The following is a 144,179-nucleotide window of genomic DNA, read 5'->3' on the forward strand; positions in this document are numbered from 1 at the left end:
TCCACCTGGCTGGAGACAAGAAACATCAACAAGAACAAGACAGCAAAAACTTTACGGTTTCAAGCCTACCTTGAAATTGCATGCCGTCCCCACCCAAGAGAGATATTTCAATTAAAGCAGTGACAGGTTTTTGATAGTTTTGTGTGAGATGTTTTTTTTCTTTTTTCCAATTTCCTCGTGTTTGCAGAGTGTGATTGACAGCAAACAGAGCGCAGAATGAATACCGTAGTGCTGATACAAAAACGCTCAACTGAGGGATGCTGAAATGAGGTTAAAAATAGAAATGCTGACTAAATAAAATAAAAAGCACTTTCTTAACAGCTGAAATCTCGCTCTGCTGAAACTGCCGTCGGACTGCAGGTGGGAAAAAAAGTGGACATCGTTCATGGAGAAAAAGTCGTGATGTGTGATGGGGCGAATCAGAAGGGTTGAATGCAGTGATTTAGTTTGGTATCTTATTTAATGCATCGATTCTTCTGCGCGAGGAGCAGCTTTAACCTCCTAAGACCCGAACTCTTCCACGGCATGCATTTTTAATTTCTCTTTGATATTTGGCCACATTGGGGCTCGATGAATGTAAAAAAGAATTACCAGGGTTTTTTTACCTTATTTTTGTTTTTAAGGAAAATGAGAGCTACATATGAGGATATTCGTTTAAAATTTTAATAGAACAGTAGCAGAATAATGTCCTCGTAAGTGGATATCAGGCCCTTGTAGAGCAAAATTGAGTATTTTGGTTTAAATATCCCCAAAATGTGGTGTTCACATATGTGGACCTCCAGGTCCTAGGAGATTAAAGAGTAAATAAGTAAATGCGTGAAAACATATTTACTACATGTCCTACAAGGAAAATGCTGAAGGAAGACTCTGAAACAGCCCGACATCTCCACACATCTATTTCATAGCAGCAGTTTCTCCATAAGAGAGTAGGTCAACACTGACGTCAAAGTCATGAAGGTTTCTTAATGCAATCAGGAACACCTGTCTTTACTTACCATTTCATACTAAAATAGCTGCTGTGAAATGGGTCTATTGCAAAGGAGAATGTCGACACTACATTATAGAGTTGTGTGCGTTTTTGTGTGTGCGTTTTTGTGTGCGAGTTGGAGAGAGGCAGGCAGGGAGAAAACGCTGTGTGAGTGATTGTGAGCCTAATGGGCAGGAGCTGAGATTCACTGCTCATTTTGGGAGGCATGTGGTAGGAGGACAGAGAGAGTGGGTGGAGAAAGTGGAGGATGAGAGCGAGGAATTCTAATTTTCTCAGGGGTGCATGAGGAATATTTTTCTGCTGATATGTTTACAGAAATACAGGCCGGTGGAATATTTGCTGCTGTTTAAGCAGCATTGATCTTGCTCTCCAAATGTAGAATGTGTCACAATACAGTATGTTGAAAAAGCAGCTTAGACTCCTTTTTTTGACCCTCACACATATATCCAATAAATGTTTGGGGTTTTTTCTCTTCCGAGCTGGAAGTTGACATTGAAGAAGGGCACAAAGTTCTCCCTCTTTGTCCTTCTAAACTAACTTTGGCTTGAGAATTAGTGCATCAGTGTTGTCTTGATGTTTGGGTCACACATCATGTCTCACCATATTATAAATGACTCAACGAAGTGGAGAACGTTGGCAACACTCATTCTGACAGTCTGCTATAGCAGCTGCCACGAAAACGGAGAGAGGACAGGAGAAGAGGGCATGTTACTCAAGCCTGGTTCAGAACATGTAAGGCATCTTCTCCTAAAACTACAGCGCTATGCAAAATCTTGAGCCACCCCTTACTTCTTTATATTTTGCTTTCAATGAGCCAGAAGACCTTGTCATTTTTAATTTGATACTGACCAATCGTTTTTCTTTGGAGAATGGCTACTTTTTCACTTTCCTTCAGCAGCCTGTTGCAAAAACACACTATTTATTCCAATTTGTTTTCTTGAATCGATGAAGTAGATGACAATAACACGGTTTAACAGGCATAAAATAACGTTTTTGCACTGACAAGGTGATTCGCAACAAGCTTGTCACGGTTTGCCGGGGCAAGCCGTGTGGAGTTGGAGAAAGGACCCAAAAGGCGGCAGCTCTGGTGCAGGTGAGTATTTATTTACAGGAGTGGGTACAAACAGCAATGGTGGGTGAACATGAAACCGGAAACCTAAACTGCGTAAAACTAGCAAAACAAACCAGAAACGAAGATGCAGGGAGGTCCGGGAAATACATACGGGGAGAGGAGGGGAAACAACACAGATGAACCAGCAACTACCATGACAGAAGACACAACTTAAATACACTCAGAGAACACAGGGAGATTACACACAGGTGGGGAACACAGCTGGGAGTGATTAACGTGACGAGACTAGGGAGGCAAACTGAAAACACTCACATAAGACGCAGACCTTCACAATAAAACAGGAAACACATACACGCAATGACATAACACACCAACTTAACACAGACTGGGGGACACAGAACATAGGAACATGAACCATGAAACAGAAGAGTACAAACACCCAAGGTAACCAAATCCACAGAATACTAATAAACTAAACATAAACACGGAGTCGCAGACTCCAGACCATGACAAAGCTATTAGCCCAAAATTTGGCATAAATCAGCATGATGTGCAGTGTGTCCTTAAAAATGAGGAAACTGGAGAAGTTGAGGACAAAATAAGAAGTGGCAGGCCTAAAAAAAAGTGTCTGTAACATATGAACAGCATCTGAAACTCATGTCTTTCAGAAAAAGGAAAAAATCCAGCAAAGACCTGACACAGGACCTGAGAGATGCATCTGGCCCTTCAGTTGATCCATCTACTGTTGACCGATGCCTCATTAAAAATGGTCCCAGTGGAAGGGTGGCTCAAGAAGCATTTATTAAGGAAGGTAAAAAGCCAGATTACACAACAATTGGGTTGAAAATCAGTAGCAACAGGTCTAAAGGAGTGATGACTCCACATTATTTTTTTGGTTCAAATTGTTGTCAGTATGTATGGAGGATGTTAGGAGAGACAAAACAATGAATGTCTGTAACCCCCGACATGGCTTGGCGCTGCACTTCTCAAAATTTGTGGAATGCAGAAAAGTATCAGCAGATTTTGATCCATCTTGAAAGCATCTGCTTCATTTTTCAACATGACAATGAACTCAAACAAACAATAAAAGTATACCTGCATAGAAAAACAACCATACATAATGAAACACTATCAGTCATGGATTGGCCTCCCCAGAGCCCAGACCTCAACATTAATGAATGTGGGCATCTTGACAGAAAATGGAATAAAAGTATCCAAAGAATCCAAAGAGCTCAGGTTGTGTTAAAGATTAAAGCTGGTCCTTCATACTCTGTTTTTGCCTCATATACTAGATTTCCATTTCTCATTCAACATGTTCCTCTGCCCCTATTTCTAATTTTCCAAGCGAGACATAGAGTTTGTACAAAATTTTAAAAAACAAAATAGACTCACTTTAATTGTCTGTAGCATGTTGCAGCATTTAAAGAAGACAATTTCACAAATTGAAATGGGCTTTTTCATTAAGCTCCAGCACTTGGAGCTACATATTTTTGCCATATTTTGGCAAAAAATGTGACAGTTTGGAGCACACTATGCAAACAGACGGACAGCAGAACACTAATTAAGCTACACATTCAAATTGTTGGCACTGTTGTGTTGGGACTGAGAGAATTCATCTTCTGAAACACTGAAAAGCTGTTCAAACATAAAAGGAGAAATTTGGCCTGTGTGTTTTAAACTTCCTGTTAATAAATGACATCTCGACAGCTGTTAAAAACTACTTCATGGAACAACTGGACTGATGTCAGGTGATTAGCAGGATTCTCTGTGTTCACCTGAAGGCCCATTTGGACAGCTGCTAGAGATAAAAACTAGAAATACGTACAATGAATGAGTCCTGAAAACTACTCTTGCAAAGAAAGGCGCTCATTTGAAGTCTGGCAGCTGAGAGATGATTAAGTCAAAGAGGTTATGGTAAAATCTGACTGTGTGAAAAGTGTGAGAGCCCTAACAAGAAGGTCCAGGAAAGATTTAATAGGGAGCATGCTTTTTGGACGTAATAGCTTTTTATGTTTCTCTCTCATGAAGACATGAGTTTCTGCACCTCATTAAAAAGGCACTTCCAATAACCGTATGTGCCAGATCTCATCGTTCCAGTTCCCGGCTCAGTTGTCAGTCAAAGCAGCTGCAAGTGGAGCTTTCAGTTAGCTGATGCATATGGATCCCTTCATGCTTCTTCCCAATTGAACTTGCGCTGAACTAAGCGTCATTTGTGATGTCAGACCTCACTGTATGCAAGCCCTCCTCACAATTTTCCACAGAAGCGCTACCATCTGTGCAGAGACACTGCAGAGGGCAACAATGTGCACACTATTATTTCAGCTATTAGGTGTTCGCCAAAGCTTCAAAGCTTTTGCATTTATCGGTGTAAACAGTAGACGGCAGTTGGCCTTGTTGAAGTGCTGCATTATTTCAGGTACCACATCTTATCAAGGACAAATTTCCCAGTGCTAGACATACTGTTTAACCGAAGGTCTCAAAGTTGCAAGGACACGCATATAGTGTACCATTTAAAAACTTTAAAACTGCATATCCCTGTAATCTTGTTTCACAGCAGCATTTGTGCAGAAAAGCACTTTTTTCCCAGTTGCTGACTTGGAGAACATCTGTGATGGCACCTAGTAAAACATAAAAACAAAAGCACACAATGTAAGTTTAATTGACTGTACAGCCAGGAGTATTCCCAGTTTGATGTCTCTGCATCTGCTGTAAGCAGCAGAGAGGCTGTCTGTTCACAGGGGGTGTCTGCATTATCTTTCTACAACATCATACACATCAAGCTGGGATCCAAGCTGAGGGATCTGTGATTTCTGGGTGCATGTTTCACACTCTGAAATTGATAGAAACCTAATCTCAAAGGGAAGAAAATGCTGAATCAGTCTGAAATAGCTCTCAGATAAAAAGATATATGCTTTGCATGCTTTTCAACGGCGTTTTCAGTTCAGGACAATTTTCATATGAATATGAGCTGCAGATATAATATCCCTTACTGTACGTCTCCTCTGTATCAGCTCCTAATTTTGCTGTCAAGCCTGTGTGTGCTCTGACTAATGTCAAAAAGGGAGTGCCTGGGTCATGACTGCACTTTTTGTGGCAGCACGACAGTACCATGACAGCCTGGCAAGAGCAGCCTCATCCAAGCAAGCGCTGAATGAAGAAGCAACAGGGTGACAGGTTGACCTTCACATGTGGAATAGACAGCACTTGTCTAGTGAGGTCGTTATGTTGTACTTTAAGAACATAAGGATTTTTTCATAGGGCACAGGAACACTCATGCCCTACAGGCCTGTCAAATGAGGGACCGAATTATGGAAGAAGCAAATGTGGAAGTGAGAGAGACAACAAGAGACAACAGGGGAGAGAGGAGAGGAGACTGTCTGCATAAGTTTGAACTTGATGTGTTGGCTCACAGGGCTCACACACATCGTTAGCATCACAGCCCATCTGTACCCTTACATAAGGTGTTTCCCTCTAGTGGGACTGTGAATTCAGAGGGAAATGCTCCAATCTGCACCATTCGGTTAAGCTAAGTTAACCATAAAAAAATGGCTGGGACCATCTGAGAGTTATCACGCCTCCTTCCTTCCCACTCTTCTGCTTGTCTACCTGCTGTGTGCATGATAGACATGCACACAGCAGGTCTACCGAGTTTTGGATATCTTATGTTGAAGGATTTTTTGATGATGATGATGGATTTTTTTTCTCCTCCAAAACTAAGAATTTGCACACAGTTCTTCCAAGACAACCACACAATTATATCCATGTTTCCAGGATGTGGTTAGCTGGGGGTTACCCTCATCTGGTCAGCATGGCCCTGCCCAGGTTTGGGATGAAAATTTCAAAATATCATGATTCTGATATTAGCGCTGCATCTTCAGTCTACAGGACAAACAACAGTCAAATCACAAAACTGACTTTCACTTACAGGGCTTTTGATCCTGTGACAACAGAGATGACAGAGGTAGGAAACATTCCAAGACTTTGCAGTCTTTTCATTAAGACATTACTGTTTCAGTGTAAAAATTAAAAACCAAATAACAAAGAAATCACTCAGTGTAGGAAGATTCAGAAAAGAAAAGGAAAATCATTAATACATCAATTCTAACCATCAACTTCTTGCCCCAGTGTTGGCATCCAAATTCTCAGTTGGTAAACATGACAGCGGTGCCTCCTTCCCTGTACGGAGATTTGAAGACGTGACTAAAGGATGTTTTGCCTTATTTCGCCAATAGCTCAAGATCCTTTATATCCTGTATCATGTAAAATACATAATCAGATGTTAGGGGTAAAGAACAGCTGGAATAACAGATGAACCAATTTCAAATCCAGTGACTGAGTTGAGTGAGTTCAGAGATTACACTGGTACTTTTGATCCCATAGCAGAAATGCTGAACTCTTATGAGCATTTCAAAGTCCTAGATCATTGTGTCCAGAAGAGTCGAGATTTAGGTCAGAAGGTGGCTTTTCTTCTTTAATGAGACACTCCGCTTTGAAACACGGTGTTATCTTGAAGAATCACTTCAAGATGACTTCTTTCAAATCCCTTCTTAAAACACAGGAAGACTTTTGCTCACAACTTGCTTTGTGGGTAATGGTTGGTCATATTTATGATCCTGTCATAATTATGACCTGCTTCAAAAAAAAGTATAACTATAACTATAAATAACTTTTAACACACCCACTTTGTGTCACCAGCAATTATTTGGCCCGTGTTTGTGTGAAGCTGAATGTCATTGACTTGGTTCCTGGTCGCAGTGTTGCTGTTTGCTCTTATGGAATGAAATTGAATAGCCTGGCATTTATACAGCATTAGTCTTACTGACCCCGCAAAGCACTTTGCACTACAAGCCACATTTATATGGAACGCCAGGACTGCCATAATGAATTAATTAAATACACCATTAAATAATTAATTAAATGTGGCAATAATTAATTAAAATTGGAATTAATTAATTAAATAAATAGTTATGACACATGTAATTAATTAATTATTGACACATTTAATTAATTATTTATGTATTTCACATTTTAATTAATTATTGACACATTTCATTAATTATTGACACATTTAATTAATTATTTAATGATATATTTATTTATTTCATTTTGGCAGTCCTGACGCCTGGCTCTCATCATGAAATAATTTTATCTGTCAGCCTCACCCATCAAACTCAGGGGGCGGGGTTAACGCTGATCGAGTCAAAACCATTGCTTTGGCCTGGTGGCCATTGTTTCTAGCACACAACAACCGGCATGTGGAAGCTAACAGAACTGAGCTTTGAAAAACCCTGTTTGTGTGTTACCAAATACCGTTTTAATATTTTTTTTAGCCGAGAATGTAGTGGTTTAATCTTCATGTGTCTGGTCGGTTTGTCAATATACAGCCTCTTTGCAAAAGTGTTTCGATGATTTCGGAGATGTCTGCCCAGTCTCACGGCAAAGCGTGGGATAGACCCGCTCGCCTCGCAAGCAATCCCACCGACAAAGCGCAGGCCCCGGTACACAGCTGTAGTAACCCCCGCTGACTTCTTTTACTGAGGTTATATTTATCGATGTTTTATTTCCTGATTTTCTTATGTGTCCTACGTGTTTCAGTCGCCAATTCTGAATTATAACTAACATTAAAAACATGTTTAAGGAGGAGAGAGAGCAAATAAATCTGTTTAACATCTGATCTTTGGGTTTTTGTTCAGTAATCAGCGTGACCTGTGTATAAACACATAAAAGAGATAACGTTGGTGTTTCCGTCATGTAGTAACTGCTGGCTTTAACTGTACAAAGGTTGTTCGACACTATGAAACACATACAGACTTCATGATGTTCGGCTAATATTTTTATTGTGAATATTAATCATGCTGACCTCGCTCTGTACACCACGCAGCGAGGTCAGCATATCCACGATATCCTCAGCTCCATGAGTTAACACAAAGTTTCCCAGCTGACTATCTAACTGCCAACTATTCCAGAGACGTGAAAATATACAGCATAAAGAAAAGTGTAAGAGACTCAGCAGCAGATTAGAATAACAGTTATACATTTAATAAATCACCAAATGAATCCAAGAAACGAGCAAACCTGTTCCGACAATTTGAATTTGTATTCCCTCAGCTGCAGACTCGCTGCTGTTTAAATGTTTGAAAAGGAAGATTAGATATAAACAAACGTCAAACATAGACTCAGTCTGCCTTCACATTTGATATGAGGCCAGCACGTATAGTGGCCTCAGCAGGCTATTACTGAAATACACGTGCTATATCATAAACTATGATATAAATAGGGAGGTCCTATTAACATGTTTAGTTTTAAAGGACACCTTCCTGCCTTTAGTCTCATTCATGAGCAGTATTCGTTTTCTTCTAACATCCAGAAGTCTGCACAATGTGTTTCATAGTTTGTAACAAGCCTTTGACAGGTAAACATAACATGACCGAAAAAGCAAAAAAAAAAGAAAAAAAAAAAGAGAGAGAGTGTTGACATAAGAAGAGAAAATGCTCTCAATTATGGAGACAGACAAATGGTTCATTTATGTTTGATGTGTGTTTATTCCTCCCTAAATATCGTCGGTGAAGTTCGCCATGCACGTCAGATTTTCCTGCGCATTTTTATACCTCTGCCAACAGAGAGAGAAAAAAAATCACATTCTAACAGACAGCTGGTGCTTAGAATACAGTTGAATAACTATTAAAAAACAGATGATATTTAGATGATAGTTCAGTCTAACACATGTGCCAGTGAACCATTAAACGTCTGTGAAACTATGCAGTTATGAAACGTAACTTTAACCTCAGCCAAACCGATTTGCTCAGTTGTAAATAAAACAGCGAAGTAAACGTGACCCGACAGACAGAACCTGAGTGAATGAAGTCCAGCGTTTAACCACTGAGAGCTAAAACTCAGCTGAGGTTTGAAAGCTGTGTGCCGGTGATTGGACATCAGCCGCTGATAAAGCTGTTCGCCTATAAAGTGCTCTGTAAGGAAACAAGCTCCAGCAGCTCTGCGCTCGGGGAAAACACTATATTTACTTATCTTGTGCAGAAAAATGCGCTGACATTGCGTTATATCGAGCACCGGCTGCCCAGTTAAACTGTGACTATCACCAGGTAACTAGGCGTGTTTCTTGAATTAGCAGCAGGTGTTAAACAGCTGACAGATGAGGAGGAGGATGCATGCAGGTAAACTGAGGGTCTGCTGAGCTGATCGCTGGTTTCGTGAGAAAAATGTCAGCTCGTTCTTTATGTTACAGAAGCACAGAGACACAAGACCAGGCGGAAAGAGACGATCGTTCGGTGAAAATGAGAATCTGCGAATGCAACATGTGGAACACGGAGAGTGGAATATGTAAACAAACCGGTTAACGTAACCCCCTCGGTGCACTCTGCATGCTAACTGTTAGCAGAGCTAGTGAAATCTCTGAAAACATCTGAGCACTTTTGCAAACATGTTCTATGTTGACAACCTGACCAGACATACGTCGCGACATTCGCGGCTAAAACACTGTTAAAAGTGTAGCTGGTGACAGAAAAACGGGGTATTTTAAAACTACACCACCACCATTGCTGCTTGTGATTTGATCTGCATTCTGGGATAACTGGCTGCCCCAAGTCTACACAAGCAATCGATTTTCTAGGATCGACCTGTTTTGACTTACTTTGCACGGCAACCAATCAAATGTTAGAGAAGCTGCATGGGCAGCGTTAACCCCGCCCCCTGAGTTTGATGGGTGAGGCTGACAGATAAAATTATTTCATGATGAGAGCCAGGCGTCAGGACTGCCAAAATGAAATAAATAAATATATCATTAAATAATTAATTAAATGTGTCAATAATTAATGAAATGTGTCAATAATTAATTAAAATGTGAAATACATAAATAATTAATTAAATGTGTCAATAATTAATTAATTACATGTGTCATAACTATTTATTTAATTAATTAATTCCAATTTTAATTAATTATTGCCACATTTAATTAATTATTTAATGGTGTATTTAATTAATTCATTATGGCAGTCCTGGCGTTCCATACATTTACATATCTTACACATTTTCAGGCAGCACTTTATTCTGCAGCGCCTCGATTAACTCACATCCACACCTACGACCAATCTACAGTCACCAATTAACTGTACATGTGGAAGCTGGAGGAAACCCACGCAGGCACAGCGAGAGCATGTAAACCACTGTGTCATCTGCTTATGGCTTGTGTATTGTTTCCACGGTTACAGTAGCTTTATTCTATTAATATTATATATTAACTTTGCATTGTTGCGTTGCTCTGTTATGTTTAAACATTAATTTTAGCATGCTTTAGTTTTGGTCCTAGTGTAAGATGCAATAAAAATAAAGTTATTATTGGCATTATTTATGCATTTCAATGATTAAAAAAATACTAGACACCAGCTCAAAATAGACATGTATTTGACTGACCTATGCAGCGTAATGTCATCTGGCAACATACTGGAGCAAAAGTTCAGCCCAATTACTCTTTTAGCAGAGCCTGGAAACAGCTTCTAAAATCATTATAGAGAACTCATGAAGTCAGTGTTTGCTAAATTAGCACCACAGAAAGACTCTGTGCACTCTTCAGTTAAGGAATAAAAAGGGAATTTTAAAGAAAAAGCTCTGAATAGTGGCGAGGCTTACGTTTATTAGGACTTACATCAGTTTTCTTGTTATTAAATTGTGAGTTGCTCTATTTTGAATAATCCATGAAATGAGGACCAGTGGGATGCTTTATTTTGGTGTGTGCCCTGAGGCTGGGAGCAATCTGATGGGCAAGTGGCCAAGGAGCAACTGAGAAGAGACAGAACAGCGGGTTATATTAAGAATTACATATTTAGAAAAATAAAATGCATAAAAAATGTCCCCACAGTCTCGTGCAAAGCGTGGATCTATAATTTGTGTGTGACCCAAATTAGGCTCATCGTTTGTTTTTTTTTGTGACACATTTGAGTTCTTTTTCTATCTTATTGTGACAGCATGGAAGTGTGTGTGTGTGTGTGACTTTTTTTTCCAAGCACATGTTACTTTAGCTTATCATCAAAGAAAAAGGAGGGAGGAAGAGTGACGAGCAAGAAGGGGAGGGAGCAGGAGCTTCCGCAGAAATTGCTTTCATAGCGCGACCGCGATGTGAACTTTGTCATCAGTCTAACATGTCAACAGTTCTGTGGTAAATGCGTACACTGTAAATTCAGTGTGATGTGCATGATATACCTGCTACTTATGCTTATGCATCTTTACAGAGAACCCCAATTTTTAATGGATGGGAACAGAGGAAAGGGAGATAACATGGAGTTAGGTTCTGGCTGGTTACCATGGTACCTGAGCTTGGCAATGTTGCAGAAGTATTAAATATCACTGAGGGTCCTTTTGCTTTTGATCCAGCTCTTCCAGACGCAGGCTGTTCCTCCTCCACATGCTGGCAGGACTGACACCTGGCTGGAGAGACACACGAGCCACCTGAGAGCAGAGCAGACTCACTAACATATAACGGATACAGCACTTAACATAGAATAGATGACGAAATACAGATTCTCATTAGGCAGATGTGCTATTCTGCGATTGACAAGTTCCTCCTGAAATATTCATGAACTGTATTATTTTCATCTCTTCTTGAAGGGGTGGTGTCAGATTTTATCCCAGTTGATGGCAGACATCTGTGGAATTTGGAGATGTCACACTGTGCATAAAGCCACATGCGTTTGTTGCTTACAATATATAAAACATTACCTGCCATACTTTAAAAAAAGACCAAGGAATGTGTTTGACATTTCCAACTGTGAGGAATTTGTAAGCAAGAAGGATCTGTCGCTCTTGGAATACCAGCAGAAGTGACACCACTAAATATGTAAAGGTGACATGAAAGCATGCCGTGTTCATCCAGTTTAAATAAAGGCACTTTGAATCATATAAAAACAGAAGAGGCTGGTCAATAGAACCAGAGAAGGCTGCTCTACTGTTATAGATTTTATTTAGAAGAAAGAGATTAGCACTTTTCCACTCTACCTGAGCACTGAAAGCCCTTCATATGACATGTCTCATTCAGCCATTCATACAAGCACTTTTTTAAGTGTCTAAGTGTTTTCGACCTAACATTAGCACTCTGATAAATGCTCCAGGAGCAGCTCGGAGTTCAGTATCTTGCCCAAGGATTAGACTCAAGCAGGAAAATATCAGACCACCAGCCTTCCAATTAGAAGATGATCTGCTCTACCTCCTGAGGCACAGCCACCCTCTTAATAAAAAGAATAATTGTTTGAAATAAATCATTACCAAATCTCTTTATCGCTCATAAAATAGTTTTCCTTTCTTGTTTTTGGAAAGAATTTAATATTGAAGTTTTGATTTTAATGCCTCAACAGCGACACCTAAAGCCAAGAGGAACGGAAGGGTGCGAGGTCCGAGAAGACAAAACCTCTTTTATCAACTGGATGTCGATCGAGTAGTTTATTATTAACACATCATTACAAAAAATTCTATTTTTCCTTACCTGCTATTGGATCCTGGTGTGCTACACTGTAGCATCAAGGGTTTCCTTTAACCTTACAAGATGAAATACAACCTTTAAGTCTATCTTGCACTTTAAAAAGCTTGATGCCACAGGACCTGCAGATAAGAGAACATTTTTGTTTTGTTTTGAATAATTCAGCGTGCTCAGGGTTGGAAACTTGCATTGTAGAGCTGCGCGTATTTACGCTGGTGGCAAAACAACAATAATGTCATTTATTATTCATAATTATCAATTTGCTGTGACAGAGTCAGGAGCACCTCAGACAGCTGAGTGGTCATTCACTCACAGTTTTACACTTAAGTTATTTGATAGGCAAAGGCTGTCTTCAGAGTGTAAGCTCCTTCAGAGCTGTCAGATATGAATTTTTTGTTAGGTTTATAATATTTTTATAAGACTTTTTTTTATTATATTTATAATAGCATTTTTATTTCCCCCCCTAAAGTAACAGCCAGTCTGTGGTGGTTATTATGGTTTTATTTTTATGTGCTTAGATGCACTTCATAAAAATTGACTTTTCTAAACACGTGGCAATGGCCAATAGACAGCCTAGAAGTCATCATCGTCATACATTGAAGGTTTCGTTGAGTACTGGGTTTTTCCCCCTCAAATACACGATAGTACCGCTCCCTCTGGACAAATTACCACAACTGACTATATACTGGATGCGCTTCCCCCCTCCAAGATTACCTATTTTTTAACTTCACCAGACAGTAGTGTAACAGATGTACTATCAAATGACACTGCTTTCATCGTCATTAATATTTAAAAGCATTCAATGGGACAACATTAAATTCTAACATGAAACAGTATCTGGAATAATCTGATGTGTCATTCAGGTGACACTGCTAACAGTAGCTCTTTGTCTTTACAGCTATCAATTCAATACAGTTGAATTTTAATTACATTACACAAAATCCTTAAGGTGCTGTATATTTTAAGGTAAAGAGCCTACAGTTATACAGAGAAAACCCCAACAATCAGAAAATCCCCTATGAGCATGCACTAGGCAACAGTGGGAAAGAAAAACTCCCTTTTAACAGGAAGAAACCTCCAGCAAAACTAAGCAGCTGTTAGAGGTGGCAGGAAGACAGGACAAAAGACATTTTGTAGAAGAGAGCTAATGATAATAACTAGTGATTAAATGCAGAGTGGTGTATAACCATACAGAGAGTGAAAAAAGTGGGGGAAGACGAACAGGAGCAGCCTAGGCTTATTGCAGTGTAACTACTGGAGGATTCAGGGTCACCTGATCCAGCCCTAACTATATGCTTTATCAAAAAGAGCATTTTATTAAGTATAAGTAGAGAGGGCGTCTGTAACAAAACCCAAGCTGCAAGCTGGAGCCTGAAAGCTGAAGGCTTTGCTTCCCATTCTACCTTTCAGTACCCTATGAACTGCCTGTGAGCCTGTGAGAGCAAAGTGATATTGGGGGGAAATGGCACTACGAGGTCTTTCAGACAAGATTGGGCCTGATTATTCAAGACGATTCAAGAATGTAAAAGGGACTTTTAATCTGATTATTGATTTTAAATAACAGGAGCTAATATAGGAAAAATGATAGGAAAGCTGAATCTACCTGCAAACATCACATTTCTGAAAGACATGGGGGGGGGGGGTGATTTGGTCAGTTTTACACCATAGCAGGCAGTTTAGAAATAGCCCTTTTTGATTGGCTATTAGTTGTCCTTCTGTATAGTCAAGATGGGGATGATTCTCTCTCCAATTAGCTCAGTGCTCCCTTTGCATGGATTTATGGAAAAATCTATTATGAGCAACTTGCTCCACACTCTCACACTGGAGGTGTGAGCTTCTAAATAGAACAAGGGGAGCTTTAAACATCAGTATTCAGTTCAATGGTTTGGATGCCCTTAGGGGAAGTCCCTAAATCGTATTAACCTTTACCATTTTAACACCGCTATGTCATTTAACCATGAAATCTAAGGATAATCACTGCAGGTCCTTTCACCAGACCACTCATCTTACCCAGCAATTAAAATGTCAAGCGCAACTGTTGTGAAATGCTAAATCGTGACAAGGAGAGGGTTTTTTTTCCCCTCTAGGCTGTAAATGAACACAAAATATATGCATTCTGCCTGTTATTGTAGAGATATGGTTTATATTTCAGTCAAGATCCTGAAGCTGGGAGACAGAAGCTCAACCAGTGTGTGTCTTTAAGTGTTTTATTGTTGGCTGTCAGTCAACAAGAAGGTGGCTTTCACGTACCGGTATAGGAACTTAAGAGATCGAGCCTTCTTTAGACTTTAGGGCTCAGTTTTCCAGACATGGATTGAGCCTTGATCTTGACTAAAGCCAATTTTATACTAGAGACCTAGATTTGATCAATGATTTATTTATTTGTTTTTTTAATATAGGAGTAGTCTTAATCTATGTCTTGTAAACTGACTGAAGGGGTACATGCTGTATCTTTGTAAGGCTGTGGAGAACACTACATTAGAAAATTTGGTTTGCAGCATGTATTTGGAGCAGATGCTGCTTGTATTGCACAGTGACATTTATAGTATTCTCAGCTCATCTTTGGATCTTCTCCAAAATATCAACTGTTTACCTATTTGTAACTGTACAATCATCAAAACATTAAATGGTACCATTTCTTGCCATCGCACAGTGAAATTTATACTATTCTCAAATCAACAAACTGTATTGCATCGCCTCTTTATTTGACAACACTCTGAGTGTACCTGGAAACAGAAGAGGCAAATTGCTGTGGTTTAAAGCAAAGTGTTTTCCATTCATGTCCGATATAGACCTCAGCTGTTCAACAGCCATGGGTGTTGTGTATTTTGGGTTATAACAGGATCCGTAGTGGGCTTGCCCCGATGCATTATGGGAAATGATGCTTTTCGGCTGTTGCTCGGGCTAGCTCCATGTTAAGTTGCTCCGTTATAATAAATACCGCAAGTTACGTCGTGGTCCGAGTATCATTGTTATACTAGTAACCCGGAGTGAAGATATAACAAAAGTGGCGACGAGGACGTCTGGACCGACGCTGCAGTCCGCTTTGGAGTTTTACATTTTTTTTCCTGCTGATGCCTCGCGCTAACCTGGTGTTAGACGGCGCCGGAGGTAGGACGACGCTACCGGTGTGCGAAGGTGGATGCTGTTTTTTTTTTTTCTCTCAGCGAAACGGGGAGGAATGTACAGCGGACAGGACGACGAAGGCAGACTCCGTAAGTGACGTTAACCAAAACATAAACGGATAAAAGAGACGTTACGAAAAGGAACAGTTGTGAGGGGAAGAGTGCCATTCAACCAGGAGCCGAGTAATGGCTGGAGTTACTGGCCCTATCGGTCCCTTCGACGAAAGCACGGAGCAATGGAGCTCATATACGGAGCGTTTTGGATATTTCGTTGCGGCTAACGACATACAGGATGCTAAACTGGTGCCCATTTTTTTGAGTGTGATAGGCCCAAAGACTTTTACCCTGCTAAGGAGCCTGCTACAGCCAGCAAAGCCAGGCAGTAAAAGTTTCACAGAGATCGTGGACACACTGACCAAACACTTCTCGCCCAAGCCCCTCGTGATCGCTGAACGGTTCAAGTTTCACAAGCGAAACCAAGAAGAGGGTGAGTCTGTCACAATGTTCGTTGCATCGTTACGCAAATTAGCTGAACACTGTGAGCTTAAAGATGTTTTAAATGACACATTAAGAAATGAAGCTGCACAGAAGAAATTGCTCACGGAAAGTGATTTGACTCTTGAGAAGGCAATTAATATCAGTGTGACCATGGAAATGGCATCAAAAGAAGCCCATGCGCTACATGCTACAGACAGAGTACACAAACTAGACAATGGTAAAGCAAATGCACAGGGACCATGCTTCCGCTGTGGCAAGTTAGGACACCTTGCTAGTGATTGCTGGTGCAAAGAAATGGATTGCAACAACTGTGGGGAAAAAAGGTCATGTAGCACGGGCATGCAGGAACAAAAGGTGCAAGGATAAGGGCTCAAAGCCTGGGAATAAAAGAGGCACTGCAAGATTCAAAAAAGAAAGACATGTTCACACAGTTAAGCTTCATGAGGATAGAGCAAATGACTCCTCAGATGAAGAAGTGTTGTCTGCAATAAATACTGTGCGAATACTGAAGGTGGACGAAACCTCAGACGGCTTTTGGGTCACGCCCAAACTGGAGGGACATGTTGTAAAAATGCAGATTGACACTGGGTCAAAAGCATCACTAGTGTCATATAATGTCTATAGGACATGTCTGAAGCACCTTCCACTCAAACCCTCCGACACAGTATTTAAAGGATATACTGGACATCGAGTGCCTATGAAAGGAATGGCAGAGGTGACTGTTCAATACAATGGCCAAACTGCTAAGCTGCCTGTGTATGTTACGCAGAAGAACTGCCCTGCTATAATGGGACGTGTGTGGCTCAAAACAATCAGACTCAACTGGCAAGAGGTGAGAAAGCTGTCGCATGGTTCCTCTCAGCTACAGGCCATACTGGGAAAACACCAGGAGGTTTTTCGTGAGGAGCTGGGCAGCATGAAAAAAATTACAGTGAAGCTGCATCTCAAGCCTGACTCCAAGCCAGTCTTTATGAAGGCTAGACCTGTGCCGTACGCCATTCGGCCCAAGGTGGAGTCTAATTTAGACGCATTGGTCAAGATTGGTGTTCTGGAGCCGGTTACGACCAGCGAGTGGGCCACGCCCATCGTTCCAGTTCCCAAAAAGGACGGCGGAATCCGGATCTGCGGAGACTTCAAGGTATCCGTGAATCCTGTATTAACAGCAGAGCAGTATCCCCTTCCACTGATTGATGACTTATTTGCTGGTCTGAGTGGAGGACAAAAGTACAGCAAAATAGATCTCAACCAAGCTTACCTGCAAATGCACGTTGAAGAGCAGTCACGTGACATGTTGACTATTAACACACATAAGGGACTTTTCAGATTTTGCAGGTTGCCTTTTGGCATCACATCAGCTCCAGCATTGTTTCAACGAGCGATTGATCAAATCCTGAGCGGATTACCTGGTGTGCAATGCTATCTGGATGATATCCTGTGTACAGGAGCAGATGATGAAGAGCATCTGCGCAACTTGGATGCGACCCTTCAGAGGCTGAAGGAATACGGATTGAGAGTCCATAAGGAGAAATGTGACTTTTTCCAGTCATCTGTGGAATATCTAGGGCACGTGATTGATGCAAATGGACTTCACACTGCACCTTCGAAGATCACAGCAATCGTGGATGCACCCCCACCACGAAATGTCAGTCAGTTAAAGTCTTTCTTAGGGCTGTTGAACTACTACGGACGGTTCATACCCAACTTGGCATCACTCCTGAAACCACTGCACAACCTGCTACGCAAGGAAGAAGCATGGGAGTGGACAGCAAGCTGCCAAGACGCCTTTCAAAAGGCAAAGGATTCACTGACTGCATCTGAGGTGCTAACCCACTTCAATCCCAAGTTCCCAATTCAGCTTGCTTGTGATGCTTCTCCCTATGGGGTGGGGGCAGTGATTTCCCACATTCTCCCAAATGGCGAAGAAAGGCCAATTGCATTCGCATCAAGGACATTAAACACAGCAGAGTCCAACTATGCTCAGCTGGAACGAGAGGCGCTGAGCATTGTATTCGGTGTTCGGAAATTCCACCAGTACCTGTACGGTAGGAAGTTTACACTGTTTACTGACCATAGGCCTCTCACAACCATCCTGGGACCCTATACAGGGATTCCATCTCTTGCTGCTTCACGTCTCCAGAGGTGGGCGTTGATATTGTCAGGACATTCTTATGACATCAAGTATCGCAAATCGGAGTCTCATTGCAATGCAGATGGGTTGTCCAGGTTACCCCTTCCTGTTAAAAAACCTGTCTCTGACACAGTTGAGATCCTCTACTTCAGGGAGGTAGAGACAGCACCTGTTTCGGCTGTGCAGGTGAAAAAGGCGTCCAGAAATGACCCTGTGTTGGCAGCAGTGCTGGACTGGATCATTAAGGGTCTGCCTGCAAGTAAGGGTGTAGACCTGAAGGCTTTCCTGGGAAAGCGGGCGGAGCTTTCTGTTCAGGCGGGATGTTTGCTGTGGGGGAGGAGAGTCATCATTCCCATGTCACTGCGACCAAAACTGTTGAAGCAACTGCATGCAGGACATAGTGGAATAGTGAGAATGAAGGAAATAGCGAGAAGCTATTTTTGGTGGCCAAATATGGACAAACAGATCGAGGAGATTGCTAAGAACTGCTCTTCGTGTCAGATGGTCCGGAACAACCCACCACTTGCTCCTCTTCATCCCTGGGAGTTCCCACAGGAGCCATGGCATCGGGTACACATTGACTTTGCAGGTCCATACGAGGACAAAATGTTTCTTGTAGCTGTTGATGCACACAGTAAATGGCCTGAAGTGACCATCATGAAATCAGCCACCACTGAAAAGACCATAGAAGCTCTAGGAGAAATGTGCAGTAGGTTTGGATCTCCTACTCAGATAGTCTCTGACAATGGACCTCAACTGGTTTCACAGGAAATGGAGGCTTTCCTACAGGCTAATGGAGTGCAGCACATTACGTCAGCTCCATACCATCCTGCAACGAATGGTCTTGCAGAAAGGTTTGTTCAGACAATGAAACATGCACTGAAAACATCACAAGGCCAAGGAACACTGCATCAGAGACTGCACAAGTTTCTGCTTAACTACCGGAATAGTCCACATGCGACCACAAGGACATCTCCTGCCAACGCAGTGTTCAAAAGAGATCTGCGCACTACCTTTGATCTTTTGAAACCCTCAACTGTGAAGGACACTGTACAAAAACAACAAGAGAAACAAATCATGTACAGGGGTCAAAAGGTCAAGGGCAGAGTCTTCAGCACCGGCGAGTCAGTGCAGGCCAGGAACTACCGAGGAGTACACAAGTGGGTTCCTGCAACTGTCATTGCTCAAACTGGTCCAGTTTCATATACAGTTCAGGTGGCCGATGGAGTCTGGAGAAGACACGTGGATCAACTACTCCGGTCCGCACCAGTGTCTGCAGAAGGGTCTTGCGGAGATCTTGAAAATGCACTCATCGACTCGTCAGCCCCTTCACACACACAAGTAGAGAACTCCACCACATCAGGAACAGTGGTTCCACCTGTAAAGGAGACTGTAAGAGAGACTGAGACCTCTTCGGTGTCAGGAACAAAGGCTCCACAAGAGAGCACACAGACTGACGTTACCACAGACCGCCGATACCCCAATAGAGAGCGGCGGCCTCCTGTTCGTCTGAGTTATTAGATGGCACCTGACCCAAATGAACGGGGCAGAATAATCCCCATGGGTCATGGGGGAGGTTGAGGTAGTCCACCCTCACTCCCCAAGATAGCAATTAAAAGAGTTGGTGTTGTAACCTTACAGTTAATAAGAGGTGAAATGTTTGTGAGGCTATTACTATCATGTGCCAGTGAAGACTGAAGTTTGTGAGTAGATCACCTGTTTATTTCATAGTACATCCTTTGTAAGAGGGGAGGAGATGTTGTGTATTTTGGGTTATAACAGGATCCGTAGTGGGCTTGCCCCGATGCATTATGGGAAATGATGCTTTTTCGGCTGTTGCTCGGGCTAGCTCCATGTTAAGTTGCTCCGTTATAATAAATACCGCAAGTCACGTCGTGGTCCGAGTATCATTGTTATACTAGTAACCCGGAGTGAAGATATAACAATGGGCCTCTGCTGTATTTTTGTCATTTCAAAAAGCGCTGCCTCTTTATTTAACAACACTGTAAGTGTTTGGGATCTAAAGAGACTCAAAAAATCAAAATGTTTTTCTCATTCATGCTCGATGTAGGACTCTAGCTGCTTAACAGTTAGGGGCCTCTTCTGTTGTACTTCTTGTTTCACAATCCACCACAATTACCTCTTCAGTTAACAACACTCAATAAGTGTTTAGAAACTGAAGAGATCAATTGCTGTAATTTTAAAAGCAAAATGTTTTCCCCTTTGACAGTTAGGCGTCTCCTTTATTGTTATTTTCACACCATAATGCACCATGTACTGGATAACAGGTCAGGAATGCAGGCGGGCACGTTTAGCACCAACGCCATACTTCAGTAATATGTTTAGATTGTGCTTTGGCTTGTTGAAATAAGAACTATCTTCTTTTAAAAAATGTAAATTTTAACCATTCAGTTGAAGTGGGAGCAAATGGATCCTGCAAATACTGGTAAGCTACTGTAAAATTTACAGCAATCCATTTACAGTGTACTTACTTTTGTATGTCTTCTAAAGCACCTCATATTGCATTTCGAAGTACTGTATGCAACAAAAACAAGCTATATGGTCCATCCACTCTTTGTCATTACTGAGTTGTAACATAAATTTGTGGACTCAGACAGGAACTCTGAGTCTGAGAATGGTTTTTTTTTTTTCATGATTTGCTACACTATTGTGAAAGTGTTACCATTTCTTTAACATAACTTCTTTGAATCTTTCAACTAAGTTACTTCCTGAATCCCCAATTTTCTGTGATTTCTGTAAATTCTCAGAATCTTTTGATGAAATTATGTACTACAGACAATAAGATCTTAAAAAGCTTCACAATTTCTATGTTGAGGTACATAATTTCAAATTTGTTCCATAGTTTGCAGATGCAGTTTTTTGCATATTGGTGAATTCTGCCCATCTTTACATCTGAGAATCCATCATCCTACCGACCTACTGCCAGTTAAGTTAGATAAGCAATGTTCCTCCTGCTATTTTCTTTAGTAGCACTTACTTTTCTAACCTTTTTTTGCTCCGTCCGACCTTGTTTGAGACGTGTTGTTCCTGTCATGTTCATAACAACTTTCATGAAATAGCAAAATGTAAATTGTTCTCTATGTTCCATTGTTAAAAAAATATGGGTTTATGAGATTTGCAAATGATTGCATTCTGTTTTTATTTACATTTTGCACAGTGACGCAACATTTTGGAATTTAGGTTATACATTTGACACAGTTTTGTTTTCTTTATTTCTTTTATGAAAGTGTTAAAGTATGGAACTGTCAAAACCTGATTCAGTGTCTCTCTCAACCACCCAGGTTAGGAGGGAACTGAGGAGGATTAATGGCAAGAAGGCAGCGGGTCCAGATGGCATCAGCTCGAGGGTCGTCAGGTCCTGCGCGGACCAACTGTGTGGGGTGATGGAGCACCTCTTCAACCTGAGCCTGAGGTTGGGAAGAGTCCCACAGCTCTGGAAAACCTCCTGTGTTGTACCAGTGCCAAAGACTTCACGCCCCAAGGACCTCAACAGCTACAGGCCGGTGGCTCTGACATCCCACCTGATGAAGACCCTGGAGCGGTTGGTCCTGGCTCAGCTTCGGCGCCTAATAAGCTCATCACTGGACCCACTTCAGTTTGCCTACCAGCCTGGCATTGGAGCGGATGATGCCGTCATTCACCTCCTACATCGTTCCCTCGCTCACCTGGAGACCGCTGGAAGCACTGTGAGAATCATGTTCTTTGATTTCTCCAGTGCCTTCAACACCATTCTTCCCTCGGTTCTAAAGGACAAGCTGGTGAACTCTGGAGTGGACCATCACCTCACTACCTGGATCCTGGACTACCTCACCGACCGACCACAGTATGTGAGGACTCAGGGCTGTGTGTCGGACAGGGTCGTCTGCAGTACGGGGGCCCCACAGGGAACGGTTCTGGCTCCGTTCCTCTTCACCATCTACACTGCAGACTTCTCCCACAATTCCACCCAGTGCTTCCTGCAGAAGTTCTCTGATGACTCTGCAATAGTCGGCCTCATCACTGATGGGGACGACAAGGAGTACAGAGGTCTGACCCAAGACTTTGTGGACTGGTGCCAGCTGAACTACCTCCAGATCAACGCCAGTAAAACCAAGGAACTGGTGGTAGACTTCCGCAGGCACAAGCATTCTCCACTGCAACCACTGAACATCCAAGGTATGGACATTGAGGCTGTGGACAGCTACAGGTACCTTGGTGTTCATCTGAACAACAGACTGGACTGGACTCATAACTCAGACGCCCTCTACAGGAAAGGGCAGAGCAGGCTGTACCTGCTGCGGAGACTCAGGTCGTTTGGAGTGGAGGGCCCACTCCTGAAGAAATTCTATGACTCTGTTGTGGCTTCTGCTATCTTTTATGGCGTGGTCTGCTGGGGCGGCAGCATCTCTGCTGGGGACAGGAAGAGACTGAACAGGGTGATCCGAAGGGCCAGCTCTGTTCTAGGATGCCCTCTGGACCCAGTGGAGGTGGTGAGTGACAGGAGAACGGCGGCTAAGCTGTCATCCCTGATGGACAACATCTCCCACCCCATGCAGCAGACTGTGACAGCACTGAGCAGCTCCTTCAGTGGGAGACTGCGGCACCCACGGTGTGGGACGGAGAGATTTCGCAGGTCTTTCCTCCCCACTGCTGTCAGACTCCATAATAAAGACTTTAACTGATCAAGCACACACATCCATACATATGCAATAATACTAAGTGCAATAATCCTTTCTGTCATCGTTGTATTTTTACTCAGTTGTATATAGTATTTGTATTTGTATTCTATTTTTATCTTATTGTATATTTATTTTATTGTATTCTACTGTATATAGTATTTTATTCTATTCTGTACAGTTGTGTACTGTATTTATTCTTATTGTATTCTAATTTTTGCCTCATAACTTTTGCACTGTCCACTTCCTGCTGTGACAAAACAAATTTCCCACGTGTGGGACTAATAAAGGTTATCTTATCTTATCGTACTCAATGCAAACATAGTTGACTTAAGCGTTTAATGGTAACAGGCCTAACAGTTACCATGGCGTCATTGATGACAGAATGTTCCAATTATCAAAAGCAAATTTAGACTGCCCTTTTTCAATTTGTACAATTCATCCTTGGGGGATTATGAATCAACCAAATTTGGTGACAGTCTATTTAATATTTTTCCAGTATTGATAGCTAATTCATAAGACTGACAGACCAGCCATCCACCAATCCTGAGAATCACACCTCATCTGTGACTAAAATTATATCTGGTGAATGAACAGTATAATTTTTCTTCCATGGACTTCACTGATTAATCACTTCTCAATGGATCCCAAACCTCCATCAGATAGGCTACATTAGGGCTTTTTAATCAGTCTCTTGAGCAACTGCAATCAAATTAAACACATTTAAAAATCCTCAGGAATGCCTTGTCAGAGAGAACATTTTTATTTCTGCAATACCTACAAAATAACAGCATCATAAACAGTAAGATTAGTATGTTGCAATACTTTTGTGAAATATGGAATCCTACGCACATCAGCAAATTGCAAAAATGCATGTACTTCATGTATCACAAATGTAAATGCACGTATTTATTCTGCCTTAAAATACTACTTACAGCATACGTGCAAAATATATGCAGGAGAGCAATGCCAATTGTGTCTGTTCAACTAGATATAAATGCCTCTATGGAGTGCTACCAAATCAGCAAATACACGTTATGAGGGATTGGGCTTCGTGTCAGTTACTGCCAAGCATGCATCCAGGGTGCCATCAAATCCAATCCCCACACTGATGATGTTTAAACAAATCAGCGACATCCGTCATCTCCGATGAGAGTGTGAGCACTGAGTCAATACCCTCATTAGCTGTTAGAACACATGCTCATGTAGATAAGAAACAGTCCGGCTCTGACAGGCCAGATTATTTTCAAATGTTAAACTGTTTAAGCTAGCAGATCGGGAAGTCATCCTAAAAGTGTGTATGTCTTTTATGCATAAACTAGGACATTCGAAGAGTACAGTACAGACAATCTCCTGCGTATATATTTAGAGAAGATACTAAAAAATACTAATCTGTTGAGGGGATCAAATGTTAAAACAAAGAACCTGTAAATGATTTATTGCTCATCGTGACTCAGTACTACCGGAGCAGACTCGTATTCTGCGCCAAAACTCCTCTGAGGTGTAACAAATGGATGCGAATGCTTCCACGGCATGATTCACGCAGCTAATTACCCCTGTCTAATAGAAAACCTCACTGCGAACGTGAAATGAACACTAATATACACTGATGTATGAAAGACACGAGACATCAAAAGAACATAATGTAGTCGTTAAATACATTTTTGTTTGGACACCACTTGAGTTTACATTAATAACCAATTGATTAACCGCCAGAACAGCTTTCAAATGAGAAGTGTTTAGAAATTATCCCGGGGGTTATTATTCAATCTATGATTCTTCCTACTGTATGCATTTAAAAAAGAAGGCTTTGGTGCATAAGAAAGTAATTATACCCAGATCACTGTGGGCTTGCTCAGCAAATACACAGAGAATTTTGGATGCATTCGTTTAAATTACACCTACGTCTGCTTAAAATTCTGTGCACATTGAGTTATATCTTACATGTAGGAGGTCTTGCTGATTATTTGCAGACAACTCACTGCAGCAGAAAAGACTTGTGGGTATCAGTCTGTGGATATACATGTGCAGGATGAAGGCTTGTGTATGTTTTAGCCAGATTAGAATCTGTTGGTTTGTCAAAACCAGCATTTTAGTCAACATTCACTCATTCCAACATGTATTAGACTGTCATGAATTCAGTACAAATATTTGCTGTCCACAGATAAAGCCAGCTGACTTTGATCATCCTCTGACTGAGTGCTCAGCAGGTTAACTTTTTTTGCTCTTAGTAAAATATCTTGATAACTACTGGATGAATTCCCATTAAACAATATGCCTACTTTCGAGAGAATAATGCCCAAGGTTTCCTACAGAGATGGAAACACATTTGTGAGTAAAATTTTGAACCAGCTGCATGAGCCGATATGAAATAAATGACCACAGAGATCTAAAATAAATCCCATCAGCCTCTGAAGCACTTAATGCTCGCTACTAATCACAAATGCTAACATGCAGATAAATGCCCAAGTGCACTTATTACGGATCCAGATATGCTGCCGTGATGCTCCTTATCCATTTCTGGATGTTAAAACAGGTCTGATTCAAAGCTTAAAAAACTGGTAATGGACACATTAATTTAATTCAAATTGAATTGATTCAAATTGATTGCAGGCCTTTGTACCAACATACTCGCTCTATCGCTCAGTTTCCATAGAAACAGTAAGACAATAAAACCTAACACAGTTGCTTTCATTACATCATTTAGTTCATTTTTTAACAAAAAGCAATAATGAACAGCTGCTGAAGTTCAAAAATCCCCATTTTGACATGCTTTGCAATTCGGAGTTTCTCTGAGCCGTGTAAAGTTGTAACCAGTTTCACATTCACATAAACCAGTTTTGTAGTTTTGTAACATAACACAACCCTCGACAAATAAAATGTGCCTTTTATAAAAACCAAAGCATCACCTGTTAGATATCAAAAAACACTTTTCCTCCAATCATGCTCAACATTATTACTACTCTCTCACTAACCTCACATTCAGAACCTTGCAAAGCAACAAGACAGTTTTCATCCAGCCTGTCTCCGAACTGCTGTTTCAGAAACCATTTCCTCCCTGTGAAATGCTTTTGCCTGCTGCTCAGTTCACGCACAAACTGCACAACACTAATACTTCGGATAGCTAGAACCCTGCTGCAACATAACAGCAGTAGAAATGTAGCTCCCAAGGTTATGTACATACATCGTTCTATAAACAGCATTTAGCAAATGTCAACATTCTAACGCACTGAACCACGACGCTGAATATAATAAACAGTGGTCGTCATTACTGTGTCTTGCTCGAAGCACTGTTGTGTTTAACTCTGGTTTGAATTTGTCAAGTGTTTTTTTGCAGGGCAACAGTACACGGACCACGGCAACAGTTTCAGTTGGAACCAATATAAATTTTAGCAAAAGTTGCAGATGATTTTAATACACAAATCAAAGACACATCTCGCTGATTAAATATTGAAGGAATTCACAACAAAGTTGTTTCTCGTGTGATTGTGTGAAATATTTTTAATAAAGACATCTTTTGGAAGTATTGCGCTCTATTGCAGTATGCTTTGCTCCAGCCTTGCTTTAGCATGCAGTTAGAAGCATCTCTTTTTACCATCTTACATTAATTCTAAGGCATTATTTAACTTCTATATGAATCCAAACAGTAAAGTAAAGCAGGACTTGGAGAAACATGCAGCCTGTACACTATAACTTGCCGTGATGTAAATGCTGTGTGGCTGCTACTACTCTTGCGCATGTGGGTTTCACATGTGCAGAATGTTTAATTATTGATAATAATTTGAGACTTGATCAATATTTTATTGGATCCCGCTGATTAAACATCTTAAGGATATGCTAGTGTTGTGGGAGATTTTCAGAGATATTCAAAGTTAACCCATCCGGGGGGTCTACATAATGCAAAGAAGGGCACTGCACACAATGTCTTTGATTTATTTTGAATGAGCAAGATGAGCCGCACGTGTCTTGTGTGCATCTTCATGGCAACCGGTGTGTTTATGGAAGATTTCATATGTAAATTCTTGCTAATAAAAACACACCCACTCTTAGAGGTTTAAGCTTTGATTAAAGTATGTCAAGCTAAATGTATTCTGTCAAAACACTGAGCAGAGTAGAGTTTTCTTTGGAGTGTGAGATATCAGCTAGCAGCTGTGAACCTGGATGGACCTCACTGGTGTGCTCTTTTCCCCCCTTGCTTTCCTCATTATAACTTCCAAGCATTTAAAATGAAATAATAAATTATAAACAGCTAACAAATCACTTTTGACTCATCTTGTTTATCTGAATTCATGCTTACAATGAGCCTCCTGGTGTGAAAACTAGGAGCTACAGCCTTTTCTGTTGGTTTGTTTGTTTTTTTCCCCTCCTATTCATGTTTGAGAAATGCCGGCGATTAATTTCTCTACTGGTGCTTCATTGTTTATCTTTGTTCTCCACCTTGGTGTGCATCAGTGCAGCTGACAAGATTGTGTCATGTGGTTATATCCTCATTAAATGTGGCTGGTGTCTGTGCACCAGTCCAAAGATAACTCACTGCTCGTGGATCATCTCTTAATGGCATTTCAATTTCCTTTCTCAGTTTACAAGAGACCGCGATGCAAACATGCCGTACTTTGGCAAAATAATATTCATGATGGGGTGTAAACAGAAGCTGAATGGAAGTAAAATCAGCTACTGAACCCTGACTGGAGCTTTTCGTTTATTTGCTGGATTGGATTTCAACTCGCTCTTCCATGGCTTAAATTAAATTTTGCTTAGAAAAAAGTCCAGGCTTTTCTTTTTATGTAGTCCAAGATGGTTCTTTGTGAATATGAACAATTCCTAAAGCAGCCTCAATGACAGTAAATTAAAGCCAGATATTGCGTTCACTGCGAAAATGCCCTGGTTGTTTTTTTCCCCAGAATATTGGCACGTTCATTTTTTTAAACTGTTATATTACTCTTGTTTTAAAAAGCTCTCGGGGGTCGGTTAGGGGTAGGTTATTTCCATTTTCTGCAATGACATTAAATACTGAGGCCTTGTTCCAAGTTTCTGGACTTTTATTAGGGGTTCCCCCCACCCAGACGTATGTTGGCTCAGTGTTAAATGATTACAACGACAATATCTTGTATTTGTTAACTATGTGTACAGCAGGACAGGTGTATTGTAGCTGCATTGTGGATTGAATGCTCACACATTTTGCATTATTTGAGTCTATTCATCACCATAAAGCAACAACTGTGTTGGCCAGATTGCCTTGTTACTGCCGGTGTACAGGAACTGAAAATATCACTTACACAAAACGAATGCATTCTTTTAAAGGCAGCCCTACTATATCCACTTAAAACTTCATTAATTAATTAATTCTTCGATCTTAAATATGATCAACCTATCTCTAATGATCGGCTATGTACCACAGGCCTTCAAGCTAGCTGTAGTTAAACCTTTACTCAAAAAGCCATCTCTAGACCCAGCAGTCTTAGCTAATTATAGGCCAATCTCCAACCTTCCTTTCATATCAAAAATCCTTGAAAGAGTAGTTGTCAAACAGCTAACAGATCATCTGCAGAGGAATGGTTTATTTGAAGAGTTTCAGTCAGGTTTCAGAGCTCATCACAGCACAGAAACAGCTTTAGTGAAGGTTACAAATGATCTTCTTATGGCCTCTGACAGTGGACTCATCTCTGTGCTTGTCCTGCTAGACCTTAGTGCAGCATTCGATACTGTCGACCATAATATCCTATTAGAGCGATTAGAACATGCTGTAGGTATTACAGGTACTGCACTGCAGTGGTTTGTATCATATCTATCTAATAGACTCCAGTTTGTGCATGTAAATGGAGAGTCCTCTTCACACACTGAGGTTAATTATGGAGTTCCACAGGGTTCAGTGCTAGGACCAATTCTGTTTACATTATACATGCTTCCCTTAGGCAGCATCATTAGAAGACATAGCATACATTTACACTGCTATGCAGATGACACCCAGCTCTATCTGTCCATGAAGCCAGATAACACACACCAATTAGTTAAACTGCAGGAATGTCTTAAAGACATAAAGACCTGGATGGCCGCTAACTTTCTGCTTCTTAATTCAGATAAAACTGAGGTTATTGTACTCGGCCCTGAAAAGCCTAGAAATATGGTATCTAACCAGATTCTTACTCTGGATGGCATTACCTTGGCCTCCAGTAACGCTGTGAGGAACCTTGGAGTCATTTTTGACCAGGACATGTCCTTCAACGCACATATTAAACAAATATGTAAGACTGCGTTCTTCCATTTGCGCAACATCTCTAAAATTAGAAATATCCTGTCTCAGAGTGACGCTGAAAAACTAGTTCATGCATTTATTACTTCCAGGCTGGACGACTGTAATTCATTATTATCAGGATGTCCAAAAAACTCACTGAAAAGCCTTCAGCTAATCCAAAATGCTGCAGCAAGAGTCCTGACAGGGACTAGAAAGAGAGAGCATATTTCTCCTGTTTTGGCTTCCCTTCATTGGCTTCCTGTTAAGTCCAGAATTGAATTCAAAATCCTGCTCCTCACATACAAGGTCTTAAATAATCAGGCCCCATCTTATCTTAATGACCTTGTAGTACCATATCACCCTATTAGAGCACTTCGCTCTCACACTGCAGGCCTACTTGTTGTTCCTAGAGTATTTAAAAGTAGAATGGGAGGCAGAACCTTCAGTTTTCAGGCCCCTCTTCTGTGGAACCAGCTTCCAGTTTGGATTCGGGAGACAGACACTATCTCTACTTTTAAGATTAGGCTTAAAACTTTCCTTTTTGCTAAAGCATATAGTTAGGGCTGGACCAGGTGACCCTGAATCCTCCCTTGGTTATGCTGCAATAGACATAGGCTGCCGGGGGATTCCCATGATGCATTGAGTTTTTCCTTTCCAGTCACCTTTCTCACTCACTATGTGTTAACAGACCTCTCTGCACTGAATCATATCTGTTATTAACCTCTGTCTCTCTTCCACAGCATGTCTTTTATCCTGTCTTCCTTCTCTCACCCCAACCGGTCGCAGCAGATGGTCGCCCCTCCCTGAGCCTGGTTCTGCTGGAGGTTTCTTCCTGTTAAAAGGGAGTTTTTCCTTCCCACTGTTGCCAAAGTGCTTGCTCATAGGGGTCATATGATTGTTGGGTTTTTCTCTGTATCTATGAAGCGCCTTGAGGCGACTTATGTTGTAATTTGGTGCTATATAAATAAAATTGAATTGAATTGAATTCATATTTTTATTGTTCAACTCTTGGTAGAGCCCTCAGTTCATCCTCTAACACAGTCCTCTGGAACAAGCTCCTTTCCTTTTACACAAACCTTCTACTGATTGGCTGTCTGAACAATAAGTGTCCTCCTGTTTTCGGCACAAAATGATTGTGCTATCTGCACTCAATGACATCATCCAGTGGAAAGCATAGAAATAAATTGCTTCAAATGGGCAGTCAGGAGCCTGAGACTTTGGTTTACAGACTTTTACGGTCGAAGAACTAATTATTTGATCCCCTGCTTAATTTACAAGCTGGATATATTTTGGCTTATATTGTGTCTCTCTCCATAAGATGAAACTACCAATAATTTCTTATAAATAACAATAAACTTAACAATAAACTGCAGGGGATCAAATAATTTCTTCCTCTACTGTACATAATCTGACCTCATTGTTTCAAACTTTAACCATGATGAAAATAAATACCCACCACTTTAACAGTGTGTATATGACGTAAAATAAAGGAATGTATAAAATTAGTAATACATTTTTAATTCAGTTTTAAAAACCTACTTGTAGTACAGCTGTCATGAAAAAAATGATGGTTGTCTAACTGATATTTGCATTTGGTGATGTAATATAAAGTTATTGCATAAAAATTCTTACATTTAAGTACCAAGTCTTTATGAGACCCAGAGATTTTCATCTCTTCTCCATTTTCACCTCTGAAGTGTCCAGTCTATAGATAATTCTCTCTCTGCCACTCAGTCATAGACCAAAAGTATAAAACATAAAGTCACAAGCAACAGAACTGTGGCATGACAGTTGTGAAATTTTAAGTAACAAATAGAAGTGCCAACTCAAACCATTAAGTAGGTCAAGTGACAGAGGAAAAATCTCTTCCAGAAAATAATTATATATTTCACACTTAAAGCCATTCCAGAAGCTTTGTGTGTATTTTAAGACAGATCCCCACGATGAACTGCTTAACAAATTTGCTTGAGGGCCACCAAGGAGCTATCTACGCTGCTTTGAACTGCTGGCAGGTAATACATACTTCTGTCAATTAAACCTCAAACCTGGAATCCTAAGTATGTACTGAAAGTACAGCCACAGCCGTTTGCCTTCCCTCTCGACTTTGTCCCCTGTCACATCTGCTGCAGTATGTGGTTTGACCAAGTAAATTACATTTGCACACTAAGCAACCTGATTTCTATAATGATGCACTTTGAAGTAAAGAAGGGCTTTTTGTACCCCTGTGTGTGTGTGTGTGTGTGTGTGTGTGTGTGTGTGTGTGTGTGTGTGTGTGTGTGTGTGTGTGTGTGTGTGTGTGTTCATAACGGCGGGAGGGAGAGATGTTATTTTGCTTTTGTTATGTACCATCTTTTCATTTTTATTCATACCTTTTGAAGTAATAAAAATGTATTGTGAAAATATGCATCGTGCCAGTAAAGCCTACAGGCTAAGGTTTTTACCAAACTGTAAATAAAAGATGGATATAGGCATTGGTTCGTGAGCTCACACTCATCATAATATTTTACCATAATATTAGTAATATAAGGATTGTGACATATTTAGTTTTTTTCTTTTGTTTGTTGGGGTTTTTTGTAGCTATAAATACCCATATTTGGACAAGAATGTGGAGGTCTTACTTATTACAATTGTCTAATGTTAGCAAGCTTGGTTAGCAAAGTGCACTGCACAGATATAGATAATTTTAGGAATTAGCCAAAAAGAAATCTCATTCAGGTTAAAAAGCTCTATTTTTAGAGTTGCTTGGCTAACATGCCAAAACACAAAAGTGCTCAGTCAGAGTAGAAAATGTACTATAGAAGTCGTGCTGTAACCATAGGCAGTATAAAAGATGGACCACTGTAATCATGAAATCCACCACTGGTTTTGCAGTTATTTTAAAGCTTCAATACTGATATTTTGGCCACTGACATTTTGGATTTTTGGAGTCCTACATGACCATTTTAGATGGAAGCATAAGGTGCTAGGTTGCTACCCCTACCAAACTGCATCTACAAGCTACACTAGTACAATGCACACAGACAAATATGTGATAACTAGTACCAAATAACAGACTCGTGAAATACTAGATTACTGAAGCACATGCTTTAGTATTAATAAAAGAATTGTGAATGGGTTGTACCATATAATAGTCAGATAATTGCATCAAATGCTCCATAAAACACCAACAGCACAGACTGTGTTACATCTTCATTGGCTCCAGTCACCAAAGGTGAGACCTAAACTATCCATAGAGGGTGGGGGGGTGTTGTAGTCACTAAAACTACAGCACATTCTTCGGCTTTTTATTAGGTGATGTCATTAAAGTGCTTCAAAAAGCATCAATACCACTGGTGGAGAAGTCCAGTTAACTGAGAGTGTTTGCTTTATATTTTGTAGGCTGCCAGTTCTGTATTTCACTCACAGAATCCAGTGAAAGTCACGTTAGTGCTGCTAACTGAGGTGGCGTGTTAATGATCGCGACCAAAAGCCAGCCTTTTTGTCCTATCCGTACACCGTAGTTCAAGCCCGGTTGCTTAGTAACACTCCCAAACTAAAAGCACTGACTGTTGGCTACTACAATTCAAGAAAGTATTTGCTATTTTCGATGGGTTGCTCTGTATTCAAGAAAGTAGCAGCTAAATGGGACATGAAATAAAAAGAAGTAAATTGTCATTACTTTAACGTTAGCTAAGTAACGCTTTGAAATGGACTTAGATATTCGCCAGCATCTAGCCAAGGCTAAAGAGAACAAAGGTTTGTCGCGCAGTCAGTTAAGTAAATGAAGAGTTGTGAAAACAAGCTTACTGTGTTTATTTCGTACATGCAGACTGTGGAGCTCTGCAGTCAGCCTACGATTTAATCAAGGGGGCAGCAGTAGTTGAAACCGGCGGACGAACTCCACGCATTGATCCGGAGTGGTGCGTCCTGTGCGCCGAAGCTGGGCTACAGGTGAGAGAGGATGAGGAGTTACTGTCGAAGCTGTTGATGAAGAATTCACTTGATGATCGTTTTGCCACCAGGGTCGAGGTGATGAGTTGGAAATAAACAAAAGAAAAAAAATGGTTGCAGTGCTAATCTTATTTTATCAATTAGGTATTGAGTATTACATGTTTATGCTTTAGTGTATGCTAAATTAGTCTGAATTATATTACTCTTCTTGTTTATTTCGTAACTGGAGAATCAGAGAGTACCAAGTTGATTAGATTATGTCTCATAACAGGCTATGTTTGTAGCTATTGTTCGTAGCGTATATTGTAGATAGGTGTATTTATTTTAATTTATGAATCCCTGTACTTTCTGCACACACATCTGTATTTTTGGATGAAAGGCTAAAAGCTACAGGAGGGGGCAAAATTACCTTAAAATGACTTTGCAGACTACCATTACTTCTTCTAAATGTGATGAAAACATAACACATAACATAACAAAAAAATGTTTTGTGCCATTGTTGTTTGTTTCCATTGTATGTGTTTCCATTCTTGTTCCTCTCTCAAAATAAAAAAAAGTATTTTGGGTTATCAAGTTGAATCAAAATACAAAATACTATTATTACTACTAATATATAATGGTCTTCTATCCTTCAAGCACAGGTCCTCTACCAGAGTCTTATAGCTTGAAGGTCCAGTGCATTATCTTTGCTGTTCCTAGGACTGCACTCTTCTGGACAGAAATCTCAGTTCTCGCTGCTGGTATCTGTTGGAGCCTCTCACCCAGTTTTGGGGGAGTCACTGTACCAAGTGCGCCAATTGCCACAAGGACAACTGGTGCATTAACCTTCCACATCTTCTCTAGCTTCTCTCATCCCTCTTGAGCTTCTCATTTTATTTCTTCCTGATGTTTCTATCACCTGGTATAGCCACATCTATCATTCGGCCTTATCCACCACTACTATGTCAGGTTGTTCGCACGCACATATCACTTAAAATCTCACCAGGTTTATGTTGGTAGATCAGTGAATACATCAAATTTAGATGTGTGCGTATTAACCTACAGTCAGCATCAGAATCAGACAGGCTGAATTTCTTTGTATGAAAGACTATAATGAGAACACACATTCTCTGAAGGTGCCTGCAACCTTGCTTTTCAACTGCTGTGAGAAGCGTTTTTTATGATGTGAGAAGCTCCTGACTGCTGAGTTGTGGCATAAGACATGGTGCTTCAAGCAGCCTCCTAGAACAAAAGGTTGGCATCTGACTGTGAAGATGTGGAGCTTACATTTTATAAGTAAATGCCTGCTACATCTGTGAAAGCTCCTGAATTATTAAAGCTTCAAAATAAAGCAGGTCCTAGACATTTGGATGGGTTGTTTGTTGATTAACATCAGTGCTTTGTTGCTGATGGTATCTACAGGTATTGATATAGAAAAATCAAGGTAATAAAAAAGCTGGCAGGACCTCCCTGCTGGAGGACTCGTTTCATTATGTCACTGTTTTCGTGCAGTAACTTTAGTTCTTCTAATCGAGCTATTTTCCCAGTAGGGAATAGCAATGAATATTCACTAATACAGGCTGAGCTGTCCTAAGGCAAGGGAAACATATTTGTATAATGAAACACTGGGATATTCCATAATGTGATTTGTTCTCTCTCCTTTATATCACGCAGCAAGTTTTCTGTGAAAATGCAGCTTAGCCTGAAGACTTAAGTGTCAGTGAATGCTGAATTAGTCTTCATCCGCAGTACAGTTCCGTTCTTCAATTTTCCAGAGAAGCATAAATATTCTTGTTGTATTAAGACATTTGCTAACATACTAATCCATTGCTCATTTCTGTCAGGTTTTACTTATTCAGTGATCTTCCAGCCTGACTTATTGTTCTTCACAACACATATAAAAGCTTGCAGAACAAAAATTTCTGCTGCATGATCATCTTCCACGATAGTGCTGCACATCACTGAGTATAAAGCTGCTGAGTTTGAATTAATTTTACAATTAACAGGAGGCAGTTTGTAAAACAGCATGGAATTAATTTGTCATGCAAAAAATAAATGTGCACCTCCCCATACATTAAGCCCTTTCGCAATAGTTTTTAATAATGCATCATACAGGGAAAATTGCCGGTTACACGATCTAACTGCAGATGAGGCTGAATTTTTTTTCTTTTTCTCTCTGGCCTTTGTGCCGCTCTGTCTCTGTGTTTTCAGATGGGCTGTTTGGAGATAAGCACAGCGTGTCTAAAGATGTACTTTGAAGGGAATCCGCCGGCTAATCAATTTCTGTGTCAAGCCTACCTCTGCCAGGGCCAGCTGAAGTCTCCGCCGGCCACTGGGAGTGTGGTGAGGACAGTAAATTGGACACATACCCTCAAGGGCGTTGTGTGTGTGTGTGTGTGTGTGTTTCTGCGCCCCAGAGATATATACACATGCAATTACTGTAGCGGCATACTGTACTCATTTGCACTAAAAACATGCAGCAGCTTTGCAAACAAACTCCAGCGGTTTTACCATGCTTCTTCGGTCTCAAACAAATATTGGCCTTTGCTACATTTGAGTGCAGCTTAATTTTTTTTTTTTTGCTAAACTGTTTGTCATTGTTTTTATGCTTCTATGTTCTGACAGGTTCTCATGTCCCCTTTTTGCATCATTTTCTATTTTAGGAGGATTTTGAGGAGGCTGTGGTGTATTTTCTGAAAGCAATTGAGATTTCAAAGCAAGAACCAAGGTATGCAACCTCGAGTATGCTCGGCTTTGTTGTTACAGTGTCGAGAAAGATGGATGACCATTTTCTGTTGCGTACAGTTGATCATCTCTGATATTATTTGGCAGTTGCTGCCACAGCGGTAAGGTGCGCTGGTAAAACACGTAATGAAAGCCAGACATTCTCACCAGGGAATGTTGTTTAGCTGTGATAGGTTAGGCTCTGTCTGATGCGCAGAAATATGCTACGAAGAAGAATCAAATATAACACGATTTTTCATGCTTCACCCCGACCCCTTATTCACAAGCGGAACATTTTCAATGTGTTTTCATCTCAATTTTAACAGCTGACTGGATGCATCTGTGAGCAGGGTGAAACGGGTGATGCACATATCGATGCAATAATAGAAATTGTGACAGATGCGTTCCCTTGTTATTTGCTTTGATGGATGCGTTTGGAGGTACTCGGTTAGCCTTTGTAAGCAATGAGCACTGGTTTTCTTTGCTAATGAACTCATAACCTGTCAATAAAAAGACTCAATGAGGAATTCCAATTAACACCAAAGGAATACATATCTAATTCAAGCAGCCCACACTAATGGACAGCACACACTCTGGTGAATAAATTAGGAGCGCTCAAACAGTCTCTTCACAGAGTTTTCTTTAAAACTGTAGCTTAAATTCATAAATTCCACTTATTTCACATCGAAAAGATTCAGCGGGCCGCTCTCCTGTGGCTCATTGGTCGATTGTTAATCCACACACATTTGGAATTCACAGGACTTCCTCATAGAGAGCTGACACTTGGTTTGAATTGAGTCGTACTAAGAGATAAAATGGCTTGCAAGTGTATCACATAAATAATTCATTGCTCGGTGTTTACTTTCTTCTGCATTTGATTTGTGCCTTACAGACTTCACTTTATGGTGTTCAATGCCTCGGTGCTGTACTTCCAGACAGTGCAACTTCTTCTGCAGCCGGGGCGGAGCGTCCACCTGGTGCCCTCTCTCAGGCAGGTGGTGCAGAGTCTGGAGGAGGTGGCAGACCACGACCACAGCTGGAGGGCTGAACTCATGATGCAAGTGCTCTCTTACTTAGACCTCATTAATATGTCCAGTTGTGATTTTGGTTCATACTCATTGAAAATTCATAGAGATAATGAACTGAGCTTATTAACCAGCAGTTTATTTATGACCACAGCTTCATCTAGCCTCAGTTAATGGGCTGCTTTTTTTCTTCTATAGAGTCAAGTATCTGTTTTATTCCAAGCTGTTTAATCATTTTTCAAAAAAATATTAGTTTTATCTTTGATCAGAGGACAAAAATGTATCATTCATATATATAATGTTGGGTCAGTGACAGATATAATAATAATGGATTGGATTTATATAGCACTTTTCAAGGCACCCAAAGCGCTTTACAATGCCACTATTCAATCACACTCACATTCACACAGTGGTGGAGGCAAGCTACAGTTGTAGCCACAGCTGCCCTGGGGCAGACTGACAGAAGCGAGGCTGCCATATCGCGCCATCGGCCCCTCTGGCCAACACCAGTAGGCGGGAGGGTAAAGTGTCTTGCCCAAGGACACAACGACCAGGACAGAGAGCCCAGGAATCGAACGCCGACCTTCTGGTTACAGATGCGCTTCCCAACCCCCTGAGCCACGGTCGCCCCAATGATAAATATAATGAGATTAGCATGGCGTGCTACATTACATCTATTATAAGAATACGAAAAATATGTCCAGTTTACCATTGGTTGTGAAATGTTCCATCACAGCTGTATGGATTGCATTTACCCATATATGGGTTGATTTGTATAAGTTAAAGACTCATTAGTCCAGATTTACTAATGCGTTGCACCAGTGCAAACTGGGGTTTGGTGTGGAAAAAAAGTACTGTTGGCACTTACAAAGGGAGCATGATGACCAGACTGCGTGTGAGGTGGGAACTCAGAGATTTTTGTAACTAATCCTGTTGTGCTTTGTGGAGGCAAATTTCTTCTCTCATGTATTAATCACATATTTAATCATATCACATTAGTTATAGTAATATCACTTTCTCACTTTACTATATTAAGAGTACCCCTGTCACTAGTTTGCATGCATGTAGAATGTTAACACAGTGAGGCCATTGTGATGGGAGACGTTAAACAGATAGTGGGACTCCTTCTGCTTATCAGGGATGTAAATCCTTAGGTGATGGCCAAGCAGAAAACAAGGTCATAATTCTCTCTGTGAGGGAGAAGGTATAGCCCCCCTCCACATTTGTGGAATGTTCTTTGTCTGTGTCTCTGCATATAAGATGTAAGGGCGGTGGCCAAAATTCAGAGATGATCCTGGTGTTTCACTGGGATGCTCTCTCCACATTGCAATGTGTTAATTAAACCCACTTCAAATCAAGCTCACTGGGTGTGTTGCAGGTTATTGTTAACATTTCCATAACAGTTTGTATTCTTGGAAATTTGTTTCTTCAGGTAAAACATTAGGAAGAAGAACATTTAAATCAAGCATGCAAACTGATTGACAAATGTCTGCCACACAATTTACTGACAATTGCACTAAAATTTAATTCTCAAAAATGAACTGACTGTGTCTGTGTTTAAAAATCACCCATAAAACTAACCACGCCCATAATTTGGCCTATTTGGTGATTGCACTTGCATGCTATTTTGCTCCCTTTAGTAAATTTGGCTCATTATGTTGCTATATTATGTACATTAATATTAGTATTAGTATGACAGGAAGTCTAAAACCCAAGCTACATATTGACCATGGAGGCAAGCATTGTCTGATATCCCTGTGGTGGGATAAATATATACATATATATATTTATATATGTTGCCTCAGGACAATCAATGTCACATTGTAGTTGTGACTAGTGTTTTGTGTGCATCCACAGACGAGCACACACTGTAAAAAAAACGTGCTGTTTTTACAGGAAAACCCTGGCAGCTGGGGTTACCAGGGACTTCCTGTAAAAACGCTTTACAGATGCAACTTGTAAATTGATTTACAGTGAATGAATCTCAGATTAAAACTGTTAAATCTACAGGAAAAAGTTAATTTCACACATAGATGTGATATATAAATACACTATTTCCCATATCTTTTACAAGTAATAAATGCTTTTTGTGGATCCATAAACTGCAAAATTAACAGGGAAATATCGTACAAAGAACTAATTTAAAATGGTAGAACTACAGTGAAACTGTGCATATTAAATGGAGCTGCTCTGTAAATTATACATAAAATCTATGCTGAATATTATATGTTTTAATGTAAAATTTTAACCATAACCCAGCAAATTTCTTACTGCTACGCCTACACCCAAACATGCAAAAATACATCTTGAGAAAACACAAGAGAGGAAAATATCACTTTTGGGAAATTTATTTTGCAGCCACATTAGCAAAATGACAGCAAATGGATCCATTTTTCCAACTAACACAATATGCAAGGCACACAGCAACTACACAATTCAATCAAAATATAGGCTATAAAAGCTGTGGAACATTCCTGCAAAGCAAGAACCATGTTCATGAAACAAGCATTTGTTAGACCCTCCACCAGAAAAAGTTAACTAACCTGTTAAGACTTTAAAACAAAAAACACATATTGTGTCAAAAATGATCATAATCACCGTGCAACGCAACACGCACCCTGCTGTCACCACAACCATGGCCCTGGTCAGAAAACATCAGCAAAACCACGTGGTGAAACAAACCTATACATGTGGTCTAGAAACACTGCAGTAGCAGCATGTTGTTTTTTTCTTTTCTTATGTAAATAAAGAACATTCCTACAAAGAAAGAACATCTTCATGAATTGGCTTCATGCATTCGACCAGTAAAAGGTTCCAGTACACACTGTGGAACAAAATTAACAAAGTAAAACTAACAGTCCACAGAGAGTCAAGATTTAGGCTTAGCGCCACTCGTGGTCGGCGAGATCCTGAATCAGGGTGAGGACTCGAGGGTTCACACTGAGACGACGCTTTGAGTTTTTGTTCTCTACTTTGGTTCCTTTTTCTGGGTTTATGGAGAAGAAACACCTGTAGAATAACAATCATATAAAAGTTTATTAAGCATTTTTATAATTGATCAGTTAAAATACACGTACAAAGTAAGTAAAAATTAAGTATATACATATATATACACAGTCATGGCCATGACCACGTTCAAGACAAAGTATAACCAAAATGCTGTGGGGAAGTGAACAATGCATGGTCAAAAGTATTGGCACCCTTCACGAGTGTCTTCTGCAGTGATATGTCACACTTTAGCATTGTTAAAATCCAAAGCAAAGGTTATAGGTAGTCAGACGTCAGTTGACGCTTGGTCTAGCCCTGAGTCTCGGCCAGGCTTGGACCCGGATTCAGACTGTTAATGTATTTAAAAAAAAACAAACAAACAAAAACAACAACAACAAAAAACAGAAAAAAAACAACTGAAACCGGCTCCAAAGCCGACCGAGACTCAGAGCCAGACCTGGACTCGAACCACATCAAAGCCAGACTCCAGATCCCAGAGTCTCAGTTATGAGAAATAACAAAGCCATATTTGTTCACCTCTGAAGAAACTCTAAAGTGGAAGCCAGCTCAGATGGATAATGGATGTTGAAATTGTAGTAGCTCCCGAACATGAGGCACAGTGCAGAAATGAAGGAGGATATGTTTGTGCTGACGAGGTTCCGATCAACACTCAGCATGTATCTTCTTGAGGAATAGCAGGACTGTCCTGTGAACAAATTATTTAACAGGTTATATCAATAAACACGGCAGTCACATGACATTCTATAAAAAGTGCACTTAAAAAAAAAAAAAAAGAGAGCTATGAAACAGACTTACCACACACGATAATAGTGGGTGTCAGAGGCACTTGCTCCAGTTGTACCTCATCTGCCAGACATGTATCTTCAACACAGAGAAGCATGGACTCCTCCTTCTCTTCAAAGTAGCTGAGCAGAAGCAGGACCATCTCTTTCACATCATCTGAGCAGCCACTCTGCGGTCCCCGCATCCTCTGAAGCCTTGCATAAGTCTGAAGGAACACCTTGCTTTTGCTGACAGCAACTGTGGTCAAGTAGTCCAGTAGCCTTTTCCCCTTCAAATCCAAATTACGTGTGAATGTCTCTTTGAGGTCAATCCCAGTAAGTTCCTTGAAGTGGACAGACATGCCAAGTTCATCAAACCAAAACGGCCACTCCTCCCTAAGGCATTTGATACTTTTCCCCTGATTGACATGCAGACGTTGTGTGTAGTAAGTGGACTTCATTAGACTTTTTACCTCTTCTGGATTGGTGTCAGCTTGCTGGAACATCACCTTGAGTTTTTCCATCTTTTGCTGTTGGCTCTCTGGAGTTTCTTCAAGAGGCAGAAATTCTACATTCCATTTAATGCACCCGTATGTATCCTGCATGGCTGCTCTTTCTTCTACAGGGATCTCGTCTGTGTGGTCTGAGTCAGTCTGATGTTTTCTTTTTCTTATTTTGGGTGTTGAAGTGTGCCTTACATTTTCAATTCTGTTCTGCAACTGTTTGACAAGTGAAAGGTAGCCTGCGCCAACAATCTCACCCTCTATTAAATCTTGCAGAGAATTGGGATATTTTGCCACCATTTTTCTTGCAACGTCAATTGAATGTTTTCTACCTACATGAGGGCATTTTTCCATCATCTCAGTCACAACAATCCGGACCATTTGCCTCCTCAGTTTTGGGCGAGGCCTTTTCCCCCTCTCAAGAAAATGCATCACTTCTGCAGGAAGTTTACTCCATGGAATTTCAAAGTTGTCATCCCATTGTGTGTCACATCCTGGGCTGCTGGAAGAGGTCGACGATAGACTTTGGGGTGAAAGTGAGAGCAATGACAGCGACTGGGTTGATGAGGCTTCCACAGATGATAGCGAGCTGTTCTCTGGAGTTTGGTCTTTAAATTACAAAACAAATACAATTATGATTCACACTGTATGTCTGTTCATGACCATCTCTGCTTTTGAGTTTGAATAGTTGTTTGTTGTTTTTACTTACATTTCTGTTTCCAAGCAGAAAGAAGCTTTCTTGCTTGTACAGGTCTTAATGCTGTCATCAAATCTGCCTCCGTTACGAAGCGTAGATCATCACTTGTCTCAACTCCAATGGACTGCAAGTGCTCCTCCAGGATGTTTTTGTTCACAGCTTGAAGTTCTGGTAGGACTTCCGTGATGGCGACATCTAGGAAGGTTCGCTCTGAGTCACTCATACTTGCACTGAAGAAGAAATGCCACATCCAAACAAAATAGAAAATCACATACAGTTCATACACTTGATGGAGCAGGGTGTGGATTACGTGACACTTATATTAATGTTAAACTATTTACAGTGAGAAGTGAGCTATTAGTTGGACATTATTTTGCCACAATACTATGCTTTAGTGGAATGACTCTGTATTCTTGAAGAATGTATGATACCAAAGGATAGAAATCAGGCAGGTCATTAATATTGATACACTGTAACCCAAGACTGTCCTTTGTCACAGAATACAGATGGTATTCTGAGAGGAAGATGCCTTTGTGGATATCCATTAGAACATACACAGATGTGTCATTTTGAATCAAGATGAGTAGAAGTTCACCAAACTCCATACACTCGTCATTTCTGTACACAAGAAACTGTCCCTTTTTATATGCAGTGCCCTTGTACTGAATGTCTGTGGTAACTGTGGTATTGCTTTCTGAAAAAGCTAACTCCCTGACCGCATGCTGAATAGTGTCACTGTAGAGGTTGGGATAAAACGCACAGCTCTCCTTGACTTGCAGCAGTTCACGGCATTCTTGCCCTGCTAAAAGATAAGCCTGATACATCTGATGACGTGTTGACAAAGTTTGACAAATATTTTTGAAGCTTTTCAAGTGTCTGGCACATCTTTTGAAGTAACTGTGTTTACATTCAAACCTAAGCGTCCATAACCTCATCAATGGACCAAATTTCAACAACAGTGCTGAATAATGGCGCAAATAGTGGTGCTTGGGTTTTAGTTTAATTCCAGGAAACAACATCTCTCTCATCTCCAAATATTCTTGGATCAAAATGTCAGCGAATGCTATCTGGGACAAGGAAATGCTCTGAGCACAAATAAGATCCACAATGTCTTTCAACTGGAGAGCTAACTGCCATACTTCATCCTCATGGTTTTGTACTTTGTCACCAATCAAAACTGGCAGCAATCTCAAAAGGTTCCAGTTTTGAACGGCTTGCCCTGATAATTTGGATCCGTCAGGTTTGACAGTACATGGCTTTGTAAGTGCTTCGGATCCTTTATATTTAAACTGTTTAATGCGTCTGTTTAAAAGGGAGTATGTGAACCATTTTTTATTTTTTATAATGTTCTTCAGGTACAGTGCTAGATCATATGACACAACTCCTTCAAAGAGGTCATGACCTAGACAAGGTGGGAGACCAGGCTGGGAAACGTGAAAAGACTGAAGGGTATTGAAGATGGAGTTTACCTTTATTCCTCTGACGTCTTGGATAGTTTCAGACTGGAGATCAGCAACAGCCGCGTCATATGTCTCTGGAGTGCGTGGAGGACCACAGGCATTCGGATCAGCATAAAACTCACTTCGTGTTACTTCACAGTACCTGCAAAAATATTGAGAGCAGCTGAAGTTTTCTGTAAACCCTCCTATGCAATGAGAACCCAAGTTGTCCCCAGCAATACAGTAAAGACCCCCTTTTACAGTTTCTCCATCTACATCTATTCCATCTGTCTCCAAAGATTTCAGATCTGCCAACAACTCTGAGAAAACTTTGGCTATTCCAAAACGCTTGAAGTCATTCTCAACACACAACAAGACTAAAAACATGTTATCTGTATTTGAACGCAAATGAATGGGTAAATTTGCTAATGACAGATAGACTGCAAGAAGTTTGTGCGTCTTTTTAGCAGAACCCAGGGGATTCACTACCTCAAATGAATCTTGGTACAAAATCAGTTTGAGGCTTTCAGGGTTTTCATTAAAGAACTGGTGACATTTGAAAATTTTGCCATCATATAAATCCTTAAAAATTTCTACATCAGGACCCCCAAACTGTTGTGACTGTGTATTCCTCCATAACTGTGACTCTAAAAAGCTCTTCAGGGTTTCTCCAACTGGTATGTAGTAAGCACATTTTTCTGTCATGTTTTCATCCATTCCCAATGGCACTTTCTTGGGTTCTGTGTATTTAAACATTTTTTTGAATGTTTGATTTCTGGTGTGTGTTGTTCCTAGTTGTCCCTGATGGCAAGCAGAGAACAAATCTGACTCTTTAATGCAGTCACAGATTTTAGTGACTGCTTCATCTGATAGGTTCATTTCATTTTTTAGTAAACAACTTACCTTATTAATTGTGTAGGCTTGACCCAATTCGTGCACATTCTGCATTTCCTCAGCAATACTCTGTATAGTAGAGGCAGGAATTAGCAGCTGTCCTTGCAGTTTAAGGTAAAAGAGACACATGTTTCTGAGATAAGAATGACTATCCTTCTCTGGCATATCACTGGCTGAACTAGCAGATGCCATGGTTTCATGTGTGTTTTCTGAATATTCTGTACTGTCATTTGGGGGCTGAGGACGAGATTCCTTGTACATGTCATCAATACCATCTGGAGAACAAGCTTTATGCTTCCTACACATGTGAGAAGTAAATGATGACTTTTTTGTAAACATATGCTTACAACCACTTACTGGACATGACACAGACCTGCCCTCTGCAATATGATCGTTTAAGTGAGACACTAGCTCTTTCACTGTTTGAAAATGGCGGGCACATAATGAAACCGCACATTTTAAATCTGCAACAAGAGCTTTAGGAGTAGCTTGAAGTGCAGGTGCATTGTGCACACGATAAAAATGCCCCTTGAAAGCAGAGTACGTGGTGAATGTTTGGCTGCAATTGGCGCCAACACATTTAAAAATACAACAAGGCTCATTCTTATGCACTCTGCAATGTACTACATAGCCTCTTAATGTGACCAATACCTTTTTACAAAAGACGCAGATGATCATTTTTAGTATTTCAAAAGTTTGCCTGTGCTTTTCAGCTGAACTAGCATGCTAGCCCTAGGTTATGAGCATTGGTCTAAATATCAACTGGTGCTTTTATCTCGAAAAAACGTCGCCAAGATATTGAACTTACCGTGCAGACTTTCTGACGAACAAACACAGATCCTCAAAAAACACTTGAAATCGTATGTTTGTAATTTGTCCTAACAAGGTAGTTGCTGAAAGTTCGACGTTTTCTTCTCTAGTGCTGGCTCGTTAGCTAAGTTCGTGAACTAGGCGCTCTTCTCCTCCCGCCCTCACGTCATTATCCAATCAGAGACGAGCTTCAGATGCACATTCAAAATTAGGCGCGCTCAGTGCAACGTGAGTGGCCTGAAGTAGCTTACAGCTCTGTGGAGATGAGGCACCATAGAGATCCTATGGGAGGCACTGTAAGTTTGTTTAGCCTGTAATAATGAGACATTGCTGACCTAACCCAAAAAAGTATTCTAGTCTAAGTATCACATTGCAATTAAAAGAAACATAAAGAATACAAGCATTATGACAGAAGCATTACTTAGTCGTTAAATAATAATTTCTTATTGGTTACCCTACAATAGGCTGCAAATAGCCCGAATGATTTAAGAAAAAAACATGATGTAAACAATTTTAATTGTATATTTTTATATAGCCTATAAATGGAGAGGCAACCTCTCAGGTTCACAATGACATCTTCTGTGAAAACATTTTTATTAGTCCTATCCATGACTTTGCATCATTTCATGAATCATGTTAAAAGTAGGCCCAGTACATCCATGCAGTTGTAAAGTGACTTATAGGTCATGTGTTTTTAAGAAAAACTGACTAAAACTGTGATTTTTACAGTATTTGCATGTCAAATTAACATGATTGTTTGGTTATGAGTATTACGGTGTTTCACTGTTTTTATTCACAGTATTTGTAGTTTTAACCAATAAATTTGATTATAATCACACATTCATGTTGTAAATATAACAGGAACATTCTGTTTAAAGGTTTACAATAATTCACTGTGATCGAAACAGGAAAGTTGTGTTTTGGGGTTTACTATACATTTCTGTAGGGGTTTTACATGGTTTTTATGTCAATTTCACTGCCCTTTTTTACAGTGCAGTTTCAACCCAGACCACAGTCCTTTCCTAAACCAAACCAAACTTAAACTGAAATAATAGAAATATTCTTGAACTGAGTACAAGAAAATAAAAGTGAACATTGACTTTTGGTTTTACACAGAACAAACTACCCAGTCTGTCAGGTGAAGCGGATCCATACATCCACCACCAACCTGCTCCTCACATTAACTTTGTAGCCCTGACTTCTGAAAGCCTTTCTACTTTAGAGTGTTTTTGTCAGAAAGCTTTTCTGCCAGAACGCCCTAAAGGCACCTTCACCCACTGCTGTCTTTTTCCCTAAGATAGTCCTTGAATAACATGACTTATGTTGTAGTAACAACACCAGCACAGTAATATCAGATAGCTCATGCCACACAAGTGTGAACATGACAAGCTTCAGAAAAGAAAGGCTGTTATTTGATTGTTGGCATATTAATTACATTGAATGTTCAGTAGCATAGAAAAACTGAGCACTTGGCTAATAGCACTGACACATGCCCACATGTTTGCTCTCTGTCTCTGTTTCTGCTCAGGCACCTGATCAAATGTCTTGTGGACTCAAAGAAGGTTGAGGATGCAACAAGTTTTGCAAAAGTTACAGAAGAATTCATCAAGTCGCATACTCCAAAACTTTACCCAGGACTCTTTACTTTATTGGTAAACACAGCATGTTGCTTTCATGGCAGTTTTTGGTTGCTTATACATTCAGTAATAACTAAATATATCCTCAATATCTACTTTTTAGGTGAATACTTTTTAAGTAGATATTGATATATCTACACAGAAGTGGTCTAATAAATTTATTAAAGTTCTGTAAAACTACCTTAAAGGTTTGTGACATTGCCCCAAATAAAGTTTAGAGCTGTACTTCTCCTGTCCGTGTCCAATTCAACACGTGTCCAGATCTCTGGCTTGTCCCGACAGAGCAGTTAACAAAGCATTAATTAGAGTAGACATTATAGATGCAGTAACACAAAAAAAAACAATAAGCGTGTTGATACCTACTCAACACAGCAACATGATTGGCTCATGTTTCATGGTTGAGCTTCTGATTCACCCTTGGGGGCATTAAGATTGCCATGTATCAGACCTCAGAACGAATGCTATTTAAACTTTAATTGTATCTTTATACAAGTCTTATAATATGAAAATACACCATTCAGATGTCTTCAGGAGTCTTATTTGCACTACATGCATAACAATAGCTCGCTAAACTCCTTGATCTTGACATTAATCATAAAATTCAACCCTGTCATAACCTGATAATAAAGCATAACTTCCGACTTCACTCTTCTTAGGTGCGACACCAGCTGTCAGACAGTGATGTCCTCCTGGAAACAAGCAGGGAATGCACTACGTTAGCAGTCATTTACAAAATGCAGGAATTAAAAAAGTAAGTTTCTGAGTTACATTCATATAAATGTTTGCTTTTTTTTGCTGGAGGGTTTGTTTTGCTGAAAGTGTCGTTTTTGTGCTGTCAGGATGAAAGTCGTTTGCATTTTTATCTGTCGCTAGGAAAAACAAGATGTACGGTGTCACCAAAAAGAAGCACTTGATCTGCTCCAGAAATGCTTGCTTTGGAACTTAAACTGTTTGAAAGCAGGCTTTTCTGATTGACTGCATGTTTATTGTTTTTACAATGCTTCTAACAATAGAGGCAGGTTGAGTCCTAAACCTGATCAGTTATGATCTTGTTTAAAGGTCTAAAAATTTTAAATCTAGTATTCCGTGTTTCTAACCTGCGTATGTCTTTATTTTATTCTTTGCAATGTTATCTTAAGATGTAGCGCTTAGAGTGAGGATTTTATTGTGGGGTTTTTTTATATTAAAATTTTTATGCCTCCAGATACATTTAAAAACTGGGAGACAAAGGTCAGCGGGTCCATCATCCATTGGCTCTCAGCGCATCCTGTGGCAGCCATGTTTTTCTGCTGGCCTGAACACATTTGTAGTACAGTACCATGTCTGCTGGTGTGGCGTATTCTTGTACAGTCCCATCCCCCAGCCCATTTCTGCAGGCATGTACTCGACATGTCACAGCTCCTTATGGCTCCTCATTTCAGTGTGACAGCATGACTAAGTCAGACTCGGCCGTCGTCAGCACCATATAGGTTATTTAGCCTAAGGTTTATGCACTGTTTTGTGTGAGTCTGTTAAAGGGCAAATGAAAGTATCAGTTTAATTCTGGATGCTCACATGCATGTACATTAATGTAAAGAGAGTTTTCCTGATGTTGTAGCAGGTTGGGAGGACTTAACAAGGACATGCTGACAAAAGAGAATTCTACTAGGCTTGAGGAGATTTTCCATCTCTTGGTGGACTGTAGCAAAGAGCCTGCTACACCTCTGAACTCCAGTCCTCTTCAGAGCTCAACACCCATCCAGCCATCTGACAGGTCTGTGACCTAAAGTGTCCTGATCAAATCTCCTGCGAGATTACCTTTTATTGCTCCCTGTTCTCTTCCTAAACCTCTCTCTACCATAAACCCACACATGGCTATCCCAGGGGCAGTACATGTCTCAGATTACTGTACTGAAGGATTGTGAATTGTATAAATTATGTTTTATCTGGGATTTGCAGAGTTGCCTTCCTCCTGGAGTTGGCTCTGCTGGCCTTGCAAGTGAAGCATCAGAAAGTAGCTGCCGACTGTCTGAAAGAGCTAAAGTCGTCGGGAGAAGCTGTGAGTGTCCGATATTCTCTTAAAACCTCGGGCAGTAGGGGCAGAAGATGTAACTGCACACAGTTTACAAATATGCAAATTTATGCATGGGTTTGACATTAACTGTGACCTATTATGCCTTTCCTTATTTTTTGTCATAGGTACAATGGTGAGTGCTCTTATGTAACGTTTAAATAATGAGGTTAGCATACGTACAGTTAATCACTTTAAACCGGGACTCAGGCTTTAGACTGCTCTCACTGCTCTGCTGTTTCTACTCTTGGCTCCCTGTGATGTCAGTGAGAGCACATATCCCTAATTTTTGTGACCACAGAAGCAGTACCCCCAAACTGTTTAAACCTTCTGTTTATAAGGAGCCGCCAATCAGAAGAAATAAGGGAGGATGGGAACTAAAGCAGTTTGTTTCAGACAGTGGACAAATTGATGGGAAAGCACAGAATAAATAAGGATTATTTTGAGCTGTGAATCATGCAAAGCTATTCTAGTAAAGGTTAATAATAAAAACAGGCCCTTGACAATACGTGAGATTAATTGCGTTTGACTTACAGTAACTTAGCATTCTCAAAATTACTGTAAGTCTGTCACTGCCTATTTAGAAATGTGAACTTTTTCTTTTGCCCAAATCTGAACCCGTGTTCGCAAGGCTGTAAACTTTTTCTGATATACCAGGAGGCCACGCCCAGACTTTGGGAATATCTGGCTTATTAATAAAAGTTACAGAGATGCTGCATTTTTCTTTGAGCAATATAGAACATACAGGGTGTATCAGGGTGTATTTAAATCCGCAGCCGTTCACCAGCAGCGACTGAGATTCCTACTGTCAGAAAGAGCAGATTCGTGCAAAAGTAAGACACACTGAGCATTTGTGAGCACTGTACAAGTTTTGTATGTGAAACTTTACCTTTACCCATATCTTTTAGAATTTACCACAAGCTTCTGTGTTCATTCAAAATGATAATTTTTTTTTAAGTTTAAAAATTCTAACCTTTTGAAATCAGATGATTTTTTATAGACCCTACATTTCACTTATACAATCTCTTTTTTATGCTTTGTATGTTTTGTATGTATGAGTGAATTATGTGGAATGACAACATAATTAATGATGCTGCATATGGAGGATCTTCTGCCGTATAAAATCTGGTGATACAAATTTGTACATTTTTCAGCCCATCCTCTGATTCCTGACCTCACATGTGTTATTTTTGTCTTTCTAGAGTGTTAGCCAACGCTTAGTAATGGAATGTGTCCAAGGTGAAATCAACCTCCTGAAGAAAGAAATGAAGATGAATGACTATTCCAAAGCTAGTGTAGAGGTGCTTGGCCATATGTTTGAATTATCATCCATATGTTTTACCCTCATGTTAGAGTGAAAGCAGCAGATCCATTAGCAGATGCTTCATTTAATAATTTTTTTTACAGTAAAATGGCTTGCTTATTGTCATTAAATTCAGAGATCTGACTTGAATAGGTATCTCTGACTAACTACAAGTCAAGATTTTGAATTATAATCATCCTAATATAAGTTCTGCAGTTTTTTCCCCTGTAATGAGAAAAAACAATGTTGGAAAGTAGGATCATGTAATCTCATTATACACTACTGTGAAAACTGTCACATTTAAGAACTGGCACATACAACATATTCAGCCCACTTTAATCCAAATTTGCTTGCCAAGTGATGGAAGTGTTGTGCCGTCGTTGCGACAGGAGAGATTCTCAATCTGTAGTTGTTATCCCACAGGCCCGGCTGAAAGAGATAGGCAAGCTGGATCAGTGGCTGCAGACTGCAGCGAGGGAGGGGGGCCCTCAGGCTGTGCAGGCAGTGTGCGCTACACAGTGGAACTTGTGCCTGCCCCTCTTGCAGCACAACCTCAGAAAATGCATCAAGACACCTCTGCTCAGGGTCGCTCAGGCACTGGAAGAGACACAAAGGTTTTCATCTTTTTACATAATCATCATGGCCTTGTGTGCATGTCCTGGAGCTTTTCGGGCTGCTTTTCGTTATTGTACTCATGTTTCACTGAATATGTTTAGCTGAGTGTTGCCCTCTTAGAAACTTCCAGTCTAGCCATGATTTGATATGAGAAAGTCATTATTTGCTCAGAATAATAATCACACAGAGTTTACACAGACCTATACATTTCCTTACTTCCACAATATATACTGGTGATAAAAAAGTACATAATCCGTCAGTTCTAAGATTACATAATAATAAAAAGGCCTTAAATTACAAATAAATGCACACCTCTCTTAAGGTCCTGCCACAGTATTTCATTTGGGTTGAGCTCTGGAATTGGGTCATGACTGAGTCGTTGCAGCACCTTTATTCTTTTCTTTTTCAGTCATTCTGTTGGGTAGTTGGTGTGCTTAGGATCACTGTCCTGTTGCATGACCTAGTGTGGTCTAAGCTTTAGTTACTGGACAGATGGTGTCACATTTGACCCTCCCTCTACATGGTAGACTCAGGGACTCCAAAGTGCCCAGGTTATGGGACTACAAAAGAAGCATAAATTGTCACCCCTCCTCCACTGTGCTTAAAGGTTGTGAGGTTTGAGGTGATTGCTCTGATATGCTCTGTTTGATTTTCATCAGCTGTGGCACTGTGCATAATCACCAGACATCTCTGGTGAGATCAACTTCGAGCTGAAGCTATGTGCGCGCAGGAAGCAATTCGCCTGTTGCACAACATTAGTGACCTGGTGGTTGATGGGGAGATCGTGGCTCAAGAGTTGGGAGTTCGCTTTGTAATCGGAAGGTTGCCGGTTCGAGCCCCAGCTTGGACAGTCTCGGTCGTTGTGTCCTTGGGCAAGACACTCCACCCGTTGCCTACTGGTGGTGGTCAGAGGGCCCGGTGACGCCAGTGTCCGGCAGCCTCGCCTCTGTCAGTGCGCCCCAGGGTGGCTGTGGCTACAATGTAGCTTGCCATCACCAGTGTGTGAATGGGTGGATGATTGGATATGTAAAGTGCTTTGGGGTCCTTAGGGACTAGTAAAGCGCTATATAAATACAGGTCATTTACCATTTGATCACTAGTGGAAATTCCTGGCTACAGTTGCCTAGGTAACTCTAATATATTTAGTACCCTGTCAAAAGTCATTCACTGGCATGCTGCACTCTCATTGGACTTCCCATGGCCTCTCATCACCATGCTGCTGTGAGCTGCTTCGTGTAGAATGATGGACTTTGAGTTGTTTAGAAATGGCCTCATAAGTCGTCCCACCCTGAAAAATTGCTGCTTTAAGATCATTCCTGATACCTTTCCTCTTTGGCATTTTGTTAGCACAAACCTGAATGTTCCAGACATACAAAATGATAAAACTTCTGCTTTTAGTAAGGTGCTCACACTTGCTGATGGTTTATTAATCAAGTGCATTTGATTAGCAGCACCTAGCTGCTACTCACCCTCTTAATTCTTGGAAAGGAAAGAGTAAGGCAGTACTGAGTTTTTTTACAAACTGCTTCTTAATTTTTATCTTCATTCATTAGTGTTAAAAGAAAATGACACAATGTAACATATCATGTGTTGTTGTTGTGCATCTGAACCTGTATTTTCCATATTTTAAAATCTGCTGAGAGCCACTTTATTACATTCTGATATGTAGAACCTCAGAATTTAGAAAGGGTTTACTTTTGCTTTTTTACATGACTGTATTAAGTCATACTAATTGTGTGTTACTATTCCAGTATGTTGTTGGAGCTGCGCTGTCAAGTCCACTCAGAGCTGGCAGTGACTGAAGAGGAGGAGGGGCGCCTTGAGGCTTCTTTGACTCACTTTCAGAAAGCCATGCTGCTGGACAATGGGACACAACAAGAACGCCTGTCTTCAGCTTTCCGCCTCCTGCAGCTTAGGCAGACCCTCTACCAAACCCCTTCCCGCATTGAGGATAAAGCTGCTATGCTTATGCAGCAGGTTTCTTGTCCATCTGTACTGTGTAACATTACACACCAAACAAAAACGCATTTAGAGTAGGCTGCTGAAAACAAGAGTTTTTAGTTAAGCTAAAGAACTTTGAGTTAAAACATACCTGACCTTTCGGGGTATGGTGTGTTAGAGCTTTAATAATATGCTCAAATAAGTTTACTTTTAAAATATATGCTTTGCTTGAATGTGGTTGCTGAAGGGCTTTAAGAGTCTGTCTAGTCTACAAGTTAATTCCCTTCTTCCATGTCTTTCTCAGGCAAGAGACATGCCGCCCCAAGATAAGACAGACTTTCGACCCGTCCTGGTCGCTGTGGGCCTTCTTTTGGCCCCTGATGATTTTCAGATGGTCCTGGATGCAGATGACACTTCAAAAAGTACAGAATTCTCTTTCTTACTTTCACTTTTCACAAAGCCAAACTAAGACTTTTTCTTATGTTGGATTTGCAATAAGATGTTCTCTTGAAACAGACGTCCAAATGAAATGAAGTTCTTTTATCTACACCAGGAATAACGCACGTTGTTAATACTTCATAAAATGACAGCATACATGCTTGAAGGACAGGTTAGCCTAGAAGAAGAAGCAAGTTATATTGTTCAGCTATACCTTTGGGACAGTTATTTTGGAGCATAAATGAAACCGAAATTAGACAGTATTTCTTTTTCACCTGGAAGTTACAGTTCTGCTACTATCTTTGCTATTTATTCTGTCATAGAAATGTGACAGTGATGTACAGTAAGGTGACAGTGGCTAGTGATGTCATCTCACAGCAAGATGGCTCCAGGCTTTTTGTGTGGAGTTTGCATTTTCTACCTGTGCCTGTGTGAGCGTCAGGTACTATTTCTCAAAACATCCAGATTAAACTTAACATGGTTTAACATGGGCGGGCGATTCTAAATTGGCCATGGATGCATGGTAAGGGTTCACTGTGGCAATCTTACTTCTGTTAGTGAGTCATATGGCCTAGGACCAGGAGACCATATAAATTATTGTATAATCATATCTGGAACTGTAACATACATATGTACTAATGCTTCATAGCAGAATGTCTTTGTGAGCAACTTGATCTTAGATAAACCCCACTGATTTGTGCTGACAGAGCCCTCCTACATTTGTAGAACACACCTGGAATGCAAACTCATGCCGCAATTGTTTAGTCATAAGTAAAGTTGGCAGTTGTTGCATGCAGGCTGATTGGATGTCACAGACCTACACTGATGTGCACTGATGTGTTGCATTTAAATTTAACCCACAATCTTCAGAGATACTTCCCGGGGTCACATTGAGCTTTTGTTGCTCAGTGGTGTGCAATTTCTCAGAAAAAAAACTGCTTCGAGAGTGTGTTCTAGTTTTGCTAACAGTGAAAGCCACATCGACAGTGTGCGATGAATCACGGAGCAGAAGGGCCAGAGCTTGGGGGGAGCCTTTGATCTCGCACTTGTTCAAGGCTCCTTGCTTCATAGCATCAAATGAACATTCAGCAGTCCTAATGACCCGGGGAAAAACTGACAGCTTGTCAAAGGGCTCCTACTGCAGGCACGGGTTAAAAGCTTTGGTCCCTAGAGGCACCTCTTGTTTTTGTCCATGAACCTTAAGCATGCCCTAGTTGAAGCCACTTAATCATTGTGTTGTGAGCTTCAAAGCCAGCACGTAAAGTAACCCTTGGGACTACAAGAATTAATTAAGTGCACCATGGTGCCACAATTTTTTTTATAGTTCCTAAGATGTTCATCAGTGAGAAGTGTGTGTGTGTGTGTGTGTGTGTGTGTGTGTGTGTGTGTGTGTGTGTGTGTGTGTGTGTGTGTGTGTGTGTGTGTGTGTGTGTTTGAACTTTCAAAGTGAGCACACCGGCACTTGCGTATTTTGCCGCTCTACACACAGTCAGTGTATTCATAATTCAGTCCCATATTTGTGTTGGTGCAGATGCTTTTCAGTAAAAATTTGGAATATGCTGCCATCTAATCTGATTACATTGGGCTCAGCAGCGCTCCTGTTTGAAAGAGTTAGCAATGGAAATAGGCCGTTTTCTCTTCAGTGCCCTAAGTTGTGTTTCCTTTTGCTTACATGGATGTTGCATAAAACAGATAGTTGTGCAGCTTTGTCACAATTTCTATGCTGATCTTCTGAAGCCATGTAAGCCTGAGAATTTGTACATTAGAATAAATATGCCTTTTATTCATACCTATAATTTTCATTACTAATAAAAGGGGGGGGGGGGGGGGGGGGATAGAAAAGCTTTTCCGGTATTAATCAGGTTCGACTTATGCAGTGTTTCAACATTTGTCTAGTTCCCGCAGGCGGTCTTGGATCTGGACCAGTGACTCAGCTCGCTGCAAAGGCTCAGCATCACTCTACATCCATACAGAGGGTGGAAGGACACCTGGACAAACAGGGCAGCGATACAGATCATACAGAGATGTGCGTGTTTGCAAATGCAAGTCTATTAATTTTGCGCATGTGCTTTTGATGTATGAATGTAAGCAAAATGATCCTACCAGTGTAAAGTTTTCTCAGCGGTTAGTTTTAGTTGTCACACCTCCCAGAAACCCAGTTGGAAAATTGCCTATATAATCAGACTTTTATGGCTTGTTGAATTTATTACTTCTTGCTTTTACCGAATATTAGATACTAATGAATGTTTGATCTATTGGTCCTCTCTGCTGTTAAAGTTGTTGTGCGACTATAACTCTGCACCCTTCCATTTAATATCCCTATTCAAAGTGCATAGCTGATTTCCTCATGTCTGCCCCTGTCATTACCGTTAAAGAGATGTGCACGTCACTAATGGCAGACTTAATGCTCAGGAGACAGCAGAACCATCACAACTTGAGAGCAGATTTTTATTATTCATGACCCTGCAAACAAACAATATTCGATCATATACAACACGTAGCTGTACCCTTGTCCCAACCTTAACCTTTTCAAAAAGTACTTATCTGTAATTTATCTTTATTTCGTGGCTGTTTCAGAGTGAGGCTGTGGGCAACATTAGCAAAGACAGCCAGGAAGCATGAAGTTTGGGATGTGTGCCGAGCTGCTTGTGGATTCTGTTTGCTTTATGATGACGGGAGATGGAAGAAGACTGACAGTAAGATGATGAATGATCTTAAGAGTAACACTAAAATAACAGAAATATTTCTAATACTGAGTTTCAGAATACAGAATAGTAATGAGAAGTCAGGCTTATACTCCTATGGCTATAGTTTAGGTTTTTGTGCTATTGCTAAATACAAAAAGAGCAGGAGATCTGTCACTGATTATTCACATAACATATTTTGCTAATTCTCTCCAGCGCGCAACTACTCAGAGGGGGAAAGCTGTGTACAGTGTCTTCACGGTTCCAGTGAAAGTCAAAGCTTTGTGCACCTGCTGCGCCTTTTAGCTGAAATTCGCTTCATTAGTGCTGAGGTTTGTTCTTACTAACTAATACACACAGCCACTCTTCAGCTCCTGTGTTCCTACAGATGGAACCAACACACTCCAACAGGTTTCTTATAACTCCAGTATTATAAGGTTGGCCCTTTTGATTAGTCATTACAGGCAAGTATTATAGAACTATAAAAAAAATGTGGAGCAAAAGCTTCTTGCACAATGGTCAACAGAACGAGAGGAGACTGAAGAATGTTGTGATTAAACAAACACAGCGAAATGCACTGTCCACTTTGTTAGGTACACCTGTTCAACTGCTGCTTAATGCAAATTTTGACCGGTCCAAACTGAGCAACAGAATGGGGTAGAACGGTAATGTAGGTGACTTGAATGTGTAATGGTGTCAGTGTTCTGAGTATTTCAGGAAATGCTCATATGCTCGGATTTTCCCAAACAACCATCTTGAGAATTAAAAATTAATTAAGGCAGTTTTGAAAGCCAAAGGGGCTTCAGTCAGGTACTAGCAAGGTGTAACTACTCAAGTGTCTGGTGAGTGCAGGATAGCTGTTCTGTGCCATATTATTTTTTTTTATGAGTATCGTAAACACACTGAGAGGTTTCTTGGTTTCTCTTAAAATGTAATGTTCCAGCATGATCTGAAAGAGTATTTTGAATGATATAGTAATAACTGAAGTTGAAGGTTTTCATGTTCCTACTGTAATGTATATTCAGAACAGTGACTGATGTAACATCAATGGGCTCATATTCCTTCTGTTTTTGATAATTAAAGACAGTAGATTTATTATTGAATATGTTCTTATGCAGATCAGACAGAAACTCTTCATACTGAAAGTTGTCTGGTTCTAAAGGCTCCATACCTGGTTTGTTAGCCACCAGCTTCTGAATGAAACTTTATTTGAATTCAGATGTTTTTGTTATAAGGTGTTCATGTTCATTTTGTGGATGATCTTAGATCAAGCGGTTTCTTTTAGGCTGCGCCATCCTTTTGAAATACACCATTAGAAACAAAGACTGCTTGCAGCAGTTGACGTGCATTATGGGAGTTTTAACAAGCCTGTGAAGTTGTTGGTGAGTGGTTGGAGTCAGAGACTGCTGTGCTTGTCTCATGAGTTTGTCTTATTCTGCATACGTGCTTCCCATCAAATGTGTCCAAGTCTTTATTAAGTCTATAGAGACGTTAACTTGACAGCACTTTAAAGAAAATGAAGAGAACTATCCACACCCATGGCACAACCTTGCCAAAACTGACACACGCTGTAGCCTCTTTTCTTATACCTTTGTTCTATGACACAGGGATATGTTTTCTGAAAATTTGATTAGATTTCATTAATTCAAAAGCTACATTCTTCTCAGTCTGATGATGACGACTGGTTCCTCTTGTCTTAACCGAGTTGTCCACCTCTGGATAAAATGTTCACCAGTCATTTCTTTTTGTCTTTGATCTGTATATCTGAGCTTTAATACCTTTAAAGAATCTGTCATCCCCATAGCAGGAGGTTTTTCTCTTTTTTATTATAAAGTTGTCAAAACAGGAAGTCATCTTTAATATTATAGTTTGTGAAATTAATGTATTCTTTCTTGTTCAGGCCACTATCCAAAAGCTACTTGAAGAGGGGGTACAGCTAAATAGCCCTGCTGTCCCCCCACAGGATAAACAGTTTTGCGTGTCAGAAGAGGATCCACAGTGGGTTATTTACAGGTGAAAACACAATATACACCTGTATCAGGACACCAGATATTTTGATTTTGTGTGTCTTTGCTGTTTACTGTACCTTGTTTTTTATAACTTGAATATGAAAGTAATTTGAAACAACATTTTTTACTTTTTTAAAACAAAGGTTAGAGTACCGAAAAAGCAGTCTTTGCATTTAGGTTGCACACAGTGGTTATGTTGTCCCAAGGGTGTGCACTCTATTCTGTAGCAACAGTGGAACTAAGTTCCATCATAGTGACAACTTTAGCTAAAATTACAAGTTAGCGATGGCATAGCTGCAGCACCGACATTGTTCTCCACTTCAGTGGGGCTCACCACTGTTGCGGTGTTGTGGAGCTGTACTGAGCATGCAGGCGCTTCTTCAAAATGTGATCCTGGCACAAAGTATACTTCCACATTGTAAGCCATTCGATCCACCATCTTGCTAGCTAAGGTCTAGAGACATGCTTGGAAGACTTGTCTGCAAATTTATGCCGAAAAAGTGCTACACAACAGGGAGACACAGATGATAGATCATTTGCATTCTAAGAAAAAGTTGTGACTTTCCACTAAAACCAACACATTTCAAAAGGGGCAACTTTTCCAGTTTCCATCACAGTTTCACAAATACTTAGTGAGCAGTTGGAAAGTGTTTGGTAACTACTTGGCATTTTCCATGCAAATTAGAAGAGACTGCAGAAGTCTGCTCGCGGCTAAAGTATTGGCAAGGTTTTACAATATACCTCATAACCACTTTCACTTAGTGACAGCATGCCTTCCACAACCATTAACCAACCAGCTGGGGAATAAACATTTTCCCTAGCTGGTTATCAGGGGATCACTGACTGCTCTTGGGCTGTGGCTGTGGCTAAAGAGTTGATTTCACATCACATTCCAGCAACCTCTCACAACCAGGAAACCAGGAAGTATTCCTCAGTTTCCTGGTTGACCCTGGTACAAAATAAGGGTTCCAGTTTCTTCTATAATGCGATTGCCAGGCCACCACTCACCGGCCTCTAGGCCTGTGTGACTGAAGCCCAAGGTTAATATGTGCACTGGCATGGACCTAGTATTGGATACAGTGGGGCAAAAAAGTATTTAGTCAGCCACCGATTGTGCAAGTTCCCCCACTTAAAATGATGACAGAGGTCAGTAATTTGCACCAGAGGTACACTTCAACTGTGAGAGACAGAATGTGAAAAAAAAATCCATGAATCCACATGGTAGGATTTGTAAAGAATTTATTCGTAAATCAGGGTGGAAAATAAGTATTTGGTCACCTCAGACAAGGAAAATCTCTGGCTCTCACAGACCTGTAACGTCTTCTGTAAGAAGCTTTTCTGTCCCCCACTCGTTACCTGTATGAATGGCACCTGTTTGAACTCATCATCTGTATAAAAGACACCTGTCCACAGCCTCAAACAGTCAGACTCCAAACTCCGCCATGGCCAAGACCAAAGAGCTTTCAAAGGACACCAGGAAAAGTATTGTAGACCTGCACCAGACTGGGAAGAGTGAATCTACAATAGGCAAGCAGCTTGGTGTGAAAAAATCAACTGTGGGAGCAATCATCAGAAAATGGAAGACATACAAGACCACTGATAATCTCCCTCGATCTGGGGCTCCACGCAAGATCTCATCCCGTGGGGTCAAAATGATCATGAGAACGGTGAGCAAAGATCCCAGAACCACACGGGGGGACCTGGTGAATGACCTGCAGAGAGCTGGGACCAAAGTAACAAAGGTCACCATCAGTAACACACTACAACGGCAGGGAATCAAATCCCGCAGTGCCAGACGTGTTGCGCTGCTGAAGCCAGTGCATGTCCAGGCCCGTCTGAAGTTTGCCAGAGAGCACATGGATGATACAGCAGAGGATTGGGAGAATGTCATGTGGTCAGATGAAACCAAAGTAGAACTTTTTGGTATAAACTCAACTCGTCGTGTTTGGAGGAAGAAGAATACTGAGTTGCATCCCAAGAACACCATACCTACTGTGAAGCATGGGGGTGGAAACATCATGCTGTGGGGCTGTTTTTCTGCCAAGGGGACAGGACGACTGATCCGTGTTAAGGACAGAATGAATGGGGCCATGTATCGTGAGATTTTGAGCCAAAACCTCCTTCCATCAGTGAGAACTTTGAAGATGAAACGAGGCTGGGTCTTCCAACATGACAATGATCCAAAACACACCGCCCGGGCAACAAAGGAGTGGCTCCGTAAGAAGCATTTGAAAGTCCTGGAGTGGCCTAGCCAGTCTCCAGACCTCAACCCCATAGAAAATCTGTGGCGGGAGTTGAAAGTCCGTGTTGCTCGGCGACAGCCCCAAAACATCACTGCTCTCGAGAAGATCTGCATGGAGGAATGGGCCAAAATACCAGCTACTGTGTGTGCAAACCTGGTAAAGACCTATAGTAAACGTTTGACCTCTGTTATTGCCAACAAAGGTTATGTTACAAAGTATTGAGTTGTATTTTTGTTATTGACCAAATACTTATTTTCCACCCTGATTTACGAATAAATTCTTTACAAATCCTACCATGTGGATTCATGGATTTTTTTTCACATTCTGTCTCTCACAGTTGAAGTGTACCTCTGGTGCAAATTACTGACCTCTGTCATCATTTTAGGTGGGGGAACTTGCACAATCGGTGGCTGACTAAATACTTTTTTGCCCCACTGTACATTCCACTTGTACAATAGGGGTCAATAGGGGCAGGGATAGCTCAGTAGGTAAAGTGGTCGCCCTATGATCGGAAGGTCGGCGGTTCGAATCCACTTAACGGCTACCCTGAGGTACCCCTGAGCAAGGTACCGTCCCTACACACTGCTCCCCGGGCGCCTGCTTAGTGGGCTGCCCACTGCTTCACTGAGTGAATGGGTCAAATGCAGAGAAAAACAAGTAATTTCCCCATGGGGATCAATAAAGTATCCATTATTATTATTACACATCTGTGTGCCAAAGAGTTGGGGGGGAGACACAAACATTGGGAAGGTCATGAGTTTTTGTCTTGTTCTTTTTCTTCCGTCAAAATAAAAGTAACAGAGAAATACCGTCATATTTACCAGAAATTGTTTGCTTCTTTGAAAAAGCATCTAAATACCTGATTAATTGAAACTAAACAGTTACATTAACTCTTACAATTAAACAGTAATCGAGTACTCTGCTTTGCACCTACTAATTAAATGAGCTTAATTTCCTTATTTGTCAAACTAAGAGTTCAAACCTGATCTGGGAACATTTCTAAAGCAATCAGATGTTATGGAAGAAGGGTTCAGATATCTTGTGTAATGTAGTTAAAGGGTAAGGATCAGATACTCCTCATTGCTTGTTATAGTGAGATCAGCATTATGGTGGTCAGGGTCACTATAGTATATTATTATTTATCATTTGTTTAATATATTTTGGGACTGGAAAATGGGCAAACTGGATAAATGGACATGTGCATCCAGAATCTGATATTTTTTATTTTCTATTTTTCCAGAGTGTTTTCCATCTTGTCTTCTTTCTTGGATTCCAGCCATCGTTGTATTAGATAAAACAGCAGCCTATTTTCTTTATTGACTTGACAAGACTTGACACATGGCATTCACCATTGAAATCACTGTACTGATGTGCTGTGCCTGAGACCTGCCTGAAATCTATTTCTGGCATATTGTAGAATTACAAGGGCTGCGAGCTGTTACTGTGAAATAAGATGAATACCTTCTTAAGTAGAATTTGCAAATTCTGTAAAAACTTGATTGAGTAATTTTCCTTCAGTAGATGAACGTGTTCATGCTAAAACAAGTTTAAAGATGAAATTGAAAATATTGTACTGCACACAAACACGCACAAAGAGTACTTTTTCTATCCTTTTTTCACTCTCTTCTATATTTCTGTGCTTCTCTCACCCAGGGACTGGATCCAGGCTCTATGTGCCTACACCACCTCCAACTTCTTGCGGGCAGGGGAGCTCGGAGCAGAGATCGGAGAGTCGTGGGTGGTAGCTAATGCAGCCATTTACCTGTGGAATTACAATAGCCACTTGCTGGCAGCTAGGGAATACACACGCCTGCTTCCCACCTTCCAGAGTCTTGTGGACATGCTCCAGAAGACGGGGTACACTGGGTAGGCTTTTTTTTTTAGAAAATTATACCTTACCTGCGGTGTCACAGCTTCACTAATCTAACATAAAGATAATTAAAACACACCCTGAGAATCTGAACTGTAAAAGCACCACAGAAAAACTCATTATGAAACAAAATCCATGACATTCTAGATGAAATCTGCCTCTTATCAAGTTGTTAAGTTCTTACTCATTACTTCTCTAAATCAAGGTCATGAGCTACGTTAGTTATACCCGTTGTTGTTTTTGCCAGCACTTAGGATTATCATTAAATTAGTTTTTGCTTCAGGGCAGCTGGGATAGGCTCCAAGATATGTATTTGGTAGTTTCAACACAGCAGACATCCAGGAGACATCACATTGTTAATTTAGTGAGTATATTCTATGTTCAGCTGGATTCTCAGAGCATAATGCATTTTCTGTGGTCTTATAAATTCTTCTTCTCACCTTTCCTCGACTTCATGACATTTTCCACTAAGGTCAAGGATAAGTGGTTGCAAAAATGAGTTATTCGATGCTCCCTTAGATTCTGATTAAGTTCATATGTTTCTTCTTAGTCTGTGTCTTTGTCTCTGTCTGTGTGAGGTTGTTTTCATTTCATACCAGTCTGTGTTCTTATTTTTTACCCTTTTGAAATGCTATCATTATGCAGCACTCTTTTTTTTAGTTGGTTATTATAGTGCCTTTTGAGTCCCTGCAAGCCCAAGCTAGTTTTCTGTCTGCTTTGGATCTTTCCTCATCAGCATGACACCTGCAGCTCCTCGCACTTTGTAGTTTAGCTAAAACAGAGAAAATTACACAGGATATTATGTCTTGCTGGTGTAACTAAAAAAGTTAGATGAAATCACATAAATATGTTTTGTAAATACATTGTGTGTTGAGCAAATAAGAGCAACCTCTAAATGACAAAACACATTTTGGTTTTCATCCATTTTATTTACATTATTATTTACATTTTATTTTGATTATTCTCTACCTCCCCCAAGGTGGTTATGTTTTTTTGGTAGCCTTTGAATGTGTATTGTTCTGTCTGTAAATACAATAGCTTGAAACATTTTGAATGAAACTTGGTGCAGATTCAGTTCTTGTTAACAATCCATTAAAATTTGTTTTACATCCACTAAGGTCAGCTTAACGACTTATTGGTCTAAAATTGGCAAAAAAAAAAAAAAAGCCTTATAACGTATAAACTCTGATTCTTACATGTGTGGTGTGTATTGTCAACACATAGGAAATAACATGTAGCAATTTAAAACCTCTGACCACTTATTCAAGCTCAATAGGTTGATACATAGAGAGCTATATGATTATGGAGCTATTGTATGTCTATAACATACAATACCTTTCCCTTAAAAGTAAATACTGCCCAGAGAATGAGCTGCCTTGATGGAGTGCTTCTTGTTTTTATTTGTTTTATATGTTAGAGCTGCTTAACCAACAATTAATTAATAGTTTTCTGCATTTGTGTGTGTTTCTTTGTTTTTGGTGATACACTGTCTCTATTCATCAGTACATTGTTCCGCATTTCTTAGAAATGAAAATGTTTTTAGACTGATGATCACACACATTTTATCTTATTCTGTGCGTTCTGAAAGACTTTCATCAGGCCAGACATTTCTTTATCTACTCTCTGTGGAATAAAGTGAATACAAAGTCCTTCAGTTCAAGTAAAACTTACAAAATGTGCGTTCATCCTCAGAAACGTATCTGAAGCTTATTTCTTTTGTTGCTCCTGACAGCAGAGGAGACCATTTAAGCACTGCTCTTATTTTTGGCTATAGAAAGAAGCAGTGAAGCGTTCATGAGAACAGACCAAACTCTCCTTGGGCATAACAATAATTGTGCAAATGTTAGAATACACTGGCATTCTCATGTGACATGTGACCCAAGGAACACTTAGTTTTTTCGTAGCCAAATCTGTGGTGAGGGGAACATTATTTGTTTGTGTTTCTCAGGAACCGTGTTCTTTTTGTGCTGCTGTGTGATGCTGTGGCCCAAGGGTTGATTCAGCCTCTGTTTGGGCCAGACAGCGTTGTGCCAGCTCCAGCAGAAGACAAGGGCAAAAAAAGAGCTGAGAAGGGCATAGCAAAGGCTGCCAGCACCTGTGGGGGTTTCTTAGATCCTGCTGGCCTCCAGGATGTCCACAAGGCATTAGAGGTGAGTCTCTTAATGTGGCTGTGCTTTTCTTTATATCACACAAGTTATATTAAAACTTCCTGACCTAGGATTTTCTGAAGCAGTTTGTTAGGTCATAGAGATATTTTCATCAAGATTAAATATGTTTATCTTGGGATTTCTTTAAAGCAAAGCTATCTCCAGGGCCACTGATGATTGGAGCTGATTTTGGCTGATACTTGTGGAGACGATAAGATATAATTAGACCACTGTCTCTACAGGGACGTGTTCAGAAAGGTTATGTAACATGTAATTATGACTAACAGGGTGTATATGTATGGTACATTCTAACTAACCAAAGCATATTTAGTTAGAAACCTGCTAACTTCTTGGATGGATGTTGTGGAAGAACACAGAATCTTCCTTGTGTCTGACTGATTGGAGTGTTTTGAGTTTGTTTTTGTTCAGTTTTTATCTTTTCACTGTGAAAACAATGTCTAAAATCCCAGCGCTGAAAGCTTAAGAACTGATTGGAATCTGTGAAAAGAGTTTAGCGCACAGTGTGTACAATCTCTGAATGCAGTTTGCTGAATGTTTGCAAGACGTGTTCAGAAAGTCAAGCGTTAATCTCTTTGTGCAGATATTACACAGCTAACAGTGTGAATTTAACATTTACAGACTGACATCTTTAAAAAGAAAAAAAAGTTTTAGACTTTCAAATCTAAATTGTCACTTTCCAAATCAGAGTCTAAACCATCAGGACTTACTAGAAACCTTTGAAATGCTCCCCAGCTGTATATATGATTCTACTTTATGCAAACAATGGTCTGTTTGTATAGAGAGCAGCCTTCATGCTCTCTTGATTTGGCCACTGAGCACTGAATTGTAGTTCAGCTTTCTCAGCTTTAAAATGGGTGCTTTTTTAGTGGTCTGTGACTGCTCAGTCACTTGCCCTTTGGTTGTTCAAGACAGCAATAAAAGGGGACATAGATGGAGTCAATCTGATATTAGTTTGTGATTGGCGGGGGTCAAGTTGTCCATTATATCTGCTTGTAATAGTTTGGCAATTAGCTGAAATAAATTGGTGACAATTGTAAATTTGTTGCCATCCACATTCAAAGTCAAGTCAGAACCTCCCTAAATAGCAGTGTAGTTGCTGCAGGACAGTAACATAACAGCAAAATGATATAAGGTGTTTGGCAGCCTTGCTTATATAGGCAAATTTAATGAGAAAAAACGAGCTGGCAACACATTTGGGTCAAGTCCCTGATTGCAAAAAGATGAGTTGTCCTAACCAGCGCAGACTGACTCAGATTTATTGCAGCATAAAGGCATTCTGTCTGCATTTATTAACTATGTGGCAATTATTTGTAAACCTTCCCTGTCTAACAGTGATTGCAGTCACTTCAAGTCGCCTACAGGACAAGGGGACTACATGCTCAACTGCTCAAGAAACAGCCGGTCACTGCATCTATTACAATTGCAACCGCTCACCGAATGCAAAAAAATTCAGGGCAATAACTGGACAAACACAGATAGTGTGACCACCAACAGGGGAATATCAGATCTTTCTCTATTGGATATATATGACATGATGAAGCATCACACAACTCTTACAACAGGAAATGTATTTTCTTATTCTGCACATCCACCCATTTATACACACACTCGCACGCACACACGTGCGGACACGATCACATGTTGCTTTCAAGACTACGTCTTTGTTGAAGACTGATTTCTTTGTTCTCTCGCCTGACAATTAAACCTTGTTTCCTTTCTCCTGATGTATTCTGATGGTCAGCCATGAAATCCAGCTGTAACTTCAGATAAAAGACACGTTATCAGTGAATTATTCACTAAATTTCATTGTGTCTATTTCCATTTTAAAGAAAAGAAGAAAAAACTATCCTTTGCTGTGTATGTTTTATTAATGGTATAGCAGGGTCAGATCCAGTGTCCAACTTGAACAAAGTCTTACTGAATTTTGACTCCTTTGTAGCTTGCATTAGGGAAGTATAATTATGCATCATGATGTATAATAACTGACTGACACCTGTTAAGTGTCTCAGATAGCTCATTATTGTTTTCTGCTTCTCCTCCTAGCTATGCGAGCACGCCCTTCGCATATCAAATGCTACCATCCCAGGGGAGACTGTCCCCATCTCAGCAAGAAAACGGGTGTTGGCTACATGGGTGCAGATCCATGGGCTCTTGCAACAGCAAACGGGTTCAAAGATGAATATGCTGAAAGAAGAGGTACTATTCTTAGCAGTTCTCTTTAGGTTCATTTAAGGGTGCTAGTTCATGTCTAGGGCCTAATCATTCACACGAAACCAAGTATCACCATTGAAAATTAGTTAGCATTTTAGAGTTAATTTAGAGTTTGTGTAATTTACAGTCTCGAAGATTTATTACAACACTATATCAAATACAAGTTCAGACAAACAACTGTTAAACTAGGAGTCACTGGGTATAAATAGTGTTTGTGGCAACATAACTTAAACCAGCTCTGTGTCCATTTATGTTTGACCTTTCTCTACATCTGCAAGCTGCTTGCATACCCACCTCTCCTGCAGCGCTTCCATGTCGTGCTATTTCTGATTCAATCAGCTCCCGCCACTGTTCTCACTGGCTTCTCAAGTATAGACATGAAGGGGACAGAGATGTAGGCTTTCCTCATTTTAGACTTTGCGCATATACATATGTACAGAAGGGTTGGTCCTAGAACAGAGCCAGGACGGAATAACAAGTCTGTTTTGACTAAATTAATCCTGACAGAATCAAATTAGGTTAGGTTAATGCTTCGGAGGTTGTGTTTTTTATATTGCTGCGTTTGCAGTTTTCCAATGGAGTTGACATAAGTGGATAAAAAAATAAAGAAATAAAAAAGTAAACTTCAGTGATGTAAGCCCTCAAGCAATTCAATTTTCCTCATGTGACAAGAATGATTAAGAAGAACAAAGCTATTTTTCTACCCTCCTGTGCATGCATTATTTTAATTTTCACTTTGAGGGTCACTTTAAGACTAATGCTCCTTCTATAGTTTATGATAAGCCTAAAACAGTCATTTTGGAAGCCTCTTGTTACATGACAAAATACGTCAAATGTAACATAGGATGGATTGTTGCTGAGTCATCTGTGTGGCTCAGTGTCATAACATAATAATGTCATTATTATAAAGTATTAATGTGCTTATGATACTGTGATGACTGCTGATATGCTCTGTGATGCTGTAGCTGTTGCATCCGCCCTTTTCATATTCAAGCTTTGTATCTGCTAGTGTATTTGTTTGTCTCCAGGTGTCGTATGATTGTGCGGCTTCAGAGGGGAACAAAAACACGGGGAAAACACAAGTGTGATTTGTCATTCGAGCAGACCGTTCAATTAGTCACTGTAATCCTTTAACTGTTCCTCAGCCGAGAATCTCCTGCCCTACATTAGTTCCTTTGGCCTGATGTGTTTTTGACTCACAGCTAGATGAGGTTCGCTTCTTGTCATGCAAATTAGGAATTGCACTGTTAATATAACAGCGGCTCATCTCTAATTGCAATCAATAAATCATTCATCGACTCATTTTCCACACAATGGGAAGTCATACATTATCAACAAGAGCATCTCCGCAGCATTTGGAACACATGCGATATCTTAATTATACTACATCTTTATGTGTAATTTATACACAAATGTATATGTATATGAGTTTCAGTTAAGTAAACTGTATGTATATATTGAGTAGATTTCAGCTGAGTATGAGTTGTTTTCCACTGTGTTTGCAGAGTGAGAATGAGGACATGTCTGTGATGGCGTGTGTGCTGGTTGGAGTGGAGATGCTCCAGTGCAATAGGAACCCAAGGCATATGGAGTTCTCTGTTCCCAGTCTCTCCACAGTATGTATTTCTCTGTTTTCCTACAGTAGCTGATGCCCAGATTGCAACAACAGATGTCAACATGACCCATTGAGCCCTTGCAGCCTGTCTGCATCTCATCATTTGTCAGTAGTGTCAGTAAATGAAAAAAGTACTGTGCCAACCTTGATCATCCAGCTTTACTAGGATTATGGTTGTCACTCCTCTGATATGATTAGCACGTGTGCATTTATTTTATTTTAGTTTCCTATTGAAAATTGCTCATTTAGACAGTTTGGCTTTATTCCACCTCTCTATCTGCTTTCACTCTTCCTCTTATTCTTTTATCAGTAAGGACAGATCCTCAATGTTTCTGCTTTTTCCATTCACTTTTTACGATCCCGCTCCTGCTTTTTCTGCCATTTTTTTCTTGTCTGCATATGTCCATTCATTCTTTTCGGTCCTTGTCCTTCTTTTTCTTCCTCCTGCTTCATCCTTTACACCCATGCATTCACTTTCTTCTCTTGCCTTTTCACTCACCACTCCTTTCCTTATTTCTCACCTTTCTTTTTCTGCCTCCATTCAATCACTTTTCTGGCCCTGCCCCAACCCTCCCCTGTCTGCCCCTACCTTCCCTTAATTTTGTTCCCTTCCAAATTCCAGTCCTCCTTCCTTGTATTCCCACAACCCTCTCATCATTTCCTCTTCCCTGACCACCACTGCCACCACCATCCTTTTCATTCCCTCCCCTCTCTTCACTCTTCACCTAAAGCTGGTGAGCATGGCGTCGGAATGCAGATGGTCCGACGCCGTGGTGGAGTTGCAGGTGTGGTGCCAGCTGGCTGCCTTCTGCCACGATGTCAAGGACTACAGCTTAGTGTGCAGCTGCACCAAGAGGGCTCTGCTGCTGGAGGAAGCAGCCACAAAAAGTCTCAACACCATGCCGTGTGTTTTGTAAGTGTGGTTGGTTTATTTCAACTGTAAAATAAGTACCAGGGTCATTTTTAAAAATGGGGATTCCTTATAGAAAGCATTTCAGGCAAAGTAGTTAAGACTTTGAGGCTCAGTTGACATCTTGTCCATAACCCACTGATAATTCAAGAAATCGATGCGTATTAAGCTACCTGTCTATTTGCCTGCTCTGTTTGGCTTTGACAACTATACAGCCAGTCCGCTTCAGATTTGGCAGATGTATTGCTTTCGTCCCGAGTAAGTCCGGTGCCAAGTTTGATCTCGTTTGATTGAGATATTCTCATATATTTTTGTTCTGTGTTACCAGTATTTCACCTAGAGCTTACATGGGCAGAGTATGGCCTGAGGGCCAGAACCAGCCTGTGAACCATGTGAATCCTGCCTCTGAAAAAAAAAAGAAAACTGTATTAATGAATCTTAAGGTGACTAACTTAAATGAGTGTTTGATTCCAACAGAGGGCGCACCACTTATGATTGCCACCCTTAATGATTCGTTATTCAAATAGACAGTACGGTTTTTAAATGTCTAATATCTGTTACATGTAGAGATGCAGTTCTGTACTGTGAAGATCTTAAAGTTACAGTTACACAAATTAGTCTAAAAAAGTCTTTTTGCACAGCATTTAGTTCGTTTTTGAATCAAAACTATACACAAATATAGCAAGTTATAAAAAGTCAAAAAAACATGTCTTGGGGTTTGTTTAATTTTTTTTTTTTTCAATAGAAATTCAGGCCTTCAGGACTGACAGATACTGCAAAATGTTCTCTTATTTCTCCTCTAAGTTATTAGGTTTAACAGACTGTGAGATATGTTTGTCAGTTTAGTTTTCCAGTGCTCTTCACTCACCCAGGTGTTCTTGTTTGGCTGTCTATGTGAGTGCATTCACTAGCGTTAAAGCTACAACACCAAATCTGCTTACTGTGTGCAGCCACTTTCTGATCAGGTACATTCACACAAATAGCGGGTAAATGCTGTCCACCTAACAGCTACTTCACACCCTTGACAGGTCTCCAACCTCTCGCAGGAATAACACTTAAAGACAGACAACCATTCACACTCAACACCGACAGCCAATTTAGAATTACCAATTAACCTAGCAAACATGTTCAGCCCATAGGTTGCTAACATATTTCACTTTTACAGTTTGGTTTGTTGATTGATAATGCCTGATAGATGATCTCACATGTGTAGGTATGGCCCAACTGCAGTGAATGAAATGCTGAGCATCGCAACCTGCCTGAGAGGTTTGAGCTTAGTCCATGAGTCCAGGGGAGATCTACACTCTTATAGGGAGGCAATGGAAGTGCTCCTGTCAAGTGTTAGGTACTGTTTAGAGTAAACTGATTTATTGATTAATGCTTTAGGCTGAAAATGTTTTTGTTTTTTTTTAGTCTCTAAGTCTGCACTTTCAGGCATTTTAAATTTCTGCCCTTAAATCAGAGTTCTCCTTTCTCTCGTCCATAGTTTCGCAGAGAAAGCTGTCAGTCCAACATTGTGTGTCACTGCTGCCGGGCATTACTGGAATACTTGTCTACCTCTGACAGGGAGCACTGAGGAAAGGCAGCAGCTCCGGGAGAACCTAAAGATGATCCTGAATGCCCTGGTTCATACCACTAAACAAGAAAATGTATAAATCGTTTGTTATTTAATGAGCTATTCTCATATTCATCCATATCAATTTATCCAACGATTCAGAGCAAGAATTTTACATAGATGACCCTCCATATCTACGTAAATCAAAATAATTCGTTATCCAGCTTTAGTAGAAATAGATACATTGCACATATAAATTAAATATCTTAACATAGAAGTATTTCCCATATGTAGACAATCTCCAGACTGCAGGTATTCCCTACTGTTCTTTGTCTGCACCTGGCCAAAATACATATGTGGGAAGACATTTTTTCCACAACTACAATGCTAGATTTCTGTGATGTTTAACAATGTGGTGGTACAGCACTAACACAGAGCTCAGCAGTAACGAAAACAGACACTGAGCCTCCATGTTATGGGAAATGGTTTAGACACAGACAGACAGCCTCTCCCGGATCATTTATAACATTTTCTGCTATATCAACAGCCGAAAAGACAAAACGTCAGCCTAAAAAGTCAACAACAAAAAGAGCCACTAATGAGCAAAGCATTAAAAATAAAAAAAAATCTCTATTTCTTTCATGCCATTTTTTAATTATATCTTTTTGAACGCTTGATTTTTGTTGCTATCAAGGTGACTAAGGTGTCTTAACATCCTCTGAAAATCAGTGCAGTTTTTTTTTCTTTTGGTCCTAAAGGGGAAAAGCTTGTGGGTGTGGCAATTGTGCAAAACATCTGCCCATCTCTGCCTGTGAACAGCAATCCAGCCACGGGGATAAACAGCAGTTCAACTGCAAAATCTATAATTAAAGAGCACTTATGTGAGAATTCAGAATGATGTTTATCTGTCGTGCTCTTCTCTTCTCAACACTGTTCTTAAGCAACATGTTGTAAGTGGGGGTAAACATGATCTAGCTTATATACAGATGATGGACTTTTTTTGTATAGTATTCCCAAATTGCTAACCAGTGAGTCTGGAAGAGAATTTACAGATATTGAGACAGGGATATATATAAGGAAAGGTCACACAGCCTTTGCTCCTATGTGTTATCAGTGAGCTCTAACTATGACCGACTACCTACGGCAAATGCTCGATTTCCCAAGAGAGTTAAAATAAAGCATTAATCCTTTTCCTGTTGTATTTCAGCAGCAGAGCAAAGTGAAAAGGCCGCTGACCTTGGCAGCACAGCCTCTAAGGAGATCAAAACACAGAGCAACAAGTAAGCACCAAAAAGAGCCTCAAAATATAATACATACTTTGATACAATCTACACAAATGTACCCTACAGCTAATTATTTGACCTCAGTATAGCTATGTGCTCCTTTTTGATGGACAATAACATACCTGTGAATTCCCAAGCAGTGAAAGTCATAAAATCATAAATCATAATTACTCTTGGTTGTCCTCATGACGGTGATGCACAGTAGTGCAGTGGTTTACTGTCTCGCCTCACAGATTCAGGTTCATACCCTGGCTGGAGCCTTTCTGTGTGAAGTTTGCATCTTCTCCCTGTACATCCGTACTTTGGCTTCTTCCTACTGTCCAGCTGAGTTTACAGTGCTTTGAGATCCAGTGTTAATAAATAGATAAATACCAGTCCACTCCATGTATTTAAATGAAACACATATAGAACTTTCTCCCAAAACTGCAATGAGTTTTATTCTGTATCTGTTTTGTATATTGGTGGTATGGTTTGGCTCTGGGTTCAAACCTCTGTTTTCCTGTGCTTGGCTGTGTTTTTTTCTGGATGCTTTGCTTTCCTCCCACAGTCTAAATACATGCATGCTATGTTAGCATTAGTGGCTTTTGCTGGCTACCGATAACAAATTGATAACAAAATGGTGAACACACACTTGTTTGCTTTTCCATTAGAGGCGAACATTTAAACTCTATATGTTTCTGTGTCTGTATATTTGCGTCTTTGAAAGATGAAGAGGTCCTAACCCTGAGAGCAGCTATTTACCGTTTGTTGCTCCAAATCTACATCGATGAGGAAGACTTTGAAAGCGCCCTGCAGCTGCTGGCCAAAGCTATGAGAGACATGCCTCGCAGTAGACACCGGTTGTGAGTGAAATCATGAACATGAAGAGATGAGAGGAGCTTAAAAACATAGACATTTGACTCTTTGTTGTGTTAACCCAGGTCTCTGCTCAAATATGGTGTGCTGGTGAAAGCACGGCTGGGAGAGAACATACTGCCAGACATGCAGAAATTAGAAGATGAAGGGGAGCAGTGCCATTCGTTCATGTGGCATCAGGTGGCACTGTGTGCTGACACGGTAGCCAAACAACTGACTTGCCACCAGAAAGCCATCGTCTCTCTCACAGTAATATACCTCGAAATGGAAAACATAATGCATGCGGATGATTTATAAACTTTTCATATTAAAAAAAACTGTCATAAAGTGCATAATATTAATCCCTGTGTTTTGACTGTGCATGGAGGTAGTGCAATATTTGTAGCAATGGTTTTAGTACCATCATGTGGTGCTGACGTGCCATTACAACCCACTTCAAATACCTTTTTATATGGTGTGAAGAGTTCCATATGATCGGGCTTGAATTTTTCATGTTTATGATTTTTTTTTTTAACTTTTGTGTTTTTAATGTCATCTCTGAACAGAGCGCAGAGACTAAATGGCAGAAAGTCAGCATTCTGTTAAGTTTTGGACAGTGGCTGTACAATCACAACTTCCCCAAAGAGGATGCCAAACTTCAGGTTCAATGGGTAATAGATATCCTTCTACACATGGAACCTGGGAAGGCAGATGGAGTAGGTAGGACTCCCTGTCTCGTCTCGCTCATTGTATTATGTCAAACAAGTGTCACTGACTAGTTTTGCCAGTTCTGCTACTGTGCACTCTGAAAATCTCTGGGGGGGAAGGTAACACATTCTGAGAATTCCCCTGAGGTTCACATCTCAGGAGTGCTTTTCCACTTGGATTAAGTCTGCATGTGTGCGATTACACATTAGCACATGTGTCTGCATGCTTTTTTTTTTAACCATCCCTGATGTTTTACACTGTGTTAGGTTAACATCTGATCAGTCTGATCCTAAAATGAGCATTGCCACTGCTTATGTGTAATTGCTTCAACATTAAAGTCATGTGTTCCCCTGTGCAAACAAAACAAAAAAAACCCAGACTGGATCAGAGGAAAACAAACTGACCACTCGAGGAAACAGATTTGTCAAGATCCCACGTGGGTACCCACTGAGAATAAGATAGCACCGCTTTAAAGAGAGTTGTAAGAAGTCTTTATAGCCTCCTGCTGCGAGTACCATTAATATTCCCTCAGAGATAAACTGCCCTCTTCAATAAAACCTCTTTATTATTCTCTTAAGTTGTAACTGTGTTTCAGTCATTCTGATAGATTATCCTAGATATGTTTCTCGTTTAACATCTTTTATGTCTCTTTTTTCTCCAGAGGATGAATCTGTAGAGAGGGATTTGGGCCCTGTGAAAAGTGAGTACGTGCTCGGAGTCCAGGGGTTGTCATTTACACAAAATGTGTCCGGTCTAAAGGAAGTGCGTCGTCTGGACTACTTGATACAAGCACACACTCTGCTTGCCATCATGGAGGACAAGACTTCGCCTGAGCACCAACTTAACCTGCTCAGAGCCTACACTTTTGTGCTCCAGATATGGCAGGTAGTGCATCTTCAACTCCACTGCTCTTGACAACTTTGACAGCGGCTTCAGATGCAAATTGGGCTCAAGCTGAGTGCAGTATGTGCCATGACGTGTGCACCGTATTTCACTACAGGTTTCTATGGCAGCAGCGTGTGAGATTTCCAGGGAGACGGCAAAGAGTGAGGCACTCCAACCTCCTGCCTCTGCTGAATCCAAAAAAGGCAAAGACAAGGGCAAAGACAAAAAAGCCAAACAGGTAAGTTTCTCATATTTGTGCCTTTGCTTGCTTTGAAATTTAACTCAGTTACTTGACTTAATGTAAAGTTATGCCAGTTATGTTCATCCACTCTGCCTGTTTGATTTCACGTTTCACAAGTTACGTGTTGACTGCACACCGGTGTTAAAAACAAAAAGTTGATAGGTTTGTAGCTTGAACCTATTCGCTGGAACGTTGAAGACAATATAATTACACAGCAAAAGCATTGAACACCAAGTAGGCAAAGTTCTTCGTGTTACTCATGCATAAGGGAGGCCTGCCTGGAGTCAAGTGTCGTTCCACCACTTGACCTCCGTCAGACTCTCAGCCAGGTTCCCCATAGCACTCCTTTTATTGTGGTTACATGAATATGCATAGGGTCATTAACACATAACATCTTACATAGGTATACATGTGAACAAAGAATACTGAGTGTGTGTGTGTGTGTGTGTGTGTGTGTGTGTGTGTGTGTGTGTGTGTGTGTGTGTGGGGGGTCAGAGTGTGACCCCATAAATGACTTCCCTAAACCTGCTGGTCTGGAAGTCCAACAGTTCATCTAAACAAAAGGCACTTAGACTAAAACAGATATAGATACGTTTATCCTACCATAAGACAATAAGACAAGGTACGACCACTTCCCATGCTCCCAGGATGTAGGTGTGCATTCCAGTGTGGAATACACACCAAGCCTTTGCAGCCTGCTAAAGATCACACATCCTATCACTACACAATTGATTATACACCTCTAAGCATATATGGTTAAATATTTCTAAGCATAAATGACAATCAACAATACAAAACCTAACAAAAGTCAGTACTGTGTCTCATCTGTTTGACCAGCCTACATCTGCTGATGAAAGACCTAAAGCTGTTGTCTTGGATCAGACACCTCCTTCCACCACGAGGGACTGGGCCTCCTTTGTCTGTCCCGACCAGGCCAGGCAGATATTCAGAACCAGCAGCAACCCCCACTGTATCAACACTCACAGCATTACAAAGCAGGCAAGACTACAAACTTCTCTCATACATTTCTCTCTGCATTATAAGGTGTACCATCTGTGGTATTGTCTCAGACTTCACTTTTTATTTAGCAGAGGTTGTATCTCCCAGCTATATAGAATCAAAGACTTGGCTATATAAAAGCGAAGCGGTAACTTAAAGTCAGTGTTGCTGCAAAGTTTTGTTGACAAGAAAGCACACTTATTGATCTTTGGGGATCAAGTTAAGCTGTCAGAAGACGATAAAGCCCTGGTATTCTAAATGAAACATGTACTGTGATCCATTCATGGATCTACAGCCTCAGTGGGATGGCAATATGTAACAAGACTTCATCTAATTGGTTAGAAAAAGGAGCAAAGAGCCATTTTCTATTCTGATAAAACACTGAAAAGTCTTGATGTATACTTGTTAGTGAAAGTCTTTAAACCTTTATGTTTCTCTTTGTGTTTGGCTGTAGAAACAAAGCCTGTTTTATCTCAACCTGCTGGAAAGAGAACTGAACTCACTGTCACTCGGCCACCTGACCCTTCCTGCAGTGCATCTAGCTGAGACCATTGCTCATGAGCTTTTGGATATGACAAGCCTCTCTGACCTCTACAGGCTTAGGTAAAAACCAGGGTGACCTACACCTCACACTCAGGTCTTAGGTAGTCCTACTGTATATGAGAAGAATGTTGTTTAAAGCGTTTGAGGTTCAGAGGGTGGTACAAAAATCAGATAACTTGCTCAGTGATGAACTTTATTCACTAAATACAAGATAATATTCTCTTGGTAAAAAAAAAAAAAAGCTGCACTCAAAAAATATTTACGCCCAAATTGCTGACTTTAAATCACTGGATAACATGTAAATTTTCCGTGGAATTTTTGCTACATGAGTGCAATGTAAAACATCAAATTTCATTTGTTCAAATTAAATTGATAGTTTACTGGAATCGGGTTACATCAGATTTACTTTATTGGTATAGAGCAAGTTTACACCAAGCATTTTTTCCTATTAATTAAATATTTGAATAAATAAACCTTTGACTTTATCTATAAAGCTACGATTTACATCATGTTTAGTGTGCCTATCAATTTTTCAACATTCTGTCAGTTTACAGGTATTCAGGTAATGCTATATATTTTAAAAAAGTTGTATAAAGCTTTATGGCTAAAGGAGGCGCTGTGTGATGTCTCAGGGCTCATGAAACAGAATTGATTGGGTCAGAACATGTAGGATGGACTCAGCTACAGGGGAGCTTACTTTATCCTGATCTATGTTTAAAAGCGCTGCACGCCACCTTCTCTAACCACTTGTATCACTGTTAAGGTACAAGGTGTGATTGAAAAGTTCAGGGAACTGGTCAATAAATCTCCTGCTAAAATCTGATGAGATTTGTTGAAAAGGCTTCCAGTGCAGTTTTTGTTTTCAGATGACTTCTCAAAAGGCCCATTCTGACCACTATCACTGTGGAGCAGTTTCTCCAGTGAGAAAGAAATTCAATATAATAAATATCAGTTTCTCTTATAAATTTTATCATCTTCTTAAAAAGCAAATACACACAGTTTTTTGTTCATTTCCTGCTTGCCAAGTTTTCCACTTTCCCCACTTTTCTTCACTCACGACAGACTTCTACTGAGAGATCTTGAATGAAAAACTGGATAAATTTAAATCCGGTGAGCGTTTTCATTTTACCTATTAGGCTTGTTCCCAAAACTTTTGGATCATAGCTTGAAGATACGCAGTGATAAAATTGTGTGTGGCTCAATCAGTGAATACTTACTGTTTCCAAATATTAATAAATATTATGTCAGTTTTGTATACAGTAAGTGTGGCTGTTTCCAGCACACGTTTCATCTCATTTAAATTGTGTCCCAGAGTAAAATAATTACTTGACTTAACTGACTGACTGAGGAGCGTCAGCCTGCGGTCCCATAAGTTACTCCATCATTGAATGTCATGTTCCTCTTCCTGTTTTCACCTTATTAGAATTGCCAGAACCTGTGTTGAGCTGGGTTTGGAGGCACACTCACCATATCAGAAGAAGCTTCTGCCTCTGAGTGCAGTCCCAGAACGAGAACAAATGGGGTACGTGAACTGGGCTATAAAGATTTAATGTTTGTGCATCTTTAATAACCTATGATATCATATTCATGACTGCAGGTGCCGCAGAGCCGTAGTGCTTTCGCAGGAGAGGAGCAGCCTCCGCAAAGCTCGCAACCAGGTCAGCTTCTTCTCACAAAACAGATGCATCTGTGCTTATGGTTTACATGTTAAAGAAATTATACTTTAATTAGCATTCATTGTATTGCTTCTCAGAGGATGATTGACAACAGCCCCAGTAGTTGTGGTATTTAAATTAGTACTTTTATAATATAGCACAGAGTTATGGCAGATTAATATTGGATGTTTAAGATGATGATTTTTGTGGCTAGAATTATAAATAGTTATCACTTTTTTCCCATTCTTCCAACTCTGTTATTCTCTATAATCTCAGCTTGTTAATAATGTTGATTATGTAATCACAGCTGATAAACACTATAAGACTCTGATCCCAGCAGGACATGTAATGATTTTTACATGTTACATACATTTAGTTACGTAATGTTACATCCACATTAAATATTACACATACACTTGATGTGCTATGTGTAATGTGTAATTTTCTTCTTGATATCTCATGTGTATGCAACATGTTGTCAACTGAAAGCTTGAGAAAGAGTTTGATTCAGTTTATTAAAAAAAACGTTATCGTCTTATACTTTGGTGAATACTTTGGCAGAAAGGAGAGATGGGTGAGAGTGCGCCGGACATTTGGCTGGACAAAGCTGAGGTTTGCCTCAGTGTGGGACTCTATGAGTCAGCCAGACAACTCCTGGCTGAGGCCCACATGGTGTCTATGGTAAGGTTAGGAAGGAAATATTTGAAAATATTACCCTAAGCTTTATTTATCATTCTAACAAACATATTGCTGATCTACTCTTTGTCGCCACTATCAGAAAGAACATTTATTCTAATAGACTCAACTATGACAAGAAAATACCCTCAACTAACACGAGACACAGTATTCAAGCTATGAAGTTACTTTACATCCAGGATATTCTAAGTAAAGTATTTCACTACCCATTACCCTGCAGCATAGCCTAATATGCACTGGCACAACAATAAAACTACAGGCTACATGCTAACATGCTGGCACAAATCCATAAACTACTAAGGAGGACATAGAGAGGATTTTCTTTTAGTATTGAAGTTGATAGCAGTGTTTTTGGAAACCAGGCTAAATAACACTTCACAGAAAAATGATATTGACGCAGCAATTCTGCTGTACTGCCAGGGGTTAGCATGGGCCACAGCAATCTGGAACAATGCTGAAGCATTTAATAATAGCTTTTAATAATAGGTTATATATAAGTTTAAAAAATTCGCTGATCACAGATTTTCATCTTCAGAGGTTATGTTTTTTCTCATTGTGAAAGACTTGAAAACCCAATTAAAGTATAATAGTTTGTATTAGTTAGAGGTTGCATAAGAATGCTTGGCAGATGAGTGCAGGCTAAACTGGATAGTTTTCAATCTTCTGATGAAGTTCACAGTAATGCACTATGCTGGACTAGTGCAGGGCAGACTGTGGTGTTCATGGTCAGTGTTGGGTTACATCAAGAGTAGCAGTCATCAGTTTAAACAGCTCTGTCTCCTTTTATTTTGTTAAATTCAGTTAAAAAACTGCTGCATCTCTAATGTTTAGAGCAGCAGCAGTAAAGATCAACTGATAACTCAAAGAAGACAAATTTACTGGAGCTCACGATACATATTTTCACAAGTTTTATTTCAAAGTGATTTTAGGTTTGGACATTAGGTTTCCCCAACCTTCTAAATCCCACTGTAACACCTGGTTATGGCCTGTTGTACATTACCTTTGGCTGCCTGACATTTATCTCTAATATCACATCGACCGGGATTCTTCACTGCTGCCTCTATCTTTTAATCCTGTCTTTGAAAGAGTCGATCCCTTGTTAGAAGCAGTGGGCGTCTAACTTTATCATTAGATATTTGTCCCCTCATAGTTATAGTTATAGACTGCTTCACTGTTTTTCCCCTCTTGCCTCAGAAACTGAAGGCAGCTGATGGCAACGTGAATGTTCTACTTCTTTGAGTTGCTCAATTTAGGAGTCACTACAGTGGACTCAATCTCACCCTATCCCTGGCATCTTTGTCTGTCACACTAACCCTCAGCATGTCGTCCTTCCTCTTCCCTGGTGGCTCCATCATCTTCTAATTCCGCCTTGCCTGGTCGCTGCATGTTAACTAAAGGCTTAGGATCTTTCACTTCTTCTTTTTTCCGGTGCTATCATCTCTCTACTTCACCCTCTGTTGCTTTGTATGGTTGACAACAGGAATTTAAAAGGGTGCTCCAGGTGAGGCTCGAACTCACAACCTCGGCATTGCTCTACAGCGTACTGTCATATAAGTACCGCGCGCTAACCGATTGCGCCACTGGAGCCTGTGCTATGTTGCAATTCAAGTATCATCTTAATTGTGTAACACGTAATAAGATTACTGAAATTTGCTGCAGAAAGATGTATTCTGATTACAGTTTGGAAATGATATGTGGTCTTTAACACTATACAAACTGAATTACAAAAATTATGATGATGTCTAGACTAGAATTACTTCAGAGCCAAATTGCATTTGGTTGCTTTGACTCTTCTATAATTGATTTAATTTCTGATTCAAACTGTTTCTGTTGAGGTGCTTGGAGACCAAAGTGTTATATCAAGAAGTTTGATCTATCTGGCCAGTTTGGCTTGTAAAGAGCAGAACTATGCCCAGGCTCTGACTCTGCTGGACAAAGCCCAAACCCTGGGTGGGGATGAGGACTTCTGGTACCAGCTTACCCTTACCAAAGTCACAGCTGTGGTAGGCCAGAGAGACAACGATTTTCAAACAAAGGTATCGAATTACAACCTTCTGATAAGTCTTTGCACAGTGTTGTGTTTGTAGAAATTTTCCCTCAAGGCTTTTTTTTTTCTTTTATAGGTTGATCAGACTATAAAACAAGGCTGTAGAGCTCTGAAGCTAGTACTTGAGCAGCGGGTAAACCAAGCCCCAGCGCTCACATTCTTGATCACCTCATTAGAGATGAGGTAAACATGAAGCTTTCTACTTAGATGTTAATAGTGTTTGGTTTTTCTTAGTTAAGCTGACTATATTATAAATGTTTGTTGTTTTCTTAAGATTTGTTTTCATTTCTGAACTTTACTTTTGATCTTAAGTGAAAATGAAACACTCACACTCAATGAATATTTTAGATCAATTTTATATTTAACCACAGTTGAATATTTTTATAAATATCTTATACAGCTTTGAATAGTGCTAAGCATTAAAGAAGTGATTTGAGTACTCAGAGTAGAAAAGCACTATATAATTAACAGTTTATTTACCATTTATCTACCATTTGCAGATATATCTGGAACACACTGATGCTTTGTCCCAAACAACTATTGTATTGTTTTAAGTCTAAGGTTTATTTAGCTGTATAATATATATTGTATTTTTAAGTACTGTTTAAGCCATTTACAGAATGTCGCAATGTGCCTTCACTACAGACTTTGGCTTAAACTTTAAGAAATAAGATCTACTTTGCATGTTGGAAACTATTCTAGTTGCTTTACATGATGTGCATTCAGTGTAATTCATTTGAACATCTGTTTCAAATTATGTTATAAATGTTTAAAGAAACTGACAACACTGATTATGTAGCAATGTCTACATCAATTATGTATTTGATGTAATCTTTATCTAACTCAGTGTGATGTGTTGCTTTTCAGAGGAGCCTTGGAATGTATACGTGCCATTGGTAGTGGGGAACCTATGGAGACACTCCACACTGAGGCTTTCCAGAGGCTAATGACTGCCTGTGATACACTCAGAGAGAGCGCCAGTGGCTTTACTAAACTCGGCTATAGACAACAGGCAGCAGAGGCACATGGAGAATGTGCGCATGGTTTGAGGTTAGTCAACAGTTACACCAGGCCTAAATTGAACAGTATTTAAAATTGGAACAGTTTTAAACCATGCTATGTGCAGTATGGAAGTGCAGTTTTCACTACAGCAAATTAAAGTGTAACTCTGTTTCCCCGTGCTTGTTTTCATTCAGTCTTGTTTTCTCACACAGACAAACTTTTGCCCAAATCCAGCTGGTACACTCTCTCCCTGCGCACACTCAAATAGTTTTCTACTTGGGTACTGTTCAAAACTATGTGTCTTTCTAAAAATCCAAAACAAAAGAAAAGAATTTGGTGGTGACAATGCAGTACAGTGGTGTAATCGTTAGCACTGTGACTAACAATCAAGAAGGTTCTGAGTTCAGCTCCACCATCAGGTCTGATTTGGAGTTTGCATGTTTTCTCTGGGTACTCTAGCTTCTTCCTACATGTCCAAAGACATGTGGTTAAGTGATGATTCAAAATTGCCTATGTGAATTTCAGCCCTATGACAGACTGGTGACTTGTCCAGGGTGTACCTTACCTCTTGCCCTGTAATAACTGGGATAGGCTCCAGCTCCCCCCCTCCACGACCCTGATAAGTGGATGGATGGACTTTAATGTTTTAAATTTTTGATAAAAAATATTTATAGTTTTGAAGGTTATAAGAATAACAAACAATAAAGAAGAAAATAATCATAAGAAGTGTATCATAAAATGGAATCACGTGAGGCCCATTATTGTTGGACCATTTTTTGTAGTTTTGCCTCTGTACACTGCTGCAGTGTATTTTAAATCAAACTACAAAGATGTGATTGAAATGGGGACTTTCAGCTTTAATTCAAGTAATGCTTGTGGGTTCTAGACTTCAGTCACTGACTTCATCCAAGTATTTTCATCCAAGTATTAAATACAAACCAACAAACAGAGGCTAAACAAAAACTGTCTTTATTCAACAAATGAAATGCTCTAACTGTAGGTGCATTTTCCATCCATTAGAGTGTACAATGCTGCAGCTGCTGATTGGTAGTTAAAGTTTATGTTGAAAAAAGCATACACCCGAATTTGTTTTATTTAAGAAGCCCTTCAGGAGCTGCAAGTGTGATCCCACACAGAGTTAGACTCATTACCGAGTGGGAGGATGTAGGGGACAGATTGGAATTACACCTTTTTTTTCTGTCTTGGTGTGCTTTTTATCTTCTACTATCATTCGTTTTTTATCCTATTACAACTATTACAGAATCCTAGCCAATCATACTACTGAAAGAGAGTCGAAACAGAGCTTCCTGATGAATGGGCTCTCTCAGCTGCAGCTTGCTGTCACGGTGCAGGAACATGCAGTACAGAATGCTGAGAGTCTGCTCCCCCCACAGGAAGAGGTAAATCTGTCATCTGTCATTGTCATGATGTTTTCTGCAAAAAACATTGTGAGCTTTTTAATCTCTTACATGTTCTTAGAAACTTCTTTTCCTATCTGTGCTTTCAGCCAGTCACAGAAAGTCTGCTCATGTTTGAAGCAGCAGAAAATAAGGCTGAAAAAGGACTTTGAGCAGCTGTGATAGTACATTTGTTTGGTTATAACAGTCAGAGTTTAACAGCCAAGCACTCTGGCTGAGATTGTTGTGCAGATGGTGAAGTTCTTTCAATTTTTGTTTTTATTTAGAGAAGTTTTGAGCTTATTTGGAATGAGGAAGGGAATTTACTCTGGAACATCTAAGTAACAGGCTTTGTTTGTGCTCTTTGCTTGACCGAATCACAATAAAGCTTGTATTACTGTGTCACTGTCATATTCTGGGCTTCCTTGTTGTATGATAGCTAATTATTAGTGTATCTATGTTTTCTTTATATACCTCCATATTCATTCATGTAAATCTTCTTAAGTAGTTCACAGTTAAACATAATCATTTTTTAACCTGCTACTGGGCCTCAGTGTAGCCCTCACACTCTCATACAGATGAAGTTATATGAGGGCTTCAGGGGCAGAGATGAACTGGCATAACGATGGATGCAGCTCTGATAGAATCACAAAAGAGAGATCGATCCAACAGTTCCCACACCTGCCACAAATCCTTGTTCAATTCGTTTTTTGATTAAATCTGCTATGGATGTTTGACTTAGCTGTTGGAGGCTGAAAGCTATGCCGTAGCACTGTGCTTTCAGTAGGTGGTGCTGCTGCCCAATACTGGATGAGTTTTGCCACCCTACATTGAAAATAGTTGTAACCTCTGAAGTCATGCTCATTTATTCATATTTATAATCTGGGTACACCCGTTTTTTAATTCTGTGCTATTTAAATCTGGGTTTTCACCTTCAAACTGCTGCCCGAGTTTCTTGATATCCACATCTCAGAATATCTGATCCAACTTTGTATCTAGGATCTTCTCTGAACTCATCAGCACAGCCCACTCGTATACCCAAACAGACCAGAGAGAATATTTGTCAGCTGATACGTGGAAATGAAACACTAATTGCATTAAGGCTAATTTACATCATGGAGCCCTTCTCTAAAAAGCTGTCATCTATTTAACACTGTCTGTCAAGCTGGATTTAAGAAGTTAGTGTTCTTGTGTGAACACAGCATGTGATGTCACTAGGTTGTTTGGAGTTTTATCTTAAAAACCATAGACTGCCCACTTACGCTTACTATAACACTTTCTTGAAGTATAACATTTCTTGAGTTCTGCCTCATACACAACAACATATAAAGAATATGTTTGTGTATGTTAGAGTTCTGTTATAATCTGCTTCTTGTATTTGTATCATGTGTATTTACACTGGTGCTGTTTTCATCCCTGCCAGAGACATGGACTGTCACTGGCAGCCGCGCGGAGGCTGCTTGGCCTGCGGCTGGCCCTGGTTGAATTCTGCCTGTCCATGCTAGAGGAGCGCTGTGCCGAGGAGACGCTGCAGGCTTTGGCCTGCGAGAAGATGACCTTAGCTGAAATAGCACTGGAGGAATATTCACGCTGCACACCTGAGCCTAACTCCAAAGAAGAGGTTAGACTGCAAACACTTTGACATCGTGGTACAAATGTGAGATCTTTTTGTTGGATTCAGATGTAGTCGATCATGCCTAGCACAACACAGACCCCTCATTTGACATGAGTTGATATGATACATTTTTAGATTCTGCTATACACCGGCGTTCTGCATTCTACACATTTGAATTATTATTATAGCTTTATTTTATTCCTTCTTTTTTTTTTTTTTTTTTTTTACAATATAATAATACAAAACAGTAGACTCACAGTCATGTAGGAATCTTAGCCTCAGTTATAATAATAAACCTTTACAGGATGGTTATGTTAAAACTTTTTTTTTACAAACTAACAAAGATAACAACTGGAAACATTTCCTGTAGATTTTTATTTATTTAAATGTGTATTCTTTCAATGTTATTTAATCTAAAAGTATTTGGGCACAAATACTTTCCATGCCCAGTGGAACATTATCAGTCAGTTGATTGGCCTCCCCAGAGCCCAGACTTCAAAATTATTTTTGAAGCAGTGTGGGATTATCTCGACAGAGAACAGAACAAGAAGCAGACAACATCCAAAGAAGAGCTTTGAATGTCCTTCAGGAAGCCTGGAGAACTATTGCTTAAGACTATTTAAAGAAATGACAGGAAAGCTGCCAAAGAGATTTCAGGCTAAGTTTAAAAATGAAGGTGGTCATACCAAATATTCACAAGCTCATTACAGGATTTCCATGTATGTTTGCATGTATCTGTAACAAAGCACAACAAAACAAGGCTTGACTTAAAACTTTGCCACCATACTGCAGTTTAGCTGAAATGATCTTTTCTAAGAAAATACTCTTAGAATCTAAAACATATTTTAAGGATAGAAAATAAACCAGCTATTAAATAAATGAAAAACACCCCATCCTCCTATAAACCCTTAGTTCATTTGTCATGTTTCCTATGTACAGTTTTTAAGACAGTTGATTATGTCCAAGATCCATTTTTTCCTAATGTTTCCTTAAAATTTAGTTCAGAGGTGTGTGCAGGTTAGCTGCCACTTGGGGGTGCTAACATGCAAAGTACTAGGAGCCATCGTGTGTGCACTGTTATGAGAGTCGTCTGTGGGATTTCTAGTAATGCAATGTGCAAGAGATGTTTGAATAGCTGCCAGCGTTCATGGGCTGGTATGCACTTACTCCTCTCTGCTGTAGAATGCTCCTCAGGTGAGAGAGAGCCTCATATTGCACTCAGTACTAGCATGTATTTCTTCTGTTAAGATCCACATTTACAAAGGCTGCTCTTAGCCTCAACTCTGTTGACAACTACTTTAGAGTTGTATCCATTCTCAGTGTCCTGTCTGACAGTTGATGCATGCTTGGAAAGTCCAATAAGACGTTAGCAACTGCATCATCCAGAAGTCTGAAGTGGAAATTATTAATTTAATATCGATCATTTAAATTATGAGTCTGAGAGCTCGCAGTTCTACTAGCATGACAAATACTATCAACCTTTGCCCTTCTATCAGACAGTGTGTGTTATTTTTGTAAAATCCCAGTTCTTTGTTTCCGATCTTTCTGTCTTATCTTCTTTTGCTTTTCTCTTCATCACTTTCTCCACATATAGGAAATTATTTTTTGAGAAATACACACATTTTGTAGCTAGAGTACTTCATGTTGCCTCCACACAGGCCGATTCTGCCTCTTCTTAGCGGCTTTCATAAAATCTTTTCCCATTACAAGAGAAAAGCAGATCAACTCAAATTTGATCAGCTAAAAACAGATCAAACCTGGGCTTGCATTTGCTTCCAAAGCAAATTTCTCTACAGCCAACTCCCAAACATCAATGAATGAATGTATCCAATCAAATTTAGAGTCTGTGAATTCAGCTAGTTGTTTGTCAGTGCAAGTAAGCACTTTGTTTGTGATCCATCTCCTCATCTGACCTTAATTTTGTTGTGTCTTGTCCAGGAATGGATGAGTGTGGGAACAACCTTGGGGCAGATTGCTCTAGGCCAGCTGGCTGCAGTCAGCTCTCAGTCCCTGGACAGTATGGAGACCAGAGCTCACTGCATGAGCCTATTGGGAAAGTACATGAGACTGCTGGCTGTGCAGGAGGATCCCATTTATCTGTGTTCTCTGTGGGACACACATAAGCAGGTGCATAACCCAAAAGTTCAGCTATAGCTTTACAGGTAATGTATATGTCTGCAGCCCTATGGGCCATAGAAAGGAAAACTGTAGAAACTTTATCATTCATATAATTTCTCTTTATCTGTGGAAGTCAGAAATCTTGGAGAACAATCAGGCCTTTTTGGATGCAGGCCCAGATACACACATGCATGCACCGGTGCACAGATGACCTAACACGGGGTTACAAGCTTATAGTGATTAGAGAGATGGATATTCTTTTACATAATTTAAGACAGAGAAGCTTAGAACTTCAAGGTTTGTGATCATGATGCAATTTTATACTAATCATGATCTTGAAACAACTTTGTGCAGAAGGAAGCCTGGGCCAGTTCTAAAGCCGTTTCCACAGAGGAAGGGGATTCACAGAAAGACAGAGGATCGAGCAGAAAAAAGCTGCGAACGACCTCTGCCAAAAGTTCTGAGCTGCAGGTACATACCCTCTGACAAGTGATCCCTGCACCCTAGACTCATCTCTAATCTGTGGTTTTATATTAAGGTTTTCCCCACTTCTCAAATCCCTCGGAGGGAACTTTCCAGGCATCCTGCATAGTTCTCATATTGAAAGTGAGCACAGAAAGATCTCCTGTAAACATCAAACTTGCAGAAGAAAAAAGGGAGGAAGTGTATTATTTATGTGGCAACATTTTGGAATGTTAAGTAAGATTCGGTTTTGACGTGCCTGTCTGCTTTGAGATTAATGATATTGTCACGAAATGTATTATTCCTAAAATCCCGGCGCCATTTGAATTTTATCAAAATGAGATAATCACCTGCACAGACAGCTTTAACCAGTTTCTCTATTATGCAGTTTTATTTGGGGAGGTTGGGGACTGTGCTTTGCCTGTTAAGCTAATTCTCTGTTAGAGAGCATGGTGGGGTAAGATGAGGTTTTTTGTTGTTGTTGTTGTTGTTCCTTCTTTTGACTTGCTTAAGTTTACTTAATAACACTTGTAGTTAAAGAAATATGAGGAATTAAAGCACCATTTAGGACTGTTATCTATTAACTGAAACCTTATGAAATAAGTAGTGTTCACAGAAGTGATCATCGTGGTCTACATGCTCCACACCCTATGTAAAGATAGATCAAGATGCTGTTATTGTTGCTGTACGTATGCTTTGTACAGTGAAACTGGAACATGTAAGAGCATGTAAGCATGTAGAAAGTATTTATTATTTACATAATATCTTTAAAATGAGCCATCGGAGAAACCACTTGCAAACTATTTTATAGACCAGATTTTAAAGCGCATCCTTAAATATTATTATTCATAATTAAACCCTTAATATTGCTGAGTTCTTGGGGGGCAGAAAATACATTTAACACCAAATCTGTTTACACTTATTGTAAAAATGTTGAACTCTTTATTCTCTGCAATGATTTGCTTTTTACTTTAGATGTCAACAGTATTTTTGGCATCTAGATAACTGTTTACCTGATAAACGTCACCTCCAATGTAGTATAAATACAGAAATACCTGCACATCATATTCAAATGGATTATGCTCCACATGCTGACAGGAAAAACTATGATTTGAAATTTCTGACAAATTGCATTCCACTGTCTGTGTTCTAAGGAAAAAAGCGGTCGAACCCTTGACGTAAAAAGCCTTGAGCTCGTTTTGCTCCACAACCACTGTTTTGGAAAAAGTGCTCGCTTTAACAAATCACACTTACACTGTTGCCAATGTAGTTACACATTTCTACACACCTGTGATATAGCATTATAACCCTAGGAAAATACCTTTTTACATAAAACATATATTGTCTGTGAAGCCAAAAAAAAGTTTCCAAAGGCAAGAAACTTGTAACGTGGGGTGAGGCTGTCAGAGCTGGCAACTTGGTGTATCATTTTTAGCTGGCTGAAAACATCAGGTGTGTGTGCGTCTCCTCGTTCTCCTCCTGTTCTCTGTTGTGTGTTTTTCACGGTGAAAACAGACACACATGAAGCGAACTTGAGCAGACACAAGTGAGGTACAGTGAAGATTGCATTACCTTAGTTGACAACAACATGTTAAGTTACTCTAACTTAAATACTGCATGTGCAAAAAAGCTTTGACAGTTGTGTTTAGTTTTAACTGCTAGCACATAGGTATGTTCCAGTGTGCTCTGGACACAGTGTATTTTTTCATTGTTTCTGTGACTTTATCGCTCCCTTGACGTGCTGGAACAGCCTCCTTCTCTGTGTGACAGGACCTTTAGATTTACATATTACTCACTGGATTTTCATATCTCGTCTAAAACACTTACACCATATAGCAAGAACTTAACTGTGAGTGTATGGGGTTCACTGATACAGAGCAACTACAGGGATGCTATGTAGACAAGCAACAGAGGGGTGAGGCAGAGACTAATTTGCATATGTATACAATCACAGTTGTAGAATTTGATTTTAAGCCATATGCAGGGGTAACTTTCATTAAAGAGAAGTATACATTTTTGTTACTTTGGCTCCAGAAGTCCTATTTTAACATGCATGTAAACATATATTTACAACTGCATGACCATGATGTGTACATGTGTGCTTCTTATGTTTCTTTATTCTGCTACAGAAAAGCCAGAAAGCTCAGCAACTGTTGGCACAAGCCAGCAAAGCACTGGCTGAGTCCATCAGCCTATGTCTCCAACACAATTTATCCTCCTCCATCTTGGCCGGTGCATCTCTGAACATGTTGGAGTGTCATGGCCAGTCTGACCCTGCAGTGGCAGGTCAATATCTTGCCCTGCTTCAGGTACATGCAAAACACATTCCTATTGTGTTTTGCAAAGATGATGTGTGTGTGCTCAGATTTTGTCTTTGCTTGCTTATGATGTTCTTTAAGAACACTTATGGTAATTTCTTAAGATTAACCGCTCTTTCGTCCACCCGTCTCCTTTATTCCCAGAGCTGCCGCACTGTTGCTGTGATGGCTGAGGTCCTAAATTCTGCTTGTGCCGACACCAGTGCATCCCAGCTCTCAGCTCTGCTCAGCATCCGCAGGAATCTGCTTCTTTCTCTCGAGGAGAGACCCAGCAGCATGATAAGGGAAGTGGAGGACTCCCTTAGCAGCCTCTCCAAGGTAGCAGGTCACCAAACACCCATGCTCATGATTTATGGATTCTGTCATACCCAGCTCAGTAAATTCCCTTGATGGGGAGCATAATAGTGGTGCTGTTATGCCCTTTGCTTCAATTGCACTGTAGGGTTCCAAAGTCACACAGAGCAGTGGAGCTGGAAACATTTTTTGGGGCTTTAAAGGGTTTTATGTCAAAGCAGCAAGTCCAGTGTCTGACGTCTTTGTAGTATTTGCAGCCCTGTGAGCATTCTGGGCAGCCAACAAATTTTATCAGAAACAGTTCAATGTTTTGATATTGGCTATAAAATGAAATGAAAGAGTTAAACAGCTGTTTATAGCTTTAGAAAACTGCTGCTGAGACCTCCTAAACATATGCATTGAAAAACTGATGATAGACAGGCATTGACACAAAGGAGAATAAAGGAGAATATTAAAGGAGAATATTTAAATCAGCATTTATGGACGAGAAGAATATTTAGGAAACGGTAATAGGAATGAGAGAATTTGTAATTTCTGTCATTTGTAATGTCAGAGAAAGATGTTGTTTTCAGAACATACCAATTTGCCTACTGAACCAGTTGTTTCCCGGCTGTATCCTTCCAGGGGTAGCCTCTAGGGTAGAGTCTTGATGGAGGGTTGTGGGTCTCGTAGGTCACAGCGGGTAGAGCCATTCATCTGGCTCTGCTCGCTGTACTGCGCAGCGACCTGCCCCTCTACACTATAGTCATTAAGGTTCACAACATCATCAAACACATAGGGCTTTGGGGGACAGGTGGGCTAACCAGCAGTTGGTGGGTGGGGCTGCTATCTGCCCCTCAATTTTGATATTAAGGCTCTCCCAGGTACTGGGTTATTCTTGGGTCCCTGGAGCCCTGGGATGCTGATCCCGGCTCGCACCAGCCTCTAGTGGGGTTGGCTGCCCATCGCCCCTGGTCATCTGGGACTCCCACCCAATAGAGTCCCAGATGACCATGTGCGCCCCAACGGTCTCTCTCATTCTCTCTCTCACACTCAAACCACAAGAAGATTGATTTATGTACCTGTGCATTTTCGAATGTTTATGTTCCCAGTGTTGTAAGTTTGTTTTTCTTACAGGTGCAGCAGTTGGCAATACATTGTGCATTCCTATTTGTATTTTATCATTTTATTACATCTTCCCCAACCATTGCCATTCCAAGGAAGGCACTGATGTACATCCATACCATCAGAGACGCAGGCTTTTAAACAGAGACCTGAAAACAAGTTCTCAATTCTTTAGTCCAGAGCACATGGCGTTCATGTTTTCCAAAAAAGGCTTAAACAGCTTAATCCATTTTAAATGTATGGAAGAGGATTAGGGCCACTGGGGGGAAAAAAGTGGGCACGTCTTTTTTTTTCTTCTTTTTCAAAATTCTGAGATTAAAGTCGGAATTCTGAGATAAAGTCACAATTCTGACGTTTTTCTCAGAATTGTGACTTTATCTCAGAATTCTGAGAAAAAAGTCAGAATTCTGTGATTAAAGTCACAATTCTGAGATTTAAGTCACAATTCTGACTTTTTTCTCAGAATTCTGACTTTTTCATCAGAATTATTTTTTTCTCAGAATTCTGACTTTAATCTCAGAATTCTAACCTAATTATTTATAAAATGTGCCTCCAGCTGTTTCTTTTTTGTGTCATTCACTTTTGCAGCTTTTTGTTGCCCCTCTCCCGAGTTGTCAGATGTATTGCTGTCATCACATTCAAAATGAACTATGATTTTTAACAAAATTATAAATTGTCTCAGTTTGGACATTTTGATATTTAAATGTTACAGTGTTCCAACTTTTTTGGGATTGGGGTTGTGGAATTCAAATGAGAATTTTGCTCAGTAAGATCTTTCATTTGAGAGAGAGAAACAAAAAGCAGTTGCTATGACTATATATACATTTGTGATCTTTACTATCTGATTTGCAGACCTTCAGCCACCTGACAATCATCCCCAACCACCCGAGCATTCTGGGAGAACTCCCCCCCACTCTTAAGATCTTGCTGCTTCAGCACTCTGAAGATGGGTACTTTATGTTTTTTCATTTTCCATTTTATATCTTTGTTGTCTCTTTTGTGTAACTTTTGTCCCCTATCTCAATAGTATTAAAGCAACTGAGTGAATAATCACAGGTCACAAGTCACACTAGTTGTAGTCCTGTTTGGAGGAGCTGAATGAGCCCAATGATTCATGTTGAGAGTAGCATTTAACGTGACTAGAGAATTCTATGTTCTTTTCAATTAAGTATGTTCTAAGTAAAGGTGATGCACCACATATTTTAAGGGTTTATAGTTAAAGAGTAGAAATTATTTTTCTTTTTGTGTTGTTTTTTTTTAGGTCACAACTCTATGGTGGTTTCTATGAGGCAACTAAAGCTCAGAAGGGAAGGACACCACAAGTTACAGGTGTGATACATATTTTTAAACTAATACTGTTGAGATAGATCTTTAGGTGGGCACTGTGTCTAAGCCAAAAAACTAAGCCAAAATGCAGAAGCAGTGTATAAAAAACAAATTTAAATACATTCACTGCTTCCATATGAATTTAGACGGTAAGTAACAGCTAGGTACTGCTAATCAAATGCTGTTGATTCTAGAGTCAAATATGAGGCAATCTATTCGAGAACCAGAGCTTGACCCACATTGGGTCAAGCAACAGGACATGATCCCAAGTACAGCAGCAAATCTACAACAGGATGGCTGAAAAAGAAAAGAACCAGTGTGTTGTAATGGTTCTGTCAAATTCAGATTTTGACATGGCTAAAATGATGCAGCGGGACCTTAAGGCAGTTGTGCATAAAGGAATCCCCACAAACATCAATGAACTGAAGGAATGTCACAAAGAAGAGCCTCAGACTTTCTCCACAATAATGTGAGAGCATGATAATTATACAGAAAGCAATTACATGGTTCTAGAAGCTAGAATGGTGTATTTAGTTTTTCACACATTGCTTCTGCATTTTGCTTTACTTTTTTGTGACATTTCATATGTTGTTGTTGGCCTAAGGTTGCATTAACCAAATTTTATGAGCTGCTATGGGAAACAGATGATATTTTATTACACCCTAATATATAAAAACTTAGAATTGAAAGAATGTGTACTTTCTTTTTCTCTGTATCTTTACACTGCATCTGATTTGCATCTGCATCTGAGGAATGTGGTCTTTATCTCACACATGCATCATTGTTGTCTGCATTTATACATAACAAGGCGAATTTAATATTCCCACGTAACATTTGTCTGAAAGGCAAATGAAAATTTCAGATTTAATGAGAACAAAAAGAGGGGATAAAATCAAGAAGAGTGTGTGTGTGTGTGTGTGTGGTGGTGGTGGTGGTGGTGGTGGGGGGGGGGGGGGGGGGGGGGGGGGGGGGCATGAAACACCAGCTTTCATAAGTCATAATAAGTTCATAAGTCATGATATTAGCATATAGCTTTACTTACTTTACTCATGACCTTTTCTGGGATTTGATTGACATAAGAAGTGGTAAGAGTGGTGCAAAGGGCTGGATGCACTGCCTGAGAATGTGAGAAAATTCATTAAACAACAAGCAGTGAGGAAAAGAAAAGGATAGATGAAAAGACCAAGAAGAGGAGGGTGTGGGAGATGCTCACGGGGACCAATTACAAAGCCAGTAAGTACTCAGCGTCTGTGAGTATGCATGTCTGATTGTGTGTCATTCTGTGGTTCCAGGTAGCTTGACGTGCTCTGGGATGGCCAAGGTTTCAGTCTGCCCGCAGGCTCTACTGGCACTGAGGGAACAGACTCGGGCTTTTTGCCAGGAGACAAGACATGCCCTCCTCAATAAAGACTCTTTGCGCAGCGTTGAGGACAGGCTGGAGGCCTCTGAGGAGTATCAGGTTTTTCTCCATGTCTGTCCTGTTAAAGCCACGACTTGCCTTTCACTCTATTACTCGACGAATGCACTCACTACACTGCACTTAATTTTACGTCATGTCTATTTCTTACTTACTGGGAAAACTTTTATTCCCAAGCAACATCTAACTGAAAGAAATGTACGTGTGAAACTGATCAGTGGTCTAAAACCCCTCACCCTGCTTTCTCTCTTGTTTCTCTATACAGAAACTATCAGGAGAGTTAGCATGTCGTTTCAGAGAACTTGTAAAAGACATGGAAGAATATTTAAATCCACTCCTCAAACAGTTTGACTTCTCTTGCTTAAGGTGAATATGTCAGACACTTTAATTCCTAACAACTACATATTCCCTACATGTTTTTTTTTAACCCAGGGAAGGAGGCTTTAACACTTTTTTAATGCTCAGAAATCTGAACTCAATTATAAAAGGAGCTATTGAATGGAGTGTTTGAGTGGTGTACAATTCAAGTGTATGTGAATCTTTTGTATTGTTTATGCCATGGTTTATGTACACAGGGTTTTAGTTATGGAACAAATGTCTGACCAATTCTGATAATATGAATGGTTTATACTTTAAATGCCTCTACATAAGTGTAGTTTTGCTGATCCTCACCTGGTCTTATCTTCAGGCCAGATGCTGCATCTCTGCCAACCCCTGAAATGGCCAAAACCAAAGATAAAGAAGAGAAAGAGAGCTCAGGTAAAGGAGCAGTGAGCTGTTGAACATACGCTTGCCTGTGTCTCTGACAGCCTAAGGTTGTTATGGTTATTTTTGCATCGAATAAGGATTTTAAAAAGCATTAAATTGTCATAAATCCAGATTGAATGGGTTGTAATTACCTTTAGTCATGTCATAGGAAGAATATTCAGAGCATGACACCAATTTTACCTCCTCTGCACATTCAGAGTATGCAAAGTGACTGAAGCCTATGCCTTTTTTAAAAGCATAAAGATCCATATTGTTTAAGGCTATTAATGTGGCTAGGTTGCAGTACACTCATGGGAATCCCGATGATTAGGAAAGAAAGAGGAATGCAGCCTTACTAGCCAGCCTGCAAACTGTGCTGTTTGTTGAAGGCATGATTCCTCTGTATCATATGAACCATTATTCCAAAATTTGGTGGGATTTTTCTACTGCACATTGTTGGAATTATCACACCATCTACAGTTTTCTTTTTAAATACTTTTAGTTCTGCACATATGGTTAAAATCTGTACAGGTTGATGCCTTATAATCTCTGTACAGTTGGGAGTATATTGCTCTATGACATTTACACTGTCACAAAATATGTGATGCATGTGAAACTTGTACTTTTATGTATATGATATATACAGTTAAAATGCCAACTGAACCAGGGGAGTATGTGGTGGTACTGGCAGACAAGAGGTTGCTGGAGCTGCCTCTGGAATCCATGTCTATCCTGAAAGAAGATAGCCTGAGTTCTGTGACTCGGGACTTTTCCCTTCAGCTTTTTTACAGTCGCCTAAAGAGAGAAGAAAAAGGTAATACATTCACACATGTATATACTCTAAAATATTTGTAAGCACGAACTAAATCTCTTACCCTTTCCAAGGGACCTGCAACTTTAAGACCAGTAGCCATGTGAAAATTGATTGTATTTATATGTAGCCCAATAAAGAATTTATATCTGACATTTATAGACTACAGCTAAATATTTGCAATACTCCAGCCATTCAATGTGACTGTGAGGCATTGCTAAACCATGGACCTTAATTTAAATTAATGGACTATTAAAAAGGTCCTAAGTTTGACTTTGTTATAGTCGAGGACACAAACACCCCACACACACACTCAAACACACTCACGCACACACACATTCATATATATTTGAAGCGGAGGTCTATAAATGAAGGAAGCCCTTTCTGGGTTGCCTAAACCCACCCATACATAGGTGTACGATCGGACCTTTGCCTCACATCACATAATTCCTCGTTATCTGAGTGAAAAATAGCTTACATTTGCAGAGGTATCTTGACATCAGGATGTAGACTGCAAGCAGCCATCCATAGAAATCTGTTCAGGAGAGAAAGGTCATTTCACATCTTGCTGTCATGCAGAATTTCATGAAGACGTCTGTGAAGTGAACACCACAACCTTTTTTTTTTCTTTTTTTAAATAGATGTCCATTAACTGTGTCTCCTGCTTGTAATCAGCAGACACAGTCAATGGTCCACAATGGTCCGCAAAAAGGCACCACGTCAAGTTTTTCGTAAACTGTTGCACACTTACTGTCTTGACTTGCTCAACGTGCCAGAAGATGAACTGATTGCAGGGTTTAGAGGCAGAAAAAAGAAAGAACCTTAACCGAAACTGACACACTGTCGTTTTTTTCTCTTTCGCCCTTCGAAATTGTATCCACATTTATTAAGGATAGGTTTTTGTTTCAGATAAATCAACCAACATGGCTGCAAAGCTATAAGGCAAATAAATGAAGCCTAGGACAGTATTCACATTGTGTTTTTATTTTTGATACAGTAAAAACAGAAACAAATGAGCATCATTTTAATCAACTTTATTACACATATCGTGCCCGGTCCAGTTGTTTCCTTTCTCTTTTTTGGGGGGTTGATGGTGTTTCAGTGCTTTACTATTTTGGAAAGGAATAGGTGAATAGAAAGGAGGTAAAAAGAGCACTGAATGGGATCCTGCAGACATCTGTACCTTTTTAAAGGTTGAATCATTTGCATCGCTTGAGTCACTGTTCAAAGGTTACTGTTAAACTACTATTTATGTATGTGTGTGTCTGTGTATCCCTTGAGACTTGTATGCCACAGATGGGAAAATATTACAACAAGCTTTTCTTAATACATCTTTTGATGTCTGGATCAAACACACGGGTGACGATCAGACCACAGAAAAAATTAGTGTTTGCTTTTTTTCCCCCAGACCATGATTACCATAATTTTGACATCTACAGTTTACCATTGTGTCAAGAAGATGTAGCGCCTGAAACCACTTTTGAAAGGGCTATTTGTTATTCTGTGCACTGCTTTGCATGAAGTACACACAGGACAAATTAGCACAAACTATAAAAAGATTGCCCTCAGGGGGGTAAACACATGCTTTTGCACGCGTGTCTGTTCTTACTGCTTCTTCAGATTTTACTGTGTGTGTGTTACTGAGTGATCAGGTTGTGTGATTTTAACTGTACAGTCAGATTTTACATTTAATTTTCACTTAGGAAAAAAACCATGGTGCTAAGCAGTTTTCTATATTAGAATTATTTTTTATTGCCAGAAAGATTTATAATTAACTATGGGAGTCACAGCAAACTGCGGTGGGTGGTCTAGATTAAGGTAGAACATACTGATAGCATGTAGTCAGTGATGCTGTGTGATCTTTAAAAACATCCTGATATGAAAGGTATGCAGTCAAAATATTAACATAACATTTGAAACAGAGTAAAGGCATTTTTATTCAATCATACTGAAGTAATTATAAGATGAGGTGCAGTTGTGTTAAGGCAATGGTCTCCTATGTGCAGGTACTTGGTGATGTTAGGAAGGAAGGACTTCCTTCTAACAGGACAAGACCTGGGGCAGAACCAGGGTCAGGGAGAGACAGCTACTACTACTATTGTGGGGTTGATAAAGTGCTACTACATCTACTTTCAATCCTTGGGAGGGTGAGAATAAAGAAATGGGAGAAAAGAGGAGAGGCAACAACAAACAACAAGGCCAAGAAACGATGAACCATAGAAAGAGAAAAGAAAATGTAATGACATGCAATAGATTGTAAATACAAAAGTGAAAAGAGTGAGTGCTTAAAAATTCTCCAGTGCATAATGACCAACACGCCAGAGCCCACAACAGTATAACTAAGGTTCAGGATCATGTTATTCATTCCTAACTACAGTGGTCCCTCACTATATCACGGTTCACTTTTCACAGCCTCGCTATTTTGCGGATATTTTGGGGGGGGGTGCAGTTTTGCATGGTTTTTTTGTTTGGTTTTTTTTACATTGTGGTTTGCATCCTGATCAGCTGTAGACCATTTTCAATCAATCTCGTGTCGTGTCTCCTGTACAGTACAGAATGCGTTCAGCTTGTCAAATCTACATAGATCTTCGCTAGCAGAAGACAACAAGCATAACAGTGTCAATGTCAAAGGATTAGAAGGTGAAACCAAACAGTCAGATTAGTCAAACTTTACTCTACTCATTCTTCTTGCTTCCTCTACGTCTGTACCATTGATTCTCTGGCAGCTGCTCTATTCCCATGTTCTGGACCTGAAAACAGGGTTTGATCTTTGGTTCGTTCTATAATACTGGACTTATTTTTCTACGAAGGTTTGAACTTTGAGAGTGTTTAAACAAGAGAGAAACGTGTGAAAATGTTGATGCCTGTCTGAGAAAAGTGTATAAAGTGTGTAAGTTAAGGGTTTACAGCCTTAAAACATCTATATTAATTGTAAAAAATAAAGTTGGCTACTTCGTGGATTTCACCTATCGTGGGTTATTTTTGGAATGTAACACCCACAATAAACGAGGGACCACTGTACAAGGTTTATCAAAAAGAAAAGTTTGAAGCAAACTTTTAAACGGCAGATCCTGTCCATGTTCCACATGAGGGGGAACCAATACTGTCTACTTTTGGAAACTCAAGGGACCATAAATGACACAAGAGCTTATCGGAATGATTATTATGAGCTATTAAGAGTTCTTTAAGAGACGACAGAGCCTGATTATTCAGGACATTGTATGTAAAAAGAAGAATTCTACATTCAGGATTGGAGACAAGCTGATATGGGAGAAATATGTCTCTCTGTTAGTCTCTCTTAATACTCTTATTTTGGCTTTTCGGTTCAGCTGATGGCTCTTCATGGAGCCTTAGCCTGATAATAAAGGATTGTAAGGACTATAATGCATGAACTAGTTTTGGATATTTATGAATAGATTAAATAAATAAGTTTTAGTAAATGATGTTCGGGTTAAAGGGCGTAACCTGATGAGGATGCATGTTTATAATCGTTAAAAAAAATGAAAAGTAACTTTGCGTTTTTCTGAGATGTGCATTATGCAAAGATCTGACTTTAATGACATGTTTGAGTACATGCTATAGTAGGACATTTGTTATCAAGGCGGTTGGGTTATTAAAATGCGTATATCAGAATGGATGTTCATAGGTAGTTTAACTACTTTCGTTTTAAGAGATGTTACGGTTTTATTTTTTATTCTCTTTGTTATTTTACTCAAAATTGTTTTTTCCTAAAAGATAAAATGGAAGTTTGGGATATGCCAAATTAGTTGAATTGTTGCATTCAGTATCTTTGCAACATTTGAACAGATTTCACTTTGGAATAGTGTTGGACTGGTCAGCCAACAGATGGAGCCTTCTTCTACAGCCTGCTAATGGCCTGACACTAAAAATGGAACAACAGAATAATAAAAATAAACTTAATGTTTTCTACCTTATTTATAACGTATAAAGCATCAGTTTTGAGTAATGCACTGAAAATGATAACACATGCTAATAGCAAGTGTTTTCCTTTGCAAAGGCGTTGCAGCCAGGAGGAAACCTTTGGTTCTTCTGTCACCAATAAGTGCCAATGACTTTGCTGTCTCTGAGAAAGTTGTTTTAAAAAAATAAAAATTATTTACCAGTCCAAAAGCTGTGTAGTCTGCCCTGCAGACAAGTGTATGTATTAATTCTGCTTCCTGTTTGTGGCAGTTGAAAGTGACAACAAAAAGGAGACCAAAGGTGGCAAGGGAACTAAAACGAGGGGAGATCAAAGCCAAGTCATCAAAGCGGTGAGTTCAGTAAATTAATCTGGGCCTGCCAGATACAGAAAGCAATATTCCTTTTACCTCCTGTCAGCACTGGCAATTATTTAAGTTGCTCCCCGCGTCTCTTTTAAGTGTGGTTTTCAATCAATTACATAATGTTTTCATAAAGATCCTAGTTCAAGCTTCTGGGTATTTATCCCCTGTTGTGCATCACTTCTGTTTTTTCATCAAACCCTCTTTTCTGCTTCTGTTTTCTCAGTCGTGATATACATTAGTTGGCACATATAAGTGTGTACAAAATAATATTTGCATGTTTGCACATTTATGTGATATGTCATTTATTTATTTCCACTTTGTATACATTTTTAGCTGCTTTGAGCTGTAAAAACTAAAATTTGTTTACCCAGGTACCTGCCAGTCATGTGCTGCCTTCTAACACCTTTCCAGTGGACATGCGAAACTTCAAATGTATCTTTTGTTTTCAGAATTACTTTTGTTAAACAGAAATATGTAATTTCACATATAAGATTGGGTATTTAATTCAGTTCATTTAATTCAGGTCCGTTATACTTCTTAACATGCCTTTTAAAGATCTCGTTGATCCTTACAATGATGGCCACTTTGGTAAGTAATTTGTTAATATTAGTGGAAGAGAATGGATGGATGGATGGATATATTCAAAGACATGCAACTGGTCATTGTAGGTTAGATAAAGTGTTTAAGATGTCTAGAATAATATACACTATATCACACAGAAGGGACCAGTTTGAGCATGAAGATGAAGGAGATTTTGGAAACCCAGCATGTAACTCATCTGTGGGAGGGCTTCATGGGCAGCAAACAGACACCCAGGTGAGTCTTAGAGTGCAGCAAATCAAAGTTATACACCATTTTTTCCCTCTTGGCTCTTTGAGCACAGCAACAGCCAACTGTATCTGTTATATTCAACACACGACCAGTCACTTCTGCTTTGCTAACATATCTTCATATTTGTTAAGCCTGTCAGAAATGGAGCAAATGTTGTGCAGATGCAGTGGCTTTATTTACCTGGGGGTGGAACACTTCATGGAAAACATACCACCTGACAAACTAGCATCCCTCAATTTGTCTGGTACGTTTACACTCATTTTCCCGTCTGTGATTGTAGTATTTATAAAGGAATGTAAAGACAATGCATTTACTGCTTCCATCTCATAATTTAATAACTCACAGTACATTCATCACTTTGTTATGGCTACTACTGCATGTGAGCATTAAAAAATACGAAGACTGTAATGAGTGGAATGACACAGAACCAGCCAATGTCATTGTCACACTGACATGAACTTCATAAGGTTGTTCTTAGTACAGACAAAGCAAAGAAAAATGGTATTTTAATTATATACATGAAATGATAACCTAAATAATTTGTGACATGGTTGGCATACTTGGAAGATGTTTGATAAGGTAATACTGTGTTAATAAGGCACCAATGACGGGTTTGGGAAACGAGAAGGAACAGAGGAGTGAAGTTGACACATGGAAGAGGAAGAGATTCGAGAGCAATAAGAGAATACCAACAACAAAGACACGGCAGAAAACAACAGTCATTTGTTCTCTTATATGTATCAGTTCATGAAATCACACAAAGCTTTGAGTTTCCTGACGTGTTTTAGGTGCTAGACTGGGGTGAAAACAACAGGCAAAATACTGGAATGAATGAACAAACGAATGAATGAATGATTAAAATTTGAAGCAGCTTTGTAGATTATGTAAACAGTAAATGGAGCAGTGGGCTTAATCTCCTTAACTCTGTCAATGTTTCATTCCCTGAGTGAGTATAAATATAAACATCCTTGCACTGCAGTGAGAAATCAATGAGGTTTTACTAGCTAATACTTGGAATAACATTTCCTCAACTTCACTGAGTGCCTGTAATAAATAAAGTAATATCAAAAACATAATGAGGATTAATGATTTTGACTTTAATACTGGGTCATGCTCACTGGGAAGGCTGCTGTTAATTGACTGTATGGAAATAATGTTTTGTAAAAATACATTTAACAAGGGTCATTTACACTTTCTTCTTCAGAAGTTGAAACTGTAGAAGAAGGGTAGTCTAATCCCAGGAACTTTTGCCTGTCGTAATCTGTTTACTGTGAGGAGACATTCTGAGTGATTATAGAAAGTTTCTTCACTCCTCCCTTTCAGCAGTTTTTAAATAAATGATAACTGGCACTAAAAATGCTTTTTACACTTTCAAAAGATATTTTTTAAAAAACAACTGTGCTTCACCTTCACGTCCCCTTTCATTTCCTTCACCAGCAAGCAAAGGTAATCTGAGATGTGATTGGCAGTGTGCCTCATATGTCCTGCCCCAGGCCGGACATATGTGGCACCCACTAGACCGACATTAGTGCTGCTAACTATAGTGTGAATGACACAGTGGTCTGAATTGCAGCTGTTACTTCACAACACAGTCGATTGTTACTGCTTAACTGGCCAACATGATGTGATTAGGTTTTGTTCAATTTATGTTTTTCGGGGAAAGTGGTGTCATTGAGGACATGTAGCACCATCTGCTGCTTGTATGTTTTTATCCCTCAGTTGTAAAAGGCTGACGGGGTATTCTCATCACTCTATCGGGCGGTGTGTGTGTGGTCATTCCGTTACAGTTACCATTTAAAAAGGTGGTATTCAGAATACAGTTACTTTGTTAAAATAAATGGATTACACAGCGGTCTTTTCCTGTTTCGTATGTTAGGCTGTCCCCTCTCTATTTTTGGTCATTCCACGCTGGTGGAAACCCAAACAAAACGCATTAAGAGGCTCTAATTTCTGGGTCTCAATCTCGTGGCCCATTTCACCTCTACTTGCGCATAATGATGTGACGAAATATTTTTTTAAATTGTTGTTCAAAAAATTATTTAATATGAGGGCAATAGGCAGAGTGTTACAGGCATAGCCCTAAGGAATGTAGCCTCATGGGCACTGTAGCCCAGTTGTAAGTAAGCTATTAAGACTCGACTGTACACTGTGTTCATGTTTTCCTCCGAAACAATAAGTTCCGTTGGAGCAGCCTTTCAACGCCTCTCTCTGTCTCTCGCTAGCAAAGTTCACCCAGACAACAAAGTAAAGCTAGTTTTCAGCTACGAGCCCGACACGAACCCGACGTATTAGCCAGAGGTCCCTTTACTACGGTTCGGAGCAGCAGACCTTTTTTATATACACGCAGGATAGTTTTCTATACGAGATCGTTGCAAACAGTGCTGCCTTACCTAATGTCCACCCTACTGTTACTCATTTTATATTAAGATTTAAAAATCTAGTTGGTATTGCTATGTCGAATAAACTTCAGTAATAGTAATAAATCACACAGCAATAGTACATTCATGTAGTTGTAAAAAGCATGATAATATATTAAGTAATCCAAAGTATTCAGAATACGTTACTCTCATTGAGTAACGTAACGGAATACGTTACAAAATACATTTTGGGGCATGTATTCTGTAATCTGTAGTGGAATACATTTTAAAAGTAACCTTCCCAACACTGGCTGAGGGGTATCACTGGCAATCACGGAGCTATGCTGTTGTAATATTTACTATCTAAATAAGCAAGGTCTTCTCTATAAAAGGCATTCTCTAGAAGTCCCAGTGTGCTGTTCCAGTAGCTTTACATAAAACTGAGCATCAAGAGGGGTCCTCGCGGAGGTGCCGTGTGCATGTGGATGCTGACATTTGAACTGTATGCTGATTAAAACCAGATACAGGCTGATACAGTGGTGACTGTATCCGTGGTTTTCAGAAAGAATTGTCAATTTTGAATGTCCAACTTAAATGAGCCAGCCTTGAGAAGCTGCCATAAAATCTATGAGGGTGTACCCTGTATGAGGGTTGCTTCTGCTCTCACCACCTTTGGCTTTCCATTTTTACCTATGAAAAGGTCAGGGAGGTGTGCTCATATGGCAAAATATAATTTACTCCACACGGAAACAACATGTCCTGGACTGCAGTCATCCTGACAAAACAGTACTTCATACAAAATAAGACTCTTTAAAGAACAAAACTACTTTAATGTTGCTTTGACAACAACCTCAGAGTTGAATGCATTTACTGCCATACTAAAAATGAAACAGCTACAAAGCCAAAGGGTTTGGAAACCAACATTACTGTCTCTGTCAGCTGGAGTAAATGTAGCAGACAAAAGCACCAGTTTTTCACAGCCACAGGTCGAGTGCCTGTGTGCTTCTACGTAAATGGAGTGTCCAACGAGCATGTGCAGGAGAATCCTGCTAAAAGCCTCTTTGGCTCTTAACCCTCCTGCCATCCTTTAAAAAACTCACACCCATCACCCTAGGGACCATTCTCAGCCACGCCATAAAAAGACCATATATCCATATTTTATTCCACTTTAAATTAGCCAACCTTGTAAAACTACTTCTCCCTGAAATATTCATGTAAAGTTTTAATTATATTTTCGTTGTTTTAACCCGTCAAATCCCAGTGTTATTACATGAGCGCCCTGTGTTATAAGCCCCAAAAACCAAAAAACGAAACTAAATATTTCCACAAAAAACCAGTTGAAGTAATATGTGATTGTCATTATAAGTAGGCCTTTAGATGGACCAAAGATTGGCACCAACATACATTTTGACCTGCCATTATTTTTTTTGCATTTTTTTTGCAATTTAAAAATTAAAACTTCAAGGCCCTGAGTCTTCATTGACATCCAAGAAAAGAAGAAAAAATAAAATCATATGATGATAATTTGGGGTTGAAAAATAGCGTTTATAATGGAAGTCAATGGGCAGAAAATGGTCCCCAGGGTGATGGGTGTGGGGATTTCTGCTGCTCAGCCATTTTAGGCTGATTTAAGGAATTCACACTGGAATATTAACATTGACAGGTAAAAACTATCCTGTGGCAAGTTTGGTTATATTCCACTGAACACAGTGGAAATGGCAGCCATTTAACACATAGCAGTGGCACAAAAAGGTCCCAAGAAGGCAGGAAGGTTAAACTAACCTTCTGTCATAACTTTTCCATATTTCATCTCATGTTTCTGTTTTTGTAAATCAGATTGAGAGTTGGTCAGATGTGGGTCCGAGGCTAAAATGTCATGTTTTAGTTAATTAACACGCACTGTCCCTCTGTTATTCACAGCAGCTTTAATCAGTTATCTACATCAGTTATCTACATCAGTTATATACATCATACACCCCTCAACTTTATTTCAAAAATGTAAACATTTTAAGCACAACCTTGGTCATTCATTGTGCTTAACAGCGTAATTAAAATAAAAGTAAAAAGATGCCATGCATTTAGCATATATCTTATCCTTTTGTTTAGCAAGAGACTTTTCTTAAAATTACCCAAAGTATTGAATGTTCTGTTGCCAACTAATGATGGCAATAATGTTTTTTTCCTTAGAGTGCCACATGGCTCTGCTCTTTGACCAGGTTCACAACAAGGCCAGTGTTCTCCGTCAGTCCAAACTTGGCAGGCAAAGGAGGTATCAAAGAAGTTAGAATGAATGAAATACTAACTAAATTTTCCATTTCTGTTTTGCCTTCCTAAAGCATTTTCCAAGTTTTTGTTTTCTTGGCAGTATTTTTGACTGTTTGCTTGGTAAAGGTTTGTAGACAACATTTACTCCCTTTGTGTCTTTACTTTGCTTCTCTCCAGTGCAGGAACGTTTGCCCTGCAGAATCCCGTGGAGACTGCTCTGCTGCTCAGTTTGAGTGGTGCTGGCTGTATAGTCCTGAATCAGTGGCACAGCAGCTTTCAACAGAACACACATAATGTGACCGCTATTTTAGACAGTAGGTTCTGGGCGTGTATTTAAAACGTTACATTACTGCAAGCTGAGATTGTAAATTAGTATGTGTAAATATTTACTTTGCACCTGTGGGTATTATTAGACGTTACATTAGCAGTGTGTGTGTGTGTGTGTGTGTGTGTGTGTGTGTGTGTGTGTGTGTGTGTGTGTGTGTGTGTGTGTGTGTGTGTGTGTGTGTGTGTGTGTGTGTGTGTGTGCCACCACTTGCAGATATACTAAGGATTCAACAAACCTCTGGCCAGGCCGTACATGCCCTCAGAAAAGGGGACAGTTCAGAGATACCACAAGGTATTCACAAGGTCAAAGGATCAAATGGTACTATAAATATATATATATATATATATATATATATATATATATATATATATATATATATATATATATATATATATATATATATATATATATATATATATATATATATATGTAGCTTCACTTTTGCATTCTATTTATTATTAATGCATTCAATTTGCATGCTTATGTTTCTCTTTGAGTACAAAAAATCACTGTCTATAAATTCTGTTTGATCTATATTGAGCAGAATTGTTACATAACTAAATATAGAACTGGTAATACTGCACAAAAGGAGCAAAATTCAATAAAACTTACAGCTAACTGCTTTCTCTGTAGATCAAGAGCTCCTCGCTGTCTCACAAGACAGAAAGGAAGGTGATGATCAGCATGAAATGGCTCTCCCACCATCTGCCTTCAACTGCGTTCTTTATGGCCTTCCCAACTTGATTGTCATGTGATAATCTGGATATCCTTAACTGAAGCTTCTTTATTTAAGAAAAAGATTGTTGATCCGTCACTTACTTAGACATTTTTGGTCTCAGTAGTGATTTTACTACTCATGGTAGTGCCCAACTCTATAAAATAAAAATGTTACTTCACAGCAAACAAAAAATAAAAGCTTTTAGTGCTTGGGGAGTTGATACCTTCCAGTGATTTATCCTCTTTATGATTGATGTCTGTACCTGTGGGACCACGGAAATAAAATAAATTTAGAAGTTTGAAAGAATGATCCGCTGTTTCTAGCAGAGGTACCCGAAGTGTGCAGGTGGGTGTTACAGGTTTTACTGTGCTACATCTAGCTTTAGTTTATTTTTTGCAGCAGTTGCAAACTACCAAAGTATCATTAATGTCTTTGCCTCGTCTTTGCAATGGCATACAGAACCTGCATATTAATGTGAGATTGGGTGGTGTAGTGGCTAATATTGTTACATCATAACAAGAAAAGGTCCTGGATCAAATGTAACGGCTGTTCACTCCAGGTGCTGTGGCTGCCTCTCACGGTCCAAAGGCGTGAATATTAGCTTAATTGGTCATTTTAAATTGTGAATGATTGTCTTTCACTATGTGATGGCCCTGCAGTAGACTGGTGAACTGTCCAGGGTATAGTCTGCCTTTCTCCCTGTGAAAGCTGGGATAAGCTCCAGCACCCCTACAACCCTAAACTGGATGAGTGATTAAGAAAATAAATGGGTAGATGAATTTGAGAACGGAGCCTGAAAACAGTGGCTGATAGTGTGGCTTAGTCTTGACTGTAGTTAAGTAGCTTCACTACAGTTCTGTTATTGCCTTTTCTCAGAATCTCACCTATACAGTATAACCAGTCGATGCTGATTTAGTCTCTTCTACACAGCATCTACCAGAGTTCTTTTGTTTTCCCATGTCAGGCTGTCAGTTTATTTGATTCTTACAGAAGCATACAGTGAAGCATAAAATAACTGTAAATGCGTACACTCATTTTAGTTTAAAGAGTGTCTTTATCAGACATTCCAGTACTCTACATTTTAATTTAATAAATGTCCTAAATTTAAGCCTTGAGAAAAAACATATTCTCACTGTAAGAACATTATACTCAGAGGTTTAAATGTGACTCTATTTTATTGTAACTGACTGAGATTCAGCTCAGCCAAAGCTGAAATTAGCAAAGAGAAAAGAAGTCTTAGCTTTCTCCTCACATGCAGATAAAAAACACCTAACCTGCACATGTACCAAGGTTACAAAATCATCTTTTCAGCATTTCTAAAGCTTATTAATTAAGACACCTTATTTTGCTACTCCGTTGCCGAAGTTTTCGTACAAAAGAGAATTTCTACCAAGAAATAGTCGTTTATAACGCCATATGTGTCTGTTTTTGTATGAATTCAATAGAGAAGAGAATTTAATCAGTCAAGTTAGCCTTGTGCTGATGATACACAAGTGGATTATTTTGTGGCAGAGTCTTGCTGGTTTTCTCTGCACTAAGTCCTTTCCCACTAAGTCTTTTTTCACCTGTGTAGCAGGAGTGAGGCTGTTGGAGGCGCGGTGCCACAGCGGTCATGTCAGTGGGGGGATACGGGGTTTTCTCTGTGAATTTCACGTTCCCGTGAAAGATTATAGTAACGCTTTACTGCCTATCTCTGCTTGTCACTAGCAGTACTCATTTAACATTTTCAGATGATTAAATATCTAGGCCGGGACACAGCTTTTGGGTCTGACTTTAGTAGAAATATATCTGTTTTCTTGGTATTTCTGTGACTGAATTATTTCTTCTTACCTTGTACACATAACTGTTTCTCCCTCTCTGTTGTTTATTGATCATGAGCAATGATCAACTGTGCAAAAAACCACAGCTTTCTTTCATAGACACTGAATAAGAAAAGTGTGAAGGGCCCAAGTGTTATCTCACTGCCTTATCAGATGACAAATTTATGTAGATGTGGCCAGTCTCTGACACTTTGCCCTTAGCAGCATTCAGACTGATTTAGCTGATTTGTGTCAAGCCCAAATGTTGCTTCATGATGTCCTCAATCAGATATCGATTATAAGATTAGAGCATTTCTTCTGTGAAGACACAGCGGGATTGTAGTGCTGTGTGAGTTGTGATAAACACAATACTGTTAGAACAAAATGCTGATTTTTACACAACGTTTAAGAAGTTATTGTTTCAGATCATGTGTTGCCAAAGTCTAGACAGCGTGTTATTTTGCTGATGACATTCAGAGTAATTTGCCAGGATTAGACTTTTCTTCTTCCTCACATTCTGATAAATAACTACTGCTTACTGTCTGTCACTGCTGCCTTTTTCTTTCGTTTTCACCCCTCAGGGCAGAAAAACAGATGTCTCCCTCAGTGCACATGTGCATATACACACGGACACTAACATGTCAATCTCTAAGAGCTTTAAGAAGACAGCTTTACACTCATTTCTAACCCAGTTAAGCATTATGAATATACACACACACCAGCCAGAAAATGCTCTTCCTACGTCTGTCGTTTGACCTTTATTTGCTGTATATATGTAACTAGGTCAGACAGAGGTCTTCACTGGGCAGTGGATTTGTAACACAATAGAGGGAGGCGAGATACAAGGATGGGAAGAAAGCACGCTGCTGTAAGTACTGCTGCATTACTAATTGTAATGGGAGCAGTGTGTCTGCTGCCCTGTGAGTCTCTGCTGGGGTGAAAACTGGCTGGATCAGGGTTGATGAAGGGGAAGAAGTTTGGTTTTCCTGAGTATGTAAGAGGAGGCGGCAGATTTACAGTTACTTGTGTTGTAATGTGTTCTGTTTGGCGTTTTGTTTTGTCCTACCATATAATGTGTATTGGAGGACCTTATATTGTAAATTTATGTCTTTCAAAATAACGTCCTGTCAAAACTGGACTAGACTGCAGTCAGGTTGAATGCTCATAATCAGATAAAGCTGGAATTGTAACGAAGCTTTTGTAATTTACAGACGTGTTTGTGTTTAACAAATTAGTCATTATCAGTTGTCGACTGTAGATTGAACAGTAAGAACACCAATTTAAACCTTGATCTGAAGTGAAGGGTTCTGAATATTTTATGAAATATGTCCTGTTAAATAAGGCCCTTAAATGGCCTTCACCTCTCCATAGAGAAACCAAACTCAGTCAAACAGTAGTTGCATTTCTTGATTTGGCAAAAGCAATTACATCAAAGAAAAACATGTAATTATTTAGATAAACTGCTGCATTTACCTATTTACGGGTAGCATTCAAACCTATAAAGGAGCTCCCAAATAGTCAGAAAATCAGATCAATTCACTTATATGTGTTTATGCTGAATTTTGAATTGCAGCTGTATTTAAATGTGTAAATAGCCTTTCTGACATTAATGAATGCATTTTAGTCTTTAATTAATGTTTCAGGCAGGAGGGAGAGTATTAGATTTTACAGCACTTGGTTTTGGAGAAGCTATCACACAATATCAATATTTACCCAAGACATGATATTATGCTTAATGATTTTAAATATAATTTATTGAAAATGAAAATTAGTACACCCTGGAGCTGCTGGGATTGTTATATAACTGTGTATAACCATTATATCCATTAAACACTGTCCTCACTGCTGTTATATTAAAATAAACCTCATATCTGCCATCTATAATAATAACTGTCAATGTATTTCTAAATTAACATTTAGAACACAACATGCTTATGAAATAATTTTTATATTTTTATCAACTCGTAGCGCAACACTTAGCCCATCAACAATGTCAAATCTGTATCTGTTTATGATAGACACTGTAATGCTTTTAGTTAAATGCCAACATTATGATGTTTACCATATGCATCTTGCTTTAGCATATTTATTATGTGCAACTTAGCATAAAATAGACCGAACAGCTTCGATGAGCAGGGATAGCACAAGCTTTGCAGGTTAATTAGAGAATAACATAAACCAGCAGGTGAGGGTTAATGAAGGCTGCTGTAAATGCATAAGAATGATCCCCTAAGGACTATCATTGTGTGTTTCCAGCCTTACATCAAACAAAAGGATGACTGCCATCCCTACAGCAATAGTAGTAGTAGTAGTAGTAGTAATGGTGCTGCTGAAAAACTATATATATACTTGCTATTTAATTTCTTCAGAACTTTTCTAAAAATAAGTGAGAGCAAGAAGTGAACTGCTGCCTCCCAGGTTCTTACCCCACTGTATGTGAGGAAGGTGCACAGATGTGGAGGAATGAGGTGCACATGTTTGTTTAACCGTGGGCTAGTTGAAAGATGTTCTGTGTCTGGCAGTTGGTACAAGGTCATGGACAGAGAGTAAAACGGCATCCACTTATCAACAAGTAAGCTTGAACTGCCGATGGTTGCAGTCCTTCCTGCATCATTTATCTGTTTCTGTTCATCTTTTTTGGCGCTTCAGTCAGACTGCATCTGTAGATTAGTTATTTTGAGTTACAGTACATCTCACAATTTTGAGCTGACTGAGACTCAGAAATACTGTAGCACTTTATCTTGCATCCACTTCAGAAATCCAACATTTTTCCCTGTCACATTTGTAATGCCGACCAGTTTGTCCCACTCTTGAATTGTCCCATGTGCAAAGATGAGTAATTGGGCTGGGTCATGGACATCACAGCTCAGTTATGTTGTGACATTTTTTCAGGGTATGTTAGCGCACCAAATACTCTTTAAAATCCACATCAGAGAATCAGATGTTGGTCACTGCTCTGTATCAGTCAAGTTCTTCTCTTCCGCGCATTTATCTATGTGTTTAGTCTGGTAATAGCGATTCAAATTGAACACAGAAATCTGCTCTCCACAAATAAATGCAGCTTTAACTGTGACTTCAGTAAACAACACTTATGTAGAACTCCATCTCCTGATCAAAACTCACATTTGCCATCAATTTGTCTTTTTTTCTTAGTGTGAGCTGACATCTTTCGAGGTTAGCAGACTCACATCTCTTGTAAACACCAATACCAACACATTTAAAGAGAAGCTGCATTCGCTTGCAGATGCATAGATGTTTAAAAAAAAAGACGCAGTTGCCTTCGAAATAAAGACAAAATTGTATTGTGATTCAACACAGAACTGCAAAAAAAACAAAAAAAACCCAGACATTCTCTGGGAAGTTTTTCCAAAAGTGCTTGGTGGCTGAAATGAGGCAAATTGCATGATGTAAATTAATTCTAGTTTGAATCTGCATTTCATTAATGGCCTCTGGCATAGCCAAAGCATGGATGTGGACAGAGGCATACAGTGCTCAGGTCTAGAATAAAATGAGTGATAACCATAAAAGTCTAACACAGTTTTATGGACTAAAATCTCAAAACTAACTTCAGAAAGCTGACTCACTGGTAGTTTGGGGGTTTAATCCAAATAGTCCACCATTAGTGCTATAGCTACATAGTTATAGTTTTCCACATAACAAAACAGCTTCAGTGGCCCTGCCTCAGAAACCTGTGGAGTTGAGCACTAAGGTTTCTTACCTGCTGACTCAAAGTAAGCCTTAGAGAATTTAATATTGTGGACAGTTCCTCTATATGATCCTTGGAACACATAAGTAAAAGTTTTTGTTTGATCTTGGCTTTGAAGTTTTCAGGCGCTCTTTATCTAAATTCCATCCAGAACAAGAGACTGCAGATTTGTTGCTATTTCAACAGGGAGGCAAAACGCACCCGGTAATCCAGCATCATTTTATTACCAATAATCCCCCACTACATTTGGCTCCATAGAAATAATCATATTATCCTGTCTAAAAAAAATGTGATTAGATGTTGTAATCATATCAAGGAAGCCAGGATTGAAGCTTGCTCACTGAGCACTCGTGTTCTCTGTGAGTTCCACCAGTTTAATGTTGAGATGCGGTGCACAGTAGGTCAAGTTTCAGATGTGGCTGAATAAGCTCTTCTTCTTTATGTGTGAGATTACATTTCAAGGACATTGCTGTGCTACGGATTCAATAACAGCTTGGCATCTGAAGAGGGGGTGAGTAGAAGGTTACGTGACGAGCCTCATATCACGCCTCAGAAAGTGCAGATCCACGGGGACTTGATGAAATGTAAGTGAGATGGAAAGAGAAAGCCAAATTTAAGTAGAAAATGATAATAGTATAGATAATTTATCTGTTATGCATACTGTAGAGAATATGTGTTATAATTGTAATTGATTTCATTATAAGGTGTCAAGTAAGGCTGTAATTAAAAGCTCATGTTTCCAGTAACTAAAATAATAAAGTAGAATATGATGACAGTATTTAAATAATTCAGATTTGCAGATGGAGAGAAAAAGGGAGCACGCCCTGGCAGCAGTGACAGTTTTCTATTCTGTGACATTTTCTCAGATTATCTTCACCTTGAATGAGTAGAACTGCTGAGGCAGTATTCCATATTCCATATTGCATGATAAGCATGGAAATGGCACACCTTTACTCAACACAAAACTAAATGCAAGAGTCGGGTGTGAAATGCAAAAAAAAGCACACTGCAATTTAAGCTGTTTTCCACATTCCTTTATTAAGATTTTTTGTTTGTTTGCTTAAAAATGTATATCCTCACTTTAGCAAGACAAGCAGGATGTCAGGGACATGACATGTATGACATGCTGCAGTGTAACATCTCATTTGGTCTTTTTACCTCAATTGGGGTCAAAAGTTCAGTTCTTTTTTGTTCTTATTCCTATTTTTATTCTTTTATATATATATATATATATATATATATATATATATATATATATATATATATATATATATATATATATATATATATATATATATATATATATATGAAAGACAGCACAGAGGCACTAATCATGGCAGCACAAGAACAAGCTCTGAGCACAAGATCCATAGAGGCTGGGGTCTATCACACCAGGCAAGACCCCAGGTGCAGGCTGTGTAAAGATGCCCCAGAGACAATCCAGCACATGACAGCAGGGTGCAAGATGCTAGCAGGCAAGGCATACATGGAACGCCATAACCAAGTGGCCGGCATAGTGTACAGGAACATCTGTGCCGAGTATAACCTGGAAGTCCCGAGGTCAAAATGGGAGATGCCCCCAAGGGTGGTGGAGAATGACCGAGCTAAGATCCTGTGGGACTTCCAGATACAGACGGACAAAATGGTGGTGGCTAACCAACCGGACATAGTGGTGGTAGACAAACAGAAGAAGACGGCCGTAGTGATCGATGTAGCAGTTCCGAATGACAGCAATATCAGGAAGAAGGAACACGAGAAGCTGGAGAAATACCAAGGGCTCAGAGAAGAGCTCGAGAGGATGTGGAGGGTGAAGGTAACGGTGGTCCCCGTGGTAATCGGAGCACTAGGTGCGGTGACTCCCAAGCTAGGCGAGTGGCTCCAGCAGATCCCGGGAACAACATCGGAGATCTCTGTCCAGAAGAGCGCAGTCCTGGGAACAGCTAAGATACTGCGCAGGACCCTCAAGCTCCCAGGCCTCTGGTAGAGGACCCGAGCTTGAAGGATAAAACCGCCCGCATGGGCGTGCTGGGTGTTTTTTTTTTATATATATATATGTATATATATATGTATATATATATATATAAAAAAACACCCAGCACGCCCCTGCGGGCGGTTTATCCTTCAAGCTCGGGTCCTCTACCAGAGGCCTGGGAGCTTGAGGGTCCTGCGCAGTATCTTAGCTGTTCCCAGGACTGCGCTCTTCTGGACAGAGATCTCCGATGTTGTTCCCGGGATCTGCTGGAGCCACTCGCCTAGCTTGGGAGTCACCGCACCTAGTGCTCCGATTACCACGGGGACCACCGTTACCTTCACCCTCCACATCCTCTCGAGCGCTTCTCTGAGCCCTCGGTATTTCTCCAGCTTCTCGTGTTCCTTCTTCCTGATATTGCTGTCATTCGGAACCGCTACATCGATCACTACGGCCATCTTCTTCTGTTTGTCTACCACCACTATGTCCGGTTGGTTAGCCACCACCATTTTGTCCGTCTGTATCTGGAAGTCCCACAGGATCTTAGCTCGGTCATTCTCCACCACCCTTGGGGTCATCTCCCATTTTGACCTCGGGACTTCCAGGTTATACTCGGCACAGATGTTCCTGTACACTATGCCGGCCACTTGGTTATGGCGTTCCATGTATGCCTATATATATATATATATATATATATATATGTATATATATATATATATATGTATATGTATATGTATATATATATGTATATATATATATATATGTATATATATATATATATATATGTATATGTATATATACATATATATATATAAAAAAAAAACACCCAGCACCGGTCCCCTCCAACTACCGACCAATAACCTGCCTCAGTACTACATGGAAGCTCCTGTCAGGCATCATATCGGCTAAGATGAACAGGCACATGGGTCAATACATGAGCGGGACACAGAAAGGAATTGGCAAGAATACCAGAGGCGCAAAACACCAGCTACTGGTAGACAGAACAATCAGCCGAGACTGCAAGACCAGACTGACCGACCTGTGCACTGCCTGGATTGATTACAAGAAGGCCTATGACTCAATGCCCCACAGCTGGATACTGGAATGCCTAGAATTGTACAAGATCAATGGGACCCTAAGAGCCTTCATCAGGAACTCAATGGGGATGTGGCGTACAACACTAGAGGCCAACTCCAAGCCCATAGCACAAGTTACCATCAAGTGCGGGATCTACCAAGGAGATGCTCTGTCCCCACTGCTGTTCTGCATAGGCCTGAACCCCCTCAGTGAGATCATTAACAAGACTGGCTACGGATACCGACTACGGAACGGAGCAGTTGTCAGCCACCTCCTGTACATGGATGACATCAAGCTGTATGCCAAGAGTGAACGAGACATCGATTCACTGATCCACACTACCAGGCTATACAGCAATGACATCGGAATGTCGTTCGGACTGGAGAAGTGTAGTCGGATGGTAACAAAGAGAGGGAAGGTAGTCAGAACTGAGGGGATTGAACTACCAGAAGGCAACATTGCAGACATAGAGGACAGTTACAAGTACCTGGGGATCCCGCAGGCAAATGGGAACCATGAAGAGGCCGCTAGAAAGGCTGCAACCACCAAGTACCTGCAGAGGGTCAGGCAAGTCCTGAGGAGTCAGCTGAATGGTAAGAACAAGATCCGGGCCATCAACACATACGCCCTGCCCGTGATCAGGTACCCTGCTGGGATAATAGGCTGGCCAAAGGAGGAGATAGAAGCCACTGACATAAAGACAAGAAAGCTCCTGACCATGCATGGAGGGTTTCACCCCAAGTCCAGCACCCTGAGGCTGTACGCTAAGCGGAAGGAAGGGGGCCGGGGACTGGTGAGTGTCAGCACTACAGTCCAGGATGAGACAAGGAACATCCAAGAATACATTGGGAAGATGGCCCCAACTGACCGAGTGCTCAGTGAATACCTCAGGCAGCAGAAACCCAAGAAAGAGGAGGGAGACGAGGAACCATCATGGAAGGACAGGCCCCTGCACGGTATGTACCACCGGCAGATAGAGGAGGTGGCTGATATCCAGAAATCCTACCAGTGGCTGGACAAAGCTGGACTGAAAGACAGCACAGAGGCACTAATCATGGCAGCACAAGAACAAGCTCTGAGCACAAGATCCATAGAGGCTGGGGTCTATCACACCAGGCAAGACCCCAGGTGCAGGCTGTGTAAAGATGCCCCAGAGACAATCCAGCACATAACAGCAGGGTGCAAGATGCTAGCAGGCAAGGCATACATGGAACGCCATAACCAAGTGGCCGGCATAGTGTACAGGAACATCTGTGCCGAGTATAACCTGGAAGTCCCGAGGTCAAAATGGGAGATGCCCCCAAGGGTGGTGGAGAATGACCGAGCTAAGATCCTGTGGGACTTCCAGATACAGACGGACAAAATGGTGGTGGCTAACCAACCGGACATAGTGGTGGTAGACAAACAGAAGAAGACGGCCGTAGTGATCGATGTAGCGGTTCCGAATGACAGCAATATCAGGAAGAAGGAACACGAGAAGCTGGAGAAATACCAAGGGCTCAGAGAAGAGCTGGAGAGGATGTGGAGGGTGAAGGTAATGGTGGTCCCCGTGGTAATCGGAGCACTAGGTGCGGTGACTCCCAAGCTAGGCGAGTGGCTCCAGCAGATCCCGGGAATAACATCGGAGATCTCTGTCCAGAAGAGCGCAGTCCTGGGAACAGCTAAGATACTGCGCAGGACCCTCAAGCTCCCAGGCCTCTGGTAGAGGACCCGAGCTTGAAGGATAAACCGCCCGCAGGGGCGTGCTGGGTGTTTATATATGTATATATATATGTATATGTATATATATATATATATGTAGGCGCTTCATGAAATATGTTTACTCTTTATCCTGCTGTAACACATGTGGGACCAGTGAAGTACCTACCTATTTACTTACTGAATTACTTTCACTTTCTTACTCACATTTTACTGATTTTCAACACCAAACAACAGTTGCCTCAAGGCGCTTTATATTGTAAGGCGAAGGCCATACAAAAATAAAATAAAAAACCCCAACAATTACATGGCCGCCTATGAACGAGCACTTTGGCGACAGTGGGAAAGAAAAACTCCCTTTTAACTGGAAGAACCCTCCAGCAGAACTAGGCTCAGGGAAGGGCCATCTGCCGCAACCAGCTGGGGTGAAGAGAGGAAGACAGGACAAAAGACAAAAGCAGAGATTAATATTAAGTACTGATTCAATGCAGAGAGGTGTGTAAACAAATAGTGAGTGACAAAGGTGAGTGAAGAAGAAACACTCAGTGCATCATGGGAATCCTCCAGCAGCCTAAACCTTTTGCAGCATAACTAAGGGAGGATGAAGCGCCTTGAGGCGACTTTTGTTGTGATTTGGCGCTATATAAATAAAATTGAATTGAATTCAGGGTCACCTGATCCAGCCCTAACTATATGCTTTAGCAAACAATGCTGGCTTTTGAGGTAGGGTACTGAAAAGCCTGATGTACGGTGTACATTTTAGGACATTGTCAGGTCTCAAGAAAAAAATTTTCAGGTATCAGACAAAAAATTGTCAGGTCTCAGTTCTCAAGAAAAAAGTTGTCAGGTATCAGACAAAAAATTGTCAGGTCTCAGTTCTCAAGAAAAAACATTGGACATTGGAATGCCCAGTGCAGTAGCAAATCGCTCGTGCTTCACTGCACAAGCTGGACCCACAGAGTCTGCTAAGGTTTGTCACTGCCATATTACATATGATATTTATATAAACCCATTTAGAGTGAGGTCCATGTAAATTTACCATTCTCTATTTGTTTATCTTCTGACAGCGTAAGATTACAAGTGTGCTCCAAAGCTTCCTTTGCCTGTTAGACGTGGGAATGCTGCAGACCATCAGGGAGTGTACGGTCCATCAAGCCCACAGAACAGAGCCGGACTGGAATTTGTCAGTTCATGAACTGATGGCATTCATTTCAATCCTGTTTGTAAGAACAATCATGTGTCCTGTTGGTGCCATTGTGGATTGCTGGTCAGAAAGATTTCTGGTGCCAGTAATCAAAGAGACAATGCCCCTAGATAGATTCATTTCAATTATGCAACACCTTCGATTTGATGACAAGGACACGCGGGCAGAACGGGTGAAAACAATTTTGCGGTGATCTCCGACATCTGGACACGCTTCAACAAGAACTGTGCTAAGAGTTTCACTCCAGGAGAACACATGACCATAGATGAACAGCTGTTCCCTACAGAGGTTCGTTGTCCATTCACACAGTATATCGCAACCAAGCCAGACAAATTTGGGATCAAGTTCTGGATGGCCACGGCCTTGGACACCAAATATGTCTGCAGTGCATCTCCTTACTTGGGAAAAGACCCCAGTCGTCAGAAGGGAGAGAGGCTGGCAGAGAACGTGGTCATGAAACTGATGGAGCCGTTTTTGGATGATGGGAGAAATGTCACAACAGACAATTTCTTTACTTCACTGTCACTGTCGCACAGACTGCTGCAGTGCAAAACGCCGTTATGGGGCACGGTGAATAAAGTCTGGCGTGAACTTACTCAACTTGTGCGGATGTATTCCATAAGAGCAGCAGCACGCAGGTGGTCAGTAGCGGTTTTCTACAATATGCTGGACCTGGCGGCGGTGAATGCCTACATTTTGTACAAGGCATGTACAGGGTGGACAGGCAAAAGAAGATTGTTTCTGAGTCTTCTAGCTCAGGAACTTCGTTGCCGATTCATGTAGCACAAGGAAATATTAGCACAGACGCAGGCTGCTGAAGCTGCTGCAGCTGCTGTGCCAGGGACTGTAAAGACAACGCAGTGCCAGTGGAATTTACGCAAATTTACGCAGGGCTAGTAAATCTAGTAGTAGGGACTCGCACCAGGGAAAAAAAGGCTCAGTAATTCTTAGGGATGGGTATCGAAAACCGGTTCTTGTTGAGAACCGGTTCCCACTGTTTCAATTCCTTGGAATCGTTTGCCACTTTTAAAAACGATTCCCTTATCGATTCCAGTCGCCCCGAATGACGTCATCACGTTGAGTAGCGTCTTTTACCCAGTAGGAAACACGGCGCCTGAGCGGCACAAACGCTCAAAAGTTTGGTTACACTTTATGAGAAAGGATGACAACAGGGCAACGTGCAATACTTGCAAAGTAGAGATTTCATCAAAGGGAGGAAACACTATGAACATGCAAAAGCATTTGCTCAAAAAACACGCGATTGCTTTCAACGAATGTCGTGTTTTTGATCCGCTCCGGACTAGCGAAGCTCAACCCAGCAGCAGCGGTAGCGTTTCCACGTCCTCTCCCGTTAATACTGCAGGTAACTAATCAATTAGCATTGCATATTATGTTAGCGCGATTTACCTTATTACAAAACCTGCTATTACTGTGCGTTGCATTTAGATAACCATGATGAGAGAGACAGAGTCTGGCTGGCTCAGATGCTGGCAGTTGTCGCTGCAGTCTACCGGCAGCGTCTCCTTTCAGGCCAGGATAGACGAATGTCACCGAGCAGTGTCTAAGTTTGTGGTCAAAGGCTTCCACCCATTTGCCACAGCACATGCCCCCGATTTCACTTTGGTAAGTGAATGTGTTTAATTGTAGGCAGGACATTACTGGATATTCTTGTGTAATTGCTACAGAATAATTTATGTTAAACTTTGTTATTGCTACAGGAGAATATTTATTTTATTATTTTACATATACATTTTTTTTCCTGGGGACCCTGTGACACCCCATTGAAGAGCCGTAGGCTGGATCTCTTAAGATCTCACTGTTGGGTTTGTAAGGCCATGTTACTCCTAAATTTCTATCTTGTTCAAAGAGAAGATATAAAACAAAGTTCTAAGCTAATCGACTTTAGTGTTCTCCTTTAAAAAAAAAAAAAAAGAATCGATAAGAGAATCGATAAGGAATCGAATCGTTAAACAGAATCGAAAATGGAATCGGAATCGTTAAAATCTTATCAATACCCATCCCTAGTAATTCTAGTGTTAAGGTGTGAAACAGCTGTGTACTGCCTTTTGTTCCTGGAGAAGGTATTTAACTGAGAGCCATGCTAGGCTCAGGGAGACTCTGCTGACCGTCTGTCCCGCGGTCATGCAGGGACTTCATCAAGCCTGGTTGTCTGTTCTTTGTGTGTTTCGACTCACTTCAGTTTGCTTACCGGACTAATCGTTCCACAGACGATGCCATATCTCACCTGCTCCACACATCCCTGAGTCACCTGGACACTGGCAGAGGGAATTATGTTAGGATGCTGTTCGTGGACTACAGTTCAGCATTCAACACAATAATTCCCTCTAAGCTTTTCACCAAGTTGACGGATCTAGGACTCAGCTCATCACTGTGTCAGTGGATCCTCAACTTCCTCACAGACAGACCCCAATCAGTGAGGGTGGGAAAACAAGTCTCCCCCTCCATCTCACTCAGCACTGGAGTGCCTCAGGGCTGTGTTTTAAGCCCCCTGCTGTACTCACTGTACACTTATGACTGTGTAGCCACATCCGACACCACCTCCATTGTCAAGTTTGCTGACGACACTGCTGTTGTGGGCCTGATCTCCGACAACATCGAGACGGCCTACCTGGAGGAGATTAGGAACCTGGAGACCTGGTGCCAGGAGAATAACCTCCTCCTAAACATCAGCAAGACTAAGGAGCTGATCGTGGACTTCACTACAAAGCAGGCGAGGAATTACAAACCCCTCATCATCAGTGGCACGCCAGTGGAGAGAGTGGACAGTTTCCGATACCTGGGTGTCCACATCACTCAGGACCTGTCATGGTCCTGTCACATCAACACCCTGGTTAAGAAAGCCCGTCAGCGTCTCTTCTTCCTCAGAAGACTTAGAGACTTCCATCTGCCACTGAAGGTGCTCAAGAACTTCTACTCCTGCACCATCGAGAGCGTCCTGACGTCAAACATCTGCACCTGGTTTGGGAACAGCACCAAGCAGGACAGACGAGATCTGCAAAGGGTGGTGCGCTCGGCAGAACGCATCATTCAATCAGAGCTCCCTGACCTGCTGTCCATCTACACCAAGCGGTGCAAGTCCAAAGCTAGGAAGATTATGATGGACCTCTCCCATCCCAACAATGGACTCTTCTCACTGTTGAGGTCTGGGAAGCGCTTCCGCTCCCTTAAGGCCAAAACAGAGAGAATGAAGAGGAGCTTCTTCCCCCAGGCTATTCGGGCCCTGAACCAGGTGTAGGACTGGACTCTCCCAAACACGTCACTATAAGACTGGACTCTCACACACGTCACCACACGCACCACCACACATTTCCTATAATCCTATAATTCCTATAATTTATAATCCTTATCTTTATAATCTCTTCTGCTATTTGCACATTCTTTACTGTAAATTCCTAAGTTAATTTGTAAATTTTTGTAGTAAATTGTAAATATTGTAAAACGTTTCTTCTGTCATTTAATGGTCGGGCATTGTACAGCTACAAGCATTTCACCCCCATGTCATACTGTGTATGGTTGTGTGTGTGTGACAAATAAAATTTGAATTTGAATTTGAATTTGAATTTGATTAAAGAATGTTAGCTACCGCTCACCGCTCGTCTGCAGGCTTTATTTAAATGGGAAACGTCCACAACAGGCAAAAAAAAAAAGCTTTTTGCTAAAAAAAAAGATTTAGAGCAGAAGTTTTTTGCAATGCATTTTAAAATGAAAACATATTGCATTTATTTACAATTAAAGACACAGAGCAGAAAGTGTGTTACTGTTTGACATCCACAGACACACAAGAAAAGAAGCAGGCAACATGAGGTCAAGTTATGGCAATTTTATTTGTGTATTTCAGTACATGTATTTAGATTAGAGTTTTTAAAAAACAAACAAACGTCCCAAGAAGAAGGATGGGGTGAAAGAAAGGTGGAGAGAGGGGGAAGGAGGAAGAAACTATTGATGCTGCTGGGTCAGTTCTTTCTCAGCAGTCTGCTCCAGAATCCCCTCCTGTCCTCGGCTTTCTTTTCTTTTTCTTTTGCCTTCAGTTCTTTTAAGGTTTTGTTGAGCTGCTCCTCGGCATCTTTAAATTTTTCTTTTAGCTGCTGTTTGGCCAGTTTCACTTTCTGTTTGAGGAGCTCTTTAGCTTCCTTTTTGTGCTTTCGTATTTCTTTAAGTGCGTCTTTGCAGTCTTTCGTGGTCACCGTCATTTCTTCCTTGAATACCTTCACCTCAATTTTCTCTTCTGCAAGTTCTTCTTGCACTTTCATCAGTTCCTTCTTCATGTTTTGAGTGTAACTCTTTGTATCTTCCATTTCTTTCTTTGCTTCCTGTATTTTAATTTTCTCTTCCTCCAACACTTTTTGAGCTTCCAACAATTCTTTCTTCAAATTTTCAATCTCATTGTCTGCCTCATGTTTACGTTTTTTCTCTTCTTCAAGTTGTTGCTTTACATACAGTAATTCCTTCCTTAGTGTTTCAGCTTCAGCCATTACATTTGCAGCTTCTTGTGTTGCCAACTGCATTTTCCTTTTTCCCTCTTCAAAAGCTTCCTGCACCTCCTGTAATTCCTGTATCACATTTCCTGCCTCCTTCTTTGCAGTTTGATATTTATTTTTGGCTTCTTGTGCTGTGCTTTTCTCTTCCTCCAATGCTTTTTGAGCTTCCAACAGTTCTTTCTTCATGTTTTCATTCTCGTTTTCTGCCTGTTGTTTTCCCATTTTCTCTCCTTTAAGTTTGAGACCCACATGCAGTAATTCCTGCAATACTACTTCAGTTTCAAACTTTGAATTTTTAGCTTCTCCTCTTGATTTTTCTGCCTCTTCTTTTAATTTGACATTTTCAGCCTGTATCATTTGAAATTCTTCTTGCAGGTTAATCAGCTGTACTGAATTGTATGGTGAAGCACTCGCCGATCCTCTTCTCGTTCTCCCTCGATTCATTTTGGCCTTTTAAACAAAGGAACCAACGTATTGTAGAGGAGTGAAGTGAAGTTTTCGATGTTTTCTTCGTCAACTGTCGTTTGTCCTGCACAGAGATGCTGCTGTAGATGTGTCTCTAGCTGTGTCTGGATACAATGAAACATGCTGTAACTAAGTGCTTGTGTTGCACAGTTCTACTAAACATTCCATTTCATGCATGCTCCGCCCACATGGTCAGGAATGTCAGGTGCTACATCGCCAAATGCTGCTCCCGTTGCCTAGCAATAACAGCTGTTTACTTTTTGGGGTCTGGTTCATTATTTAATAAAGAAAACATGTCCAAGTATCGGGTGCTTAGGCTCAGCGCATATTCTAGCCTGCTGTGTGGGTGGGCAGCTAGAAATCACTGGTGGGCAACATGAGTGAGGAGAAAACTGGAGCAGCCAAGCAAGGAGCTGCAGGTTGCTGGTTTGAGTCTCTGTTCAGATGCTGGTGTCTCCTCTCTCTGAGATGTCTGTAAACAGTCCCAGATCAAACAATAAGAATAATAAACAAACACGTGACTAAAATAACAATTATGACTCTGATGTGTTTCATGTGTAGCAGGATGGCCTCTATACAGCAGTCGCTGCAAGCATCCACATCGCCACACTTACTATTCTTTTAGCAGGCGTGCTGGGCTCCTTCTAAGGAAAGTTTGAAACTTCATTTCCTTCATGCTGGTGAACTTTTTACCAAATATTTTCATCAAAGCTTCTCCATCACTGACAGGGATTGTTTGGATCTTCACACTCATCTCCACGAACCCTAAAAAATGAGTCTCACTTTGCTCAGGGGACGACCAAAGTTAAACTTACCTTGGCTGTATCCCAATTCAGCATCTGCAGCCTTAAAGGCCGCATTTTAAGGCCAATTACGTCACAGCGACACGACGAAGGCTGTCCCAATTCAAAGGCTGCTCGAAATGCGGTCCTCAAATGCGTCCTTCATTTCATTGAATTTTAAAGATGTGGCGGTGTATACTTCGTGGCCCAAAATATCCCAGAATGCATAGCGCGGCGGTGGGTTTGGATAATTTTGCCGGGGAAAAAAACGGCCAAAGAGGGGCGGCCGAAGAGTAAACTTTTAAAAGTAAGTACTGAATATTATGTTACTTATTTATGTGCGAATGTTTAATAACGAAGAACATTAAAAAATTACTGTTGGCCAAATGTCAACCAAATGTATGTCTCTCATATATATAACACAGTTATATATACTGTGTCAAAGAAACCTGTCTTTGAGTGAAGATTTAAGGTGACAGGAAATATAAATAATATAAATAAATGCAGCTTGAATCTTTACTGAAGCTCAGTATTTGAAACAGAGTTCATTCACTGCTGAAGTAACTAATAATGATTGAAATTATAACTTTAATATTGGCCATATTATATTTACATTACCAAAGTGAGATGACTTTAGTCTCATGAACAACATTAGCTAATTGTTATTTACTAGGTAATCTTAAATGACTGTTCAGTACAGAAGTGAAGCCCAATAATCATGATTTCACAGTCAGCCTCAGATACTTATCAAATCAAAGCTCATGTACAAACAAACAAACAAACAAACAAATGAACAAAAGATTTTCTCCTTCATTTCTGTCAAACAAAGTTGTATGAAACGTTTCCAGCTGTTAGTGTCATGGTTAATAGGCATCCAGGGCAGCGCGACGGAGGCTAGACCGTCCCATTTCACAAGCCTCTCACCTCCGGCCTTTAAGTACGCGGCCCTTGTGGACCGTTAAGGCTGCGCACTTTAAGGCTGCAGACCCTGAATTGGGATACAGCCCTTGTGTCGTTAGGAGCCTGAACCGCAGTAAAACTCCGGTGAGGTCAATGACCTTACGCTCTCCCACTGTCACACGTTGATGACGTATTTGGAAATCAATTCGGGTGGGACCAGTGTTGCCAACTCCTCAGTAAGGAAAATCGCTATTGGTTGTCCTAAAAGTCGCTAGAAGTCGCTAAATGATGTCATCGCCTAATTTGCATAATTGGTCATGCTAATGTAATGTAACATCGTGGAAGAGACATAAAGTCAGTAAAAAACGTCTTAAATGCATTTAGAATTTATTTAGAACTACAAATTAAATTTCTTTTAGCAATTATTGTTTTTTTTAATGTCACAATTCCAACCCTGCTCCTTTACCCGGGCTTGGACCGCCAAAAGTGACCCGAAACAGGCACTCTGGTGGAGTTATTGTGTGTGTGTGTGTGTGTGTGTGTGTGTGTGTGTGTGTGTGTGTGTGTGTGTGTGTGTGTGTGTGTGGTTTTAAACTTTGTGGTCCACAAAACAACATAACAGTAAAAGAAGAACTGACTGTGTTACAGTCAGTGCGGGAGCCCTGCCCCGATAGCAGCTGGGGGAGGACTATCCTCCGCCTGTGAGCGCTTTGGCACGGGCGAGGTGCCCACCGCAGCACCCGCTGCTTATTGAGAGTAAGAGCGATACGCGCTTTCACGTCAAAAAGTCGTCATAAATAAGTCTCTAATAACGCCAGAAAAAGTCGCCAGATTTGTCGCTAGTCGCGTTTCAGAAAAAAAGTCGCTAAGGTGGTCTGAAAACTCGCTAAATATAGCGACAAATTCGCTAAGTTGGCAACACAGGGTGGGACATGACAACACCGCCACCTGCAGGAAGATTTTCTCTCTGGTACCTTGTGTTCTGATACCTGACAACTTTTTTCTTGAGAACTGAGACCTGACAATTTTTTGTCTGATAACTGACAACTTTTTTCTTGAGAACTGAGACCTGACATTTTTTTCTCTGATACCTGACAACTTTTTTCCTGAGAACTGTGACCAGACAATTTTTTGGTCTGATACCTGACAACTTTTTTCTTGAGAACTGAGACCTGACATTTTTTTCTCTGATACCTGACAACTTTTTTCCTGAGAACTGTGACCAGACAATTTTTTGGTCTGATACCTGACAACTTTTTTCTTGAGAACTGAGACCTGACAATTTTTTGTCTGATACCTGACAACTTTTTTCTTGAGAACTGAGACCTGACAATTTTTTGGCTGATACCTGACAACTTTTTTCTTGACAACTGAGACCTGACATTTTTTGTCTGATACCTGACAACTTTTTTCTTGACAACTGAGACCTGACATTTTTTTGTCTGATACCTGACAATTTTTTGTCTGATAACTGACAACTTTTTTCTTGAGAACTGAGACCTGACAATTTTTTGGCTGATACCTGACAACTTTTTTCTTGAGAACTGTGACCAGACAATTTTTTGGCTGATACCTGACAACTTTTTTCTTGAGAACTGAGACCTGACATTTTTTTGTCTGATACCTGACAACTTTTTTCTTGAGAACTGAGACCTGACAATTTTTTGTCTGATACCTGACAACTTTTTTCTTGAGAACTGAGACCTGACAATTTTTTGTCTGATACCTGACAACCTGACATTTTTTTGTCTGATACCTGACAACTTTTTTCCTGAGAACTGTGACCAGACAATTTTTTGGTCTGATACCTGACAACTTTTTTCTTGAGAACTGAGACCTGACAATTTTTTGTCTGATACCTGACAACTTTTTTCTTGAGAACTGAGACCTGACAATTTTTTGGCTGATACCTGACAACTTTTTTCTTGACAACTGAGACCTGACATTTTTTGTCTGATACCTGACAACTTTTTTCTTGAGAACTGAGACCTGACAATTTTTTGGCTGATACCTGACAACTTTTTTCTTGACAACTGAGACCTGACATTTTTTGTCTGATACCTGACAACTTTTTTCTTGACAACTGAGACCTGACATTTTTTTGTCTGATACCTGACAATTTTTTGTCTGATAACTGACAACTTTTTTCTTGAGAACTGAGACCTGACAATTTTTTGGCTGATACCTGACAACTTTTTTCTTGAGAACTGTGACCAGACAATTTTTTGGCTGATACCTGACAACTTTTTTCTTGAGAACTGAGACCTGACATTTTTTTGTCTGATACCTGACAACTTTTTTCTTGAGAACTGAGACCTGACAATTTTTTGTCTGATACCTGACAACTTTTTTCTTGAGAACTGAGACCTGACAATTTTTTGTCTGATACCTGACAACCTGACATTTTTTTGTCTGATACCTGACAACTTTTTTCTTGAGAACTGAGACCTGACAATTTTTTGTCTGATACCTGACAACTTTTTTCTTGGGACCTGACGATGTCCTAAAATGTACACCGTACTGATGGCTCCTTCCTCTTTACCTTTGTATGATTTCTAGAAGTAATATCAGATTTTGACAGACCACAGGATATTCCTGCATTTGAATATTTCTATTTGCACATTAGACTTTAAACAAATGACAGTGTTTTGTTTCTGAAATGACCCTCACCCCATGCAGCCTTGTAGTGAGTCTTTCAGTGTCCTTGCATGTAGAGATTTCTCAATCTTTTAGTGATATTTTTGTTCTTTGCAAAAGGTTTAGTGGGTAAATAGTTCAGTATTTTTGGTAGTTAATCCCTCCACATCAGTATGTCTGAAAGACTCAGCCTCTCTGGGAGGCTCTTTTCATACACGGTCAGTTACTGACGTGTTGTAAATTAAATTAATTAGATGTAGGATGTTCCACCAGGTGCTTTTCTTTAGAGTTACACCATTTTTCCAGTCTTTTATTGCTCCTGCCATGCAGAGCAGACCTGACTTTCTTTGACCTTTTGTCTGCAGTCTGCTATAACACATCTGAGATATATTAGCTGTTTTCAAAGGATAGACAGGGGGGAGCAGAAAAGGTTGGATGCTAAAGATAAGAAAAATGTATATACTTACTGAAATGATCTTATTCTTTCTCATATTAGTATCCTTTGTCCCGTTTTGATCTCACCTTCCTCTTCCCTTTTCCAGTTTTTTAACTGTCCTTATTAAACACACTATCATTTTGAATATACTAAAAATTAATTAAATACGTGCAGAATTTACATTCTCCATAACAGCGCTGAAAGTTATGGGGGACATTGTTTTATTGTCACAGCATAATAATAAAACCTATTTTTCTTTGTGACCCTCCAAACTACATCCTGGAGCTGTTGGGATTAGACCACTGAATACACTTAAGCAGCAGTCCCCAACCTTTTTTGCGCAACGGACCGGTTCATGCCCGACAATATTTTCACGGACCGGCCTTTAAGGTGTCGCGGATAAATACAACAAAATAAAACTAGTACCGGTACCGAAAAAAAGAAGATTTATTCATAACACACGTGAAAAGACCCAGGAAAACAGAGTTAACGATAAAAACGATAACAAAATAACGCTGAAAACCGATAAAAACCCTGAAAACCATACATTTCACACCTGAGCCTCAACTCTCGCGGCCCGGTACCAAACAACTCACGGACCGGTACCGGTCCGAGGCCCGGGGGTTGGGGACCGCTGCACTAAAGGTCATTTAAGATGTCATTTTAATGCTCCAACTCTCCTCTAGACATCCTGAATATCTGCACTTTTTTGTGGAGACATTTGTTGACATTTCCATTGACAGGCCTGTCTGATAACTAATCAACAACTGCTGCTCCATATCTCAGCCAATCACTAGTGTGATTCTAAAAATAATAAAGTGAATTAACTTCACTGAGCAAGTCGATTCATGGACGATGTGACTAAGACCCTGCGTTGTCTTACTCAATATTCAAGGAAACAACTGATAGCCTTCTTTGATACTTTCAAGGCTGTCAGAGCCCAGTTTGAGCTCAAGGTTAAATAAGCAACAATGTCCAAACAACAAAAAGGAGTTCACTTGCTGTTCCACTCCTCGCCACAGGTAGTTTTATCATCTATGTGCTGTGTCATGGTGACTGTCCTATATTTACAGAGTCCCTTGTTTGCAATATTGATGTGTCATGTGATGATAACGTAACCAAAAGATCCATATTTTTGCCAAGTTGCCAAGCTCCATTGTTTCCATCCCTATATTTTGAAAAATAGGTTATGTACTCATTAAAATGGCATGGTTTCTTTTTAAAGAGGTTAGGGTTACAACATTACTCATAAAGATTCAAGCTCCATTCCTAAAATTGTGTTCAAAGAGAATCATGCAAAAGGGATCTGAACCCTTTCATAAAATGTTTAGTATTGTGGCTCACGAGCTAGGTGCAGATTGTGATAAAACAGCATCACATTTAATATTAATAAAGGAGAGTGGGGTGTTTGTTATGGCAGAAGCCTGTTTTTTACCACAGCTAACACAGTTTACAATCAGCAAATCTCTGAATTCCATGTGATGTCCCTACGATAATATCCAGATACCCAGAGAACAAACCCAGAGCAAACTCCACACAGAAAGACCCTAAACCGGATGGTGGAGTCAAACTCAGGACCTTCTTGCTGGGAGGCAACAGTACTAACCACCCTTTATATTTTCTAGTGTAATCGGTTTATTTATTCACCTTTATGCTCCTTTAAATTTTATGGAAAATTAGGCAAGATTTAGCTCTTATTCAAAACCTGAGGGTAACCCTAACCCTCTAAAAATGCTAACCATCGATGTTGTTGTATTATACATCTGCTTTCCATTTTAAAAAGTATAATATTTATGTAATATTATAACATAAGGAAATGAGTTAATTTAAAGTTTCTCTATGAGTTCAATAAAGGTAGATCTCTCATGTTCGGTTTCTGTTCTTCTCAGTGAAATGGTCCATTATTAACACTCTGTTTTTCTTCATCGCTTCTGTTTTTCCTCGCTGTCAAATTCACCTCATTCAAAATGTCAGTGTAACTATTTTTATCCAATAATCTGTCTTCCCACGTTCTCTGAACCAATCAGGCCCCTACCCCCTGTCCTTTAAATTCATAATCATCTGTCACTGTGACTTTCAAGCCACCCATCGTGCTTCCCTCCTCCTCAACATCTTCATCTTATCCAGGCTGTCCATCTCCTGTCCACCCAGGCTGTCTACATCAGCCATCTGCTTACTGTACTCCCTCAGCCCCACCACACATTTTTGTGATACATTTTGCTCTTTTATTCCAAATGAAATCTTCTTTAATCCTCTGAGTTCTCAGTCATCAAAGGTGATAACCCTGACCACAGTGTAATTCTGCACTTTGAAGAAAGGCAAAACAGAGTCTTTGGGGATTAGTTTTTGATATGTGTCCATTAAAATGATCATTTAATTTGTTTCCTGATTGCTAAGAATTGCATATTCTTATTGCACAGGGTTAGGGTTAGAGTCATTGGTGATGATGACTTAGAGTTTCAGGGTGTTAGGTAGAATAAACCAACTCAAAAATTAAGCCAGTGCAACAAGAGCAAAAGAACTGCCCTGTAATTTATTAAGCGGTCGCTTGAGGCTGGTTTGAAAAGTGAGTAAATCCTCATGTGTCCCCATGCAAAAATGTTAAACTGTTGACCAGCTTATAATAACATTTCTAACCAAGCTTTCTTGGTGCATTAGCTGATAATTCAGCACCTCACCCTGTTTCATGATTTTCGCCAGAAATAGTGGACCGAAACAGAACTGCTGAGACAGATGCTTTAATCTTGAGAGCAAGCAAGAAAATTTCACGGTGTTTATTACAAAACCCAAGAATATGTTGGGCAGGTGAATGGAGGCACAGGGCAGAGGTGTCGGGACATGAGCATCTTTGCTGGGGAGTTTTCCAGACCAGTGGGAATGTTCAACAGAGAATAGCTGGAAAGGAGGAAGGCGGACACACCGGATGTGATCTAAGATGAGAGAGGAGGTGTATGATAAGTGCATGTGTAATAATCAAATAACACACAGAACCATGCACTATTTACCACTAATGTAGCTGACGACCTGATGAAGAGGGGGTAGTTGCACTGTAGCCATGGGGAGGATGAGCCGATGCCAGCCAGAGCTGGAGCAGGTGAGAGAATATGCCTCCTGTTGGTGCTCACCACACACACACTCATTTTCATGTCTTAGTAGGGACACTGATTATGTGGCAAAGTTGATCTTTGTTGTGCAGGACCGGTGGAATTGTTCTACATGCTGTTTGTTCCTGATCTACGCACAGGTGCCAAATTAAAGTCGGAAAGTGCAAAATGACAAACAAGGAGAGAAACATAACACATTATCGCTGTCACATCTATCATGTCTCAACCAGAACCGTCTAAAGCAGTCAGGAGACTTGAAAGACCTGGAATTAGTGTTAGGAGTCAGGAGTGCTCATACACAAGTGAGTCAGAGAATTTCATTTCATGGGAAAAGAGCATTTCCAGTCTATAATCACAATCAAACATTAAACAAAATTGGAAACAGTTCCTACTATGCATGAGCACAGGGGAGGTTTTATATACTACAGAGATGCAATCTAGCAATAAAGACTGTGGCATCGCTTTTATATTCATAAACTTCTTTATGTTCTTTCTGCAGACCCGTATCTGATACTGTATGCTATGGGCTATCGTCCCATGCAGTCACATTAGATAAGTTCATCTGTGGTCTGATTGCTTCCATCAGCAACCCTCTGATTGCTCACCTTCTGTTTTCACACTTCACTGTGGTTGTGTTTAGGAAATTATGTTTCTGATTGAGAAGGCTGAGTTTAACAGAATGTCCTGGACTCTCATTAGCATAGTAAAATAGCTACTTAGTCAAGTAGAAGAATTTCATTTACTGGAAGTGGGCTTCTGCGCCCAGTGGGACGATTGCTTCCTCATTTTGTTAAGTATTCCCCACCGACTCCAGTACTCCACTGTGTGTCTCCCTCCCTTTTTATCCATTTGATCCCTTGATTGCTGGTGTAAGCGTGTGAATCTTAATGGTTGTAGGAATATTCTTGCTGATGAGACACCATATGTGCCATGTGTATCTCTGTGCTGCTTTCCATTCATCAGAGTGGCATTAGGGCTTTTTTTTTTTCCTTCTGTAATGTTCTACAGATGCTTACCTGCAGGGTGCACGCTAGACTGGTCATAAAAATACAAATTAACTGTGATTTATAAAGAAAGTCTGACAGACATTTACCTGCATCACGCAGTGCAGCTCGACTTTTATAAGGCAGCAGTGAAGGAAGCGCAAACATAGTAAGGTTTCGGGTGTATATTCCACACAAGGAGGGAGCCTCAGCCAAGACTCCTACATCAGAAGAAAGGCCACGCCCCCCCACTGTGGCCATCCAGCTAAGACTGTCAGAGTTTGACATCTAATTTTTTTTAGACTGTAAGTTTTCTTCTTTTGACAGCATCTTTTTACAGCAGTGACTAGTAAAACCTTTTTTTTACTTTTAAGTCATCTCATCAGATTTTTCTAATGCTCTGTTTGTAATCAAAGAAACTGGTAAATAATTACATTTAAAACTGAAACACTGGGAAAATAAATATTCACCTTTAAATGTTGATTTCATTTTCAAACCACTTCTCCTCAGTTTGCTGGACTGACTATGTGTTAGTGATGGGAAGTCCAACTCTTTTCAACGATTCACCTCTTTTGGCTCCGCTCCCTTTGAAGAGCCTTCCAGCTTAGCCTAATTTAGCAAATACGAAGTTTGTGTGCTGGGAATCAATTTTTTATTTAGGATTTTCGGAATGAATAACTTGCCCTAACTTACCTCTCTTAAGTAAGCTTTATTCGTTTTTTGATGCAACGAGTTTGGATAATTTTTTCAAGTTATGGGAACTAATTAGATTTTACAGTGTAAAAGCTTTATTTTTATTTATTTACTACTACTAAGGAGAACATACATGGGGTCTAAGGCCCTGATAAAAGTTTGAACTCTTGGTCGCACTTTCTATTGCAGCTTTGTATTAAAATGGTAATAGTTGGGTAACAAGGCAGAAAAAGGAGTGTAACAAAGTGATGTTTTCTGACAGAGTAGCTAACAGTAGCTCAGCAGCTAACTTTAGAACTTTAAGTACTACTAAAAGATAACACTGCATAAAACTAAGGTTGTCTTGAAATAAGCTGACCATTATTATTGTACAAATGCATAGAGAACTAGATGTGATTAGTTGTACTTTTAGGTAATACTGATACATCGTGGCTAATGTTATTTAGAGTATTCACTCTAAAAATTGTCACCCAAATGCAGGACTGCTGAGAAAGTGTGCTATGTTTATTACAAAGACTGGATGGACTGAACTGAGAGAGCTTGTTACGGCCGAGACAGTTTTAGATGAGTGACAGGACTCAAATGCAGGACGCCGAACAGCACGTAAGTAGATTTTAAGGATAATGTTTAATGACTCCACAAATATTCATAAACAAAAGGTGAGTTAAACAAGTACGACGTTCCACCACTGAATCTAAGTAACAATCTGGTCCGGGTCAGAGGGGACAGCTATTCCGGGGATTGGACTGGAAAGCAAGTCACATTAAATCCAGGAAAAGGTCGGGGTCACTGTAACAGAGTGCAGATGTTCAGATACGGATAAGGAGACATATGAATATGTTGTTGGTTCAGAATCCTCCTTCGTACTGCGTACTTGCCACAGGTGTACGGAGATGACGTAGAGGGGTGAGTAGTCCGGGTGTGTAATCCAAAAACTCCTGGCGTGGAGGCAGAGAGGCAGGTAGGTGATTCGGGTAATAGCCTGTGGGACTGCCAGATGGTCCAATATCCAAGTAGGAGCTCTTTGGCAGGGATTGGCAGTTAGGTGTAGCTAAGAGAGAGGCGCACAAAAGACAAACATACAGTGAGGCAAGGTGATTCACAAAATACATAGGGAATCATGGCGGTGGCCTGCACTGACTGATGTTAGCAGAGAATCTGGCGAAGAGAGATTGAGTACGCTGGCCTTATGAGTCCCCGGCTAAATTACCCACAGGTGTGAGCGATCAGCAAAAACACTGAGGCCCCTCCCAGGGGTGGAGACGCCAGCTCGGAAGGAGACACACTGGCACACACCCGGACCATGACAGAGCTGAACATAAATGACTGAATGACAGGAAACAAAAGCTGGGAGGAGACAAGAAACTGAGAGAAACTGAGGGCTTAAACAGACTGGATGGTGAAGAGGATTGGAAACAGGTAAGAACACAGCTGGAATAAATCTAAGAATAATTAAGCTAAATCTAGTGCACATGTACAAAAGACTAACACAATAAAACAGGAAACATATGGGAAAACTAAACAGCGACAACAGGTCCAAAACTGAAAACGCTGTGTTGACACAGTCGACAAAATTAAGCAGTCCAGTATCAACAGTTTAGGTGAGCGGGTTAGAGGTTTGAAGTACTCAGAATGTAGGTATCCACGCCCAGGGAATTTTGTAGTGGTTTATTTCTAATGATAGGCATTAAATATTCCAGTATGTTCCAACATGTTATTTTGGGATAAAAATTTTTTTACTGTATAACAAATTATAATGGTGTGGGTTTTTTTGGTTTTTTTTATAAAACAGTCCAGATCTGTGAAATTGTTGCTCAAAGAAGTGCTAATTACATCATGCTTGCTTTAAAATTGTTCTTCTTTCCAAACTTCGAATTCTTCTGTATCCAAGTGAGCTGCTTGGTGCTACTTACTGCAGGAGAGGCTGAATCTTTGGCTGGTTAGAGGCCAATCAGTGACAAAGTTCATTTGCATTTTGCAGCTCTGTTCTCCTGCTTATTACAAAGAAACTACAACAGATGTTTGCGTTTAATAAGCCAGAACATTAAACATATTTACATTATTGCTTTTTAAGCAAAGCGGAATGCTTGAAACCTAAGGTAGGATCGATTCAAGTATTATAAGACAGCATGAAGGCCTGTTACTTCTACTCCTCAGAGTCAGTATGGAGAGTAAGAGAGTTGTCATTCACAAACTCTGAATCACATGCTCTGAGATCTCAAGAGAAATACACACTGTCATTATTTACAACAAGGCTCAAATATAGATGTAACAATACAGGAGCACTGGAGCCATGACTGTATTGTTGTAGAACAACGTCTTATAATTAAAGGGGTTTATCAATATTACTCCCTTTAGGGTTTATTAGTCAGGCCCCGAGCTCTGTTACAGATTGATCATTACGGTCACTGTGTTTCTCCTTGTTTAGTCATTCCAACATGCAAACACAGACTGTATGGTTGTAAAAAAAAATTAAGATACTTAAACACAAAGAACTACACCTCTGGTAACAGGTAACAATGGCTGTACTTGCAGAAAGACTTTCAGCTGTATAGAAGTTTATGAAAAAAGGTCCTTAGCTCTCTTGCTCGGATACCTAACTAAAACTTTGTACTCTTATGGGCTTACTCACCAGTTTTTTAAGAAGAAGAAGAGGTTGTTTTTCAAGAGGTTGTTTCAGGGGATTTTCCAAACTAACCACACAATCACAGTCCTGGTTTCTGGAGATAAAAAGAAGAAGTAGAAGAAGAAGCAGAAGACGACTGGGGCTTCTTCTGTAAGATTGTTCATTGTAAATAAATATCTTTATCTGACTCGTATTCGGACGAGTCCGACAACACAACAGCAGAGAGAGCACAGACTTTAAGGCGGCGAGGTGTGATTGCGGGTGCCGCTCAGGTGCGTCCGACTCCCATACAGCGGCACTGCAGACCATGCCCCGCCACACACATTAACCAGGTAAAATACATATTTAGGCAGAATTTTGCAAATATCTATTTTTCATTTTTTTAGCAGGATAGTGCTTTTTTTTCCAGTTGTTTTTTAAAAGTCCGGTCAAGGCTCCAAAAGCCTGATATAAGGCGATATAAGGGTGGCAGCTCACAACAGTTTTTGTTTGCTGGATCATTTTAGTTCAGCTGGGTGTCTTTCCTTTTGTTATATTTCTTTAAGAGTTCAAAATGTGTTAATTACAAAAAATAAAATGTAATTTTCTCTGTAGCACTTCATGGATTTCATAAGCAACACACTTTAGTTCACACAAAGCATAAAGGTAAAAAAAACAAAACAATATTTACAGTGTTATCTTCATTTTAGATGTCAAAAAGTATTTGCGGCTCTCAGTGTTTACTTTTGCTTGGAAACAGGGTCCAAGTGGCTCTTTGGGTATTAAAGGTTGCTGACCCCTGATCTAGATATTACTTTTATTTTTGTTGCATAAAAAGATTAGTGCATGATGATAAATTGCACAGTGCAATCATCTGCACACCCAGAGTGATGTTAGGGCTGAGTGCATGGTGATCCCAACCCGGCAGACTGATCTTCAGCCGGTGCCAAAGGCAGTGATAAGCAGTCAGGCTTGCATGGTAGCATTGTTTTCAACATTTTACCAACCTCACTGTTCAAAAAGATCATTTGCACTACTGGCCTGTAAAGAATAAGTGTTGAACTTCTGGCTTTTGTCCCTTCCTATTTTAAACAGGCAGTTAGTTTGCCAACCTCTTGTAAAAAAAAAAAAAAAAAAAAGGTAAATTTTCCCTCCCTCAGAATTTTAGACCAATTTCAAACTTGATTGCCTTTGATTTCTTAAAATTTAAAGAAGCGTGATTACAGAGGTTTTAACTCTCTCTAACAGATAATACTCAAATGTACATTTCTCTCAGAGTATAAGCAATTCATCTGTCCTGGTAATTGAAAGTCTTGGACCCATTTCATCTTCAGTTCTCTCCATAGTGAGAAAATTGGGTGCATTCAGTATTGATAAGTATACTGGCTATCTCGTACAGAGTTGTTTTTTATTACCTGCAGATCAGGCCACGTCTAAGCTAAAGCTAAAGAAAACTGCGCGTTCCCAAGTTCGTGAATGAGTGAATTGGTGTGTGGAATCGTGAAGTGGAGCCGAGTATGAGAGAGCCTTCCCTTTTCCCAGATTTCCCTTTTGGATCTTTGGATTTCTCCCCACCATGTGTATATATATTACACCTGTTGTAACTAAAACCTGTACTGAACTGAGAAACCCGGTCTGCACCTGAGTCCTCCCCACTTCCGTGACGCATCAGATTCAACATCTATGAACACTTTTGATACCTTTAAAAAGACCCACCGGTCCAAGATTGCCTTTATTTAGTTTTATGAATTTATACTTTTGTAACTGTTGATGCTTGTTGTTTCTACAATGGAATCACTGTGGCGATCACTCTGAAGTCTCTTTGGACTAGTTTTCAACTTTGCCTTGTGTTGTTGGTTCTATTTTAAACCTAACACGGTATGTCACTGTGCGACTGTCTGCGAGGACCAGTCATGGAAGCTCCACTAGCACCAAGTCTGTCCAAGAGAGACCAATCACGTCAAAGACACGGGGTCCCCCACCCCCTTATAATAGCCCCTGGTCTCAAACCAGGCTTTCCCGCTGTTATTACATAAACCCTAAAAGATGTATGTTTGTCCCCATTAGGATATGGATTTTTGTCAGTGTGTGGCACTGCAGCCTAAGGTTTACATTGTAAACCTTGTGTAGCAACACGAAAGTAAATTAGTGAGTAGTGTAACAAATAATTTTCTACTGTGTTACTTTTACAAAAAGTAACAAGTAATCTGTGATACGTTACTTTTTTTTGAGTGAGTTTTAAACAAATGTCTGTCCTCCTCCAGAAAATCTTATGTATGCAAACACGCGTTGCAACTTCATATCTTGTGCGTTTTTGTTTTTTTTTGACAGCGAATGCGCACCTGCGGACCACTTATGTGCAGCCCTGGTTATTTAGCTCATCATATTGCAGCCACAGAAATTCTTTTGTCCATGAAACCATAAAGCTGCACTTTCTTTTTGCCTTATAGTCTGATTTGTCATAACTTTTCCGTTTTGTGGTAAGCTTTTCTTTGGCTGTCACTTCTTCACCCTGACGTGTCTTATTTGGCTCAGCAGAACTAAAATATATATCCTGCTGCTTTTACACACATACACACACATAACGCTCAGCGATTCTCTGCGCGATCAACCTCTCATATGTTTAAGCTGCGGGAGATTTCACTTGTCATGTTTGCATAGTAAGCTAACGATTGATAAGATGATGTCAGAGGAATTGGTGCAGAAATTATCATCACTCACCAATCAGTGCTGTCGCTCTCTATACACAGTTCCCGCGATTGCAAAGTGAAAGCAAAAAACAAGCGCAAATTCAAACGCGATTTCAATATGTCACATATTGACAGTGGCTCATCGATGCCAATGACATAATTACCCAGCTACGTTTCCGAAAGAATGCAAAAGCATTGACATATATTTTTCCTTCCTACAATAGCCCGACGGGCAGAGCAGAGATAGATTTTATAGCCCGACTGGAAAAATCGCTAGCCCCGGGACGTTGGGCTAGCGATTTTGCGAGCCCTGTATCTGATTGAGGAATCACTCATCTTTGGAAAAGAGAGTTTATTACAGAGAAATGGCTCTTTCCAAAATAAAAGCTATATTATACGCTTCTTCTGGGCTATATTCTCAGCAGTATATTAAACATATCAGGTCCCCATAAGGAGAATCATGTGCTAACGGCTGTCTAAATGACTCGGGTAAAGTTTGTAGCATGCGTGCTTGTTGTTTTTGTCTGCTTCCACTTGTCTTTGCACTAGGATGATGTCGGCGTAAATGTGCAGTCATATTCGTTGTGTTCCCACTAGTGCTGTCAGCGTCCCGCTTTCCAAAATAAAAGCTATACTATACGCTTCTTCTGGGCTATATTCTCAGCAGCATATTGTAGCGGGTCAGGGCTGTTCGGGGTTCTGTTTGTACAGCTATGTTTTGTTTATGTTGCCATAGTGACGGGTGACGCCCTCTCGCTGCGACGGTGTGTCCTTCCGGGGTCAGAGGGCGCCCTGTGTGTTGTTGTTGTTGTGCGGTTGCCGCCCTGAGCAGTTAGCTAGCGGCAGCGTTCTTCTGCAGATGTCAATAAACGGCTGTGCTCCCGGCTAGCTCACGGGAAGCAAGACCAAACGACACCTCCGTCTCCTTGTTGTCTGAGCTCGCCACATTGGTGTCAGAAGTAGGATGATGGTGGCACCCCATGTTCTGACCCGAGTGACTTTTCCCCCGCCGGTCGTGACCGGCCGGTGCGCCAAAAGAAGGCACCTGGACATTTGAAGGACTTTGTGTGGGGTACTGGGGTCGTCGGGGACGACTGACCCCTTAGGTGGGGGCTATGTAGCGGGTCAGGGCTGTTCGGGGTTCTGTTTGTACAGTTATGTTTTGTTTATGTTGCCATAGTGACGGGTGACGCCCTCTCGCTGCGACGGTGTGTCCTTCGGGGTCAGAGGGCGCCCTGTGTGTTGTTGTTGTTGTTGCTGTGCGGTTGCCGCGCTGAGCAGTTAGCTAGCGGCAGCGTTCTTCTGCAGATGTCAGTAAACGGCTGTGCTCCCTGGCTAGCTCACGGGAAGCAAGACCAAACGACACCTCCGTCTCCACCTTGTCTGAGCTCGCCACAATATTAAACATATCATGTCCCCATAAGGAGAATCATGTGCTAAAAAAAAAGCCTCCGTTGCGCTGCCCAGGTTGCCTAGCAACCATGATACTAACCACTGGAAACGTGTCATAGCTTTGACAGAAATGAAGGAGAAAATCTTTTGTTCAGTTGTTTGTTTGTTTCTACATGAGCTTTGATCATTCTCTGTAAGATTAAGCTCAGCTATTGAACGGCGTATATTTTAAAGTAAAGGCTTTAAAACCAAGTTAGTACAAACGTCACTAATGTCACATAACTTTGCCGACATATGGCCAACAGTAATGTTTAATGTTCTTCCTTATTAAACATTTGCACATAAATAAGTGACATAATATTCAGTACTTACTTTTCACAGTTTACTCTTCGGCAGCTCCGCTTCTGCCGTCTGCGGCAGAATTCTCCACACCGACTGCCGCGCTATGAATTGTGGGATATATGGGACCACGAAGTCTACACTGCCACAGCCTTAAAATTCAGGGAAATGAAGGACGCATTTCAGGGCCGCATTTCGAGCAGCCTTTGAATTGGGACAGCCTTCGGCGCGCCGCTGTGACGTAATCGGCCTTGAAATGCGTACTTTAATGCTGCAGACCCTGAATTGGGATACAGCCTGTGTTGAGCGCTCAGTGGATCTGCGCTCGACAGTGCAGCCTAGGCGGTGTAGTCGAACGCAGATTCACTGAGCGCTCAACACAGACAGCATCGTCAGAAGTAGGGCTGGGCCATATTATACCGTTCACGGTAATACCGGTATAATGTTAGGCAACGATAGGAAAATGAAATATCGCGATAGAATATGAGTAAAACACGCATGCGCAGTGCCTTTGTTTTCATACGCACATGGCCGATTGTTGAGTGAAACAGATGAACCAGAATTGGTTTGTAAAAATGGTGCAACTTCAGTGATGTGGAACTGGTTTGGTGTTTGTCTGTCAGATACACGACAAAGCACATTTTTTTGCAGAACATGCAAGCGGCCGTCGGACTAAGATGCCCTTAAATCTGGGAGTAATCTGGGTCCTAAACTCCGTATACTTCAGGTCAAACGAAAACTGCAGCATCACTGTGAGTTAAAAACTGTCTAAATTCTTTCATCTTTAATAAAAACGATCAGCGTTGCTGCTTTACCAGGTGTAACTATGAAGTTTAACTTCCAGGCATCCATGAAAACAAAATGTATTACATTTAACGGAGTTAGAAGCTAGCAGGAAGCTAGCGGAAGTTAGCTCGCTAGTTTCGCTAGTTACCTAAGCATGATATAGCATGTTCTGACTGAGAGATTTCTGAAAAAAATCAAACGTACAGCTCTGCTATCACTTCCAACATAAATGAAGACAGGAAACTAAACAGCAGTGACGTTTGTAGGGTTACTGAAGTTGGGCTAGCTGGTATATAATGATGTGCTACGTGATCGCTAGCGACACAGCTATGTTAGCATAACATAACAGTGAAGCTGGAGGACGAACACTAACACTTTTCCACTTATAAAAGTTAACGTTAAGGTTCCTCATGGTTAGAGACAAATGCAATCGCATGGCAGGATGCTGTAAAAGGACCAATCTTCAGTCAGGAGAACAACTGAGATAATCCATCCACAATACGAGGTTAGTCATTAATATACTGCAGCAACATGGGAATAGAGCCGCTGCCAGAGAATTCAACATTAATGAATCAATGGTACAGAAGTGGAGGAAGCAAGAAGAATGAGTTTAATAAAGTTTGATTTATCTGACTGCTAATGTGCCTTATAATCCCGTGCACCTTATGGTCCGAAAAATACGTACTGCACACTGCAGTTTAATGTTGCAAAGCACCTCTTTTTAACTTCAGTGGATATTATACATGGTTATGCTCAGTATATGTCAGCCTATTTCTACTGGAAATGCCTTTTGGTTAAACTTTCAGCAAGGAATTTGCATTTGCACTGTTACATTTTTATAAAGCTTTAATGTACATAAAAACCAGCTTCTTGTTTAAGTGAAAATAAATGATAGGTTGTCTTTTTGCACTAGTAATGTTGTGGAGTTGTATTTTGTCACGCATCAATTATATCGTCAGTTATATCGTTATTGCAAATTTTCAAATATATATCGTGATAAATATTTTTGGCCATATCGCCCTGCTCTAGTCAGAAGGAAAGTTGATAAAATAAATTACAAATTTTGTATTGTTCGATACATATGCGTACCGAACCGAAAGCACTGTATTGAACGGTTCAATATCGATACGAGTATCGTTGCACCCCTAATACTTATCCAACTGATTATGATTGTATATCAGCCTGCTGTGGTGTACAGTAGGTGCAAGAACTCTGTTGCAGCTTTGGTGAGGGAAATTCTATTAATGTATTTTACTTAGCACTGGTTAGTATATATGGAGGCAGTATGATGGCTACATCTGCTAGCATTAATTGATCATTATAAACCACATCTCCTTGTCCCAATATGGTCACTTCTGGTCCTTTTTTGCACCCACATATTAATTCTGTTGTACAGTGCTTGGGTGCTGTGTAGCACACCTAAGCCAAGGATAAAGTGTGGGTTCTTTGAAGGTCACAACATTTCCACTTGTCACACACTTCAACTGAGGTGCAGCAACTAGCCAGACGGATGGGTCTGTGGATCATATGCCGAGGTCCTGGGAAAACTCCAAACAGCTGCAGAAAAAGCTGGAAACGATCCTTGAAGTGTTCGAGACAGCAATACATCACACCGTGATCTGAAGGGATTTGGGGGACTTGGTTACAAGGCACTTGCAGTGACAGTGTGTGGCTCCACTTGTCAGAAAGTTGTTTTCCTCTTTGTCTATGATATTGGCATTTCAAAGCGCAAGGTGGATAAAATATGAACCTATGCAGAGTTATTGATTGTGCTGTGTTTTTTGAATTTGTACACTATGTTTGCTTTTTCCAAAGTCCTCTATAACCACAGGGTTATAAGGTGGGACAAGAATTTTCTGTTCACTTACGAGTTCCAGATTTCCAGAGTCAGTCCGGTTCAAATGTTTGATCCTACAGTCATTTATTCTTTAACCCAACTGTCTGACCTTCCTTCTTATAGCCTGAAGGAAAGACAAAAAACTGGGCCAATCTTTAAAAAGAATGCAGAGGGTTTTTTCCAAACAATTTCAGTCTTTATATTGTAAGCTGTTATACACTCTCATGGTACATTTTCAAGGACAGAAGTGTGCAAGTTTGCCTGAGCTCCTCTATCTGAAATTACTCAGTGTGCCTTGTGTAATATGTGGCTAAAAGGTGTCTAAAAACACTCACCTGTGATGTTTGAGATATAATATTTCTAACTAAACAGTTAGGGTTGAAAAAAATTGCAGATCAGGAAACACCCAGATGCACAGCAGTTCACACCTTTTCCAACCTGCACAAAAATATCCGTGTGTGTGTGTTTGTGTGTGGTAAAACTCATATTTGCAAAGATATATTCATACAGCCGTGGGCATTATACATTCAAGGACAAAGGTTATGCAGCTGCTTGAGAGTTGTACACCTTGAAATGGAGAGCGGACCCAATAGATGGAGACAATCAAACAGAACTATAACAACCCCTGAACACCCTGCGCCCTCAATTTAATATACACCCCAAGCAAGGTGTTCACTCCATCCGAGGGGAAGTTGGAATGGTTCCCTTTTTACATTTACATTTTTACATGGGTCCTAGCAAAGAAAAGGAGGTCATTTGGGACTGATTCATTTCCAGCATGCTGACAATGAAGAGTGCTGCTCAGTAGGCACACGGCTGTTCTGTGCCTAATCACATTTAGCTTATTGGATTTGGTTTTGTCTAAATCAAGTTTAGTAGGAAAGATGAGAAATGAAAATAATGAAAAGGCGATGAAATGGTGTCCTCCTTGATTTATTTTATTTAATATATTCCTTTATTTTCCAGTCAGTTGATTTGTGTTTTCACATGAAAATGTAGCCAAGTACAGGATAGGGTAGGGGAAATTAAAGTAAGATGGAGAGAATGGGCCAATAGCTAGATTCGTAGGAGGGATAAAGTGAGTTGCGTGGAGAAGAATGACTGGAGCCACAGGTAAAGTTGCTATGAATTGTATTAAACTATTTAGCAACAATTTAACAGCATTTCATGAACAGGAATGAAAACATAAAATAAAATACAGTGACAGCAATAATGTTAACAATCAGAATCCTATCTGAGCTCAGATATGTCAGTCTTGCCGGCTTAATAGTTCAGTGTTCAGTCAAGTCAGATCCAATAGGTCAAAAGTTTGTGATTGGTGCGATTTCGTCCTACCGCACTGTTGCAATTGTTCATGAGAGAAGAGCAACCTGCCCTTCTGGGCCAACTCGGAATGGCTGTGGTTCGGTTCAAAGGGAAAGGCTCGCCATCTTCCTCGTCAGGAAGAGATCCAGGTCTCACGATCCCATAAAAAAAAAAACCTAGCCTGTAAACAACAGGACTATTACTAATTCAGTTCACACTCTAATGATATACATGGCCATATGTAAATAATGTAAGTGCTATAACAAAACAAGCACAAAACATTAATTCTAATTTCTAACTATAGTCTATACAGTGCATCTTAATCATGAATGCAATCTTTAAATCACAATCAGCTTATTCTATCATTAAGGTGCACAATTCTATCAGAAATCAGAAATAAACCATAAACTATGGTAGATTGTTTTGGTTTTTTTTCAGTATTGCCCTTTAACTGAATTACAGGAGCATTGCTTTACACTGCATAGCAATGAAGCAATATATTATTTACACTCAATGTACAGAATAAAATTACCAAAAGAATATACAAAAACTCACAGGCTGTAGTTTTACAGTATGTGGTAACGTATCAGCACAGTAAGAATACACACGGACATCTATCCAGTGCTGCTCAAGCATCAAATGTAACAAAATTAAGTAGATTCATGACCTTTAAGATCAACATTAACTTATTCCATCATCTAATTTTAGTGCGTTTAATATTCAACAAGTAATACTAGAACATCAACAGCACACAAGCTGAGTGCTCAAAATGGCTGAACTCCGTGAGAAACCCCGTGTGTTCTCCCACAGTGAAAACGTGGTCAGCTACAGCTGCAGCTATGAGCATTAGGCTAGTTAGCTTTTCAATTAGCCTGATTCGCCCAGTCCCAGTTTAACTCACCAGCACACTTCTAATGTTCAACTCTCAGAGAGGATCTTGTTCAACTCTCAGAGAGGATCTTGTTCAACTCTCAGAGAGGATCTTGTCCACTTCATCCGCTCCCGCGCAGATCTACAACATTGAAATTGGGCCATTATATTCCCTGTTAACTTCTTGTTAGCTTTTTAGCTTCAAGGTTAGCTTAACAGCTTCTGACTCACTGCGATGGTTTCAAGGTCCGAAATGTTCACAATAAATCAGGTCCGTTTCTCCAAGGTCCATGCAGATCTCCGGTATGGATATTTGCTCAATTTATCAAGTTAATAGTTATTTTCCAGCGAAAAGCTTGGCGGTGAAAATCAGCGATGGTCTCGTGCACCTCCGTCTCTCTCTGTGTCTGAGCACGTGACGGTACAAAGCAGGGGAAGGCGGGGCTTGTTCCTTCCTAACCAGTAGGGGTGTTAAATATACTCTTTGGGTTTTATTCTTATATTTATAGTACCGTATTTCCCGGACTACAAAGCGCACCTGAATATTAGCCGCACAAGCTAAAATCAGGGGAAAATCCTGTTTTGTACATACTGTAACGTTCACAAGAACCAGACGGTTGGGGTCTCAGTTTGTCCGTTTATTTGGCACATAAGCCAGCAGGTTGTTAACTCAGGGGGAAGCGCTCTCGAACTACACCTCTCTTCAGCCTGGCACACACACAGAACAACCAGGTCCCCCCACCCCTTCCTGTACACCACCCTCACTACTTCCTGCAGCCCAACCAAACATGAATCTTAAAGGAACAACAACAGTGTGCAGAGAAAACCAACATGTCACTGTCCAGTAACACTTAACCATCGTTACACTGCCCCCCCAGCAATAAGTTCCTCGTCCCC

At 40.3% G+C, this 144,179-nt stretch overlaps 3 protein-coding genes and 1 non-coding gene across 4 annotated transcripts; 1 reads left to right on the top strand and 3 right to left on the bottom strand.

Annotated features, from left to right (window-relative positions):
* Positions 1-32,734: 32,734 nt before the first annotated feature.
* On the top strand, positions 32,735-109,173 carry cfap46 (cilia and flagella associated protein 46). Its single transcript, XM_085428865.1, has 59 exons — positions 32,735-32,937; positions 33,011-33,132; positions 35,323-35,454; positions 35,775-35,839; positions 36,728-36,892; positions 46,502-46,625; positions 47,267-47,361; positions 48,208-48,363; positions 48,549-48,648; positions 49,863-49,961; positions 50,387-50,577; positions 52,330-52,555; positions 52,824-52,941; positions 54,854-54,983; positions 55,535-55,653; positions 55,858-55,973; positions 57,542-57,654; positions 61,547-61,759; positions 63,712-63,913; positions 65,975-66,127; positions 67,648-67,758; positions 68,489-68,670; positions 69,881-70,012; positions 70,154-70,316; positions 71,430-71,502; positions 72,212-72,347; positions 72,426-72,609; positions 72,906-73,059; positions 73,709-73,932; positions 74,048-74,170; positions 75,011-75,172; positions 75,627-75,775; positions 77,139-77,237; positions 77,313-77,373; positions 77,932-78,051; positions 79,902-80,102; positions 80,190-80,296; positions 80,981-81,163; positions 82,377-82,515; positions 83,936-84,133; positions 86,066-86,254; positions 86,600-86,716; positions 88,837-89,016; positions 89,170-89,343; positions 91,276-91,373; positions 91,685-91,752; positions 93,042-93,208; positions 93,432-93,532; positions 93,855-93,925; positions 94,560-94,727; positions 98,916-98,995; positions 99,379-99,439; positions 99,563-99,595; positions 99,727-99,823; positions 99,970-100,082; positions 104,383-104,464; positions 104,638-104,774; positions 105,002-105,106; positions 105,422-109,173. Exons 1-59 carry the CDS (start codon positions 32,889-32,891, stop codon positions 105,541-105,543), a joined length of 7,752 nt encoding a protein of 2,583 aa, XP_085284991.1. The 5' UTR covers positions 32,735-32,888; the 3' UTR covers positions 105,544-109,173.
* Positions 39,027-45,100, bottom strand: LOC146656029 (uncharacterized). Its single transcript, XM_085427628.1, has 7 exons — positions 44,972-45,100; positions 44,173-44,232; positions 43,300-43,432; positions 41,843-42,060; positions 40,665-41,741; positions 40,386-40,554; positions 39,027-39,869 (listed from the first exon to the last, which is right to left on the bottom strand). Exons 4-7 carry the CDS (start codon positions 42,051-42,053, stop codon positions 39,743-39,745), a joined length of 1,584 nt encoding a protein of 527 aa, XP_085283754.1. The 5' UTR covers positions 42,054-42,060; positions 43,300-43,432; positions 44,173-44,232; positions 44,972-45,100; the 3' UTR covers positions 39,027-39,742.
* On the bottom strand, positions 43,302-44,975 carry LOC146656030 (uncharacterized). The gene is made up of 2 exons (XM_085428812.1): positions 43,759-44,975; positions 43,302-43,364 (listed from the first exon to the last, which is right to left on the bottom strand). The coding sequence occupies exons 1-2, from the start codon at positions 44,839-44,841 to the stop codon at positions 43,302-43,304; spliced, it is 1,146 nt and encodes a 381-aa protein (XP_085284938.1). The 5' UTR covers positions 44,842-44,975.
* On the bottom strand, positions 79,560-79,653 carry trnai-uau (transfer RNA isoleucine (anticodon UAU)). Its single transcript has 2 exons — positions 79,616-79,653; positions 79,560-79,595 (listed from the first exon to the last, which is right to left on the bottom strand). It is a non-coding gene; the product is annotated as a tRNA-Ile (tRNA).
* Positions 109,174-144,179: the final 35,006 nt, after the last annotated feature.

This window comes from Rhamphochromis longiceps, linkage group LG13 (genome assembly GCF_057381845.1).
Source record: "Rhamphochromis longiceps isolate RC_006_pf linkage group LG13, R_longiceps_female_GT1.1, whole genome shotgun sequence".
NCBI lineage: Eukaryota > Metazoa > Chordata > Actinopteri > Cichliformes > Cichlidae > Rhamphochromis > Rhamphochromis longiceps.

Bases quoted from the DNA above. Each gene is read 5' to 3' on its own strand.
- LOC146656030 (XM_085428812.1), bottom strand. From the start codon at position 44,841: ATGATCATCTGCGTCTTTTGTAAAAAGGTATTGGTCACATTAAGAGGC. The intron at 43,365-43,758 runs GTAGTGAATCCC...CACGCACTCCAG, and splicing joins TGTACCAAGATTCATTTGAG to AGACATATGACGCGGCTGTT.
- LOC146656029 (XM_085427628.1), bottom strand. From the start codon at position 42,053: ATGAGTGACTCAGAGCGAACCTTCCTAGATGTCGCCATCACGGAAGTC. The intron at 41,742-41,842 runs GTAAGTAAAAAC...TGTAATTTAAAG, and splicing joins TTCTGCTTGGAAACAGAAAT to ACCAAACTCCAGAGAACAGC. The intron at 40,555-40,664 runs GTAAGTCTGTTT...ATTTGTTCACAG, and splicing joins ACCCACTATTATCGTGTGTG to GACAGTCCTGCTATTCCTCA.
- cfap46 (XM_085428865.1), top strand. From the start codon at position 32,889: ATGGACTTAGATATTCGCCAGCATCTAGCCAAGGCTAAAGAGAACAAA. The intron at 54,984-55,534 runs GTGCGTGTTTGC...TGGCTGTTTCAG, and splicing joins GATACAGATCATACAGAGAT to AGTGAGGCTGTGGGCAACAT. The intron at 73,933-74,047 runs GTAGTGCATCTT...ATTTCACTACAG, and splicing joins TTGTGCTCCAGATATGGCAG to GTTTCTATGGCAGCAGCGTG.